Raw genomic sequence first — 144179 nt, 5'->3', positions numbered from 1 at the left:
TGTACTAGTCCTCACAAGCCTATGCTGAAAACTGTAATACTAAAGCTCACATAACTAGGCAAAATCACGCTGTAAATTATATATCTATAACTTACTTAATGGTAGTCATTAACTATAAATTATATTGGTATAACAAACAAAAAATAAAGCTGTAAAAGTTAGACGGTCAATTTCAGTGAATTATATAAAATTTACGTCTGAAATTGTTGTGTTAAATGACATACACACTATGACTGGCTGACGTTGCTCAATCAATAAAACAAAATGTAGTGTGTGGTTTAAAAATGAAACGAAAATTGATAGTACCAAAACCGTTTAAAGCTTGTATTATCTGTAATTTTATTAACTACGGTCTCGATTATTAGGATGAAAACCATAGACAAACTCCGTTAATCGTGGTTTCTTTTAACGGGTAATGGTACATTATAATGCTATTCACGAAACTTCAAAAGATTAACTATTATCTACTTTTTAAATTAAGCTAAATATACATATACAATAAAATCTAATGGTGTTTCGTATATACCGTAGTAAGATTGTAACGAGATTATTTAACGATCCCGCTCACTCAACGACACAAACAAACATTCCTCCATTTTTTTTATATACACATAAGGAGAAACAATTGGGCACATCGGGTTGCATAAAATAGCGAATAAATTATATTAAAATGAATAAAAAGTTTAAAATTCAAAGAATTTTTTTTTTCGATATTAGAAGATTAAAGTTGTGGTAAAATGTTAATATTGGATTTCAAAAAGCTGTTGATTATGCCGTGTTTAGAGTTTAAGAAATTAATTTTGATAAATATAGAGAGAATGTGAATACATTACCGATAAAACTTGAATGTATAACCTACGTTTTTATTCAGCGAGATTATTTTGTTCGTCGTCAAAGTAAAGAAAAAAAAACTAACATTTCTAGATACAATTTTAACAAAATTAATTAGTCACAAAGACTTTGTTTTGATTAGACAGAAGCCGTATTTAGAAGCTTGACGTCAGAACGCGTCCGACGGCATCATGACATGTACAACACGTGTCTTATATTTGGTGGTGTTGATTACGTCACAAGTTCCCAGTCTAGACTCAAGTGAGGCCAATAGCTACAAAAATAACTTTAGCGACTGGAGAGCCGACGATGAATTACAGACAGACACTTCTGTTACTTCACAAATTTCTCACACCGTTTCCGATGTCCGAATTGAGAATCGAACGGAGATTGTTCCGGGTTTTGGATACATAGACAGATTACACCAGACAACAGAGAAACGGTTAGACAGACATTTGGAAAAAGAAACGGAACAAGCAACAGAGACCATTATCAAAGAGCTCGATTTTCTCGGCCAGGATGACGTCATTGCTCAACCCAGAAATCTCTCGCGGTCTTCACATGGTATCAACAACACGGGACTGATACCGGAAGTGGAGACCAACTCCATCGACAACACCTCCCAACTCCACCCAACATCCACCACAGCTCCACCACCCTACAGAAATATTCGAATCATCTTAAAATGGTACACGGCCGTTGTCGTAAATCCTGTAATCGCCCTGTTCGGCATTGTGGGCAATTTACTCAACTGCGCCGTTCTGAAACGGAGCGGATTCCAGAAACCTTCCAACATCTTTCTCTTTAGTCTGGCTATCGCTGATATTTGCGCTTTGCTGGGCGCCATGGACGTTTTCAAGTTCCTTGTCCAGTTTCCTAAACACCTACCATTGGGGAACAATTTTTTGGAATACGCATGCGCGGAGCAATGGCAGGTAGAGGTCCTACTGCGCATGTCTTCACTTAATGTCGTCATCAGCAACATAGGTTTGAGTACAAGCACTTGCTTATGTGTGGTCATAACCCTCGAACGCCTGCTCGCTGTGTTCTTCCCACTAAAATTCGCCATCATCCTTACACCCAAAAGAGCGTGGATAATATCCATATGTGTATCCATTTTCTGGATAGGCTACACGTCCATGCTTTTTAAAATATTCGTCTTTTCTTACCTGCAACTCTCTGACGTCACATCCTGTGCTGCCACCTACTACATACATCTAAACACGGACGAAACGGCCCTAGATACCGTAATGGGCTGGTTCTCTAGTTATCTGTCGCTGCTTATAATCGTGACTGGTTCGGCTGCCATTTTCTTCAAGATCGCTTCAATACAAAGAAAACGGTTAAAAATGACGTCATCGGTTTCTGCGTCCTCCTTACGCACCACGCAAACTTTACTGACCGTGTGTTCCGTTTTCGGGTTTACCCAATTGATACGTTTCCGGTACGTCATGTTTGAGACGGTGTTTGATGACGTAGATGTTGAGATGATGTACAGTATGGTTGTCGTGACGACATCCTACGCCAATAGCGCCGTAAACTTCGTCATCTACGTCACGCTGAACAGGAAGTTCAGGACTATTTTACTGCGCATGTCGGGGTGTAAGACGACCGGAAATTCGTCGTCCCTCGTCAGTTTGACAAAAGCTAATTAATTAATCATCAACTACTGTTTGTCGGGTTTACCAATGCACTATATAAATTACGTAAAATATTGTAATGTGTAATACATGTATTTAATGTTGTCAAAGATACTCCACCCCATCGACCCCCCCCCCCCCCCAATCCCCCTAAACAATTTTTACCGACTGAGCCATGCCGTCGCAGACATCAGATCCAGTTGTTTTTATTGCAAGCTTTCATTAAGTTCACAAACTCTGTTTATTTATTGATTTGTTTGTTTGTGGATTTGTGGCAAATCTTTCAACTCATTTTAACCCGCTTCTTATGTAACGATTCCGTCCACGCTTTCAAGATAAATTTGTCTCCAATGACAATGCAAGAATATCTACATTTCAATCTAGTTAGACACTAGATTAATCATTGAAATTTAATTCTCTAGATTACAACACTTCAATAATAAAACGTGAAAACATGATAGAGTAATAGCTGTCGCTGGATCAGCTGGCGGCGGTGAAGTGTTGGTCACGGATGGTTGATTTCACACTTATAAGTCGACGACGGACAAGAAGAGGGAGAGAACCGACTTTTAGAGATCGCAACTCGATCACGTTTTAACTCAAACGTTTTTAGTTCTACGTATTGTTAACTTCATTAAGAAAGAGTTACTAAAATGTAGAAAATAAAGAAAATATTTTTCAAAACATTTATAATAATATGCTCCATTAGTTCTTCTTATTCTAACCTTACATTATAATAAACTCCTAACCCATGTAGGAATAAGTCCCAACATCAGTTCTGTATTTTTCAATCTATTTTTTATTTTGAGGAAACGTTAAACCGAACTCTTAGCATACGTTTTTTATATCATTGTTGTAAACACATTGTATTTCAACAACGCTTTGAAGTCACTTTTTTTAAAATACAGAGCTCAACTTGCTAATTAACTTTGGAATAATTTTATTTTAATATTACAAGATTTAAGGAACTAAACCTTGAGAACAACAGTGACAAAAATCCAGGCTTTCATCAATAGACGCATTCAAATTTATCTTAAATTTAGCGGCGTGAGAAAGTAAGAAACGATTCCTTTTTAGACCTAGCGGTCGATTGGGCTATGATGTAGATTCAATATGTTTTTTAACCTCGGCATGAAGGTATAATATTATGGTCAGCACTATGCCCAGCCGCCTTTACTTTCCCTAGCGTGAGTCAGGTAAACATCAGAGCAGGGTGGACTCAGTGACGGTCCACTAACTTGAACCCGGACCCGTTTTCAGGACTGGCAGTCTAGCGCTCTACCGCATGGCCACGACGTCCCAAGGTGTGAAAAAGTAGAAATCACAAAAATTGCTAGACAGGCACTACACCTCTGGCCTTGAGTGAGGCTGTATGTACGTCAAGAAAAAAAAACGAAGTTCAATATGATGCAGTTTTTAGTTTTAAATTGACGATTAACTTTTTTTTTATGATTACATTTATTCAATACGAAATGGCTAACAGATATTACTACACAGCTTTAAACTAAAACACGAATATCACATTAAAAAACCAGGGAGATTACTCCGGTAAAAAAAAATGTGTTTTTTTTAAAGGGTCATTCATTTAAGACCCCAAACGGAGGGAAGTGGGCAGTGTTTCTTTCAGACTTTTTTTCTCCGGGGGGGGGGCTTGAAATTTTCGGACTGAACCCCCCCCCCCTGAGGTGATGTCCGGAAGAAACACTGGTAGTGAGGGGGGGGGGGCGTGGAAAAAAATAAAAGTCTACTTCTGTGAACAGGTTTGGACTGGGTGGGAGGGGTCATACATGTGGACGTCCACAAAAGTCGATTTTTTTCGTACTCCCCCCCTCCGTATGGACGTCATACATTAATGACCCCTAGTTGGTGTAAAAATGGTTGTGCTGATAATAAATATATAACAAATCAAGTCTTGAGTTAGTACAGGGGAACTGAATGAACACGGAACTTGAAGTCAAGAAAGGGCTTAGGAAAACAATTTGTTTTATATTTTGTGTACATGTGCGTGCTTCTTTTTCCTTTTTAATCTATACTAGAATACCCGTCATCCGTTGGATAACTGTGGGTTTCGGGGGTCATCCATCAAAAAACATCACGTCTGTCACTCAGAGGCATAGCGACCCTTCCCGGCGCCCGGGGACAAACTTTTCGATTTTAACCCCCCCCCCCCAAGATTTCGATTTTCAACCCCCCCCCCCCCCCCTCAAACTTTGGATGTGCACCCCCCCCCCCCCCCCCACTCAAACTTTCGATTTGAACCCCCCTCAACCTTTCAATTTATTTTTCCAAACCATTTTGGCGCCCCAACATATGTCCCCCCCCCCTTCCCCCCTCCACCTCCCCCCGCCTCCCCTTCCCCCCCCCCCCCCGCCTCCCCTCCCCTCCCGCACCCCCCTCCTCGCTACGCTACTGCAGTGTCACTTATCGTCACAAAAAACAGACCCCACATTCAAAAATATGTTTCTTATCTTTTAAAAACACCGAAAACACCAATTTCGGACTATCCCTTCATATACTGACGTCACATGTGACCTACTCAACTCTACTTCACCTGCCCAGTGTCCCGCCAAGTCTCAGACAACATGTTTTTATCGTTTAAAAAACGATTCCAGCCGAGCATGTCTCTGACCACACTATCCTTTCATATGCTTAGGACAAAGAAACAGATGAACTCTACTTCACCTGCCCTGTATCCTGCCAAGTTCAGATAGGCAACTTTATCATATACATCTAAAAAAAAAAATTGAAAAAAAATATCATTGACATATTGGTCTAGAACCTGTGCCACCCGCATGAGAGCGGACTACGCTACCAGCTTAGCTATTTACTCGTGACGTCACAAATGAATTTTTATACTATACTTTTGAGTCTCCGCGCATAGATCTAGATTCTAGATCGAAGTCTAGTAGTAGAATCTAGTAACTTTCAAATTAAATTTTATCTTAAATTAGCCAAACAAAGATTTATATAAAATAATTAAGGCCTGAAATAGATTCTAGATGTATTAAGGCCTGAAATAGATTCTAGCTGTAGAATTTACATTAAGTCTAGATCTAGAATTTACATTGAGTCTAGTGACCTAGATCTAGGCTAGATCTAGATCTAGATCTAGGCTAGATTCATAACTTTCCTTCGACAGCTGATCTTTAGATCTAGAGAAATTTATTGTAAAACTAAATGAAAAAAGACAGTTTAAAATTGATATAAGTGTTGGAACGTAATAAATACAGCAAACGGACGTATTGTTAAAGTTATGACCGCCAGAAAATTAGATTTAGAACGCGTTAAACTTTTGAATGGGAACACAATTTTCTTCGATAGACGCCGCCATTTTATTGTACTAAAGAGTAAACAAAAAACTGTGACGTCACGGTCCCGCCGAGTGTAGTGGTCGTTCTAAACTTTAAAAAAAAATGGGTTACTCTGCGTATGAATAAATCAATAAATTAATTAACGTCTTTAAATAAATGTGTGATTAACAGTCTGTCTTAAAACAAAAATTTTTCTCTACCTACATACTATTTTACAGCTTTCCACGATGAGTGCAACCATGCGAGATAGTCAATCAGGCAAACAAACAAACAAACAAAAAAACAAACAAAAAAATAAATATTCAAACATGTAAACAAACTTGACTTTTAGTAGTATATAGATTATCTCATACATATCAGTACACATCGAACATGCCACTAACACATCAGGCATACTTGTACACAAAACACACATTCCACTACGATTCACACATAATAAAGGGGAAAATGAAAAGCTAAAAATAGAATCTGAAAATTACAAATTGGAAACCGAAAAAGGTACACGGTGCCATCTTTCTTTTAACAACAATTTTGGACAATTCAGTACTAACTTAATTTGATTACTTTTTTTTTTCTTTTATAACAATTTAATACAAAAAATTAAGTTTTGTCCGTTCGATTAATGAATAGCACAAATTTCAATTTCGCTAGATGATTCTGCTTTGCATGATGAAACGTAGTGCAACTTTGTGAAGTCTGTGCATGGTGTTCAGCCGGTTCGACTCAGTTCACGAATGTTTATCAAAGAATAAGAAATATAATTAATTATAATTAATTTTAACACATTTTTAAACTTAAATCAAATACAGTGTGTAATAAGATAGGAAGTTTATGTTTTATTTTCAAGACTAAGACTCTGCGAGAAATATAGAAGTTAGTTCAAACTTTGCGGCCATTTTGGAAGGTTGAAATCCTACTTGTGGTATTTTTCGTGTAGCTAGTAAGGTAGGATATTTGGAAACATTTAATTTATATTGAAATATTTTAAAAATAGAATATTTATTGATAAGCATAGATTAGTACTGCAACGAAAGTGAAACTTATAATCTGACTATATCTGATATACAAAATATTTAAGAGGAAATTCTGTGATGTGCAGTTGTTTAAACGACAGCCATTTTGAACCTGTTGGATTTTATGTAATGTAATTCTTTTTTTTTTTTTATAAAGAAGAAAATGCCATTTAATTTTTAAAAATATATAGTTCTAAAGAATACAAAGCCCCTCTAACAACAATAAAACAAATCAGAAAATAAAAAGGCACTCTCAAAATCTAAAAATAGCATTTGTCTTTTGTCTACATCAATATCTACACCCTTGTTTTCATAACATGTCTACATACAATCTAGATCTACTAGACTAAGGTAAAATGACTGTAAACAACGTGTATTTTATTTTGTCAACTCGTTTAATATTAAAAGAAGTTTATTTTCAAAAAAAATTTGAAGTTTTAAACATTTCAATGTTAGATATAGCATTTTATTTTTCTCTACTCATGCGTAGCTTTAACCTACATTTTTCATAAACATTCAAGCCTTGTAATATTTAAGTAATTTAGACAGTAGGGCCTATATTACACCAAACGGGATTAAATTTATACCATGCAATATGCAATACACTACACTATTTTATTCAGTTTTATTCCTACTGGTAGTTAGATACGGTTAGGATTAGATACAAGAATTGAGAGAAGATTAGAGTCAGTGGTAGAGCTAAAGCTAGATAGTTATGCTCTTCAAAATAACTTTAAGACGAACGTGCATGGCAAGATAAAGGTATTCAGTTGCTTTTAAAGCGTTTATCTTACGCTCCTATGGAATTATTTCAAAGTCGTGGCAATTGTTACAAAAACGATTTCATCCGTAGCATCATTTTCTTTTAGAATAGGGATATTTCAAAGTTTAATTAACACTACAGTTAACTTCGGAAATATCCGATGCTATCTTTTTATTCCCAAAAAGATTGCTTTTAATTATCGTTGACCTGATTTTATAACATACAAGATTTGTACACTTTTAACATCAGCAGCAATGCTTTTAACATCGATATTTAAATTTTTAAGTCCTAAATTATTGCATTTAAAACTAAAGATGAGGCTTCACATTATATAGGCCTACCTACCATTACACTTCAAGATGTATGGAAAAAAAATTACATTGTTTTTCAGACATCTGCATAAACCAATTCCCACTACATTTGTCTGTTTACCAATAAAGCTCTGACCACATTTTATCTTGGGTAAGGAACTTTGTCTATTATTACATATTATGTAAGGAGCCTTTTTTTATAATACGGATTTAATTAGCCTCATTAGTTTTTACATAGTTTAGGTGTTTTATTTGTTATTTACAAGTGTAGGCTGCATTACTTATTACAAGTGTAAGGAGCCGTAAGCAAATAGCTGCTTTCCCGAAAGTCCCGAGTTCGAATCTCCGGGCAGATGAGGCTCGATAGCTTGGTAAAGCAACCCATCTAGGAAAGGCAACTCCGAAATCGAACAGGAGTGGAGCCCTTACGTGATAGGATTACCAACTATGGTTTCCTTTCGGAGGTTTCTGCAACACTGCTGATTCCAACGTTACGCCCTATTCTTTGGGTTCATCAGCTGTGTGTAGAGGATACTGCCTGATGCAGGGTGTTTAGTTTTGGATAGTTTAGTTTGGTTGCTTATTTTTAGGTGTAATTTGAGTGCTAATGTTTTGTTTTAGTTTAAAATGCTCTTGTTTAAATTTTTTTTTGTCACAGTTTAATAAAATTATATAATTAGTTGATTATCGTTTGATTTTTCAAGTATAAGGTAAGAAGATGACTATAACCACACTAGGTATAGCCAATGTTGCATTGATATCTAGAATATAGTAACCCGTCGTGTAAAATAGGACCCCCCCCCCCCCCATCCAATTTAAAAAAAATAATAATTTGATCTTACATGTAAGAGTCAAGATATGACTTTCATCACAGTTTTTGTCATTAGATTTTTGAAGAAATCACTTTTTATTTTTATAATGAAAGAAAGGCTGCCGCATACTAATTTATGGTAAAACAAATGATTTTGAATTTCGAGCAAACTGAAATGAAACAAACTCTTGCTCGTTAGAAGTAAGGAAGTTTAGCTCTGTTGTATTTCTTGCTTGAAAGAATTTCAAGTAGCTGACTTCACAGATAAGCAGTCTTGTGAAAAAGGAAATGTATATTTACAAATTAGCTCTGTTATATTTTATGCTTTAAACAGTTCCAAGTAGCCTGCTTCACATATATGTAATCGTGTGAAAAAGGAAATGTATATTTACAAATTTAAAAAAAAAAACGAATAACGATTCATACAATGGATATTATCAACAATATGTAATATTTAATCATTCTTAATCTGGTAATGATTGAGATATATTAAAACTGGATCCTGATGATAGACCGAGGACAGCCATCTCGGTAACCTGGTTTTGTTTTTCAACTTTGTTTTGGAAACGTATTTTTTTTTTTAATGTTACGTAAACCAAAAAAGAAAAAGCCCAATTATTGAAAAAAATGAGAATTCTTATCTAAACTACGTAATTGAAGAAAACAAAATAGTCGCTGCTCCATTTTGGCTACTCTGCTACTAGTCTAGATCTAGATTTAGTGTACAAAACCCGACAATTAACTAGAGTAATAATATGCAATAAGATCTATTTATTTTCAAAAAGCATTGTTTTTTTTTCATTTTTCAATAAATCTAGCATATCTATACATATAAATATGTTAAGCTGAGCGCGTTGATTAGGCCTTCGTTTTACATAAACATGTACACCAAGAAACAGTACGTAAACCCTTCTTTAAACGATAGAATACAAGAGTAGCTTTCATATTTCGGACGTATCAATGCAGTAATCATAGCTTATTGATTATGGTGTTAAATAAAATTACTGATTTAGTCAGTTTGAGTGAAAGTTTTTTTTTTTTTTTTTTTTTTTTTAATACTATACTTTGGCAATTACTTGAATAAATAATATATTTACAACACTTTATCGCACTGGCAGTGTGCACATTTTGTCCGTGGCGTTGCTAGGTCGGGTGTCACCTGGTGCGGCACCTCATAGCGTCACCGCCCCCATATATATATATATATATATATATATATATATATATATATATATATATATATATATATATATATATATATATATATATATATATATATATATATATATATATATATATATATATATATATATATATATATATATATATATATATATATATATATATATATATATATATATATATATATATATATATATATATATATATATATAATATCCCGACCCCACCTCTGCATTTTGTTGATGTCAGTTTTTCACTTGTTTTTTTTTTCATGGACAGGAAGATGCATTCAACAAAAATGTTTATCTGGCAACTTCTGCAACTTACTCTCCACACATCAGTAGTGTTCAGCACTTGTAGTAAAGGACAACACGTAACCAATATACCTCCAGACGGATTAACAGAGTGTAAAAAGTGTGCCAGTGGAACGTACATGGATGTAGAGTCTCACTATTATAGATCTTGTTATACATGTGAGGAATTTTCTTCAGACTATTGTGTGGAGGTGAGAGAGGAATGCACTGTTGAATCTAACACCAAGTTCAAGTGCAAGGAAAATGTTTGTTATGAGGACAAACAGTACAATAAATCTCCTTGTAGGCTGTGTGATTTGTGCCTGGTGAACCCGATTGATAAATATGTGGGAAGAAATTGTAGTGGCTCCAACAATACAGTGTGCTGTCCTTACAAAAATATGGATGTGGAATATGTGAAAAATGGCACTGCTGTGGTTCCTCAATGTAAAAACAAAACAACCACACCTGGAGCCAAATCCCGAACAACATCACCATCGACGAAAAATACACCTACAAATGGAATTGGAGAAAAGGGAAGTAGCTATGCCATTCTCATAGCTCTAATTGTTAATTTGGCTGCTGCTTTAATGTAATTTATTTGGTCTCATTTTGAGTTTTTTGTTTGAAAACCAAATGTACCAAAAATTGTTGTATTGGTCAGGAGTTTGATAACATCATTAAGAGAAATATCTTAAAATTATCTTCCGACTGTCAAAACTTTTTTCTACTGTACTTAGTTTTTAGTTAAGTTTTATTTCGTGCTAATGTAATATAATGCCAAAAATACTATTCTTATATACATAAATAAATAAATAAATAAATAAATATATATATATATATATATATATATATATATATATATATATATATATATATATATATATATATATATATATATATATATATATATATATATATATATATATATATATATATATATATATATGTGTGTGTGTGTGTGTATACATACATATATATATATATATATATATATATATATAGGTTACTTGTAGTGTTATACAATATTGTTAAAAAGCTTTCTTACCGTATAACGTGATTTATACAGGTCTTCCTAATATATATATATATATATATATATATATATATATATATATATATATATATATATATATATATATATATATTTATATATATATATATATATATATATACACAAATATACAACATTGTTATAAAGCTGCTGCCGGAATGTTGCTCGGTATCTTTCATTCCCCCCCAACTGTTAGTGTATCATTATATGTTTTGATAAAATTAATTCTTTCAAAATACATCAATAGCATTACCATACTCATTAAACTTTGAAACTGCATAGTTCCATTGGCAACACGATCAACAATGTAATTTATATGAACTTCTTGGGGTGTCCGGCTTTTCATCCATCTATCTAGTCATGTGATTTATAAAAAGTACTTGGTGTGTATGTGTGTGTTTTAATTTTGTATATTTGTATAAGGGTTAGGTATAAATCCATCATGAGATTTTTATTTGTATCAATGAAATTGTGTGTGTATGACAATTACATAGCCTACATCATGAGATTTAAAAAGAAATAGTAATCATAAATTGTTGTGCTGGGCATTGAATCCATCGTGATATTTATTTGTGTCAATGAAATTTTGTGTGTGTTAGCATTAAATCAATCTTAAGAGTTTTATTTATTTGTACCAATGTTATTGTTTATGAGCATGGTATTTGATTATGAGATTTATATTTTTTTAATCAATAATATATTTTCTTAGTCATCAGAGTTGTATTTTTTCTGAGTGATATATTTTTTGTAGAAGAAAATTGCATCTATTCAGTGTGACGAGAAAGGTATCTGCATGTTTTTTTTTTTAATTGGCTAGTTATTCGCATTTCTCTTTATACAAAAGTGCCGTGCACATATTATTGAACTTGAAATGAGTACGATATTTGGGACCAACTGCCTGCTCCTTGTAATTTTGCATAATTTTTCTCCTTAGTTTCTCCACTCGCACACTTAATAACTTTAAAAAAATACGTATGTTTATTGCCCCCTGTTACACCTAACCTATTGTATTTTATGGTTTGTTAAGGCAGGTGGAATAAAGATTAACAAGAGCACAAACAACGAACATTTTTAATGTGTAGTCTGTGCAAAAGAATATTCAAGGGTATAGAAGACAAACGCAGTATGTCCAAAAAACATAATCTCGAGAAAAAGGAGTTTATAAATCTCATTCAAACATGAAAATAGTGCAAAATATTATGTTTAAACATTCATAAAATATTTGCATTCTACTTTTCTGACATTGTACATAACTGTTCTTGTAGCTTGTATTATTTAAAAATATCAGTATAAATGTACATCGATTTGACCAAAATAGTGGACATAGTGCATTTCTTATTACATACACATTGTAACAAAAAGTAAGTAAAGTAAAGTTTCCCTTTCAAACCTGACGGTCTATGGGGCAAGTGAAGCCGCTTTTACTTTCCCTAACGTGAGTTAAGTACCCATCAGAGTTGGGTGGACTCAGGGACGGTCTACTTACTTGAACCCGGATTCGAACTCGAGATTTACGGGTTAGCAGTCCAGCTCTCTACCGCTAGACCACTCCGTCCCATCAAGGGAACTTGAAAACCCAACTGAGCAAGATCTCAAACTGATAAAAATTCCAAATCGGCAAGCTACTTTAAACTAATGGTATTAAGTAGAAAAATATTTTTTTTAACTAATTTTAATACTCATTCGATACTTGCCTTGAGATTAAAACTTTATTGATTTTTATTATCTGACTTATTTGTTGTATATAATGTTGTATTTGTTACTTTGTTATTGTTGAAGATTCTCCCTTTATTGGAAACATGTACAGGGGGTGGAAGCAGGAGTTGTAACTGAAATAGCAATATAAATAAAAAGTGATATTTCAACGCCAAGGGTAGACAAATATTCAGAATATAGTCCAAGTAAAGACAGAACAGTCAGAACCTAATGGGATCCGAACCTACCATTCCACACGGCACCAAATCGCCTCGCCCTCACTTTATGTTTATATTGCTATTTCAGTTACAACGCCTGGGGTATGGGTTGAGGGAAAGGAGGATGGGGGGGGGGGGTATCATCCTTATTGAGCTACTGATAGTGTTTTAAAGGAAATATTTTCAGTGGCAGCAATGGCACTGTCGAATTCACAAATTAGGAATTACTGAAACGTAGAAATAAAACAACTAAATAGCGGCGTATGGTACGCCGCGGGTCTGCTCGATTTAAATAAATTATATTTCGTGTGGGTTGGGGGGGGGGGGGGGGGGGCTGGTAGACGTGCTTCGGAGGTGGAAGAGATGCCTGAAAGAAACAGTGAATTGCAGAATTAAACTTCCAGTGTTATATATCGCCTTCTAAAATACTAACTACTTCTTGACTATAAAGTGGATTCTTGGTACGGCACTGCCTCCATTCCACTTTGTTTACCGATACGCTTAGTGCCTCTACCAGTGTAAAACCCGTCCAATCCCCGATGTTGTCTTTTCAACTTTCGCTATCTATCGCCTGCCTCTTTTTTGTTTACACGGCACTGCTCCTCATACAAAAGTTTTCGCCAGTTCTGACGACCTTGTGACATGCCCGTACCATTTCCGTTTCAGTTTTTTAACGACTCTCGGCTGGTTGTTATGACAACACTTTGGATCCTGTCACAACGTTATCTGAAGCACGGTTTTTGTATGATATTCCTAGAAATTGTCTACAACATCTAATTTATATGACTTGGATTTTATTTTCTAATTCAGCTATAACTCCGAGACAATTTGCAAACTGCCTATCGGGACTTAAATGAAAACGATAGTTCATTTAATTAAGAGTAATTAATTTTAATAAATAATGCCAAAGATAAGGATAGTATAATTTAATTGTAACACCAGAATGTTTTTTAACCCTTTGAATCTGGCTGTTCACGGGGATGGTGAATAAGAGTTCTCCTATTTCTGTGACCTCAGCACATGAAGAGGTAGGATGGTCAGCACTATAGGGCTAGTAAGTAGGTCACCAACCAATTCTACGGCTCAATAAAACCTGCATGAGTCATATAACTGTTTATTGACCTACTTACCAGCCCTATAGCCAGCTGCCTTTACTTTCCTTATAGTAAGTCGTGTACCAATCAGGGTTGGCTCGAGCCCTAGATCCGAACTCAATAATTTCTGGTTAACAGTCGTACGCTCTACCACCCGACTAGGCCATCTCATTATCTATATATATAATTCTCTTCTGGGAGACGTTAGAAAACAAGCTGCAAGCGCCTCCTTGCAGTCCCCTCTCTTTCTCTCTATCTCTATCACTACCACCCCCACCCCACCCCCAAATGGTCTGGTGAGTTGTGGTCACGCTAAATGTTTACAAATCGTAGAGCCGGGTTTAGTGACGGCTATTAGGGGCAGATAATTTAGTTTGAAACGATTTTAAACTTACAGGAGGAAACTAAGAGGAGACTGCTTTCATGGGGGGGGGGGGGTAGGGGTTGGGGAAAGCAGGATAGGGGGGGGGTATCGTCCTTATTTAGCTACTGATAGTGTTTTAAAGCAAATATTTTCAGTGGCAGCATTAGTACTGTCGAATTCACAAATTATGAATAAAACAACTAAATAGCGTCTGCTCGTTTTAAATAAATTATATTTCGTGGGGGTTGGGGGGGGGGGGGGGCTGGTAGACGTGCTTCGGAGGTGGAAGAGATGTCTGAAAGAAACAGTGAATTGCAGAATTAAACTTCCAGCGTTATATATCGCCTTCTAAAATACTAACTACTTCTTGTCTAGAAATTATAGCCTAAGTGGATTCTTGGTACGGCACTGCCTCCATTCTACTTTGTTTACCGATACGCTTAGTGCCTATACCAGCGTAAAACCCGTCCAATCCCTGATGTTGTCTTTTCCTCTTTCATTATCTATCGCCTGCCTCTGTCTCGTTTGCACGGCACTGCTCCTCATACAAAAGTTTTTGCCAGTTCTGACGACCATGTGACATGCCCGTACCATTTCCGTTTCAGTTTTTTAACTACTCTCAGCGGGTTGTCATGACAACACTTTGGATCCTGCACAATGTTATCTGAAGCACGGTCTTTGTATGATATTCCTAGTAATTGTCTACAACATCTCATTTATATGACTTGGATTTTATTTTCGAATTCAGCTATAACTCCGAGACAATTTGCAAACTGCCTATCGGGACTTAAATGAAAACGATTAGCCGGGAGGATAGATCATTTAATTAAGAGTAATGAATTTTAATAAATAACGCCAAAGATAAGGATAGTATAATTTAATTGTAACACCAACAAATTTTTTAACACTTTGAATCTGGCTGTTCACGGGGATGTTGAATAAGAGTTCTCCTATTTCTGTGACCTCAGCACATGAAGAGGTAGGATGGTCAGCACTATAGGGCTGGTAAGTAGGTCACCAACCAATTCTACGGCTCAATAAAACCTGCATGAGCCATATAACTGTTTATTGACCTACTTACCAGCCCTATAGCCAGCTGCCTTTACTTTCCTTATAGTAAGTCTTGTACCCATCAGGGCTGGCTCGAGCCCTAGATCCGAACTCAATATTGTAATAGTCCAATTTGTGTTTTGATTTTATTTTTTTATTTTTAGTATTTTACCATACCACTATACTAAAACGTGAAATTCGGAATTTAATATAGAAATAAACCGGGAGTGATCTCCCCTAAACTTTCTCGAATATTCTTATATAGAACAACAGCGGATGGGAACTCGGGCTATAGACAGGATTTTTAATCCATTTTAAATACTTAAAGTTTTAAAAATAGAATAAAATCTCGTAGACAAATTAATTGCACACCAAGTGAACGCCAAATAAAAAAGCGCATAATAGTGCGCAATATTATTAGTACTTTTAAAATTTACATTAGTTTTTTTGAGAAATCGGAAGTAGCGTAAATTACTACTTCCGGTCAACGGAAATGACTCAAAATTTAACAGAAGGTAGAAAATTAGATCTTTTACTCACATGTGAAATGTCATTTATCTATCTGAAATAGTTCTCAAGTTATGGGCTTTTGAACATTTCAAAGTAGAAAACGTACCTCTTCCGGTTATTGGAAATCGCTCAAAAGTTGATACGGATCTACGATTTTGATAAAATACTTATATATGAAATTTCATCAACCTAGCTGTAACGGTAATCAAGTAATCGTGTTTACACACACACACACAGACACACAGACAGACACACAGACATACGGACAGGATTGTAAAGCCCAGTTGTTCAGAATGGATTACGCATAAAACCTCTTAATTTTGATAAATCTGGATTGATAATTTTTGCCCGATTAAAATAAGTCCTCTATACTTCGGATGTGATGAAGGACTGAGGTGTAATACGGTGAAAATTGTTAAAATTTCAAGAGATTTTTTTGCAAGATTACAATACTTTCTCTATACTTCGTATATACGAGAAAGTAAAAAATGCCTAATGAAAAAATCAGGGGTTGGGGGTCTGTTTTAAAATCTCCGGGGGCATTTAGACAAAGCCAGTCCATCCCTGCCGCTATCGAATCGAAAACTTGTTTCACCAGTTAGCAGAGGCGTAGCGAGGGGGGCGGGTGTACATATGTCCCCGGGCGCCGATCTTAGGGGCGCCAAAATGGGTTTGAGGGGGGTGGGGGTGCAAATTGAAAGTTTCAGGGAGGGGGTGCAAATTGAAAATTTGAAGGGGGGGGGGGGAAGGTGCTAATTGAAAAGGTTGTTCCCGAGGGGTGCGCCAATTTAAAAGTGTGTCCCTGGGCGCCGGGAAGAGTCGCTACGCCTTTGCCAGGTAGGCTTACATTACAAAGCCGTCTTCTCACTAAAGAGAGACGATGTATTTCCAGACGTCTTACACCCCGACATGCTCAGTAAAATAGTCCTGAACTTCCTGTTCAGCGTGACGTAGATGACAAAGTACACGGCGCTGTTGGCGTAGGATGTTGTCACGACAACCATACTGTACATCATCTCAACATCTACGTCATCAAACCCCATTTCAAACATGAGGTACCGGAAACGCACTAAGTGGGTAAACCCGAAAACGGAACACACAGTTAGTAAAGTTCGCGTGGTGCGCAAGGTGGACGCAGAAACCGATGACGTCATTGTCAACCTTTTTCTCTGTACGGACGTTATCTTAAGGAAAATGATGAACGATCCAGTGAGGATTATAAGGAGTGACAGATAACCAGAGAACCAGCCCATTACGGTGTCTAGGATCGTTGTGCTTTGGTTTACATTTATGTAGTATGTGCCAGCACAGGATGTGACGTCAGAGAGTTGCATGTAGGAGAAGACGTAGACTTTAAAAAGCATGGACGTGTAGCCTATCCAGAAAATGGATACACATATGGATATTATCCACGCTCTTTGGGGCGTAAGGATGATGGCGAATTTTAGTGGAATAAACACAGCGAGAAGTCGTTCAAGGGTTATGACCACACACAAACACATGCTAGTGCTCATTCCAATATTGGTGATGACGACAACGATTGTGGACATGCGCAGTATGACCTCAGCCTGCAATTGCTCCGCGCATGCGTATTCCAAAAAATTGTTCCCCAAGGGTAGGTGTTTAGGGAACTGGACAAGGAACTTGAAAACGTCCATGGCACCCAGCAAAGCACAGATATCAGCGATAGCGAGGCTGAAGAGAAAGATGTTTGAAGGTTTTTGGAATCCGCTCCGTTTAAGAACGGCACAGTTGAGTAAATTGCCCACAATGCCGAACAGAGCGATTACAGGATTTACGACAACGGCCGTGTACCATTTCAAGATGATTCGAATATTTCTACTGGGTGGTGGAGCTGTGGTGGAAGTTGGGTGGAGTTGGGAGCTGTTGTCGGTGGAGTTGGTCTCCACTTCCACTATCAGCTCCGTGTTGTTAATCTCGCGTGAAGGCTCTGATTGGTTAGTATTTTTAGCTCTGACGTCATCGTGGACTGGAAAATCGTATTTGGTGATATCTATTGCTTGTTCCGTTTGTTTGTCCAGATGTTTGTCCATTTGTTTGTTTGTTGTTGTCTGATATAGATTTTCTGAGTATCGAAATACTGGATTGATTTCCGTTTGTTCCGCAATCCGGACATTCGAAATGACGTTAGAATTTTGTGACGTAACAGCAGTTTCTATCAGTAGCTCGTCGTCTGGTTTCACGGTGTTGGTGGTATTTTTAAATCTAGTGGCGTCACCAGAGTCTAGACTAGGACACTGTGACGTAAACAACAACACCAAATATATGACACGTGTTGTGCACGCCATTTTGACGTTGGGTGTTTTTCTGACGTCAGACTTTACATGAACGTTTCTGTTTAATTTAAACAAAGTCTTTGTCCCTGACTTACTATAATTTATCTGGCAAGTCTAATTTTAATCGTATTTGATATCAGATGTTTAACTTCACCATGAATTGTTTTGATATCAGATGTTTAACTTTACCATGAATTGTTTTGATATCAGATGTTAAACTTCACCATGAATTGTTTTGATATCAGATGTTAAACTTCACCATAAATTGTTTTGATATCAGATGTTTAACTTCACCATGAATTGTTTTGATATCAGATGTTTAACTTCACCATGAATTGTTTTGATATCAGATGTTTAACTTCACCATGAATAGTTTTGATATCAGATGTTTAACTTCACCATGAATTGTTTTGATATCAGATGTTTAACTTCACAACGAATTCAATCTTTAGATACTGAAGCAACGTGGTTTAATTATGTTTACGTATAAATTCATTAAATTTCTCTCTTATTTTACATGATGAGCTCAAATGATATTAGTAGCAGTAGGGCATATAGCAATAGATGACTATAACGTAGTGTTTTTTCCTGATATTTTATAGTAAATAAAATAATCCTGGAAAAACCATACTAAAGTATATAAAAAATATCAATAGATTAAAGTTATATGTGTTCACTTTGCTGAATTTAAATCGTAGACAACTGAGTGAGTATATATTTGAAAGTTTCATGAATAAAGAGAAGAAAAAAAAATAACCACGGTTATGGGACTTGGTCGATAGTTTTTACTCTTAAACTCCAGCCGACGGGAGCAAAATTACAGAGATTATAAAATCTAAGACAACAATTGGAATAGTTAACCCACGTATTACTTTTTGTTTCTTGTTCATCGATCCTACTATGTCTAAGTAGTGACAGTGTGTATTTAATTACAACAAATTCAAATGTAAATGTATGAGTTCAACTAAAACAACGTTTAATTTTTCAGTTATAACAATATAATAACTAGCTGATGTCATTGTTTTAACTACCACTTAGATATCGTATAAGATAAATATACGACAGTTAATGACCTGTTCAAAAGTTAAAACTCGATTGTTAATGTAGCCTATGGTGACACATCTAACGATATAATTGTAACAAATATGTTTTAAATAAGTTGACTGTGATTTAAGCTATACTTAAAGGCAATGTATACAAATCTACCTTTCAAAGTTTATTTACGATCATTTGACTTTATATGATTTTTAGCTAAAAGAACTAATATCAGCCATACATAAAATTACAAATATTTTAATATATACATTTCTAGAGTTATCAATTTATATTGTTGAACTGAGCAGTGGCAACACAATGTGGGGGAGGTGGGCGTTTGGGCTTGGGGGGGGGGGGGGCGTGCGGTCTGAACCTGGTGATACCATTTAAGAGTACACAACAAAGAAAAAACGAAAATTAGTTGTTAAAAAAAATGTTTTATCCAGTTAAGATAACAAAATAATAAGGGTGAGAGGAGTGACTCTAAACCGAAAATGTTAAATTGTTGGAGAGGGTGGGGTGCCTCCACCCGTGACAGCACCGGGTGACACCCGACCTAGTAACGCCACTGGAACTAAGAATTAACTTATTGTTTATTTATCTCGAGTCCTCTAAGAAGCCTCTCTGTGTGTTATTAAATAGAGTGAATTCTTGTTTCAGTTAAAGTTTCAAACAAAAACATTTTTTGTTTGTTATAGAAGCAACAGATTAATAGTACTTTATAATTAGCTGCAGTTTTCTTAATTAAAGAAATATGGAAGGCGTGGTCGGGCAGGTAAAACTCATGGTGGCTCGACCATAAAGTCCTGAGTTCGAACCTACGGGGCTGATAGCTGGGGACAGCAATACATCTAGGACAGGGGTCGGCAACCTTTTGAAGCGGAAGAGCCAAAAGTTACTATTTTCAAAATTTCACTGGTTTTAAAGAGCCACTAACATATTTTTTTTTCAAATATTTTTTTTATTAAGATTATTAGTATTTGTTCAAGGAACTGGAGAGCCGCATCTTGATATCAAAAGAGCCGCATGCGGCTCGCGAGCCGCAGGTTGCCGACCCCTGATCTAGGAGAGACAACTCAAAATCAGACAACTGCTGCCTTGTAGTTTGTTCTTGGTTGGACAAAGGCTATGGAAGCAAATCCAAACAGAAAAGCAGTCTGAAATCTGACTCAACGGCCTACATGGCGTATAGCAGTTTGACTCGTAGTACTTAATTGTATTGGGGGATATTGTTTCCAAAATTACAGTTAAGAAAGAAGAAGAAAATAATGTATTAGAGTTCATTAAATAATAATCATTAAAAAAGTTTTAAAAACACACGTTTTCTGATTGAACTAAAAAGTAGAAAATAAATGCTATACATCACAATAATGCAAGCGATCACTCTACTATAAGCGATGAAAAACGTGGGGCGCCGAAGTAAAAGTTATATTACTATTGATTAGATAATACTATTGACTTTTATTAGGGAGCTTGTAGAGAGTCAACAGTATTAGAAACTGTAAGAAAATCACGGCGCCCCACGTTTTTGATCGCTTATAGTAGAGTGATCGCTTGCATTATTGTGAAGTATAGCATTTATTTTCTACTTTTTAGTTCAATCAGAAATCGTGGGTTTTTAAAACTTTTTTAATGATTATTATTTTCTACTTTTTAGTCTTTGTCTGTTTGTTTGCATTAAAATCTTGCTATCGATTTTATCTTTTCACTTTTTTTTTGGGTAAACGAAGACAACTCGTAAAAAGACAACTCGTAAAAAACACGTTGTGTGAATACGTTACTGACTAGAACACATAGATTTGAACCCGTGTCGAGTGGGATAGCAATCGTGTGCCCAACCACACGACCATATCGTCTCCCCCATACTGGCCACCAGTTGTTACGGTTGTCTGTACACAAACACCGCGTGAACACTAATCAGTAAGCAAAAAGAGGGAGATTACCGAACCTTGTTTTCATCAAATTACAGTTACTGGGTTATGTCCCTTTTTCCCCACGTTTTTACTACAATTATATAGCGGTCTAAAATGCTCAATAAAATGTTTCCATGGATCAATTTAGTAATAATAACAATTGAATATTCTATGGTCATCGAAAACAAAGCTTCCCTGAAAATTTCAGCGCGCTAGCTAACTGGGAAGTGCCCGAAATTTTGATCGCAAGATTTGATTGGAGAACCAAACAGACGCGAAAGCAAGTTAAAGAAAACGTGGGAAAAAAAGACAATTTCTCACAACAGCTAAAACATTTTTTTCAAAAGGTAGGTTAGATAAGTTGACATGATATTAAAGACATACTTGAGGCCAGTAAGTAGTAGTAGTAAATAAAGTTCACTTTCAAACCTGACGGTCTATGGGGCAAGTGAAGTAAATTTTCACTTGTTTCTGTGACCTAGGCATATGAAGTGTGGCCAGCACTATGCAAGGTCGTCTTCACTTTCCCTAACGTGAGTTAGGTACCCAACAGAGATGGGTGGACTCAGGGACGGTCTACAGACTTGCACCCGGATTTGAACTCGAGACTTAATAGTTAGCTGTCAGGCGCTCTACCTCTAGTACTTGAGGTCATTGGCATATATATTGCACCTGAAATGTCAGTGTTGTAACCAACATTCTTTTGAAGTGAGTGAGTGCAGATCATTAAACAGAAATTCCTTGTCCTTGGGAGTTACTTCCCTTCAAACTATTCCTTCCGTTTCTGCATCCAACCATAGCGACAAAAATCTTTCTAAATTTAGAATTGAGCGTGACGTAGATAACGAAATTAACGGCGCTGTTGATGTAGGAGGTTGTCATGACAACCATGATGTACATCAGCGTCACATTCTTGTCCTGGAAGGGCTCGCTGGAGATGGCGTACGGGAAACGGATCAGTTGCGTCACCACGAACACGCCGCACACGGACATCAACGTCCGCGTCGTTCGTGACGTCGAGGACGACGCCGATGACGTCATGTGACGTCGATTTCGTTGGATGAGCTTGATTTTGACTAGAATGACGAGAGACCCGGATGTAACGATAGCCAGTGATACACCGCAAGCTATCCAGGTTACGGCCGTATCCAGAAATATTTCAATCTCGCCGTATCGAACAAAACAACCGCACAGACAAACTTGGTATCTAGGGGAAAACCCGAAAACAAAATAAAATTTTCTCATCAAAATCACCGCGTGAGCAAAGTAAACAGCAGAGATGGACGCTACGACTAGCCATGCACGGGTTCGTGTTACTAGTCTTTTAAATTTCAGCGGGAAAAAAATGGCGATCATTCTCTCTAACGTGATGACGACACACAGCGTTGAGCTGATGTTGACGCCAAAGGTAAACAACCCGATTGTCACACGGTTTATATTTAGAATGATCTCCCCTTGCCACTTCCGATTACAGTCGTACTCTATGTACGTAGTTCCCAGCGGGATTGACCTCGGTAATTGGGTCAAGATGGCCGCCACGTCGAGGCTTTCGGCCAATGCGCATGCGTCCGCTATAGCTAACACGAAGAGGAATATATTGGAGGGTTTCTTCAGCCCGTCGCGGTTGAGGATGAGACAGTTGACGATGTTGCCCAGAATTCCTAGCGCGCCAATAACGGGGTTGATGATCAGCGTCGTATACCAGGTCATGGCTATAAGCGCTGCTCTGCTGAACGACGCTGGGCTGGGTGGAGCTGATGTAGAATTGGAAGTCCAACTTGTGTTTTGTGTTGTAAGGTTTGCGTTGATGGATTTAGTTTCGAGTAAAGTTGTGTTGTATTTTGCAGATTTCGAGTGTGACGACAAAGTTGTCGATTGTAGATTTACATCAACTTCTGAACTAAAGGTGGTATTTGGTTCGCACAGTGAAATATTACTGAAAGTGGTATTTGGTTTTTCCAATGAAATATTACTAAATATTATATTTACTTCGTCAACTGAAGTATTACTAAAAGTGGTATTCAGTTCATCCGATGAAGCACTACTAAAAGTGGTATTTGGTTCGTCCAATGAAGTATCACTAAAAGTGGTATTTTCCTTATCTACGATTAATACCTGAACATTCGATGTATTGTTTCTATCACTTGCCACAGGTAAATGTTTGAGAGAAGTTTCAGGTACGTCTAACTCAACAGCCGAGGTCTCGATTTGACGACCGGATATAGTTTGCTTCTCCGTGACCTGTCGTCTGCTTCTTATCGACGGCCTTGACCCCTCTATCGACACGTCGCAAGACACGCCTAAAGTTAAAACCGGATATCCTACCGAACATATCTCAGCGGAGCTGACCGCTATTAAGTTAGTTATTGGGGGTAGTAGGTCAGCGCGCATGCGCGGAGAGTTCGACACTAAAAATAGGACTAAGATTTCTATGCTATGCCAGAACCAGGCCATTGTCATGTTGTCTAGGCACTGACTACTAAAATTATTGAAATATTTATTCTTCGATAAACAAATATATTATTAGATTTTAAAGCTATGTTATTTTAGTTGCATTAATATACATATTGACTAGCGGAATGGTGTGGTTCAGAGGTTGAGACCGTAACTGTATCCATGGAGAAACGGATCAAATATTCTGTATTCGTCCTCATCTTAAAGCTTACTATATAGATCCGGATCTATTTTATTTCTGATAATAAATTAAATAAAACTAAATTAAGATCTGTCTCTCGTGATAAATTAATTTAAACTTACATAAAATGTTCAAATTAGTTATCTGATGAATGTGGTAACACACTAAAGTTTTGAGTTGTGTACCCTTACACACACAAAAACGAGTTACCTGCTGATGAAAGGAATTGACTCACATTTTTTTTGTAATCAGATGTTATGAGAAGCCAGTTTGTACAACTAGGTGTGTGTGAGTATCACAGAATGCGATCAATGGTGGCACCAGAGACACCATACAAGTGGTGTTACTGGATGGTGTGTGTAGCTGATTACACCATAAATAAGGTGTTTGTAGCTAGTAACAACATCAGCGTGGTAGATGGTTATTGTAGCTGGTGTTTAGCTTACTATAACCATCAGCGTGGTAGTTGTAGCCGAATGTGGTTGCTGGTGTTTGTAGCTGGTTATTGTAAATGGTGTTTAGCTTTCTATACCATCAGACTTGTAGTTGTAGCTGTGTTGTTGTTGCTGTTTTTAGCTGGTTATTGTAGCTGGTGTTTAGCTTACTATAACCATCAGAGTTGTAGTTGTAGCTGTGTTGTTGTTGCTGTTTTTAGCTGGTTATTGTAGCTGATGTTTACCTTGCTGTACCATCAGCGTTGCAGTTATAGCCAGTGCTGGTGTTTTTAGCTAGTAACATAATCAGCGCGGTAGTCTGTAGTTGGTTGCAGGTGCTTGTAGCTGGTTATTGTAGCGGGTGTGTAGATTTTCTTACCATCAGTGTGGTAGTTGTAGCCGGTGTTGGTAGTCGGCGATGGTAACTGCTTTATTGTAGCTGGTATTTTAGACTGGTCTCATAATCAGCATGTTGGTTGTAATTTAAAAAAAAAACACAACAATTAAAACCATTACATAATTATCATCCACTAACGACGTCACAATTCATCATCATCACGAATTAAACCACTTGTGAATTAAATTGTATTAACCAAATTCCTTCTTTATCTGGCAACATGTAAACATTAAAAAAAACAACTTGAAAATTTAATGAAAATCCAAACAAAAGCAATATTTGTTTTAACGCTTTGCAAATCCTGATTTTTATTTTACCAACAAATAAAACCGAGGTTAAGCCAATTAAATTTTGGTTTCATGTTTCACGCCTGAGCAATGAGGCGTGACAGATTTAATTGGTTTAATTACGTAATCAACTGTTCCCAGACGCGATGCTGAGCAGGAAGTTCAATTAATTATGACGTAATTTTAAATGTAAATTTGTTTTGTAATCAGGGACCATCCGTGTTTTATGTTTTTATTTTTTTAAGTACGCCGTGTGATTTTAGAACAATTATTACATTTTGTTTTGGATTTATTTTAGCTTTGAGATGATTTCATTTGTGATTGGATGAGGTAATCACGTGCTATTTACATTCAAAAGTGTGTTAATTGATGGTTATAAATAGGAGCTACCTCAAAAACCGGCGGGGCGTTGCATAATTCTATTGCAATAGCTTCACCAACTCAAAGCAAACCTTAAACTTATCCATGATCCTACCCTTTCCCCATCCCATTAATAACCTTAACTAAGACAAAAACTGAAAAAAATACCATTTACCAAGTTGAAATTTAATTATTGAACATTTTAAATTAACTTGCACTTTGAAAAGGGAAATGACCGAGTAAACCTTTCTATGAAAAGAAAATTAGAATAGCTTCCCTTGAAAAACAAATTTTGTTTGCTGTTGAGGGGTGTAAATTTAGTTCGAAAGGGAGGTAACTGCGTCAATATAAGTTGCAAAAATATTTATTTAGACGTTTCTCATATTCAAATCAGATTATTATTTTTTTTTTAGAAATCTTTATCTAAATGTTCTAACCTAGTTTTCAATTTAAAGTACATTTAATTAATTGATCAATCATCTCTTAACTAAATCCTAATTGGGGTCGTTGGTGCACCATTGAAGATTTTCTGAAAATTCTTCGGCTGCTGAGAGAGATTAAATGTGTAGAGAGGTGGAAACAAGCTATAATTTGAAGCAGAAAGTGATTCTTAGAGGTACAGAATATAGTCCGAGTAAAGAAAGAGCAGTTTTAACCTAACTCGTTAAGTTTATATTACTATAGCTGCTGTGATTAGTTCTTTGATGTCCTCTACCCAATGACACAATGGCGTCTTTGTCTTCCCCTTCTTCACCTTTATTGAACAGTATTAGGCCGTTAGTTCGTGTGACATGTTCATATACCATCTCAGCTTTTTTGTTATGACTATACTCAATAGGGCTGGTAAGTAGGTCACAATCCCATTCTACGGCTCAGTAAAACCTGCATGAGCCATAGAACTGGTTGCTGACCTACTTACCAGCCCTATTGTCTCTCATAGATACCAATCGCATTAGTGTTCATTTCACGGACTTCTTCATTAGTCATATGATCGTTAGTTGTGTAACTCATTAATAAGAGATCCCTAGGAGTCTGCCTAGACATCTCACATTAGTTATGTGATCGTTAGTTGTGTAACTCTTTAGTATGAGACCCCTAGAAGTCTGCCTAGACATCTCACATTAGTTATGTGATCGTTAGTTGTGTAACTCTTTAGTATGAGACCCCTAGAAGTCTGCCTAGACATCTCACATTAGTCATGTGATCGTTAGTTGTGTAACTCTTTAGTATGAGACCCCTAGAAGTCTGCCTAGACATCTCACATTAGTCATGTGATCGTTAGTTGTGTAACTCTTTAGTATGAGACCCCTAGAAGTCTGCCTAGACATCTCACATTAGTCATGTGATCGTTAGTTGTGTAACTCTTTAGTATGAGACCCCTAGAAGTCTGCCTAGACATCTCACATTAGTTATGTGATCGTTAGTTGTGTAACTCTTTAGTATGAGACCCCTAGGAGTCTGCCTAGACATCTCACATTAGTTATGTGATCGTTAGTTGTGTAACTCTTTAGTATGAGACCCCTAGGAGTCTGCCTAGACATCTCACATTAGTTATGTGATCGTTAGTTGTGTAACTCTTTAGTATGAGACCCCTAGGAGTCTGCCTAGACATCTCACATTAGTTATGTGATCGCTAGTTGTGTAACTCTTTAGTATGAGATCCCTAGGAGTCTGCCTAGACATCTCACATTAGTCATGTGATCGTTAGTTGTGTAACTCTTTAGTATGAGACCCCTAGAAGTCTGCCTAGACATCTCACATTAGTCATGTGATCGCTAGTTGTGTAACTCTTTAGTATGAGACCCCTAGAAGTCTGCCTAGACATCTCACATTAGTCATGTGATCGTTAGTTGTGTAACTCTTTAGTATGAGACCCCTAGGAGTCTGCCTAGACATCTCACATTAGTCATGTGATCGTTAGTTGTGTAACTCTTTAGTATGAGACCCCTAGGAGTCTGCCTAGACATCTCACATTAGTCATGTGATCGTTAGTTGTGTAACTCTTTAGTATGAGACCCCTAGAAGTCTGCCTAGACATCTCACATTAGTCATGTGATCGTTAGTTGTGTAACTCTTTAGTATGAGACCCCTAGAAGTCTGCCTAGACATCTCACATTAGTCATGTGATCGTTAGTTGTGTAACTCTTTAGTATGAGACCCCTAGAAGTCTGCCTAGACATCTCACATTAGTCATGTGATCGTTAGTTGTGTAACTCTTTAGTATGAGACCCCTAGAAGTCTGCCTAGACATCTCACATTAGTCATGTGATCGTTAGTTGTGTAACTCTTTAGTATGAGACCCCTAGAAGTCTGCCTAGACATCTCACATTAGTCATGTGATCGTTAGTTGTGTAACTCTTTAGTATGAGACCCCTAGAAGTCTGCCTAGACATCTCACATTAGTCATGTGATCGTTAGTTGTGTAACTCTTTAGTATGAGACCCCTAGAAGTCTGCCTAGACATCTCACATTAGTCATGTGATCGTTAGTTGTGTAACTCTTTAGTATGAGACCCCTAGAAGTCTGCCTAGACATCTCACATTAGTCATGTGATCGTTAGTTGTGTAACTCTTTAGTATGAGACCCCTAGAAGTCTGCCTAGACATCTCACATTAGTTATGTGATCGTTAGTTGTGTAACTCTTTAGTATGAGACCCCTAGAAGTCTGCCTAGACATCTCACATTAGTTATGTGATCGTTAGTTGTGTAACTCTTTAGTATGAGACCCCTAGGAGTCTGCCTAGACATCTCACATTAGTCATGTGATCGTTAGTTGTGTAACTCTTTAGTATGAGACCCCTAGAAGTCTGCCTAGACATCTCACATTAGTTATGTGATCGTTAGTTGTGTACCTCATTAATAAGAGATCCCTAGAAGTCTGCCTAGACATCTCACATTAGTCATGTGATCGTTAGTTGTGTACCTCATTAATAAGAGATCCCTAGAAGTCTGCCTAGACATCTCACATTAGTCATGTGATCGTTAGTTGTGTACCTCATTAATAAGAGATCCCTAGAAGTCTGCCTAGACATCACACATTAGTCATGTGATCGTTAGTTGTGTAACTCTTTAGCATGAGACCCCTAGAAGTCTGCCTAGACATCTCACATTAGTCATGTGATCGTTAGTTGTGTAACTCTTTAGTATGAGACCCCTAGAAGTCTGCCTAGACATCTCACATTAGTCATGTGATCGTTAGTTGTGTAACTCTTTAGTATGAGACCCCTAGGAGTCTGCCTAGACATCTCACATTAGTCATGTGATCGTTAGTTGTGTAACTCTTTAGTATGAGACCCCTAGAAGTCTGCCTAGACATCTCACATTAGTCATGTGATCGTTAGTTGTGTAACTCTTTAGTATGAGACCCCTAGAAGTCTGCCTAGACATCTCACATTAGTTATGTGATCGTTAGTTGTGTAACTCTTTAGTATGAGACCCCTAGAAGTCTGCCTAGACATCTCACATTAGTCATGTGATCGTTAGTTGTGTAACTCTTTAGTATGAGACCCCTAGAAGTCTGCCTAGACATCTCACATTAGTCATGTGATCGTTAGTTGTGTAACTCTTTAGTATGAGACCCCTAGAAGTCTGCCTAGACATCTCACATTAGTCATGTGATCGTTAGTTGTGTAACTCTTTAGTATGAGACCCCTAGAAGTCTGCCTAGACATCTCACATTAGTCATGTGATCGTTAGTTGTGTAACTCTTTAGTATGAGACCCCTAGAAGTCTGCCTAGACATCTCACATTAGTCATGTGATCGTTAGTTGTGTAACTCTTTAGTATGAGACCCCTAGAAGTCTGCCTAGACATCTCACATTAGTCATGTGATCGTTAGTTGTGTAACTCTTTAGTATGAGACCCCTAGAAGTCTGCCTAGACATCTCACATTAGTCATGTGATCGTTAGTTGTGTAACTCTTTAGTATGAGACCCCTAGAAGTCTGCCTAGACATCTCACATTAGTCATGTGATCGTTAGTTGTGTAACTCTTTAGTATGAGACCCCTAGAAGTCTGCCTAGACATCTCACATTAGTCATGTGATCGTTAGTTGTGTAACTCTTTAGTATGAGACCCCTAGAAGTCTGCCTAGACATCTCACATTAGTTATGTGATCGTTAGTTGTGTAACTCTTTAGTATGAGACCCCTAGAAGTCTGCCTAGACATCTCACATTAGTTATGTGATCGTTAGTTGTGTAACTCTTTAGTATGAGACCCCTAGGAGTCTGCCTAGACATCTCACATTAGTCATGTGATCGTTAGTTGTGTAACTCTTTAGTATGAGACCCCTAGAAGTCTGCCTAGACATCTCACATTAGTTATGTGATCGTTAGTTGTGTACCTCATTAATAAGAGATCCCTAGAAGTCTGCCAAGACATCTCACATTAGTCATGTGATCGTTAGTTGTGTACCTCATTAATAAGAGATCCCTAGAAGTCTGCCTAGACATCTCACATTAGTCATGTGATCGTTAGTTGTGTACCTCATTAATAAGAGATCCCTAGAAGTCTGCCTAGACATCACACATTAGTCATGTGATCGTTAGTTGTGTACCTCATTAATAAGAGATCCCTAGAAGTCTGCCTAGACATCACACATTAGTCATGTGATCGTTAGTTGTGTAACTCTTTAGTATGAGACCCCTAGAAGTCTGCCTAGACATCTCACATTAGTTATGTGATCGTTAGTTGTGTAACTCTTTAGTATGAGACCCCTAGGAGTCTGCCTAGACATCTCACATTAGTCATGTGATCGTTAGTTGTGTAACTCTTTAGTATGAGACCCCTAGAAGTCTGCCTAGACATCTCACATTAGTTATGTGATCGTTAGTTGTGTACCTCATTAATAAGAGATCCCTAGAAGTCTGCCTAGACATCTCACATTAGTCATGTGATCGTTAGTTGTGTACCTCATTAATAAGAGATCCCTAGAAGTCTGCCTAGACATCTCACATTAGTCATGTGATCGTTAGTTGTGTACCTCATTAATAAGAGATCCCTAGAAGTCTGCCTAGACATCACACATTAGTCATGTGATCGTTAGTTGTGTAACTCTTTAGTATGAGACCCCTAGAAGTCTGCCTAGACATCTCACATTAGTCATGTGATCGTTAGTTGTGTAACTCTTTAGTATGAGACCCCTAGAAGTCTGCCTAGACATCTCACATTAGTCATGTGATCATTAGTTGTGTAACTCTTTAGTATGAGACCCCTAGAAGTCTGCCTAGACATCTCACATTAGTTATGTGATCGTTAGTTGTGTAACTCTTTAGTATGAGACCCCTAGAAGTCTGCCTAGACATCTCACATTAGTTATGTGATCGTTAGTTGTGTAACTCTTTAGTATGAGACCCCTAGGAGTCTGCCTAGACATCTCACATTAGTCATGTGATCGTTAGTTGTGTAACTCTTTAGTATGAGACCCCTAGAAGTCTGCCTAGACATCTCACATTAGTTATGTGATCGTTAGTTGTGTACCTCATTAATAAGAGATCCCTAGAAGTCTGCCTAGACATCTCACATTAGTCATGTGATCGTTAGTTGTGTACCTCATTAATAAGAGATCCCTAGAAGTCTGCCTAGACATCTCACATTAGTCATGTGATCGTTAGTTGTGTACCTCATTAATAAGAGATCCCTAGAAGTCTGCCTAGACATCACACATTAGTCATGTGATCGTTAGTTGTGTAACTCTTTAGTATGAGACCCCTAGAAGTCTGCCTAGACATCTCACATTAGTCATGTGATCGTTAGTTGTGTAACTCTTTAGTATGAGACCCCTAGAAGTCTGCCTAGACATCTCACATTAGTCATGTGATCGTTAGTTGTGTAACTCTTTAGTATGAGACCCCTAGGAGTCTGCCTAGACATCTCACATTAGTCATGTGATCGTTAGTTGTGTAACTCTTTAGTATGAGACCCCTAGAAGTCTGCCTAGACATCTCACATTAGTCATGTGATCGTTAGTTGTGTAACTCTTTAGTATGAGACCCCTAGAAGTCTGCCTAGACATCTCACATTAGTTATGTGATCGTTAGTTGTGTAACTCTTTAGTATGAGACCCCTAGAAGTCTGCCTAGACATCTCACATTAGTCATGTGATCGTTAGTTGTGTAACTCTTTAGTATGAGACCCCTAGAAGTCTGCCTAGACATCTCACATTAGTCATGTGATCGTTAGTTGTGTAACTCTTTAGTATGAGACCCCTAGAAGTCTGCCTAGACATCTCACATTAGTCATGTGATCGTTAGTTGTGTAACTCTTTAGTATGAGACCCCTAGAAGTCTGCCTAGACATCTCACATTAGTCATGTGATCGTTAGTTGTGTAACGCTTTAGTATGAGACCCCTAGAAGTCTGCCTAGACATCTCACATTAGTCATGTGATCGTTAGTTGTGTAACTCTTTAGTATGAGACCCCTAGAAGTCTGCCTAGACATCTCACATTAGTCATGTGATCGTTAGTTGTGTAACTCTTTAGTATGAGACCCCTAGAAGTCTGCCTAGACATCTCACATTAGTCATGTGATCGTTAGTTGTGTAACTCTTTAGTATGAGACCCCTAGAAGTCTGCCTAGACATCTCACATTAGTCATGTGATCGTTAGTTGTGTAACTCTTTAGTATGAGACCCCTAGAAGTCTGCCTAGACATCTCACATTAGTCATGTGATCGTTAGTTGTGTAACTCTTTAGTATGAGACCCCTAGAAGTCTGCCTAGACATCTCACATTAGTTATGTGATCGTTAGTTGTGTAACTCTTTAGTATGAGACCCCTAGAAGTCTGCCTAGACATCTCACATTAGTTATGTGATCGTTAGTTGTGTAACTCTTTAGTATGAGACCCCTAGGAGTCTGCCTAGACATCTCACATTAGTCATGTGATCGTTAGTTGTGTAACTCTTTAGTATGAGACCCCTAGAAGTCTGCCTAGACATCTCACATTAGTTATGTGATCGTTAGTTGTGTACCTCATTAATAAGAGATCCCTAGAAGTCTGCCTAGACATCTCACATTAGTCATGTGATCGTTAGTTGTGTACCTCATTAATAAGAGATCCCTAGAAGTCTGCCTAGACATCTCACATTAGTCATGTGATCGTTAGTTGTGTACCTCATTAATAAGAGATCCCTAGAAGTCTGCCTAGACATCACACATTAGTCATGTGATCGTTAGTTGTGTACCTCATTAATAAGAGATCCCTAGAAGTCTGCCTAGACATCACACATTAGTCATGTGATCGTTAGTTGTGTAACTCTTTAGTATGAGACCCCTAGAAGTCTGCCTAGACATCTCACATTAGTTATGTGATCGTTAGTTGTGTAACTCTTTAGTATGAGACCCCTAGGAGTCTGCCTAGACATCTCACATTAGTCATGTGATCGTTAGTTGTGTAACTCTTTAGTATGAGACCCCTAGAAGTCTGCCTAGACATCTCACATTAGTTATGTGATCGTTAGTTGTGTACCTCATTAATAAGAGATCCCTAGAAGTCTGCCTAGACATCTCACATTAGTCATGTGATCGTTAGTTGTGTACCTCATTAATAAGAGATCCCTAGAAGTCTGCCTAGACATCTCACATTAGTCATGTGATCGTTAGTTGTGTACCTCATTAATAAGAGATCCCTAGAAGTCTGCCTAGACATCACACATTAGTCATGTGATCGTTAGTTGTGTAACTCTTTAGTATGAGACCCCTAGAAGTCTGCCTAGACATCTCACATTAGTTATGTGATCGTTAGTTGTGTAACTCTTTAGTATGAGACCCCTAGAAGTCTGCCTAGACATCACACTTCCAGGGCCTGGAATCTTCTCTTGAGGTCTGCGTTGAGCGCCCATCACTCGCATCTGTTAAATATGTATTGTTAGGTTATCTCGATTCTTATGTGTAATGCGTTTTTTTACATTTTTATGTTTGGAACTCTTTTTCATGAAGGCGTATCTCAGTTCTACTCTCTCACAGGAATGGCCAAATGGTCTTGCTGTTCATGCGAGCGAAAACGAATGTGAAAACCAATGATTACTGGAGACTTCGTAGATACTTTTGTGAATAGCAAAGTTGGAATAACAAAATAATCAAAGTAAATAATTTCTCGTAACGCTAGTTTGCATAAGTCCAGAATATAAATCGAACAGTAAATAAACTGGAGTGATCTCCCTTAAACTTTCTCGAATATTCTTATATAACACTACCGGTGATGGCAACTCGGGATATAGACATGATTTTTTAAAATCCATTTTTAATTATTTGAACTTTTAAAAATCCTATTATATAAAAGCCCATGTGCGCAATTCTCTCTCTCTCTCTCTCTTTCTCTCTCTCTCTCTCTCTCTCTCTCTTTCTCTCCAATCGATCAAACACTATTTTCTATGTAAGACGCAATGAAATTATCCATGACAGAGTCAATGATAACTACCGCTCTCTTGGATATTTTTCTTGAGATAATGATCCAGCGTTATTAGTTGTAAAGAGAGAGAGATTTTATCAAAACAGAAAAAAATTCAATTTGTTTAATCGTAATAATTATATCTTAATTTCTCAGCGAAACGTGGGGCGCCGTGATTTTCTTACAGTTTCTAATACTGTTGACTCTCTACAAGCTCCCTAATAAAACTCAATAGTATTATCTAATCAATAGTAATATAACTTTTACATCTTATATTAACAATGACCGATAAAAATCTTCTACTTCGGCGCAACACATTTTTCATTTTTTGTCATAATGCGCACGCAGTTTGCGATCGCTTATAGTAGAGTGATCGCTTGCATTATTGTGATGTATAGCATTTATGTTCTACTTTTTAGTTCAATCAGAAAACGTGGTTTTTTTTTTAATTTTTTAATGATAATTTTAATAATGTTATCGCTTTAGTATTACAGTTTTCATCATCGGTTTGTGAGGACTAATACAGATTTTCAAAATAAATACTTCTTTCTTACATGTAGCCTACTTTAATTAACTTAAGATGGTTTACTTATGCATAGATCTAATATAAAAACGTCTAATTACAATATTAAAAAAAAAAATGAAAATGCAAATGTGTAATTAAATGATGATTCAATGGATTTTTTTTGTTTGATTGGTGGTTTTTAATATTTTCGCAAGTGTTTATTTCCTATCTGTACTAATATACAATCTAAATAAGTGTGTTTCTCGGTTTCTTGTATATTTTGTTTACAAGTTTACATGTTATTTTAATCCTTTGATTTGACTTTGTATTTTGTGAAACTGATGTATTAAAAATCAGTCTGTATGCTTTTTCCCTTTCTTTTGGTGTAATGCGCTTATTATGTAGGTTTCTAAATGTATCTTTAATGTCTACTATATTGTGTTCCCTGGCCCAACTAATTCTCGTGTATAAGGGTGTCGCTTGTTGTTTGATTAAGATGTCGCATTTATTTTTGTGTCTTCCCCAATAATGCTTTTGTTTCCTTGGAATAATGCTAGCGTTTCTTTATAAAAGCTGCCTGCTTAGTGTGGTCAGACCCATGCTTAGCCAAAATCGGTTAAAAAGATAAAATCATGTCTTTGGTGTGATGTCTTTTTGAATGTGGGGTCTGTTTTTTGTGTAACGATGTGTGACAGTAGGGAGGGAAGGGGAAAGATAAAAATCGTCAAACAAAGGTGATGGCATTTAAGGATGACCCTCCTCGAAACCCAGTTATCCAAGGATTACGGGATTACGCGTAGTCTAGTTACAGTTAAGAAAGAAGAAGTCCATAATATTCAACTTCGCTGGTTCGAAAATTAAAAAAAAAGAATTTTTTCGCTTACAGAGTATAGAGGACCCAAAGGAAGTATTACCCTATACTCCAGATGTGATAAAGGACTGAGGTGTAAAACGGTGAAAACTGTTAAAATTGTATGTGATTTTTGTGCACGATTACAATACTTTATATTTACTCTATATGCGAGAAAGTAAAAAACGCAAACATAACACAAACAAAAATACAAACACAAACGAAAACACAATCACAAACGCAAAAAGAAACCCAATTACAAACGCAAACACAAACATAAACATAAAGAAAACACAAACAAAAACGCAATAAAAAAAGCAAGCAAAAACAAACTAAACCCAAAATGCAAACAAAAACCTAACCACAAACGCAAATCTAACCCAAACACAAAGAAAACACCAACGCAAGGCGCCAAATCGCACCATGCTGGGGCGCTGGTAGAACCGCCTGATTCAACTTGGTAAAAGACTTTAGTACCCCAACTTATTCATAGTCTTTTGCACTTACTTAAACAAACGAAGGTGCCATAGCGAACAAGGGAAGGGCCAGGGCGCCAAATAGCATCCTTTCGGGTGGCCGGATTTGATTCACTTAAAGACTATAGTAATATTTATTATCCATAATCTATTGCACTGTTTAAAACGAAACAATGCACCATAGCACTTACCGGATAGCCCAGGGCGCCAAATCGAACCCTGTTGGGGCGCCTGCGGACGCACCAGATTCAATTTAGTGAACAATTACAAAACCCAAGCTTATTCTCAAACGGAAAGAAGTAAACATAGTGGACATTTAGGAACTGGCTTCTTAACTGTTATTGATTTTTTTTAAAGTATTTGCGGTGCTAAGCATCGCCATCTGATGGAAACTTTGAACTATCCTAATATATAAAAGCCCATGTGCGCACTTCTCTCTCTTTCTCCGTCCGCAAAATATTTTCGCCGGATATCACATCAGAATCTGCAGCGATATATGGAGAACTTGATACGGACTTTGGTTGAAAATAATATGATAGATGTTTTAAATGTATAAACACAATTTTATTTAAAGAAGAAAAATAAAAAATAAAGGCATATTCAAATCTAGAAAAACAATTTTAATTATGCAACCGGAAAATGTTTATAGTTGGGACAAGAACGCATTTGACAATGATGTCACTTAATGTTTATATTAAAGAAAGAGCACGAAACTAAAGACGTCATCTTCCGAGTTTAATATATAAAGAAAGGAACCATTTCATTCAACTTTGATTTAGATCTAGATCTACGTACGCTATGAAATCTAGATCTATACAATACAATTTTCTCGGCCTAAACTTATAAAATTTACTTTATCTATTTGGATTCCAGATGTAGATCTAGATCTAGAGATTCTAGATTTTAGATCTAGATCTAGATCTAGGCTAGATCTAGATTCTAGATCTACGCAAAAACTAGACGCAAACGCTAGATCTAGATTCTAGATTTAGACTCTATCTACTCTAGATTCTATTCCAATAATAAATTTCTAGATCTATATTAAACAATTCAGGCCTTAATTATTTTATAGACGTATTTGTTTGCTTAGCTATAGAATTGGCTAGTGTAGTAAAACACATTGTGTTTTGACCAATAACTATTTTATAAAATATTAGGATTTTGGTAGCCTTTGTTTATTTAAAAGTGCCGGGTTTTAAGCTATTTAGTTATTTCTTTGTTTTGTAACTAATATCTCAACGTGTAGTGTTGCATTTTGATCAATAACTATTTTAAAACTTATTATTTCCAAATATGTATAACATTAAAAATATATAGGCCTATAATTCACGTGTAACGGGTACCGACGGCTAGTAAAACATAAACATGGCTGCTAAAAGAAATTGTTTTTTCGATCTTGCTTTTACAATCGAGAACGTAGATAAACTTTACATTGCAAAATTAATTGTTAAAAGGTCTGCTTAAAAAAGGGTACGCACTACAGTGAGGTAAATAAACCGGGAGTGATCTCCCCTAAACTTTCTCGAATATTCTTATATAAAATAACAGGGGATGGGAACTCGGGCTATAGACATGATTTTTAATCCATTTTAAATACTTAAAGTTTTTAAAATAGAATAAAATCTAGTAGAAAAAAGATTGCACACCAAGTGAACGCCAAATAAAAAAGTGCATAATAGTGCGCAATATTATTAGTACTTTAAAAATTTACATTAGTTTTTTGAGAAATCGGAAGTAGCGTAAATTAGTACTTCCGGGCAACGGAAATTACTCAAAATTTGACAGAAGGTAGAGAATTAGATCTTATACTTACATGTGAAATTTCATTTATCTATCTGAAATAGTACTCAAGTTATAGGCTTTTGAAAAATTCAAAGTAGAAAAAGTACCACTTCCGGTTATCGGAAATCGCTCAAAAGTTGAGACGGATCTACGATTTTGATAAAATACTTATATATGAAATTTCATCAACCTAGCTGTAACGGTACTCAAGTTATCGTGTTTACACACGGACAGACACACACACACACACAGACATACGGACAGAATTGCAAAGCCCAGTTTTTCAGACTGGATTACGCATAAAACCTCTTAATTTTGATTAATCTGGATTGATAATTTTTGCCCGATTAAAATAAGTCCTCTATACTTCGGATGTGATGAAGGACTGAGGTGTAATACGGTGAAAATTGTTAAAATTTCTATTGATTTTTGTGCACGATTACAATACTTTCTCTATACTTCGTATATACGAGAAAGTAAAAAAAAAGACGACGTTTATCCTGTTTAGTGCAATAGACAAAAACGAATTCCCCTTCACGCGCAAAAAAAAAAAAGACTGACAACGAATTCAGTGTATAAAATAAATAAAAGGCAGTATTTAAAATACCTAACACATTTCACTTGTTCAATCCCCGCTAGCTATGTAAATATTTTTTCCCAACACCAAAACAAAGTAATAATAAAATACTTAAAAAAAACTTTTTAAAAAACCACGTTTTTCTTGTGGACTAAAAAGTAGAAAATAACTATTTACATACATTTGATGACAAAAAACGTGGGTACGTTCACCATCAAATTTCCCGACCCATCTGCCCGACCCACGTTTTTTGTCATCAAATGTATGTAAATAGTTATTTTCTACTTTTTAGTCCACAAGAAAAACGTGGTTTTTTAAAAAGTTTTTTTTAAGTATTTTATTTTCTCCTTTTTAGTCCGTTGCTACACATGAAAAACGTGGTTTTTAAAAAAGTTTTTTTATATAGTTTATTTTCTACTTTATCTAATTACTTGATTAAGTATGAATTGACTAAGTGTTTATAAATACACGGACTAAAAAAATCTTGAGCGACCAGGATTCGAACCTGGGTTGTCGCGGCCACAACGAGAAGTACTAACCACTATACGATCACGGCCAGCGCGCTCACATCGATTGGGGCCGAAGTAACTGTGTCGATAAGCCTCCAGTCTTGTCGGTATCTTTAGAAATCATGTCCTCAATTTTATGGTCCTTGGGGCGTAATTAAATTAAGCTAATTACGGTCTCTAATTGCTAGTTTTTATGATTGCATCTGAAATTGTTAGGCGAAAGTAGCATGCATGCCAAATTTCAGGTCTATAGAGCAATCAGAAGTGGGCTAATTTTCGATGTCAATTTTAACAACAAACACACGCGAAGCTGAGTTAATAAAAACGTGTTAAAAATTAAATTCATTTTTTCCCGCCGATGCAATGTTGTTTATAAAGGGAAGTAATTGTGTTTCCTAATTTATCAAGGGACGTAAGAAGTGCTAAAGAACTAAATGTAAATAATTTTTAGACACAATTAGAATTTTTGTGAAAGGTGATACATATTTTTTTAAAATTTTGTCTGATGGACATGCCGACAATTATCACACATATTTTGAAAAATGAAAGTTGTTTTATACCTTCAATGTTTATTTTTTTAAATAATTAATTTAGACGACGAGCACTTTAGACGATTAACACTATGACGATAAAGTCTATTAAATTCTTTTATACTTTCGGTATGCGCGGTCCGACACATAAAGAATTTAACTTTATACTAGAACAGGGGTCGGCAACCTGCGGCTCGCGAGCCGCATGCGGCTCTTTTGGTGTCCAGTTGCGGCTCTTCAGCTCCATGCACAAATATTAATAATTATTTTATTTTCAAAACTCATAAAAATATTAGTCTGCAACACTCGGTAATAAACGATATAACATAAGATATAAACAATAAACATCGACTATTATATTAGAATATTTAGTTACTCCCTATCTCAATGTACTTCCTATTACATTGTCCATTCCGAATTGAAACATTCATCTTTACAGTGGATATCACAAAGAAACTAAACCAGCTAAGTGTAAAACTGAAAGGAAAACTGAGCCTATGTCTTGCTTGAAGAAGTGATTTTTTTCGAAAAAAAAATACTTTTTTGTTGAATACATGGTGAGCGGTAAATTACTTAATTACGAAAAAATCTGAAAAAATATCGTTATGAAACCAATGCTACTATTCAATCACTTCAGCATTAATATAAGCAAAATGAAGGATGTTTTCACTGAGAGATTTGAGCAATTCAAAACAAATGCAAGTACTCTGACTTACATAGAAGATCCTCTCAACACAAATTCAAATGAGATTATCTCATGTATTCAAAGCTATTTATTTTAAATTATATATAAAGTATGATATTTGTTTAGGATTATATATATATATATATATATATATATATATATATATATATATATATATATATATATATATATAATCCTAAACAAATATACTATTGACATAAAAATGTTGGTGGCTCTTTAAAATCCGGGTAATGTTGTAAATTGTAACTTTTGGCTCTTTAGACTCAAAAGGTTGCCGACCCCTGTACTAGAATACCCGTCATCCGTTGGATAACTGTGGGTTTCGGGGGTCATCCATCAAAAAACATCACGTCTGTCACTCAGAGGCATAGCGACCCTTCCCGGCGCCCGGGGACAAACTTTTCGATTTTAACCCCCCCCCCCCCCCCAAGATTTCGATTTTCAACCCCCCCCCCCCTCAAACTTTTGATGAGCACCCCCCCCCCCCCCACTCAAACTTTCGATTTGAACCCCCCTCAACCTTTCAATTTATTTTTCCAAACCTATTTGGCGCCCCAACATATGTCCCCCGCCCGCCCCCCCCCTTCCCCCCTCCTCCACTTCCCCCGCCTCCCCTCCCCCCTCCCCCTCCCGCCCCCCCCCCCCCTCCTCGCTACGCTACTGCAGTGTCACTTATCGTCACAAAAAACAGACCCCACATTCAAAAATATGTTTTTTTATCTTTTAAAAACACCGAAAACACCGATTTCGGACTATCCCTTCATATACTGACGTCACATGTGACCTACTCAACTCTACTTCACCTGCCCAGTGTCCCGCCAAGTCTCAGTCAACATGTTTTTATCGTTTAAAAAACGATTCCAGCCGAGCATGTCTCTGACCACACTATCCTTTCATATGCTTAGGACAAAGAAACAGATGAACTCTACTTCACCTGCCCTGTATCCTGCCAAGTTCAGATAGGCAACTTTATCATTCACATCTAAAAAAAAAAAAAAAATGAAAAAAAAATATCATTGACATATTGGTCTAGAACCTGTGCCACCCGCATGAGAGCGGACCACGCTACCAACTTAGCTATTTACTCGTGACGCCACAAATGAATTTTTATACTATACTTTGAGTCTACTTATGCAACTTGATTTACGCGCATAGATCTAGATCTAAGTCTAGTAGTAGTAACTTTCAAATTAAATTGTATCTTAAATTAGCCAAACAAAGATTTATATAAAATAATTAAGGCCTGAAATAGATTCTAGATGTATTAAGGCCTGAAATAGATTCTAGATGTAGAATTTACATTAAGTCTAGATCTAGAATTTACATTGAGTCTAGTGACCTAGATCTAGGCTAGATCTAGAATCTACGCTAGATTCATAACTTTCCTTCGACAGCTGATCTTTAGAGCTAGAAAAATTTATTGTAAAACTAAATGAAAAAAGACAGTTGAAAATTGATATAAGTGTTGGAACGTAATAAATACAGCAAACGGACGTATTGTTAAAGTTATGGCCGACAGAAAATTAGATTTAGAACGCGTTAAACTTTTGAATGGGAACACAATTTTCTTCGATAGACGACGCAATTTTATTGTACTAAAGAGTAAACAAAAAACTGTGACGTCACGGTCCCGCCGAGTGTAGTGGTCGTTCTAAACTTTTAAAAAAAATAGGGTTACTCTACGTATGAATAAATCAATAAATTAATTAACGTCTTTAAATAAATGTGTGATTAACAGTCTGTCTTAAAACAAAAAAATGTCTCTACCTACATACTATTTTACAGCTCTCCACGATGAGTGCAACCATGCGCAATAGTCAATCAGCCAAAGAAAAAAACAAACAAAAAAACAAACAAACAAAAAAATAAATATTCAAACATGTAAACAAACTTGACTTTTAGTAGTATATAGATTAATAAAAATAAAAAAAATAAAAAATTAAAAAATTAGATTCGAGAAAGTATAGAGGAAATCACTCCCGGTGTATTTTTAAAGTGATTGAGCGCAGGTCATTCACCATAAAGTCCTTATCCTTGGGAGTTACTTCCCTTCAAACTTTTCTTATCCTTTCTGCATCCAACCATAGCGACAAAAATCTTTCTAAATTTAGAATTGAGCGTGACGTAGATGACGAAATTAACGGCGCTGTTGATATAGGACGTTGTCATGACAACCATGGTGTACATCAAGTTCACATAAATGTCCTCGAACGGCTGGCTGGAGATGGCGTACGGGAAACGGATAACTTGCGTCACCACGAACACACCGCACACGGACATCAACGTCCTCGTCGTTCGTGACGTCGAGGAAGACGCCGATGACGTCATGTGACGTCGATTTCGTTGGATGAGCTTGATTTTCACGAGGATAACGCAAGACCCGACGGTGATGATAGCCAGTGACACGCCGCAACCGATCCAGGTCACAGCCATATCCAGAAACATTTCAAAGTCGTCGTATCGAACGACGCTACCACAAAGACAAACTTGGTATTTAGAAGAAAACCCGAAAACAAAATACAGTTTTCGCATTAAAATTACCGTTTGGGCAAAGTAAACAGCAGAGACGGTCGCCACGACCAACCAAGCACGTGTGCATGTTATAAGTGTTTTAAATTTCAGCGGGGAAAAAATGGCGACCAGTCTCTCTATGGTGATGACGACACACAGTGTTGAGGTAATGTTGACGCCAAAGGTAAACAACCCGATGATCACACGGTTTATATTTAGAATGATCTCCCCTTGCCACTTCCGATGACAGTCGTACTCTATGAACGAACTACCCAGCGGGATTGACTTCGGTAATTGAGACAAGATGGTGGCCACGTCGAGGCTATCGACTAGGGTGCAGACATCCGCTATAGCCAAGGCGAAGAGGAATATGTTGGAAGGTTTGTCCAGCCCGTCGCGGTTGAGAATGAGACAGTTGACGATGTTGCCCAGAATTCCTAGCGCGCCTATAACGGGGTTGATGATCAGCGTCATATACCAGTTCATGGCTATGAGCGCTGCTCTGCTGGGCGACACTGGGCTGGGTGGAGCAGATGGAGAGTAGGACGTCCAGTTTGTGTTTTCTGTTGTAAAGTTTGAGTTGTTGGGTTCAGTTTTCGGCAAAGTTGAGTTGTATTTTGTAGATTCCCACTGGGACGAAAAAGTTGTCGTTTGTGGATTTACATCAGCTCGTGAGATAAAAGTGGTATTTTCTTTTTCCAGTGAAAAATTGCTAAACATGATATTTAGTTCATCAAATGAAATATTAGTTAAAGTGGTATCTGGTTCGCCCGATGAAGTATTACTAAAAGTGGAATTTAGTTCGTCCAATGAAGTACTACTCAAAGTAGCTATTCCCTCACCAATGTTCGATACTTGAACATTCAATGTGTTTTTTTCATCACCTGCTTCAGATACATTCTTTAGAGAAGTTTCAGGTAGGTCCAACTCAACAGCCGAAGTCTCGATTTGATGACCGGAGATCGTTTGCTTCTCTGTGACCTGTCGTCTGCTTCTTATCAACGGCCCTGACCTCGCAAGCGGCATGTCGCAAGGCACGGCTAAATTTAAAACCGGATATCCTACCGAACATATATTAGTGGAGCTGACCGCTCTAAAGTTTGGTTTTGGGGGTAGTAGGCCAGCGCGCATGCGTGGAGAGGTTGAAAGCAAAAATAGGACTAAGATTTGTATGCTATCCAAACACCTAGCCATTGTTTATGTTATGGTTTCAGGTACTGGTTACTGAATGCATTGAAATATTTATTCTCCGATAACAAATATATTATTAGATTTTAAAGCGATGTTATTTTAGTAGTATTAATATACATATTAATTTGTGGTTCGGAGGTAGAGACGGTAACTGTGTCAAAAGAGAAACGGATCAAATCGTCTAGATTATTCCTCGTCCTCAAGCTTGCCTTATAGATGCGGTTCTAATTTTTTTCCGATTAATAAATTTACTAAAACTAATTTAAGACATTAATTAATAACTAGAGATCCTCAGTGATAAATTGATTCAAACTAATATAAGATCTTTAGATTAGTTATTTGATGAATTTGGTAACACACTAGTTTTTAGAGTTATGTCCCCTTCACACACACAAACACGCGTTACCTGCCGATGAAAGGAATTGACTATCAATTTTTTAATCAGATAATATGAGAAGCCAGTGTATACAAACTAGGTGTATACGAACATCGTAGAAAGCGATCAATGGTGTTACCAGAGACACCATACAAGTGGTGTTACTGGCTGATGAGTGAAGCTGGTTACACCAATAACGTGGTGGTTTTAGCCGTTTATTGAAACTGCTGTGTAGCTTTCTATCCCGTCAACGTTGTAATGGTAGACGGCGTTGGTGGCTGATGTTTGTAGTTGTTTATTGAAACTGTTCTGTGGCTTTCTATGCCGTCAACGTTAAAGTTGTAGATGGTGTTGATATCTAGTAACACCATCAGCGTAGTAGTTGTAGCCGGTTTTGGTCACTGGAAATGAAAAACCAAACGAACGTAGTATTTGTTCTCACGCCTTGGTATCCTGATTTTTATTTTATAAGCAAATAAAACCAAGGTTAACTTATTTGATTTTCGTTTTTGTTTCACCCCGGAGCGACGTGGCGTGATAGGTTTAATTAGTTAAATTACTTAATCAATGTCTTTGTGACTTAGGAAGATTTCAATTCATCATGATGAATTTTAGATGTAAATTTGTTTTGTAATCAGGGACCTCCCATCTTTTAGTTATTTTTTTCACCAGGCCCTGTGATTTTAAAACAATTATTACATTTTGTTTGGGATTCAGCTCAGAGCTTTGAGTTTATTTCGTTTGTGATTGGATGAGGTAGTCACGTGGTGTTTACAAATGTTATCAATAGGAACTTTCTCAAACATTAGCTCGGCTTTGCAAATCTTTTTTTTTTCTAACTCTAGCTGAACCTTAACCCAACCCGATGTTCGTCCAACTATCAACCATAACAAAGACAAAAAAAATGCGGAAAAACCAAAATCTAAATTTAATTATTGATAATTTAAACTTTCAAATTGAAAAAGAGAAACAACAGTGTAAACTTTTTATAAGAGAAACTATTCTAGTAGCTTCTATTTGACAAACAAACATGATTCTCGCTTGAAGTTGAAGGGTGTTAATTTTAGTTTAAATTTTTATGGGAGGTGACTGCGTAAAGGTAAATAGTAAAATACTAATTCAGTTGCTTCCCTTTATCGGATCAAATTTTTTTTTAAAGAAATTTTTATTTCAATGTAGGCTACTTATCTAGTTTTTTTTTTTAAAGACATACGTTTAATTAATTAATCAAATGTCCCTTAACACCTATTGGGGTGTTAGCGCACCATTTAAGATTTTCTCATAATTTTCTGTCATCTGTCTTGGTCTTCTGCTGTTATGTTCTGAAACGGACAGCCTCGTCCAAACTATGATGTCCCGTATGCTTTGATGTCTTTGCCTTCCCCTTCTTTACACTCATTGACAAGGGTCTTGTTTCGATTGGCATGCCCATACCATCTCAGCTACCTTATTTCGACAATGCTTAGTCGATTCTCAAACGTACTCATCGCGGGCTTCTTCATTAGTTATGTAACGCGTGAGTTTGAGATCCCGAGGGAGTCTGCGTAGCCCATCTCACTTCAAAGGCCTGAATTCTCCTCTGGAGGTCTGGGTTGAGGGTCTATGCCTCGTACTATTCGGGAAGACAGGAATTACGTACCCTCGACTGGTGCACTGTTAAATGCGTATTGTCTGTACTGCAGTTAATTCCATTCTTACGTGTAATGTGTTTGTTAATTTTTCTTTATTTTTGGAACTCTCAGACGCATTTCAGATCCACTATCTCATAGGATCGGCTTGATGGTTTTGCTCTACATGCGGTCGAAATCGAATGTGAAAACCAAATGTATATTGGATACATGATACATATACTTTTGAATTGTTACGTTGGAACAACAAAACGATCAACTTAAATAATATCTCGTAACGCCAATTTTCCTAAGTCCGGAATATAAATCTAACGATATATATATATATATATATATATATATATATATATATATATATATATATATATATATATATATATATATATATATATATATATATATATATATATATTAATAAGGTACCGATTACATTTATATTAGGTATCATTAACATGTTACTAATTTCTTTAATTAACCTCAGCATTTTTTATTTCTTATGTCTCTGTTAATTAATAGAGGTCAAAAATTTAATACCAGAGGCAGCCAAGCCAGCCGGTGTAAACTGTAATTATTTAAGTTCCACTATTTCACTGGTTAGAAAAATACTTGCATTTCATTATGACCCATGAATGGGTGTATGGTATCGCGTTTTTTATTTTATTATAATTACTATTTCATTAAGGATTAGGGCCAAGGTCAGGGAAGTGGCTAAGGTACTGTTTCATAAATTTGCAAAGTTTTCAAACAAATAATAGTTGTAGAAATAACCTTTTACGGCTCATAAATTATAACCTCCCAATATCATGCATAAATGACCCCCCCCCCTCCACACGAAACAGACCCCCCCCCCCCCAGTTCATCTCCACTCCCCACCCATCCACCACCACCTGCCTTTCTCTTACACCGGTCACACGTCGACTTGTTGATCATTACAGATATTAATAACCCCGGGCTTTATTAGCGGGCATACAGAGCTGATACGACACCGCAACAGGACCATTTGTTGTGGTAACCGAGCGGGCTCGGAGTGTTGAGCAACATTAGCAAGGCCAGTCACACATTCTCTGGCAGGTGAGGCCTTGTGACACTAATTGATGAATTCACGGTGTGATGACGCGCCTGCACGTGAGATGGTGCTCACTTGGTGAACTTTAGCATGCTGGGTTTAGACTCCAGCTGAGAGGAATTTTTTTTTGTTGGAAACTTTTAAAGTGCTTGAACGAAGGGTAGTCTATTTCTTTGATAATATTCTGCCAGCATTTAAAAAAAAAAAAAACTCTTACATTTCAGACAGAATTCAACTTTTAAAAAGGTACAGCTGAATATTGAACTTTTACATTTTCAGCCAAAAAATAAAATAAAAAAATAAACTTAAATTTCAGCCAACAAAGCTTTTATATTTCAGCCATAGTTAATTATCATTGTATATGTTAGCCGAAAAGCCAAAGTTAAGCATTTACATTTCAGATTTTTCTTTTGGGGACGGGGGGGGGGGGGGGGGGGAGGGGGGAGGAGGGGCGGTTGAGCTCTTATAAATTTCGGTGTGAAGTTGACCGACTTAAAATTTCCGGGGGGGGGGGGGGGCGGTGCCACCTCCTAAAGAAACGCATAAAAGAACCTCTTGAAACATGGTTCTATTTGTGGTAGAGCTGTGACCCCCCCCCCCCCCCCCCAACCCCTTTTCTCTCGATTACAGTGACCCCCCCCCCCCCCACATATCACAATATATAACAAATGATGATCTTATGATTGGAACCTCTTCACGCCTCCACCCAAAACATTAGATTGGCGTTGTCACAAGATACACTTACATTTGATCATGCAGATTGTAGACCGTACAGTATGTAGAGATGTACATAGGGGCTACACATTTTGGCGCGCGGGTAGTGAAGGGGTGGGGGATTCTTAGAAGCACCATCAATAATTAGTCCCTCAACTTTAACCCACATCTGTATTACTTAGTGGTCGAGTAGTAGAGCGCACAAGAGTTTTGAGTTCAGTTCTTGGGCTTGAGCATACTCAGCTTAAATGGGTACCTGACTATAGTCGGGAAAAGTAACGGCGCTTAGTGCTAATACTTCCTTTCGATATGTCAAATTCAGAAAACCATGTGCACTCTACTTCATCTGCTTAATGGAACTCTGGTCTCCACGGTTACCGATTGTTATCTGCGTTTTTTTTTATTATGGGGTCGTCCATAAATGGCGTCACACTCGTTGGGGGGGGGGGGAGGGAGAGGGGTGGGGTTCCTAATTTTGTGACGGTGTGTGTGAGGGGAGAGTTGGTGTAACGTCCACACTTTTGCATTATAAAAAAAACGAATTGGAGCCGTTATTTCGCGTTATAGAAAACTGTTTTAATAAATTGGAATTGGAATTGATTTAAATACTCCATATAGACAGAGTTCGGACAAGATTTTGGAAAAATATCGTATTTTAAGAAAAATTTAACTACAATTTTGAGGGGGGGGGGGGCTGTAGGCTGAGGTGGGACGTCATTTGGGGGGGGGGTCTGGCTTTTTGTGACGATGTGTGACGGAGAGGAGGAGGGGGGGGAATCGTCAAAAAAGCGTGACGTCATTTATGGATGACCCCTATAGCTGGTGTATAACATTTTGAGATACCATTATGTATAGGTATATAACCATTTTTATGACATTTACATCACCATTCAATATCATCAACGTACACTATATTTTTGTTTTTAAAAGAGAGAGTAATGCCCCTTGGTTGACCCGGATCTTGATGAACGAGAGCCAGACCCGGCAGATTGCGTCGCTCACGTTTTCTCACGTCTGCCACACGGTGACGCAATGCACGTGCAGCTGTCGGGATGATGACGTTTTGTCAGGGGCAGGTAACTCCGGAGGATGGGGTTACTTCTCCTGGCAGGAATTATGGGATAAGTGCCACGTCTCACGACGAAAATGTTTCATAACGGATAAACGTCAGATAGTCGACGGGCAAAAAGACAGGGAACGAGGTGGCGGAATTAGAAGTCAAGAGCGGACAAGACCAAAATCTAGGGCAGTTTTCATAAACTTGAGTCAGTGGCGTACGCAAGGGGGGGTGTTAGCGGGGGGGGGGGGGGTTATAACATATTACAATGAAATTTACATAATTTATATAGAAAATATATACTTTTAACAGTGTCCGCCCCCCCCCCCCCCCCCGAAGAAAGTCTACAAATTTATCTACTCAACATTACATTCTATCTACAGACAACTGTGACATTAACTGGGTACTACTGGAATAGTCGGGGTCCTGTTTGGATAATGAGGTCCTACTGCGATACTATAGTCCTACCAGTGTTTCTTCCAGACTTTTTTCTCCGGGGGTGGGCACTTGCAATTTTCGGGGGGGGGGGGGGGGCGGACACGGTTAAAAGTATATATTTTCTCTATAAATTCCATTCGTTTGGGGGGGGGGGGGTTAGACTTTCTTCGGGGGGGGGGAGGCGGCCCCCGAAGAGATGCCTTGAAGAAACTCTGCGTCCTACTGGCATAATAGATCTCTTCTGGGCAGAGGCGTAGCGAGGGGGGAGCGGGGGGTGCGGACTGCACCGGGTGACACCATTTAGGGGGGGGGGGTGACACCAAGGCAAAAAAAAATAGTAAAATATATAGAGAAAAACTTGACGGGAGTGTGGAAATCGAAAGTTCGAGGGGGTGCAAATCGAAAATGTGAGAGGGGGGGGGGGGGTGCAAATCGAAAATTTGAAAGTTTGTTCCCGGGAAGAGTCGCTATGCCTCTGAGGGGGGTGGGGGGGACACCATTATGTGCCGCACTGGGTGACACCCGACCTCGCTACGCCACTGCTTCTGGGATAATGGGGTCCTACTGTGATTCTACCCGGATACTGTAGTCTTAGAGGGTTACCTGAGTTTTACTGGCCTACTGACGTCCTACATGGTTGGTTAGAAAAGCGCTTGCTTGCTAACCCGAAAGTTTCGAGTTCGAATCTCGGAATCAAGTCCGTAGGACGTCATGAGTCCATCCAGCTCTGTTGGGTACTTGGCAATACCCCGAGACCCCCGAATTTCTAGGGGTCTCCCATTTTCTTTGTTACATACCATGTGGAGCGAGGAAGGCTGGAGCCTATTAGACGGGAGCGAATATGCCGGGACCTTTTTGCGTGGTTATTTTAAATTGGTCATTTTGTTTGGAGGATTTGTCGGGGTCGTTTTGTTTCGGGCCCTTTTGACAGTGCGCTTTTACAAACTATAGTAAATTTAAATTTACTACATACTCTTGTTTCTGTTAGGCCCAGTTATGTGATCGTTTATATGTTTCATTTACCAGCTGTTTTATTTTATAAACAAGGGTCACCAAAATGTGAGTTGCTCCCCATGAAACGACCCCCCCGCCCGCCCAACTGGACTCTGTCATCACTTTCTAGTTGGACTTTGTTTATTTAAAGCGATGCTCTCTTAAAACAATGGCACTTTTTTTTTTATTTTCAGGTACACAGATGGGTGATGAACCGGTTGTAGAATTTAAAAAATACTCACCGAATCTTATCAAAACAGACTAGAAAAATATGACGTCGACACGTGTGTTTATTATTGATGGGCCTAATCACTAACAAAACAATGATGGGCTAGTGATAGACTAAGACCTATAGGGCTTAGTGATATTTTTAGGCCTATTTATTATTTCGCTAGATCTACACATATTTAATGACTGTTCACAAAATATAATGGAGGCTAATACAAAGGACTAGAACTATTTGAAGTGAACGTTCTGATAATAACTAGGTTTTTAATACCAAATGTATAAGAATTAAAACCGAACCTAGACGCCGAACGGGAGCAACAAGGTGTGATTTTTCTGAAAATTATAGAAAATGAAATTGTAAATCCTAAGCTGGTTGACATTGTTATATTTAGGGGAAGCTGAACGTGAAGCCACTAAGTCTATTATCAATTTAATTTTCCAAACGATTTTTTATTTCTTGTTTACTAGTTGAATGTTTTTTTTAATGTTCAAACCATATGCTTATTTTTGTTTTAAATTTTAAGAAAAAAAAGAGAAAGAAAAAAAGAAAACAAAAGAGAAAGAAAAAAAGGGGGTTTGTATAAGAAAATATAACGTACAGTGCTAACTGCAGCTGTCATCGCTTCATGTCTAACACTGTTTATATAAAGAGAGCCCTCCCTAAAATAATAAAACATGACGTATCGCTGTATTGAAATAAATGTTTCTTCGATTTACATTCCGTAGGCTATAAAACCGGACCAATCAGTAAATTACATCAGGTTAGGCCTACTATTAGCATGAGTTAAGTGAACTAATCTCACACAAAAATAGCTAGGCCCTATGACAATCATGTGTCTTTAATTGGATATAGAATCTAGATCTAGAGAAACAGAGCTATTACTCTATCCTCACTTGTTTACACAAGTAAATCTACCAAAAAAGGTAAGGTGTGGAGCAAATTTTCCAAAATTTGTTGTCTGAACCAAGATTTATTTTTTGGAAAAATTAAATTATAATCTAGACCTCTTAATACAATTTAAGAGTCACTGTAGATGTAATTTCATGGGGGTGTCGCCGGATTAAGGTGGATTTTTAAAAAATTAATCATGTATAAATGTATAGTTGTGTTTGAATATTATTTTCCTGCAAGTTTTGCCATTCAAGCAGTTTAAAAAATTACTAGATCTAGATCTAGACTAGATCTAGATCTAGATCTATTAGTATCTTATACTTACACTGCATTTGTTTTAAAAAATACATCATACCTAAACTACTTTTGTGTGATAGTACACAATTAGAGATGTGAGACTAATTTTGAGTTTCTGAAAATTTAAATCTTTTGCTTACCTTTTCATGAATGTCTTACATACAACCGTCATTGATGATCCATGAAGTTTTGATATGTTTAAATACGCATTGTTTTTAAAGCTGCTCACTTTCGAAAATAATTAGGTACTTTATTTTTCCTCATGATACTTTCAACTTTCTCTAACAGATATATATAAAGATGTCAACATTAGAGTTCACGAACTGGTGAACATTATGAGAGTTCCTCTCCCACCCCCCACCCCCCTCTTTCGACTTGAACCCTACTCATGGCACTATACTTTTACGTCACGGCACAACAGTAGTGATAGGACAGGAGTAAAGAAGTGTCGTATCCGATGGGGTTTAGCAAAATAAGTGTTCACAAAAATAAGGTTGAGGGCAACATATTTTATATTATATAGACTTCTACATTGTAATACATTAGGGGATAAGTGCCTTGTTGGGAAATAATCATCATCATAATCCTCATCAAGATCAACACGATCATCATCATGTTTATCATCATCTTCATCTTCATCTTCATCTTCATCTTCATCTTCATCTTCACCTTCACCTTCACCTTCACCTTCACCTTCACCTTCATCTTCATCTTCATCTTCATCTTCATCTTCATCTTCATCTTCATCTTCATCTTCATCTTCATCTGCATCTGCATCTGCATCTGCATCTTCATCTTCATCTTCATCTTCATCTTCATCCTCATCCTCATCAACCTCCTCCTCATCATCATCGTCATCATCATCATCATCATCTTTTCCCGTTCGTGGCCAAGACACATGTGGCAGAACAAGTAGAGTTCTTCTGTTTCAGAGACCTCGTCATTATGAAGGATTAGTGTGGTCAGCACAAATCCCTAGCCACCTTTGTTTTCCCTAACGTGAGTTAGGTAGGCCTACTCATCAGAGCTGGGTGGACTTCAAGACTTTCGTGTCAGCAGTCTAGCTCTCTACCGATAGGCCACGCCGTCCCACTGAGAACTAATATTGCCAACAAAATGAGACAAACGCCGATATATATATATATATTATATATATATATATATATATATATATATATATATATGTGACGAGCGAACATTTATCCTGCCGACAACGCCAATTGTAACGAGCCAACAGTTACCATGCTCGCAACGCCACATGTAATGAGACCTAATTGCCTGTAGTGCCACGTGTTAACGAGTTTAACCACTCATTCTAGACAACATTGACCACAGTATAGATACTCAAGATGCAGGTTCGCTATTGATCCTTTATTACATGAATCAAGAAATGCTTCATAATAACACAATAAATCAACAGGAATGCTTCTCAATAATAGTCTGAATCAACTGACCCCTAACAGTCCTTCACTAGGCTTTATATAACTGAATCCACATGTCTATAATCCTCCTTAACACAATACGGCTAACCCGTTCTATAACCGACTTGACATAGTCACACAGACTGACTGATCTAAGCGAGCGATGAAGATGGAAGAGAGCTCGCTGAAACGGGAAGAGAGAGAAGGAGTCCTGCCGTGCCCTCCTATTTATGCCTTGTATCCGTACTCGTCTCTGTACTTGTATTCCTCCGTAATCGATACTTGTACTCGATCTCCGACCACCAGTTGCGTAGTTCAAACGTACAGACCGTAAAATAACATCTGCGTCCTATCCATCAAAGCCGACAGGCCGTCTGAATACCGTTTCCCAAAATAGCACGCGCCGGCTTTGAGGTTGTTATCAGCCCGACCCAATAAGCCACCTGTTATCGGTTGCATCAGACCAACACTGTGTCTCGGCTTCTCGTTCGTTATCATTTGTAACTGGTAGTTAGGCCTACCCCAGTTACATCCACCCCTGCTTTTTTTGTGTGTTTTCAACCACAAACAACGCCTGGCAGGTGCACTCCTCTAAAGTCAATCGCACAGTCGTAAAAAAAAATCTATTGTTCTACTCACTGTCCACGACGTTCCATTCGTATACGATTGACAGTTCTACCTATTTCACATATCAACTGTGTCTACATCATCTTCCTGAGACACAAAACAGTTCTAGAATTCACATCCACCCTTTCCATTTGGTGCCTTCACCAGTTCACTTCTATAGCTCTTTGAACAGTCTGTTTTCATACCAGCGCGACCAAGAAAGAATTGATGGTTGCTGACAAAAAATTTCGTATTCCTTCTGTTCCTTAAACTTCTCCGCGGACCACTTATCTGATGGTCTACTGTCTCTCTGCTTCTGGAGGGACCGGGATCCTCATTGTTGCCGGTATCCTCCCCTTGCGTATCGCTGTTGTTCTGTTGATGGTGATATGGTTCCGGAATGGGTATGTGAATTTCCGTTATAACTTCCGGTTCCCTAATTGTCTTGGGTTTCTGTGTGTGTAACTGCTCTTCTTGCCTATTCCAATATTTCTTTAATTGAGCAATATTCGCCCACCGATCCGGTTTGGCGTGATCGATGGGTCTTATCTTAAAGGGGCCACCTGCTGCTTTAGGCATCTCCACGACTTGCCATATCTCCTGTCCCCAGAGATCGTGGATTTTGTTTCTGCCTAACGGGTGGCTACGCAGTAATACCCTGTCATTCAGTTTGAGTGGCGGGTCCTTCGTCTGTATCGGCGGTTCCCTTCGCCGAGATTCATGTTCTAGTCTTTCCTGTACTACCCTGTACATTTCTCTAATTCTTCTCATATGTTCATTCACATATTCCAGTGCGGTGTATGAGCCAGTCATACTCTCCCTTTTTCCTAGGAACAAATCAAGAGGGAGTCGAGCCTCTCGTCCGAACAGCAACATGTATGGCGAAAAGCCGGTTGTGGCATGTGGTGTGCAGTTGTATAGATATACCAACTCTGGGAGAAAATCAGGCCAACGTTTTTTCTGTTCAGGTTCTAGCGTACGCAGCAAATCATGCATGCTGCGGTTGAACCGTTCACACTGTCCGTTTCCTTTCGGATTAAATGTGGTTGTTCTAGATTTGTTGATCCCGTAGTGGCTGCACAGTTGGCTAATTACTTCTGACTCGAAAGCCCTTCCTTGGTCAGAGTGTAATTGTCTTGGTATGCCATATTTGATGAACCAATGTTGTAATAAGACCTTTGCCACTGTTTTGGCGGTCTGATCTCGCGTGGGCACCGCCACCGTCCATTTGGTGAATACATCAGTCATTACCAACACATGTTCCGTCCCATCCGATGATTGCTCCAACGACGTAAAGTCCATAGCCACAATCTCTAGTGGTTTTGTCGCTAGTAGGTGTCCTGATGGCTGTCTCATTTTGACAACTGGCATTTTCGCATGCTGACACCTCACACAAGCCTCACAATGGCGTTTGACCTCCATTTCCATATTGGGCCAGTAACACCTCCGTCGTAATATTTTGTGGGTTCTGTCCTGACCCTGGTGTCCTGCCCTGTCATGTGCCAACCTTAGCACTTCTCCTCGTAATTGTCCCGGCACCACCACCTGGTGTATTGTGCCATCAATTTGGTCATGAATTCTCCGCATGAGAACACCATCCTTTATACTGAGACGGTTCCACTGACTCAGTATTTTCTTTGTTTCTCGACCAAATTGTTCTCTTTCCCTTCTTCCTGGGAATTTTTGTTCCTGGACGTGTTTCAATAGCGGTTGTAAGCCACTATCCGTTCTCTGGGCATCTCTTATCTTTTGGTGATTAAGGCAATTAAAATCACTACTGTCCATATGTTCGGGTTCCGTGGATATGTGCTCCACCCCGGTCTGCCCGTTTTGCATCACTTGTACCCCATGAGGGATATCTGTTGACGCTCTGACCTCACATATTCCTGTCAGTGTTTCTTCCTCATCACCCGGTCTCTCGTAAGGATTCCTTGATAAAGCGTCCGCATTGCCATTGGACCGCCCCGGGCGATGTTTTCTCTCTAGGTCAACGAGTGCCAATTCTGCTGCCCATCGCTGTTCGATGGATCCCAGCCTTGCTGTAATTTGAAGTTCTTTTTCAATATCTGATAATTTTTCTTCAAGTCTTGTTTGAGACTCTTTCATTCCTTCTAGTTTGCCAACACTGTTCTGTTGTCTAATATTTTTATTTACTTCTTCCGATAACAGACACTTTAAAGATGAACATTTCTCCTGTGCTTTTGATTTGCATGAACTTTTCCTATCCAGTTTCCTGGTTAGACTTTGAATTCCTTTATTAAGTCTACCAATTTTCTTCTTATCATCATTTTTCTCTACCAACAAATTGTTCACTTGACACTTTTCAACATTCAAGTTCATTTCACAGTTCATTTTTTTCATTAGTTGTGTTTTACCTTTCTTTTTCTCCTTACTGTGTTTCTTTGTCATTTTGTTTACCAAGTCATTACCTCGCCGCTCTGTAGCCTTGACCTGCCTTACAGAGGGCGATCGTTTCACCGGACAGTACCGTGCCATATGTCCGGGTTGTGAACAAGACAAACAAATTGGTCTACCGTCTGCCGTCCATTGGCGTGATGGCTTGGCAGGACGCGGCCGTCCAACCCGTCCCTGTTTTGTCCCGTTCTTTTCCTGATTCTCAGCTGTTGACCTGCTTTCCAACCACTTCAAGCGTTGGTCAACCTTCTCTAGGTGGGCCAACAGTTGAGCCATCATGGTCTCCATCGTGTCGGCCCCTGTGGGTGGGGATTGTCTCTGTTCAGGCACAGAGACTTTGTCCACCGAACAGTTCGATTGGTCCTCATCCTCGGACCTGCGGATCGCTGAGTTCCTGACCTGAAGGAAGGTCAACTGCTGGTCTCTGTGGACCTCCTCTTTCAACTCTCTCCTTAAGATCGGGGTTGCTAGCCCCTCGATGAAATGGTCCCTCAGTAGGCGTACATCAATGTCCGGTGATTTGCCCTTTACCAAATCAAAGGCCCTGTTCATCCTGTGTGAGTACTCCATCACACTCTCCGCCATTCTCTGCTTTAAGCCCACGAATCCCGATAGCAGTTGCACTCCCGACCGTCTCTCCCCAAAGGTCTCCATAATCAGATCCAGCACCTTATCTGGATCTGATTGGACGGTCCTATCGTGGCACTTAACCTCTGCCCTGACCGTTTCACCTATACTGCCCATCAGCAGTCTTAATCTTTCCTCTGGTGACATATGTCTCGAGGCCCAGGCCGCTTTGACCTCTTCACTGAACCTGTTGGTTAAAGTTGGGTCTCCGTCCCCGTAAAATTTGTTAATATGGGACTCTCTGGGTAGGACCACTATATGGGTCTGCTTCTCGTCCAGAGTAGACATTTTCTTCCTTAAGTACTAAAAAAAGAGTTCTTTCTTACCGTGTGGGTATGAAAAATTTTTCCTCGTTCCTCAATTTTCACAGTTCCTGAATGTCCGAATTCACACACACACTAAACACAGTTATGCACAAGGTTGACTATAGGTGCCTTAAACGGCAAGTCTAGTTGAATTCATCCTGATCGCAGCGCCAATTGTGACGAGCGAACATTTATCCTGCCGACAACGCCAATTGTAACGAGCCAACAGTTACCATGCTCGCAACGCCACATGTAATGAGACCTAATTGCCTGTAGTGCCACGTGTTAACGAGTTTAACCACTCATTCTAGACAACATTGACCACAGTATAGATACTCAAGATGCAGGTTCGCTATTGATCCTTTATTACATGAATCAAGAAATGCTTCATAATAACACAATAAATCAACAGGAATGCTTCTCAATAATAGTCTGAATCAACTGACCCCTAACAGTCCTTCACTAGGCTTTATATAACTGAATCCACATGTCTATAATCCTCCTTAACACAATACGGCTAACCCGTTCTATAACCGACTTGACATAGTCACACAGACTGACTGATCTAAGCGAGCGATGAAGATGGAAGAGAGCTCGCTGAAACGGGAAGAGAGAGAAGGAGTCCTGCCGTGCCCTCCTATTTATGCCTTGTATCCGTACTCGTCTCTGTACTTGTATTCCTCCGTAATCGATACTTGTACTCGATCTCCGACCACCAGTTGCGTAGTTCAAACGTACAGACCGTAAAATAACATCTGCGTCCTATCCATCAAAGCCGACAGGCCGTCTGAATACCGTTTCCCAAAATAGCACGCGCCGGCTTTGAGGTTGTTATCAGCCCGACCCAATAAGCCACCTGTTATCGGTTGCATCAGACCAACACTGTGTCTCGGCTTCTCGTTCGTTATCATTTGTAACTGGTAGTTAGGCCTACCCCAGTTACATATATATATATATATATATATATATATATATATATATATATATATATATATATAGATCTATATATATATATATATATATATATATATATATATATATATATATATATATATATATATATATATATATATATATATATATATAATATATATATATATATATATATATATATATATATATATATATATATATATATATATATATATAAACTTTTCTCGTTCGTGTCCATGTGCTTCAGAGACCTCGGCCTATGAGGGTAAAGTGTTGTCAGTACTATGCTCAGACGCCTTTGTTTCCTTAACGTGATTTAGGTACCTAAGGTACCCATCATCATCAGAGCATATATAAATATGGGCCCCCCAAAAACGTTTTCACCGGGGGCCTCACATAGACTTAATCAGCCCTCCTTCCCCCCCCCCCCCCCCCCCCCCCTCCTCCCGCGACTACACTATCCCTTTATTTGATGATAATAACTTTACTTATTCACAATAACAGTAGGGGAGGGTGGCATTGTGGATATTTATGCGATGTCAATATTGTGTGGGGGAGTGTATAGGTGTGTTCGTGTGTGTGTGTGGGGGGGGGGGGAGATAAGGAAGACAAGGAATTCAGAAGTTTATCAACACTGTTCAAATGGTTTTTTTTCTACTGTAGGCCTGGCATATAATTGAATTGTTTTAGCTATGTTTTGATGAGTGTGTAATTGTGTGTGTTGAATTATGAGTTGTAATCAATGTGTGTTTGTTTAAATCTAGCAATAAAGTTGTACTCGAAGCATTTACAACACAAAAAAAATTATTGAATTATTGAATTCATGTAATCTTTTCCTGCTTTTCCCCTAGACACATGGGGCAGAAGAAGTAGATTTAATCTGTAATCTGTTTCAATGACTGGCGAATTATTGAATAAATTGCAAAAAATTTATAAACAACTTTATTTTCAAATAAGATTGAATCCGTGTCAGCATTTTGTTTTTTTTAACAACACACTTTCCTATTAACCTAACATACAAAACACAACTAAGCTAATTTAACCTTAAAAAAAAAAAAAAAAAAAACTAATTTGACCCATGCCAAAATTCTCATGCGCTTTTGACCATGAAGGCCATCATCTTAATGGCCATTAGTTTCCATCCGTGGCATATTTCAAAAAGCAGAGACCGAGGCCATCAAACTGTCACGAGTCAAACCAAGCTTCTCACGGTGTCTGACCCGTCAACCGGAACAGCTTCACCCAAACCCACAGTACTGATCTAACCACCCGAACAAAACCACCGCACATTAGATCAGTGTGGATCGGTGTGTAGCGAGGCCCAGCCTCCACCTGTCGCTGTGTCCTCGCGTGGCAGTCTATGACCTCGTTTTGGACGGTTTTGAAATTTTATAAAAAAAAAAAAACGGGGTGGGAATTGTGAAACACAATGGCTGCCACTTGTTGTAAACACAGTCGTCGGGTGGCGGTGAGCTGTACTCAAGCGGGTTGACATTGGTCGTGTTTATGTGATCTCGCTGGTGGCAAAACATGGAGGTTTTATCTGAGGCCTTTGTAGTATAAAGAGGATACCGTTGGCTCGGTTGTTCTCGTATCTTCTGGTTTGGTTTAGGCATAACGTTTAGGATAGTAGCAGTGTTTCTTCCAGACTTTTTTTTCTCCGGGGGGGGGGGGGGGGGGGGGGGGGCGGACACTGGTAAAAGAATTTATTTTCTATTTAAATTCCATTTCGTTGCGGGGGGGGGGGTAGAATTTCTTGGGGGAGGGGGGATGCCTGGAAGAAACTCTGGTTTAGTAGTTAGGGTTGTGTTTAGGTTTGTGTCTGATTATGCACACCAAACGATACCAGGGGTTGTTCATAAATGACGTTACAATCCTAGAGGGAGGGGGTCGGAATTTTGGGGCAAGGTGTGACGAGTTGGGGTGGGGGTGGGTTTTTTGTGACGATGTGTTACGATGAAGAGTTGGGAAGGAAAAAATGTTCGAAAGATAGATGACGTCATTTATGGAGGACCGCTTATGGGAAGGGTACTTTTATATCAGTTATCCGGCATCGTTTTCATTTAGCTAACGCAAACAGAATGAAAAAAAACTATCATTGTTTTAGTACCGGCAAAAACTGTATTTTTTGTTGTTGTTGTTTAAAATGAGTTTTCAAACGCTTATACTTAAATTACTAAACATAGCTAAAAACTTTCAGTCTGTAGTTATCTCGCGGTGGAGCAGAGCCGGCGTTAGGGGTACGCGGGGCCTATGGCCAACCATCCGCGCGGGGCCTTATATTTTTTTCATTGGTGTATAATTAAATAAAACATGTACAGTGAGGCGTTTTTTTTTCCTTCTCAACGCGAATTAATATTTATAACGATATATATGGTATTTTAAGCTGTTTATCAATGTCGAATTAACATTAAGACACTGATTAACAAATAATTTGTTTACTTAGAAGTGCTTTTCAAACGTTGCTTGTTTCTGTTAAGGCTTTTTGTTTGAAAAGTAAAAAATAAAACAGATATAAGTTTGAGACACGCATTAAAGAGACGATGAACGTCAGCTTCAAACCTGATTTTTTTACATTAATGTTTATTTATGAAAATCTTACCAGTACGTTCACAAACGAAGATCTACTTTTCTTGCCTTTTGTGAGGAAAATTCCATGATTATATCATCATAGTCCAAACTGGAGCTTGCAACAAAAACAAAATGCTGCATCTTTTATTTGAGAACAAACCAACCATCGCCTATCTACACATTCTTTGTTTGGCATCTTCCGAATATAAAAATTCCTTGAAAAGTGTCTCTTTTCCATATCTATTGGATAATCATGGTCGTCAGGTAATCTGATTGGACCTTTCTCCAACAGCAAACCCCGAAGGGCATTAGGACATATGTTCCCAATTACCCGGATCGTATATATCCTTACGATCATTGTGAATGAATTATCTTCGCCAGAATCATTTTCAGAATGGCCGCTTGATTTGCCCCTATTGTCAAAATTCGGGGCTTTGCAGCTGACAATAAATGACGCGAGGATTCATTCAGTAAGGTGGAACACAGCGGGGGGGGGGGGGGGTTGACAGTTGGTGGGGTGAGGTGAAAGATAACTGTACATTTAAATCTATGGGATGCCAAACCCTAAAAAAATCAGTTCGGGTACTACGTTACGGGATCTCTGACCGCAGCCATTCAAGAGAAGGTGCGTGTTTATAGAGCGTCCGCGTATTACATTACAGATTAAGACCGCGTTCTCACAAGAGAAGGTCCGTGTCTATAATTAGAAAGTGAACCATGTGACAGCCAGCTTCGTGTTATTTATGAGTTTCGCGATGGCATGCTCGGACTGCCGGTAATTTAGACGTTTTAGAAATCAGGAGAACTTTACTATAAAACAGTCTCGGCCCGATGTATCAAACAGTATAGACTTTATAATTTGTTTAGTGTGCCTACACTATTTTAAAACAAGAATCACTATGGCCTTAACTATTATACTGAATATACCAACACAGAGGCGTAGCGAGGGGGGGGGGCGGGGGGGTGCGGACCATTTAGGGGGGTGACACCAAGGCAAAAAATAGCAAAATATATAGAGAAAAACTTGAGGGGGGCGCAAATCAAAAGTTTGAGGAAGGGGGTTGCAAATCGACAGTTTGAGGGGCGGGGGTGCAAATCGAAAATTTGAAAGTTTTTTTCCCGGGAAGGGTCGCTACGCCTCTGGGGAGGGTGACACCATTAAGTGCCGCACCGGGTGACACCCAACCGCGCTACGCCACTGTCCCTACAATTACTTAAAATAAACATGTGCTTAATCACTTTACGAATACCGTTAAAGTTTACCAAATGAAAATGGACATAATTACTGTATAAATGCCCTTCAAAAATATAAAATAAATACAAGTATAATGTATTTAAAGATGACCTGACAATATATAAAATAAATATGAACATAATTACTGTATGGATGCCTATCAAACGTATCGTGGTGAATATGCATAATTACACAAAAGATGCCGATAAAGTGTATAAATTATGATTTCAGGGATAAATACTCTGGATTTCCGGGGCATGTCCCCATCCGCTCTCCCCCCCCCCCCCCCCCCCCTCCTCCTCTGTAAGCCATCATCAGGTCACTGGACTGTTTACTACAGGCACCCCCGCCTGCTCACTAAAAAAACGTCTTCAACGGTCCCGCAAACAATAGGGTATCTGTTAACGTTTTTCTCGATTTTACCTCCCATGTCAGGTCGGGGGCTAATTCGCGACCGCCATCTCCAGTCACCTCAGGACAATAGCGAGTCGACCGTGCCAGCGATGTGTGACACTAATGTCTTTCTTTAGAATAACGGTCTGTCCCAGTCCATGTAGAGGATAACTCACTAACATCAGCCGTGGCCTCAGTTTTAACATTCAACAATTTCGGCCATTTAGTTGGTTTTTTTTTTAAATTTAATTCAGCAAAGATTATTTAAGTTTACAAACTAATTCAGGCAACAATGGCGTTGCTGAAGCGCGGGGCCCCTTCAAGCGCGGGGCCTGGGGCGACCGCCCCGTTTGCCACCCCCTAACGCCGGCTCTGCTGTGGAGACTATGAATTAGCAACTATTTTAGGATTAGTTCATAAGATTTTAATTCTTCGCTTACTTTTGCTTAATACCCGGTTTTTACCCACAGACATTTCGTTCAGGGTGGTGGGGGGAGGGGGCGAAAATGTTTAAGTATATATTATCTATTTAAATTTAATAGTTTCTATTTCTTTCGGGTTTGGGGGGGGGGGGGGGGGGTTTGAACGTGTATGTTTTTGGGGGCGGGGGGGAGGGGGTGATGGAAACCCTGAAAGAAACACTAATCGCAGCTTTCGTTCGTAGACTAATTTTTAAAAACGTGTTTGGTAAATTATCAATACAATTTTTTTTTTAATTTGCATGTTTCTATACTGTATAAACAGAAATTGTGGTCAAGCTTTTTGTAAATACTACACAGTACTTTACTTTTAGAACTGACCACAATATCCTATTTATAGGCCGGGAATACTGAAACAGATGCACTCTACTTCATTCGCCATTCACGCTCTTCTATCTACCTACGAAGAAATACCCATTCTAAACCCTCTATTCACCCCCCTCCCCTCCCCTACGCACTACGACCCCCCTCCCCCCTCCCCCTTACCCTAAGGCTTAAGGAAAGCAAATAAAACCAATTATCCGGTATTTGTTTATTCAAAGATATTTTTTTGTAATCTACAAAAGCTGGCTGCAGTCGACATCGCGTCTGTTACATGTCTGGTCATGACACCGCCTCGCAAAACACGTCTGCCCGCATCTCAGTGCAGTCGCCACGCGCCCCTATAGAAAAGCCCGCCACATCAAGTCCCGGCATGTTTGCAGCGCTGCGCATTCATGCACTTTAGGTCGCACCGTGAAACTTTCTTTCTATTGAACGAACTAGAACGGCGCAAACATTTTTTTTTCATTCGGTCACAAAGAATTTTTTTTAAATGTAGGGCTTTAGATGTAACCGTGTTCTTTGTCAATGTAGAAAGTGGATTATGGGTTTTTAAAAAATACTGTTGTTGGTTTGTTTTGGGTTTCGTTAAGTATTAAAAATTATTTTACGAAAATTTAATTGGGATAGAGGAATAAATGTTTAATAAAATCATTAAGAGATTTTTTAAAATTTAGTTTGTAGGTAGGCCTATAGATTCATACCTATAGCCTAAATTAAAATGCTAAAAATAAAGATACGTTCTGTTTTCACATAACAGCTAGAGATATCCCCTGTTTCTGTGACCTCGGCAAATGAAGGGATAGTGTGGTCAGCACTATGCCCAGCCGCCTTAGTTTCCCTAACGTGAGTCAGGTGCCCACTAGGGATTCAGGGATACGGACCGGAGACTTTCGGACTAGCAGTCAAAAGCTCTACCATTCGACCACGCCGTCCCTTGTCTATTAACATAACCAAAACCATTTTATTTTACCTGGATTCGAACCCAAATCCTAAACCAAACTTTCTGGCTAGCACTCATAAGCTTTACAATTCTACCACGGCGTCTTTTCTGTTTATTAGCATAATTTAAACCATTTTATTTTACCTTAACTCGACCCAAATCCAAAACCTTACTTTAATTTATAAAACACATCAATTAACCAAGACACCTGACAGTTCGCCAACAATGTAACATAAAACCAAGATAGCTTTTCTCTTTAGCTTCCGTTAGCTGCCGTTAGCATAGCCGAACTCTCATAATCGACTCGCTAGTATCGCAGTCATTCATACCTGTTCCACTTCAATTATGAATTTTATCAGCGATACCGACAATGCCATTAACTATGTATTGTAACGCTAAAAAAAAAAAATGGTCTAAAATCTTTCCACCCTACTCATTTTTTTACCTCCCACCCCAACCCCCCCCCCCTCCCACACAGACACACACTACGCCCTTCTACAAAAGTTTTTTTCAGACATTTTCAAATATCCCCCCTACCCCCCCCCCCCCCTTTCCCCCCCTCTTTCCCATCGAAGCACGTCCAAAGCAAAGCAGAACGAAAAAAAAAAAAAAAAAAACTTTTATAAATATGTATAATATTTATTTTAACCAGTGTCCTTAGAACTCTCCACACCCTCTCCCTGTAAATTTAAGTCCGCCCTCCTAAAAGATAAGTTTCAAGTGCTCCCCTCCCGAAAAAAAAATCCCCGAAAGAAACACCGCCCGCTACCTACCTAACCTACACCTAAGCCATTTTTCGACTTCTGTTTTTCAAAAAACCTACCTGTTCCCTCCCCGCCGTGTACGATCGCGGTGACATTACGCTATCGTCTGATCTAGCCCGTGTGAATACGCCCGCAGCAGCCGAGCAGAACTGGCGACCACCTGTTGGGTGACAGGCGTGCACACGCCGGCGTTGACACTGGCGTAACGCACGACAGATGTGCGGCTGGGTGTGGGAGAATGTTCAGGTAGACTTGGAACGTTGTTGTTGATGTGTGGGTGAGAGGTTGTTGTTGTTGTGGGTGAGAAGGTGTTGGTGTGTTCTGTTGTGTGTTGTTGTAAAACGTGTTTTGTCGTGTAGGTGAGATATTGTTGTTTTGTCTGTGTGTGTGAGATTGAATATTTTTTTAAACATGACGGCTTGTTGCTTTGTGTTACTGTAAAACGTGTGTTGTTGTTATTGTGTGGGTGAGAGGTTGTTGTTGTTGTGGGTGAGAGGTTGTTGTTGTTGTGGGTGAGAGGTTGTTGTTATTATGTCTGTGTGAGATAGTATGTGTTGATGTAAGATATGACTTACTGTTGTTGTTGTTGTGTAAGACGTGTTAGTGTTGTATAATGAAGTGTGTGTGTGTTGTCACGGATTTCGATATATTGTCTTGTGTTATGAAGTTATTGTAGACTTGGAATGCTGTTGTGTAGGTGAGAGATTGTTGTTATGTCTGTGTGTGAAATAGTATAATTTTATGTTAAACATGACGGGTTGTTGTGTGTTACTGTAAAACGTGTGTTGTTTGTTTTGTAGGTGAGAGGTTGCTGTTGTTATGTCTGTGTGAGATAGTATGTGTTGATGTTAGATATGACTTACTGTTGTGTGTATGTATGATACTCTTAGATTGTGTGTGTCTGTGTTAGTCATAGATTTTCAATGTATTATGTTGTGATATAAAGTTTATGTGGTGTGATATAGAGTTTATATCGACTTGGAATGTTGTTGTGGTTGTGTGGGTGAGAGGTTGTTGTTGTTATTTCTGTGTGAGATAGTATGTGTTGATGTAAGATATGACTTACTGTTGTTGTTGTTGTGTAAGACGTGTTAGTGTTGTATAGTGAAGTGTGTGTGTGTTGTCACGGATTTCGATATATTGTCTTGTGTTATGAAGTTATTGTAGACTTGGAATGTTGTGTAGGTGAGATTGTTGTTATGTCTGTGTGTGAAATAGTATAATTTTATGTTAAACATGACGGCTTGTGGTGTGTTACTGTCAAACGTGTGTTGTTGTTGTGTGGGTGAGAGGTTGTTGTTATGTATGTGTGTGATAGCATGTGTTGATGTTAGATATGACTTACTGTTCTTGTTGTTGTGTGTGTTACTGTAAAGACGTGTAAGTGTTGTATTGTGTGTGTGTGTGTGTGTGTGTGTGTGTGTGTGTGTGTGTGTGTGTTAGTCATGGATGTTTGATGTATTGTCTTGTGATATAAATGTAGGTACACATGGAATGTTGTGTGTGGTATATTAGCAAATGTTACTGTTGTAGTTTTGTGTGTTATTGTAATACATGTGTTATTGTTGTATTTTGTGTGTGTGTTTTATTGTACGGATTTTCGATGAATTATGTGTGAGTGATGAAATGTATGTAGATTTGTGATGTTGTCGTTGAATGGTGTGTGAGACTTTATTATGATGTAATGCATCTACTACTGTTGTTGCGTGTGTTGCTGGTATACATAGGTTGTTCCATTGTGTTTGTTTTATTGTGTGAACTTTTAGTGAACTATGTTCAGGTAGATATGGATAATAATTGTTGGTCAAAAGGTAACGCTGGGGTGATGTTTTGGCATAGCTGGGTGTTTCCTGTGTGGTGTCGGGTGTGTGTATCGGTGTGTAAAATGTGCGGGTTTGTTGTGTGTGAATGTGTGAGCGAGTAATACACAACTAGATAGTGGTTATTATTGTTGACTTGTTCACACAAAAAAACCAACAACACAAAACAACCTAATTTTGAAAGGGAGTTTAGAAAAATAACGTTTAAATATCCGCCAAGCAATTCAACATTGTAGTGTAGGCTACATATAATTCTCCTGTAAGAAATACATTGGATAAACATATTTACATTTTGTTATTATAAAAAGAGTCCATGACAACTATCACATGCTATCGTACAATACTCGCACATTTTTGTTAAGGTCTTTGAGGAGCACAGTGTTTACCTTTAAAAATCCACTGAGTATGGATGCCTTTTTCTTCTGTGTAAAGGTGTCAGTCAAGGATTTTGGCTTGATTAAGACCAGTATTTAAAAAAAAAATTATATCTGGTGTAAATGAGTTTGGACAGCGATGAATCCAAAATATAACCCCGAAACATAACATTGAAGTATTTAGTAATTTTCCATCCTCTTAAATATCAAAGAAAACTTGCACACTTACTATTTTTCCGGGTGGTGGTGGTGGTGGGGTGGGGGGGGGGGTAGGATTTTAGCTACATATTTTCGTGTTTTTTGAAATATATAGAGCTACGTAAAGGTTACATTTATATATATATAACATTAATGATGGTCAATTTATGCTGTTCATTTAGGAATAATTCTGCCCGTCTATGATTAATACCGCTCATCTAGCCTTAAGGTTGTCCATCCAGCCCTGAGGCTGAGTACCTAGCCTTTAGTCTGTCCACCTAGCATTAAGGCTGTCGCCTTTGCCTTAATGCAACCCTTCTATTCTTACGACTGCCCACTTTGCCTTAATGCAACCCTTCTATTCTTACGACTGCCCACTTTGCCTTAATGCAACCCTTCTATTCTTACGACTGCCCACTTTGCCTTAATGCAACCCTTCTATTCTTACGACTGCCCACTTTGCCTTAATGCAACCCTTCTATCCTTACGACTGCCCACTTTGTCTTAATGCTACCCACCTAGCCTTACGACTGCCCACTTTGTCTTAATGCAACCCACCTAGCCTTAAGACTGTCTACCTTGTATTAACACTGTCCATCTAGCCTTACTACTGCTCACCTAGACTTTTATTCGCCCCATAACATAATAACAACCGCTGGCATTTATACTCACCTAGACATTAAACTACTCAACAGACCTAACTGAATGAAACATGTTGCTCAATGACGCATGCCTGCGAGCAGGGGCGTAGCGAGGGCGGGGGGGGGGGGGCGGGGGTGCGGGGGTGCGGACCGCACCGGGTGACACCATTTAGGGGGGCGACACCACGGCAAAAAATAGCAAAATATATATATATATATATATATATACTTGAGGGGGGGGGGTGCAAATCGAAAGTTTGAGGGGAGGGTGCAAATCGAAAACTTGAGGGTGTGCAAATCGAAAGGGTCGCTACGTCTCTGGGGGGTGGGGGGGGGGTGGACACCATTAAGTGCCGCACCGGGTGACACCCGACCTCGCTACGCCACTGCCTGCGAGTACCTTTTATTCACCCCTAACAACAATTGGTATTTTAACTCACCCAGTCTTACTACTGCTCACCTACACACGAAGCTACTCAAAAGACATTAACTAACTGTATGAGCCATAATGCTCCCTGATGCATGCCTGTGAGTATCTTTTATTCACCCCTAACAACAGAAAGCATTTAAACTCCACACAAACATGTCCTTTGCTCTAACTTTATTATTCATTTCCATTTTTATGTACCCCTTAGGTCAGAGTTCACAACATGCCTGCCATTAACCCCCCCCCCCCCCTACCTGCCTCTCTCTTCCCACCTCCTTAAAAAACTGCTCAGAGCAATTGTTAACCCAAACAAAGAGTTATGCCCCCTTTTTCTTACATATCGTATTCTCTCCCCTTGTCAGCAGTACGCGGGCCCACCGCTGTGGGATATTAATATTTATAAAGTGATCTCGGGGCGGGTCTCGCGTGGTTGCCTGACCTGACACTGGCGTAATGCTGAGCAGGCGAGTGACGTGGTAAGTCGGGATACCGGGCGATACACAGGTACGCCACGGCAGCTGTCTACGTTTGGGTGGGGGGGGGAGGGGGGAGGGTGGGGGGGGAGTTTCCTACCTGTTGACCCAGGAGTCTGCCACTCTTTTAGATCATATTGTTGATGGACGCCTGTCTAGGGCGCCTGTCAGAATTTTTTTAATAACTTATGACACTTGTGGGAGAGAGAGAGAGAGAAAGAGAGAGAGAAAAAAAAAGATATAGGGCGATATTGTTTTTATAAATTTTATTTCTAAATTGGTTTGAATTACACCGTAACAGATAATTAACCGAGGTTAAATTAATAGGTAATTAACCGATGTTTAATTAACAGATGACTGTACCTAACCGAGGCAGTTGTTTTGATTTTGGAGTGTTCGCTCATACATGGGTAGGTGTCCCTACCTAACGAAGTCTCGTCTGCCCATGAGCTTAACCGGATGAGACGAGTACCACAACGGGTGTCACTGATCCCCCCTCCCTCCTCCCACTCCAGTGTGCATAATATAATTAGTTTTTCGATTATTACAAAACTTTTTTTTACAAAGAATGTTATATAAATACCATGTATCTTAATATTAAAACAAAATTTGCAGTAAAATATATATATATATAAATTAGTCCAATTTAAAACGTTAATATTAGTTTAAAAAATGTCACTATTATACTTAAATTGAAAAAGCGTACAAATAACTGTCTTGGATTAAAAGAAATAGTTTTTAATATAATATAACAAAACTTTTTTTTACAGAAAAACATATATAAATACAATGTATTTTATATTACAACAACAATTTGCAGTAAACAACGATAAATTAGTCCAACTTCCAATTTTAATCTATCTACATTAAAAAATATGTTATTGTCATACTTATATTCAAATAGCAAACACATAAAGATCAGAGTTGAAAGTGCTATGTTCAAAGTCCAATTTAGTTCCAACCTACATACGGGCATATGGCCGATTCAGCTCAGCACCATCTCCATGACAACAGCATATCGTCCTTGACAACACGCCTCTTCCGGTTACTGTCTACACACATGCATTATGCAATGGGATTTAGTTCCAAGAAATAAGGGAAAAAAACAAATGAAGATCAGTTTCTTCCAGACATCTCTTCGGGGGGCTCCCCCCCCCTCCCCCGAAGAATGTCAACCGCCTCTCCGAACGAAATAAAATTTATATAGAAAACCTATACTTTTACCAGTGTCCGCCCCCCCCCCCGAAAATAAAATATCAAGTCCCCTCACCCCCCCCCCCCCCCCTTGGGAAAAAAGTGGAAGAAAACACTGCTTAACACTGCTTAAGGAGTTCACCTAGCTCTGATGGGTACCTAACTCACATTATGGAAAGTAAAGGTGGCTGGGCATAGTGATGACTACGATATCCCTTCTTATGCCGAGGTCACAGTGACTCACAGAAACATGTGAACTCTGCTTCACTTGCCCCATGGACCATCAGTTCGATAATGGAACTTTACATTAACGTTGTAATGTAAACAAAGTATTACATTTAATTGTATACAAATTAACAACAAATGCAGTCAAAACTAAAAAATAAACATCAACAAAACCAACTAGTAAATAACTCTCCACCCCACCCCCCTCAACATCCGTCCCCGCCCCACCTCTCCTGTTACCCAGCCCCCTCCAATTACAGCCTCTCCTACCACTCCCATGCGCGTCTTGTTCCCCGTTATCATCCCATTCACTCCCCCTCCCCCCATCTCAACGGGAAAATATTACAAACAGATAGTAGCCCAGTTATCTCCCCGTGGCACACAGCGTTATTCCCCTTGACGACAGAGATAGGATGATATTAAGACGTCATAGATTATGACACTTGAAGGAAGAGGCGGACTTTTGATCTCAATGGTGACTCGCCCCGGCTGAATGCCCGGGTACTTGGACCGGTTGTGCTCATTGTTCGCGATGATACCTTGGCGTGCCATGGCTGACTGACAAGTTAGGACAAGTCAGGACATGTCCTTAGCAAGCGTCTTTACCCCCGGGGACATGGGAGTGGTCGCCTCGGTCCAATTTAAAAAAAAAAATACTGAATAAAACTATACTATTATTATTATTTTATTATTATTTTTTAATAATTTTTTTTGCAATTTGGCTAAATAAAATAAAATATGCATCTAAAAATTAATGCGAATGAAAATAATACAAGTTTCGAAAGACGCCTAAACATCCTCAAAATATTTTTTTTTGACAATAGAAACTTTTTTTTTAGATAAACATTCAAATAAATGACTTTTGCTTTTCGAGTTCTGTCTAAATAAGACGACTTCTAAAAAAAGCGCGGAATATTTGGTTATAGTATAAAATAAGATGAAAAAAAAAACCGTCACGTAGTTTAAATTGATGTATGTTTATAAATATTATTTTGTGAATACACATTTCCCCTGTGGCTAGTTGCTATGGACGCAGAACACATATAGGACTACTCACAAACTCACAGAAAAAAACACAAACACACACCAACTTCAAAACGCAGGGTGCACATTTACTGCAGGTTATACATGGCGCCAGAGTTTCTTTCGGTATTCTCCTGGGGGTGGCACTGCTAACACCTTACCGAATTTGTAACTTCGCAACCTCACCACCTCCTGAAAAAAAATGTCTGAAAGAAACATTACATGTCGCCAACAATGAAGAAAATTTAAAAGACGACAAAGCCATTAAAAATCATTTGCATCGTCACTTTAATTAATTAAGCAATTTGGTTTTTATTTATTCAGACATAAGTTTATTTGTGTTTTTATTGTTCTGAAATGCGCGCGAAATGTGTTAAGTTTTATTTACCTTCTTGATCTATAGGGGGTTAGTTTAATAAATGACGTCATGCGAGCGTAAAGTTAAAGGATAGGTGTGGCCTTTAGAAAATGTTACGTAGCATGCACTTTTTACTTTCTCGTATACTCGCTTACAGAGAATAGAGAACAATGATGTAATCGTGCGGAAAAATACAATATAATTTTAATAGTTCTTGCTGTTTTACTCCTTCCCACTGAATTTGTATACCGAATATAACAAATGCGCTGTAATCGTGCAAAAATATAAATCGAGATTTTGACAAATGTTGACGTTTTAATACTTTTACTTATAACCTTTCGGAGTCGGAAAAACTTAAAAACACTTGGGGGATGATAGATGGATTTTGCTATTTATTTTAGGCGGGAAAGGTTTACTTTCCATAACGATGGTGGGGGGGGGGGGGGGGGGGGGGGGGTAATGTGATGGGATAAAAATCTGTCAAAATTGAGTGACATCACGAAATACCCATGGTCTCCCACCCATTAAAATAAACCACGACGGCGAAGTTTTACCATGAGCGCCACCACCTGCTTTCTGTCAGCGGTTCGGATCACGTCATAGCACCCGCGGATCACGTCAGAATCACGTCACAACACCCACAGCTCATTGACAAGGGGTGTCAAGAATTTTCTCACCCCCACGTAACACTCACACACAGCGTTTTCCCCCGCACACGTTTTCACACATGTTTCCGCACGCACTCATTATGGGTCCAAATCCCAGATTTTCATCTGTCCAGATATCCCGTAACGTCGCACCTATCTTTCACCAGCACCGCGGGGATAATTTCTGTTTTCACCATTCCCCCTCACCCCCCCTCACCCCCCAGCGGTCAAGGTCTGTACACCGCCCGGGGGGTGGCGCGAGCTCACGCCCCCCGACTTCCTGCAGACGGGCCAGTTATCGCCCCTTGAAGCAGACGATACCGCGTCTGGCTGCACACCAGATGACCGGGCCTGCCGTCTGCTGTCATTAGTGTCATGACCACACCCCCGGGCGCTGGTGCACTAATCTGGTGCACTAATCTGACCATTCTCTTGGTTTGAATACCTCGAATAATCCCGCCGATAATATCAGTTTTGTTTTTAAACAACTTATAGCAATAAAGATGATTGGTGGTCTATGCCTGTATCTTTTAACTTAAACCTTATCTTTTAAAACTAGTCACAAAAGCTTTTATCCTTATTATAAAAAACAAAGTACCCAATTCCCCCCCCCCCCCCACCTAATAGCAAAAAGTAACACCAAAAGAATCGTAGGCCTATATAACAACTACTTATAACAACCACAGTAAATTTATAATCGTATCATCTTTTTTTCTCGTTCGTGCCCAAGTCACACGGGGCAGATGAAATAGAGTTAACCTATTTCAATTACTTTGGCATAATAGATGATAGTGTGCTGGGCACTATGAGCACCAGAACTAGATGAACTACAATCAAAGTACAGTATATCAAACAGGAGGGGGGAAAACATAACACCCAAAAAATGTGGTTTTACATAGATGTTTTTCATCCAATTTTGAATAAAAATGTGTTTTTAAGTCACACTAATCAAACAAATATAAAGACAAATGGGTCGCTTACAAAATTTTAATAACAGTAGTCAAAACATAATATATAGACTATCACTTTTCTTTATAGTTATAGATTGTGAAATATTTGAAGTAAATGTTTTTTTACTGCATGTACAAAACCTTTTTGTTATAATCTATTTTTATTACATTTTATTAAATAGAACTCAAAGCCCCCCCCCCCTATCAATACATTCCATCTCTCCTCACCCCCCCCCCCCCCCCCTTTCCCTTCACGTGTTGTAGATTATCTTCATCATCTCGTTATCTTCATCATTACGCTTTCTTCCATTGTCCCCAGCCGTGACGTCACCCGCACGACATGGACCACAGCAGACGTTCACAAGATCTCTTCCGCACGGCATTGGTGCGGTCAGCAGCCGGTCCGCTCAGTACCGCGTCAATGTTTGCCTACCCGTGGTTTCTGGACCCTGCCATCTACAGAGCACACGGAGCCAGAGGTGTTATGGGTGGTGACGTCATGCGGGGTCACGTGGCTTACGTCACAGGGTTTCACAACCGGTTAGACGTTTTGTTGAAAATTATTATTCCAGTGTACTATCTTTCCCATCGTCGCATGTAACAAAATGTCAGACCCCCCCCCCCCCCCCCGAGGCGTAGCGACCCCTCCCGGCGCCCGGGGACAAACTTTAAATTTGGCGCCCATCCCCATATCTATTTTTTTTATATTTATAATTCAAAATAGCTAAAATTAGCTTATTTTGGCGCTCCTAGGGTCGGCGCCCGGAGACATATCTACCACCCCCCCCCCCCCCCCCGCCACCCCCGTCGCTACGCCTCTGCCCCCCCCCCCCCCCTCCCCCCAAAAATGATGTTACTATTTAGCCTATAGAGTAATATTTAGATATTTAAGTAGTGTTTTTCCTAAATTACAAAAGAATGTATCAAAATAAGCGGAATAACTATTAGTACTCAGATTTTAAAAAAATGTTTTTTTCGAACATGCAAAAGAAAATTATTTTTTTTAATGGAGTAATCTATGAGCAATTAACAAAGAAAAAAACAACAACAACATAATTTGCATTTTGGTTTCTAATATGCAGTACCATAGGACAGAAAAACGTATAGTAGCTGATCAAAGTGATGCTAATTAAAGCTACATTTCAGCATCATTTAGGCGTACAATTTTGCTTCAGCGATGATTACTACATGTCTTCCGTCTTTAAAATATTTGTATTAAAAGGTATTCTACCGCCCACCCTAGCTTCTCAACTGATTTATAAATCTACCAGCCCTGAAACATTCAAATCCTCATGCAAATCACAAATAACCCAACCCCTAGCTATAATAAGCACTGGACTAACGAAGCCACTGTACATGCTATTGAACGCTACTTCCTCCCACTCACTCCCACTACCCAACTCACTCTCCCAGCCACTACCCTACCCATTATCCAGACATTATCCCTCTCCCTCAACCACGTCCCTACCCACTTCCCCTATACTCCCCCACCCACTACCTCATTCCCCACCCACTACACCCCCACATTCCCCAACCACTACCTTACTCACCACCAACCACACACAACTACCCTCCTCCCAAATACCTCTCCCACACACCCACTACCTCACTCCCCACCCCGCTAAACCAGCTTCCCTCCCCCGCACACTCCCTCACCAACTACACACAACTAACCCCACACTCCCCATCCACTACATCCTACTACCCCGACAACCCCTTGCCCACTACCTCACTCCCCACCCACTGCACAACCCGCTAAACCAGCTTCCTCCCCCACACTCCCTCACCAACTACACACAACTAACCCCAACACTCCCCAACTACTACCTCACTAACCCACCCACTACATCCAACTACCCCGACATACTCCCAACTCCCTCTCCCCTTACCCTGACTACCCCTCACCCACTACACCCCCACTCCATTACATCGGCTCCCCCCTCACCCCCCCCCCCCCCCCGACACTGTTATAAACATAGCGGTTGACTGGATCTGCTCACATGCCCTCACCCTCACCTCCCAGCCAATTAGAACGGCGTCTCTCTTGTCCGTTTAGACATCTTCTTGACCGTTGGTCATTTTTCATGTCATCGCGCGAGCGACGTCCGGTGTAGCACTCACACCTTGCACAACTGTGAGGCGATGCGCCCGACACACTCAACCTCCCAAAAATAGCATCAGCCGTCCAGACGGCTGATTAACATCATTGGATGCAATAGTTCGGAGACTTGAAACATCGCCATCAATTTAATTTATGCAGACAAAAGGACTAACAAATTATGGCTAAATGAACTCGTGGTAACCTTCTATAAACTTGTAACTTAACTTGGCTATAATTACTATAAAAACTATTTTACGTATTTTTAGAATCAGGGTTTCTTTCATGCATATCTCCGAGGGTGGGGGGAGTACGTCTATCCCCACAAAATAGAATTTATATAGAAATTATACTTTTACCAGTGTCCGCCCCCCCCCCCCCCGAAGAAAAATATCTGACAGAAACACTGTTTAGAATTAGAATGTATAGACCTACTGAGCTCGCAACAAACTACAACAACAACAACACACTACTTATAAAGTTAGTATATTTAGCTGAGCAACAAACACAAATATGTTAAGATGATAAATTTATCAAAAGAAAAAAATTACTCGTTTAAAAAAAGCTTTTTTTTTAAAATAATAATTAGTTATCTTTATAACCCAACTTCTATTATTGAGAATTTTCTGCTAAATATGTCTTATAATAAAAATCTGGTTTTGTTAAAAAAATAGCAAGAGGTTTAGAAGCAGACTATATATGTTAAGTTAGATGTAAATTGTGAGACTGAACACGTGATTAAACTTAAACTTTCTTACGAAAAATTTAGCAGACGGTCCGAAGAAAGCGCCAGGAGTCAGTCGATTACATTAGGTGCCCCACCCCCTCAAGACCTCTTATGTCACACCCGAACCGGGGTCAACATCTGTCCATCTGGTTTTCGTCAGAATGACCAACGCACTGGAATCGCCACTCGCGTTAATGTGCCCGGCCACCGCCAGCGCCCCCTATTATTGCTCGTGTCACGCGCAGGCGGGGTCGCGCGCGAGATTCTCGTGCAATTAACAGACAATGATCTGTGGTCAAGCTGCTCATTCTCTGACCGTTTGTTTACGTTCGAGGGGGTGGGGTGAGGGGCGGGGTGAGAGGGATGGCTGGTTACGTTATCACTGTCTGGCGTCTGCCTGCCATTGTGTTTGGCCTGCCACGGAGCAGACGATCTCTTGAAATCGAACATTTTTAAAAATCAACGTCTATAAATGTTAGTTTAAGACCCCAAAAATTGGTTTAATAAATTATATTATTTAATGCAAATAATTATTAAGTAATAATAAAACATAAAAGTTCATTAAATAGATTAAACAATTAGACTTAGCCTTGAATTTTAACATTAATTGAATATCATTAATTTAATTTTAGGCTGTCATTGATTGAACAGTAAAACTAATTGACCACTTGATTAAAATTACATTTTAAGCTGTTTTTAACAAGCTAACTATTTCAAGATAAATAAAAACATCACTAATGGCTTATGTACATAAAACTTCAAACTTCAAACTATATTAAAAAAATATATTTTCGTTTATTTTTAGCAGATGAAAGTATCTCAATTACTTCAGTTTGATACTATTTCTTTACGAGGGTCAATATGTTAAAGGTTAGGATATGTTTAAGTTTAAGGCGCACAAATTAACACACATAACAGACACACTTCCCTATCTTTTTGTAAAGTTCTTTTAATTTCAACAGACAATACCAATATCTGATTTCTGATTTAAACCCATATTTTACAACACAAACTATAATAATATTACAAGTTTGTATTACTAGTATTTTAGTTTAAGTATTGAGAACCTAAGCTAATTACATATTATTGTGCTTTTTATGTTGCCGAAAGAAATAACATATATCATCCTTAAAAAATAATCTTAAATCAAAAACAGTGTAATTCAAAGCTGGTCTCAGCATTACCACACTATCTATAACTATAATAAGCCTATAAATATGTTAAAACACCTCTTCCTCGTTGCTCGTGATTATTTCATGTGTGTTTAATTAATAATACAAAATGTTAGTGTCAGTCAAGTTTAGAATACTTAAGGATATAGATCTAGACCTATTTAGGCTAACTAATTTTCTATTTCAAAGGTCAGTAAATAATATTTATTATAGATCTGATTTTTAAAGATCAAATTAAAAGTAACCAAATCCAATTTCACAATCTTTAAAAAAAAAAAAAAAAAAAAAAAAAAAAAAAAAAAAGCGAAAGCACTAAGCGCGTCTTTTAGTGATCCGATTTAGATCTAGATCTATGCCACTTTGAGCAGTGATTTAAAAAATCGAGCTCAGCCCAAGCATAGTCATTGTTTAAGTGTCACGCACGCAACAGTCCTACTTCACCTGGATCTCTAATTTCATTTTTAGGATAAAACATAATAACGGGATTTATTTCCTCTTCGCGCGTGAGAGGACTTGCGTTCCGTCACTCACCGATACCAGACAATTAAAAAAAAAAAGCAATAAATATTCGCCCCAGTGCAGACGCTCTTTTAAGGCTCCCATCTGCTCTGACGGTATGCACGGGCGCGTGCCGATAGGAAATCGAGCGATCCGATTGGTGGGCACTGGAGGAACGTAATCATTGTTCCGGTGTCAGCATAGCTTCGTCCCCAGTGACACTTGGCGTGGGGTAGTTGAAGAAATGGCTATAAAACGAGCGATGTGTCGGAATGGCTCAAATCAACAAATTCCGTTAGTACAACTTCAGAACTCTACAGTTTTTGTGGAGACCAGTTTAGCTCTACAGCCGTGCTGTATATTTCATCTGTTTATTAACCATAGTAGCGCTGGTTAAAAGCAGAATAAAAAAATTAAATAGTTAATACCTACAACTCGATAACTCCTACTTTCGTTTCTGTAGAAACATGGATAACTTGCCTAATGTTTGTGAAGCAACCAGTCAATCTCACGATTTGGATAACTACACTCCAACACACAGAAAAGTAAGTAGATCTAGATTCTAGATCTATAATAAAGTTTTAGATTTATAATAAACAATTTTAAGGTTAAAATTAGATCTAGGCAATGTAATCCTATTTATTAATTTAAAAATATACCTAGACGTCTAGATCTAGAATCAGGATTCTAGATCTACTGATCTAGAATCTAGATCTAGATAAGAGGTCTAGGCCTAAATTAAAATATTTTAAAATAAATGACTTAATGAATAGGCTAACTAGATCTACTAACTTGACAACTTAACTTCAAACTTGGACTGAGAAGTTCTATTAATAATTTATTTTTAAAATTAAATTAGGCTAATAAAACTAAATTTCTAGATTAAAAAACTTTTAATAAAATTCCTCATTTAATAATTTATTAGAATAGATAGATCTAGATCTAGTATACTTTTATCTAGATCTAGAGAATCTAGATCTAGATCTTTATTCAGTTGTATGAGTCAATTTTAATTTTGTTGGTGACTAAAAGCTAGTCTAGATTAGATCTAGATTTCTACTCAGTATTTGTCTTGTATTTGTATTGATAGTCAAAAGTTAAAAGTATGTTTTGGCCCTTAAGATTTTTAATTTTTAGTAAAATAAACAAATCGTCATAAATGTACCTACCCTTATGTAAGCCTACAAAAACTTATTTAATTAGACCTATCATTTAGGATTGTCTAAGTCAATTGGCAGTCAAGTTAACCTTATTATATCAACTGGAATAATGGATTGTAGTACCCGGTAACAACATAGTAGTAATATTCAAGCTAATTAAATTTTGATTTTAAGTTTTTAAGTAATTTAATCTTTTAATTTGCAGGGTAAAAAATTACTTGCTGAAAAGAAAAGGAGAGCTCGAATCAACAATTGCTTAATGCAGATACGAGATATAGTGTGTGAGGGAGATGAAGAAAAGGTAACTAAAATGTTTTCTTTTTAAGATCTATATTTTTCAGTTAATTAGACTAAGAGTTGTTATGAAATTAAATGTTAAACCATATAATAAAACATAAAATAGAAGATAATTTTAATGTGAAGAAAGAGATTTTTAAGTCAATTGTACTTAATTTTACCTTTGTTTAATTAATTGTTATTTCCTTTTATAGGATACTGATCTTGACAAAATGGAGAAAGCAGAAATATTGGAAAAAACATTAGAGGTCCTGACCAGACTGCGTCATGATTACAGCAAAACACAAACCACGAACACATTTTCAACACGCAGAGCTATGGCAGTACGTTATGCTTCAGGCTTTAGCTCATGCGCGGAGGAGTCCATCAGGTACATCCAAAGCTCACGTCTTGTTCCTGCAGAGGTTAAAGTTCAACTTCAGAACCATCTGAGAACCATCGCTAGAAGGATGGAAACAGTGGTTCAGGTGGATGACCCCAACACAAATTTCACTTCGCCGTTTCATGCATCAGCATCAACAGTGTCATCCACTTCCCCATCTTTGTCAGACATTTACGTAAGAGACAGAGCTATCGCAGGCGAAGAACAGGCGATCCACCAGACCAGCACAACTGACGCCAGACATGTCTACATACCCTCACCCATTCAGTCGTCGACTCCAGCTCTCCAGTACAACATCACACACAGTACAACCGCTCCACTTCCGCATCTACAAGAGGAGAGAATCATCCCTTCACCAGACTCATTACCCAAGCAGGACCCAACAAAACGCAGCCCAGGCTTGCGATGTGTGGAGAAATTCTACACAGAATGCCCACACACAACCACAGAGATCAGCAAATCACCATTCCACTACAAACCCCAGTCTGACATTCACAGTTTACGTAAATACGAAGCAGTTACCCCAGATTTCACAAGCGAGCATTCACTAAATTCATACCCCTCGTTACCAGCTGACCAACCCTACCAGTCAACTGTTTTGTCAATGACGGCTTACACTCCATCAGTCAGCTCCCCTGTTTTAATCCACCCAGCATCCTACCCCTACACAAGCAGTCTGGACTCTCAAGTCTACGGTTACCGCGGATACGAGCCGTATCCTTCTACAGCAATCAGCCTGGTCCAGCCCGCTCGTTATGTTACACCCACTCTGACCAACAGCCCCTCGCCCTTAAGCTCCAAACAGTCCAACACATCAAACAGTGCATTAAATCTTTGTGTCAAGGGCGGTGTTGACCACCAAATCTCACCTGAAACCATGTGGCGACCTTGGTAGAGTGTCCAGCATTTAAAAAAACAATTATATGAAAGACCTTTATTTTGCATAATATTTGTAAATATGAAAACAAATGGCCTTTTTGTACATATACTTGTAAGTATGTATTAATATAAATTAGCTTCATCTGCATTCCTTAATGAAAATCTGAAAATTTTAAGTGTAAAAATATTTTGTAATATTTCTTTGCCAGTAACACACACTTAATAATGTTTCTTTTTCTGCAATTCTTTTCTTGAAATGTTAGTTAAAACTAAATTCATGTTGAAGCTAGTTATGGATTAAGATTGTGCATTTTTTTTTTGCGATACCAGTTTCACCATGAAGTGTTATTTATGGTTTGCGCACAACTCTGTTTAGTTGTGGCTTCTTGTCTGTAAACACCACAGGCACAAGAAAATAAATTTGTATCTTGTTAATATTTCCTAGTGTATAAATAGTAGAGTACAATGTAATCTTGTTTTGGTACATTCAAAGCATTCTGTGATAGCATGTTACATACCAAAGTGCTTTTTTTATATGCCCTTAATTTTTCTAATAATTTAATAAATCTCTTTTGATAATTTAAAAGTTGTCAGTTGCCCTTTTCCATGATTCTTGCTTTGTCTCAAATGAAAAAAAACTAAAAATACGACACAGTAGCCTTCACTCCAAGATTCTCCTGAGAGTAAGGCATGCCATGGAGGTTCTGTCCTAATTTAATTAAATACACACTATTATCTAACTACCACAAATTTCTGACTACGCAGCAGTTTTAACTGAATATCAATCCTGGCTTTTAAGATTTTCAGAGACCATTTTAAATACTACTAGATCTATGTATTATGAATAATACAGAGAATTTGTCATGTATAGGGTTCCACTGTTGTGCTGATACACATCTTCTACACATCAGTAAAATAGTGTCATTAAAACAATTCTTTAACCCAGATATAAAACTAATGATAAATATCAAAACAGTAGACAGGAAATTAAAATTTGTGCAATCAATGACAGAAAATTGACCAACCTCTGACAGTCACTTAGCATTCTTGCTGCTTTTAAAATTGACAGAGTTAATGAAAGGGTGTAATCAAATTTTTCTGGATTAACATTTTGTGTTAAAACTAATATACACCATTTGTCAAACCCCATAAAGAAGTTAATGATCAAAGCGGAACAAATGTAAAAAAAAAGTTTATTCAATTTACATCTATTTTGATGAATAAGATCATTCAATGAACAAAAGTAGACAATCCCATTTTTTCACCATTTGACACTGTTAAGCCTGCAACTACAAACAATATTTGCTCAACATTAGTCTAAATTTTCTTACAAATTTGATATTTTCAAAATTTTAGATAGCAAAGTACACAAACATTTTCAATCATTCACACACACAGTAAATAATATCATGTTTTACAAAAACTATTGTCTCAAATACTAGTTTAACTAAAGGAAAATTTTCATAAATAGATATTTCACCTTGCTAAGTTTAAAATACAATTAAAATACTAAGAAAAAAAAAAGTAATTGAAAGATTGCATTATTGTCCCAATCTTTCTTTTGATAAAGTAAACAGATTAAGTTAATGATAGTAGGAAAGACATGACTTCCAGGTGATTGAGTTCATCTGTCCAGAATAGGAACAGATGATAGAAGTTACTATATATTGGCCAAGATTTCATTAAGACTTTTTTTTTAAGAAATACAGAATTTGTTTTAATTAGATCACGTCTTGTGTGAGTGAGCGATTACATTGAACAAGAAATCGCACACATTGAAAGACATCCTTTAAATTTAGAAGAAGAAAAAAATTCTGCGTCTAAGCATCTTATTTTAATTTAAAAATAAAATAATTCAAGGACGTTTTAAAATCAGAGTCCAAAAACTAATTCAGCATGTGACGAATTGTTTTGCTCGATGTATCTAGATGAAACATCTAATTGCACATAATTGACATTTACAAATATACAAGATTCAATAAACAATCAAAGCATGTAATGTTTTTTTTTTAAAAAGAGATTCAATTGAGGGTTTAAATTTATCAACTAATAAATACTAATTTATCCAAGTTTTTAAGGTCTATTTTATATCTTCTAAATAAACTTGGGAATGGAAAGGCGGATAAAAAAAGAAAGATAAAATTCTTCAAAGGAAAGAAGAATATTTTTCGGTATGAAGTTAATTCACACAGAATTTAGATGTTTTAGCCATCAATTACATTATAATTAAATACAAAAGTGTGTGAAAAACATAATTTTTACAGTGGTTAATGGCAGGAAAGACTAAAAGTAAATATATACCACCATCTAATCAAGACATAAACTAGTAATAAAAAGAAGGGAGATAACTGGTAATAACAATGGATACATCTTTTACATCTAATAATTATTGAAACTTGGTACACTAACAAAGAGTCATAATATTGAAATCGTTTTAAAAAAACCATTTAAAGATTAAAATTTATTCTTTTGGGTACGGTTTTAAGGATAAGACACTAAATGAAGTGAGAATTATTTGCTTTTAAATAAAATGAAGAAAATGAATATATTTAAAAACAATGAAAAATAAAATGGAATTTACAATAAATCAAAACTTTGATTGAACTTAAAATTAAAGTTGCTTTGAGTTTATCTGGTTGTAAAATAAATAAATCATATGGTGATCCATGTCGTCTTACTGTATACTTTGAGCATAAAACTGTAAATACATGGTCACACTCAAAACCCAGTCAGATAAAAAACATTACATCTAGATAAAAATATTTGACTAATTGATTAAATGAGGTTAATAAAACAATGTGCGCACATGATAAATACACAGGTAAGTTAAAACTTTGGCAGATGAAAAACAGCCTAGTCAAATTGTTAGAAATAATTTTTACTATGAATAACATTTGTGAAGTCAAATTGTTAGAAATAATTTACTATCAATAACATTTGAAGTCAAAATGTAAGCAACAAAAATAAAAACAATCTTATGAAATAGTAAGACAACTAGAAGCAGAGCTAAATGTCCTACTAAATAAATTACTTTACTTTCTCAGTTATGATCAATAATTTAGAGGACATTTTTTGAAGATCTGCCTTGCAAAATTATTTAATACATAGAGTACTAAATGATTGTAATAGATAATGAACTAAATTTGATACAGGAAATAACACTGTACATAAAAATACATTAAAATACAATACACAAAAATAATAAACTTCTAAGATCTAATCTCGCAAGGAATGACTAACTAAATGACTGAAGTCTCACAAATGAAAGCACTAGCGATATGAACAAATCAACCACTTCAGATTTCAGTGTCTTCGCTACCGCTAAAACTATCTAAAGAAACATCAAGATCTGTGGTGCCCCGGTCTACCGTACCCTCTGTGTAAGTTTGAATAGGATTGTCACTAGTGCCCAACACACTGACACCATCACCTTTGCCTAACCTAACACCACCACCACCACCTTTGCCCAACTTGACACCAGCATCACCCTTGCCTAAAATCACATCATGACCTTGGTTGAAATCAAAAGTGATGATAGTGCCAGCTCTGTTGATCTCATGGTCAGAGTTCCGTTGGACGACTGCACCAGGGCTAGCATGAATACTGTTGGCATCAGCTCTTCTACCTGACTGGTTCCCATCACTAGCTGTAGTTGACTGCCCATGGAATGTCACCTCGTCTTGGCCCCGTGGGGACTTCAAGAGAAAAAATACAAAGAATTAACACACAATTTAATCAAAGAGGTTTACATAAATACTTACGTTTTACTTACCCATACAATTTAAATCTAAAAGTAAGTTCAATTCAGATATTGCCTGCTACTATCTTTTAGAAAAAAAGAATTTAGAACATATTTAGAATACTTTTTTAAATTACAAATAAAAGTTACTTTTTACTGCTATCACTAAGATAGCCTAACACCAACACAGTAATAAAGTTTATTTCTTTGCAACTCTGATAGAAGTATTGTCAAAACTTGATTTAATTTTGTATTCGTAAGGAAACAATGTTGATGATGCATGTCCTTTTTGTAAAATAAGTAACGGCTAACAGTTAAAAGTAAGTGCAGATTGAAGCAAGGAAATAGGCCGTGGTGAGTTATTGCTGTAAGGTCATGCCAACATGCCAAAAATTAATAGAACTTCTGGCAGTTGAAACTTACAGCTTGTATTTCCTGCTCCTTCTCTGTAAAACAGGTGAGAAATTGATTTGTCTAGTACTGATAGTGTGCATGTTGTGGGGAAATATATTTGTATATTATATTCAATGAGCATGTTGTGGTGAAATTGATTTGTATAGTGTATTGAATAGTGTGTATGTTGTGGAGAAATAGATTTGTTTAGTATATACACTGTGTGCGTATGGAGAAAAATATTTGTCGAGTATGGATAGTATATGTAGTTATGGTTGCACATATTCAACTTCACATGCTCAATTTAGTCAAAGTTAAAAATGGTTTTTAGATAAATCAATCAATGCAATTGTTCACTGTATAATGTATCTCAGTATAAAAAAGTACAGCCAGTCAAGAAAGTTTAAGCTGATCAAAACTTTGTGCAAATTAATATGCAAGAGCTGCAGACCCAGGGATATAACAGGTAGTTAGTTGCTTCTAGAACTACATCACATCTCAGTATAAGCTCTCCTAATGCTGCCAAAATGATATACACGGTCATCAGTAAAATACATTATAAAATAATTTTAACTCATTTAGCAAACCTGCTAGTGTTAAAATGGATCTAATGGTGACAAACATTATCATCTACTTGATCAAACATCACAGGCTGCTGTTGTTTAGTTAAAAACAGGGGCTGTTGAGGAACACCCAACAAACAGTTGGATATAGTAGTTAAAAAAAATAATTTCTCCAATATTTACAAAATATTAAGGGAATAATAAAAACTATTAAGTCAGTGGGAATGTGCCAGAACTAAAACTGATGCACAGAAACAGGATGAGACTAGACGTAGGAAGTTAAAATGGGATGTTCACACATTTTTGGATGTAATACACATTTTTGGATGTAAGACGTTTTAAAATATTAAAGATAAAAGCAACACAAATCCTGCCTATCTATAATTTACATTTCTATAGTGGTGCTCATCAGGCAATGACTGCAGCTGTAAATACATCTTAGAAAACAAACAACAACATTAGAGTGAATTCTATTTGGTACTCAGAAAGCCATAAAAGCAAGTCTTGGCTTCAGTAATTAAAAGTACAGGCAGCTGGGTTCAGTATGGATCACCACACCCATTCATATTTTTGTGTGTGCCCAAGAAACTTGGGGCAGATGAAGTAGAATTAACCTGTTTCAATGAACTTGGAATATGAGGGAATAGTTGGGAGGACTCTGGTGTGTTCTAGAGCATCGGCCCAGGATTTGAACCCAAGACTATTAGCTAGCAGTCATAAACTCTACCAATTGATGATAATGTCCACTAATATGGCGAGGTAAAAAAAAAGAAAGTGAAAGCTACTCTATTTGCTCAAATGACCATCAGGTCAGAAATTCATTTCTTTTCATACACTATGGCTGAAGTGATATTGCACTGCAAACCTTTAAACAATGTTCCTTCTAAGGGGGAAAAGCTAGTGTGCAACATGTATTTTCTGTGCGCGGTGTTCTAAAAGTCTTATATAAGGATATACTTATTTTACAAAATCACTGCGCGGCAGCTCAAAACTACTGCGCGGTCGCGCAGCTTAGAGGGAACATTGCCTTTAAATACTGTGAAATTATTAGTTACTTAAAATTTTTCAACTCACCTGTCAAAATTATTTTAGTAACTAGGCCCTACAACTTAGAAAAAAAATAATTCTACAGATTTGGATAGTCATGTACTGTTGAAATATTTAAGTTAAGGCTTACCAAAAAATGGTAATATATTATTATATCTGCAGTTTAAAATTTCACTATTTAACACAGTAGAAAAGTGTTGTCGACCGAGGGCAAGTATATATGTCTATGATAAAACATATGAGGTGAAAGACAACTTTACTGTACTGTGCATTGTTTTCTAATACACTCCAGCACGTGATTTATTCACATAACTTTGAGGCCCCAGGGTGTGATCCCACCCCCTCTTCCCCATCCACCTATGATAGAACTTACTCTGCATAGTCTGGCACCGTGCTCCAACCCAGCCCTCATAGCATGTACAGCTACCAGACACAGCATCACAGGTCCCCTTGTTGGAGCAATCACAGAAATAGGAGCAGCTGGGTCCATAGCGTCCTGATGGACAGGCTGGTAGATACAGAAAGTTTTATTAGATATTATAACAGGTGGGTCCATAGCGACCTGATGGACAGGCTAGTAGATACAGAAAGTTTTGTTAGATATTATAACAGGTGGGTCCATAGCGACCTGATGGACAGGCTGGTAGATACAGAAAGTTTTATTAGATATTTTAACAGGCTGGTGATACAGAAAGTTTTATTAGATATTTTAACAGGCTGGTGATACAGAAAGTTTTATTAGATATTTTAACAGGTACAGAAAGTTTTATTAGATATTTTAACAGGCTGGTGATACAGAAAGTTTTATTAGATATTTTAACAGGTGGGTCCATAGCATCCTGATGGACAGGCTGGTAGATACAGAAAGTTTTATTAGATATTTTAACAGGCTGGTGATACAGAAAGTTTTATTAGATATTTTAACAGGCTGGTGATACAGAAAGTTTTATTAGATATTTTAACAGGTACAGAAAGTTTTATTAGATATTTTAACAGGCTGGTGATACAGAAAGTTTAATTAGATATTTTAACAGATACAGGAAGTTTAATTAGATATTTTAACAGGCTGGTGATACAGAAAGTTTTATTAGATATTTTAACAGGCTGGTGATACAGAAAGTTTTATTAGATATTTTAACAGGTGGGTCCATAGCATCCTGATGGACAGGCTAGTAGATACAGAAAGTTTTATTAGATATTTTAACAGGCTGGTGATACAGAAAGTTTTATTAGATATTTTAACAGGCTGGTGATACAGAAAGTTTTATTAGATATTTTAACAGGCTGGTGATACAGAAAGTTTTATTAGATATTTTAACAGGCTTGTTTTACAGAAAGTTTTATTAGATATTTTAACTGGTACAGAAAGTTTTATTAGATATTTTAACTGGTGGGTCCATAGCGTCATGATGGACAGGCTGGTGATACAGAAAGTTTTATTAGATATTTTAACTGGTACAGAAAGTTTTATTAGATATTTTAACAGGTGGGTCCATAGCGTCATGATGGACAGGCTAGGAGATAAAGTTTTATTAGATATTTTAACAGCTACAGGAAGTTTATTAGACATTTTAACAGGTAGGTCCATTGTGTATATATGGAATGTTAAAAGAAACTTAAAGTTTGTTAGCTCAGAAATCTTACATTCATTATAGCTTTTAAAAATTTCATCCAACATTTACTACTAAAATTCACTGTAACTAAAAGTGGCTATAGCTTTAAGAATAAAACCACATTCAAAATATATGCACTGTATCTATTTCAGTCTGAGTTTAGTGTATTGATACAAGTACTTATGAAAAGAAAAATACACACGATTAAAGTACTTTTAGAAGGACTTGAGCACAAAAAGGTTGAGGTGTTTATAAAAGGAGTTAAACACAAAAAAGTGAGGTGTTTATAAAATGAGTTAAACACAAAAAAAAAGTGAGGTGTTTATGAAGACTGGAGCACACAAAGAAGTACAGTGTTGAAAAAGACTTACATAGTTCACATGTTTCTCCCATGACACCAGGCTGACACTGACAAGCACCAGTCACAGAATCACAGCCAGCATCATCACCACAAGAACATTCCTCCCTGCAGTTCAGACCCCACCGGTTCTTCGGACATGCTGAAAGTAACAACAAAAAACAACCCTTGCTACAAACTACAAACAATATTCCACATAATCATTTTATAAAGCCTTTATATAACCTTGCGTAAGATGTTCAGACCCCAGCACACACACAAATAATCTGTAAGCCTACATGCGATTGCTACTTAGTGCAAATTGCAGCAATAAAATTGCTAAAATTACACATTTATTTTTGCTTTAAATCTGGCTCACTGTATGGTGTTTTAAATGCAGCTTTCAGGGAATTTAGTAATGAGTCTTATCTTAATGAGCTGATTTTGCGGTTAGTTGTTCTAATTTTTTTATGCCGTCTAGACATAATGGTAGGAGTTGTGATTGTTCTGTATATTAAATAAGTCAAACTTAAAATTAATTTACACAGAAAAGCAAAAAAAAAAAAAAAAAAAAAAAAAACTTACAAAATAGCCTTTCATTAACACTATATTTAGAATTCAAACATTAGTACATTTGACTGAGTGATAAAAAGAGGAGTAGGCTCTAACTTACATTTCTCACACCTGTCTCCTGTATAGCCGGCTGGACACTTGCACTGACCAGTCGTGGGCAGACAGGATGCACCGTTCACACAATCACAGCGCTCAGTGCAGTAGTTGCCGTGAGTTCCAGGTGGGCATTCTGTTGGCCAAAATTTTAAATGTTGTATTTACATTTCTTTAAAATACGAAGGAAGCTATTTTCAGTATAGAGAATACTGAAGACTTAAGTATTTCTATATTCACAAAAAATAGTTGAAAAACATAAGTTTTCTAAATAAAAGAAAAAGTTTAAATTGAAATTTATGTTACTGAATAGCCAAAAAAACTTTTTTTAATAGCTAATATCATTTACTTATATATTTTTAGACTTAATGGTAATTTTAAAGCAGCCATATAAGTGATACCTGCTGTGAGGATATCACAGTATGGCTAATTAAACATATCAGACAAGTGTTAACATAGCAAGTACCTAACTCCCACATCTGGCCATACTACCACTCTCAGCTGTTACAAAACATATTTGACTGATATTAAAGTGGCAATTATCTAACTCACATATCTGGCCATAATACCCCTCTCAGCTGTTACACAACATATTAGATGTGTTAAAGTAACATTTACCTAACTCGCACATCTGGCCGTAATACCCCTCCTGATTGTTATACAACACAATAGACAAGTGTTAAAATAACTTATACCTAACTCGCACATCTGGCCGTAATACCTCTCTCAGCTGTTACACAACATATTAGATGTGTTAAAGTAACATTTACCTAACTCGCACATCTGGCCGTAATACCCCTCCTGGCAGGTACAGCAGCCTGAGGTGGGGTCGCAGGACGCCCCATTCTGACAGACACAAGAGTGGACACAGTCTGGGCCAAACTTGCCAGCCGGGCACTGCTGGTCACACTTCTTGCCTGTCCAGCCCAACTGGCAGCTGCAGGCGCCGTTCACGTGACTGCAGTCTCCGTGCTCACACGAACAGTTGTGCTTACAGTCCTCACCATATGTCCCGTCAGGACACGCTGAAAGTGGAAAAGATATCACAGAAAAATTTTACCTTAGTCATCTAACCATGCTGAAAGTGGGAAAGACATGACAGCAAAATTTCATTAAAAAGTATCTTAGTTTATTTTGATCTTAGTCTTCCCACTATGACCTTTAGTACACACTGAAAATGGCAAAAAAAATTTCAGGAACATTTAATACTCCTCATAAACCATATAAATTACACTCTAATTTGCAATATAATTCTTTTACTTTAAAACAGACATCATTTATTAAAACTATTTTGAAAATTCTCAGAACAGTTGAAATAGTTTATCAAGGGACAAAACTCTATTACTTACTGTCTTGACATTTTTCTCCCCTGTATCCAGGCAAACATTTACAGCGTCCAGATCTTTTATTGCAGCGGGCTCCATTCTGACAGTCACAGACCTAAAGTAAAATACACAACAACGGAAATCAACAACATAAACTAACATGGGTTTTTAAACTGCAATCAACATCATAAACTAACATGGGTTTTTAAACTGCAATCAACATCATAAACTAACATGGGTTTTTAAACTGCAATCAACATCATAAACTAGCATGGGTTTTTAAACTGCAATCAACATCATAAGTTAACATGGGATTTTAAACTACAATCAACAGCATAAACTAACATGGGTTTTTAAACTGCAATCAACAGCATAAACTAACATGGGTTTTTAAACTGCAATCAACATCATAAACTAACATGGGTTTTTAAACTGCAATCAACATCTGAAACTAACATGGGTTTTTAAACTGCAATCAACATCATAAACTAACATGGGTTTTTAAACTGCAATCAACATCATAAACTAACATGGGTTTTTAAACTGCAATCAACATCGTAAACTAACAATGGGTTTTTAAACTAAAAACAACATCATAAACTAACATGGGTTTATAAAATGCAATCAACATCGTAAACTAACATGGGTTTTTAAACTGCAATCAACATCATCAACTAACATGGGTTTTTAAACTACAATCAACAGCATAAACTAAAATGGGTTTTTAAACTGCAATCAATATTATAAACTAAAGAGGGTATGTAGTCTGAAATCAACATTTAAATGCACAACTGAAATCAACATCGTAAACTAACATGGTTTTTTTAAAACTGAAATCAATATTATTTACTAACGAGGTTATGAAATCTGAAACCAACATTAAAAACTAATATGGGCTTGTGAAAGTTTGATAAAATCAATCTCATCATCCATCTATTCAACCTTAGTGACCTTTAGACCTTTAAACCTGTAACATCGGAACACAAAGGCTCACCCCAGTACAGTTAAAACCATATCTGTTTTCTGGGCACCTCTCCCCACAGGTGGTGCCGATGTAGCCCTCTGGACAGATGCAAGCCCCAGTGGACATGTCACAGTCTGCATCGTTCTCACACTGGCAGAGCTTGTCACAGTTGGGACCATACTCTCCTTCCTTGCAGCCTGTCAGGGGAGATAAGGGTTAGTCAATCATTGTGGTTGTTTCCCCTGAACTACAACTAATAAAAAAATAACTGAAAGAAATAAGTAATAAAAAAAAACAATACAAGACTAGATTAAGTATAATAAAAATGATTTTGCTGTATAGGAAAAAAAACCTTTAAAAACATTTAGCTTTCAAATAAAATTAATAAAATTGATTTTGTGCTCAAAGAAAAAACCAGATCAAGTGCAAAAAAGAAATAAAATCATAATAAAAAAAACAAGTCAAGTTTAAAAAAAAATGTGAGACTATACTCTAGCTACTGAGTGCAAATATTGTGATTCTTACCAAAAACCCAAGATGCTAGCATTGGATGAGAGAAGCAACAAACTTAGCTATGAATTAAAGTCTAAATGGCAAAGTCATTTACTTTCAAGTTTTAAAATATTTTTATTTAGTAATTTTAAAGATTGTAGATTATTTGAAACAGTAGCGTAAAAATATATTCTGGATCTGTGATAAATCAAGGGGCAGTGCTCAATTATCAAGGGCAGTACAAAGCTAAACAAAGTGGAAGTGCTACATGTGTTATAAATGCAAGCCAATTTCAAAGCTTCATAAAAGTTAAAAAGCTTAACAGAATTCTATCATAAAAACTACTGCAACGTTTGTTATAATTTAAACTTTGTTATAATTTAAACTGATGTTTGCGCTAGCTGTTCTTATATTGTTGTGGGTTGTGATCTCATTTATTTTTGATATTTTGATACACCATTTTATGTATGACAAAATTGGTGTATACACTATACCATCATATTTAGGAAATGCTTAGAGTAGAAAATTTTTCTTTGTATTTTATCTAGTAACAACAGCAAATGCTGACATTCCCTTGGGTAAAGAACTGAACTGATTTGAAGAGCACTAATGGAGAAGTTTGAGACAACTGAGTGTAATGTGAGTACCTGCTTTAAGACTACTCAATGCATTCTTGTCTTTCAGCATTTTCCTGTACTTGTAGCTGGTCTTCCTGCCTTTAACACCCTTTACCCCATTTTTGCCTTTCTTCCTCTCTGGTGACAGGGAACATTAGAAATATCAAAGTTACAGTAGGGCCACATTCACAGTTTGGCCACATTCACAGTATGGCCACATTCATAATATGGCTACATTCACAGTATGGCCACATTCACAGTATGGTTACATTCACAGTATGGCCACATTCATAATATGGCTACATTCACAGTATGGCCACATTCACAGTATTGCCACATTCACAGTAGGTTTACATTCACAGTATGGCCACATTCACAGTATGGTTACATTCTCAGTATGGTTACATTCACAGAATGGCCACATTCACAGTAGGGCCACATTCACAGTATGGCCACATTCATAGTATGGCTATATTCACAGTAAGGTTACATATTCACAATATGGCCATAATCACAGTATAGCTATATTCCCAAGGCATTTTCAAATTACTGCCACATTAATTACTATCAAATTTGACAATTTGTTAATCAGAAACAAAATTAATGAGAAAAAAGACACAAAGGTTATTTTAGTAATCTAGAAATCTAATATAGTGCTTGTGAAAAACGGTTTTGTAAAATAGCACTATATTGCCAATGCAAAATTTATTCTGGATTTTAAAAAATCATATCAGGTCAATTAAGCTTTTATATTCATGGAGTGGAATTATTCTGGTTTGATGCAAATACAAGAGATCTTTTATAAACCATTAACGGTGTAATACTTGATTTACAGATGTATAATTTCTATTTAAATGAAATTTACAAGAACTAATGTAGCATCAGTGAAACTTGGAGTCTATGCATGTTAATAAAAGCCTAGAAATACTACATATTAAAATGTTACTGCCTTACAACAAAAACTAGAGACTTAACCCAGTGAATTGGATGCAAGTTAATTGCAACTGCATGGCTGGCATAAATATAATCATTGATCTATGTAAGTAACTGATTTTAACAGGTCTGTTGGAAGCAAGCCGGTGACCTTAAAAAGTCTAGAGGATGCAAGTAACTGACCGTAACAGGTTAGATGATGCAAATAATTGACCTTAACAGGTCAGATGGATGCAAGTAACTGACCGTAACAGGTTAGACGATGCAAATAATTGACCTTTAATGGATGCAAGAACTGACCGTAACATGTAAGATAGAGGCTAAAACCTTTACCCTTTTCACAGCTTTGTCCGTAAAATCCAGTCCTACACATACACTGGCCACTGACACTGTCACATGCCATATGGGACTCACACTGACAGATGCCTTGACAGTTAGCCCCGTATGTTCCCTGAGGACACGCTGAAAGTTTGCAAATTTAAATTTTTGGTCAATAATAAAATACAGAAAAAAAAAATTTATACTAGACAAATCACTGAACAATAAAAGTATGTGCTAGATAAATCTCCAAACCATAAAAAAAAAGAAATGTTGAAAAAAAATGATCAGGTGAGTATCTTAAGAAGGTCTGATAGTATTGCTGTAAAGATCAGGAAAAAAATTATATCAGTGTTGTAACAAGGTCTGATGGTATTGCTGAAATTATATCAGTATTGTAACAAGGTCTGATGGTATAGCTGAAATTATATCAGTATTGTAACAAGGTCTGATGGTATAGCTGAAATTATATCAGTATTGTAAAGAGGTCTGATGGTATTGCTGTAAAGATCAGAGTCAAGGCAATATTAGGGTTTGTGTTATGGGTATGTAAGACCAGGATCACTTTGAGAGTTGTGACATCAGCAAAAACAGATTACACACACCCAGCAGGTGTTTTGGGAAATCTTAAAACGACTATTTTCATATGCCTGATAGTGTGGTTGAATGGTAGTGTTCGTCTGTTAACCTTTTGAGTTCAGATCCCTGGCTAGAGTTGTAGCAACGTACTTGAGTCCACCCAACTCTAATGGGTACCTAACTCACGCTAGGTGACTGGGCATAGTGCAGACCACACTATCCCTTCAAATGCTGAGGCAACAGGTAAACTCTACTTCATCTGTCCACCCAACTCTAATGGATACCTAACACACATTAGAAAAATAAGGTGACCGGGCATAGTGCAGACCACAATATCCCATCATATGCAGAGGACCAGGTAAACTCTACTTCACCTGCACCGCCAGGGTCAAAAGGGTACTTTACTTTTTTTTAAGGCTCCACCAAACAATTCTTTGCGTACTTACGCTGGTCACATCTCTTGCCTGTGAGACCAGGTGGACACTCACACTTCCCGTCCACGTGGTAGCAGGTCTTGTCAGCCCCACACTGGCACTCTTGTTTACAGTTCAGACCAAACCGGCCATAAGGACAGGCTGGAAAACATTGCCAGTTAGAATAGTGTAACAAGTCAGTATAAATAATGTAAATATAACTTGCATAAATTATAAGGTACCCCTCATCCCCCTCCCCCCACATCTCAGCAGTTTTTAAAGAAAGGTAACCCAGAAAGCATATCACAATTCAAGAAAGATAATCGAGGTACCAAAAAATATTTGATACAAAGTCAAAAAAAAACATAATTCAGAACAATTAACCCCTAATTTCATGTGTGCCCCAATTATTTCTTATGTTGTACTATCTGATTTGTTCCAACTATATATATTTAATTCATATCTGCATAGTAATTGAAGTCTTGCTCGCAACGAGATTTTGAATAATATATATATATATATATATATATATATTCGTGATTTTCACAATAATGGTTAATTTTTATATTTTTAAAAATTAAGAATAGAAATAATGAAATAGGGCTTCATTTAGAATGTAACTAATATAGTAATATCAATAAAAAGTACATCCAGTTATTTTGAACAATTTTTTTTGGCATTTTAAAGTAATTTTTCTAATTCTACAGTAGTTATTTTTTTTAGAATTGACAGTGTTTTGTATTATTTGTTAATTATAAAACCATTCAGACTCAAACATAATCAACTGGTGCTATTTTCCTGTAGGCCTATTTTTTTTTTATACATATGTATACTTTAAAAAAAAAATATGTCAGCACCAGTAGAATAATGCTTCTTAAATTTGCTTGGCTGCTGAAAATTAAAAATGCTGTTAAACCTGGACAGCAAAGGGTTAATACAGTGGAACAAATACTAAGACCTCATCATCTTCACAAAGTTTGGAAAGGTTTAAAGTATGTCAAAAGTGGAACAACTACTAAGACCTCACAGTTTGGGTTAAAGTATGTCAACAACAGTACATCTACTAAGTCTTCACAGTTTGGAAAGGGTTAAAGTATGTCAACAATAGTACAGCTACTAAGACCTCACCGTCTTCACAAAGTTTGGAAAGGATTAAAGTATGTCAACAATAGTACAGCTACTAAGACCTCACCGTCTTCACAGAGTTTGGAAAGGGTTAAAGTATGTCAACAATAGAACAGCTACTAGGTCTTTACAGTTTGGAAAGGGTTAAAGTATGTCAACAATAGTACAGCTACTAAGACCTCACCATCTTCACAGAGTTTGGAAAGGGTTAATGTATGTCAACAGCTACTAAGACCTCACAGTTTGGAAAGGGTTAAAGTATGTCAACAATAGTACAGCTACTAAGACCTCACCGTCTTCACAGTTTGGAAAGGGTTAAAGTATGTCAACAATAGTACAGCTACTAAGACCTCACCGTCTTCACAGTTTGGAAAGGGTTAAAATATGTCAACAATAGTACAGCTACTAAGACCTCACCGTCTTCACAGTTTGGAAAGGGTTAAAGTATGTCAACAATAGTACAGCTACTAAGACCTCACCGTCTTCACAGTTTGGAAAGGGTTAAAATATGTCAACAATAGTACAGCTACTAAGACCTCACCATCTTCACAGAGTTTGCCGGTCCAGCCCATCTTACAGGAACATCTGCCATCCTTATGATCACACAGAGCATCATTTTTACACTGGCAAACTTCTTTACATTCCTTCCCATAGAAACCTCTCAGGCAGGCTGAAATAATTTATTCTCTCATAAGGAAGCTTGGCAAAAAGGTTTCATCATTTACAATTATCTAGTCATAACTTATTTAGAATCTACATTTCCTTCATCACTACAAATATAAGCTAGTAAGGCTGAGCATAGAGCTGACCACACTAAACCCTACATATGCTGAGGTCACAGAAACAGGGAACTTCACTTGCCCCCATGGACCTTTGGGTTCAAAAGGGAACTTTACTTTTTATAAGCCTATAACCAGTTTAGACATGCACAGATAAAGAAACTTAAAATTTGAAAACAAAAATGAAAACAGAAGAAAATTAGAAAGCAAAATGAAATTGAACCAGTTTTGGAAATTAACACACTGCATTATTATAAAATAAAAATTGTAAATATGAAAACAGACTAGTGTAGAAAGTATAAAACCAGTTTTGGATGATGACAGAAGTAGAAAGCAAAAGAAAATATAAAACCAGTTTTGGATGATGACAGATTGTGACATCCCTGATGGTGACTTACGCTTGTCACACTGGCGCCCTCTGTACCCTGGCTGGCAAACACATTCCCCTGTGTGACGGTCACATGACTTGCTATTGACACAACTACAGCGTGTCTGGCAGTTGGGCCCATAGAAACCTGGCTCACAGGCTGAAAACAGAACCATCATTCACAGTAACAGGTGAACTCAACTTTATCTGCTATATAGATCACCAGGTCAAAAAATGTAACAAACCAGTGTATGGCTGTTTCTATGTAATGTAACCCCCAGAAGGAGGTTAAACCATTCTCAAAGTCAACTCATACAATAATATACTATTGTAAACACTGCATTTCCATGTTAAATCTATCAGAAAATCACACATTTTCTGTATGAGGTGTGCTTGTAAATTATACATGAGAGATTCAGACAACAGTTCCACAGAACTCACTAGCAATTCCCTCCCAGCCCTTGTAAAGTTACAGATACCAATGATTAGATAAAATGTCAGACTTCCACACAACAGGTGCCATTGATGACAACAGTTCCACAGAACTTACCTTTCTCACAAGCAATACCCTCCCAGCCTGCTTTACAGTTACCATTGATTGTATGAAATGTCAGACAACAGTTCCACAGAACTTACCTTTCTCACAAGCAATACCCTCCCAGCCTGCTGTACAGTTACAGGTACCATTGATTGTATGAAATGTCAGACAACAGTTCCACAGAACTTACCTTTCTCACAAGCTATACCCTCCCAGCCTGCTGTACAGTTACAGGTGCCATTGATGACAACAGTTCCACCAAACTTACCTTTCTCACAAGCTATACCCTCCCAGCCTGCTGTACAGTTACAGGTGCCATTGATGACAACAGTTCCACAGAACTTACCTTTCTCACAAGCTATACCCTCCCAGCCTGCTGTACAGTTACAGGTACCATTGATTGTATGAAATGTCAGACAACAGTTCCACCAAACTTACCTTTCTCACAAGCTATACCCTCCCAGCCTGCTGTACAGTTACAGGTGCCATTGATGACAACAGTTCCACCAAACTTACCTTTCTCACAAGCAATACCCTCCCAGCCTGCTGTACAGTTACAGGTACCATTGATTGTATGAAATGTCAGACAACAGTTCCACCAAACTTACCTTTCTCACAAGCTATACCCTCCCAGCCTGCTGTACAGTTACAGGTGCCATTGATGACAACAGTTCCACCAAACTTACCTTTCTCACAAGCTATTCCCTCCCAGCCTGTTGTACAGTTACAGGTACCATTGATTGTATGAAATGTCAGACAACAGTTCCACCAAACTTACCTTTCTCACAAGCTATACCCTCCCAGCCTGCTGTACAGTTACAGGTGCCATTGATGACAACAGTTCCACCAAACTTACCTTTCTCACAAGCTATACCCTCCCAGCCTGCTGTACAGTTACAGGTGCCATTGATGACAACAGTTCCACCAAACTTACCTTTCTCACAAGCTATTCCCTCCCAGCCTGCTGTACAGTTACAGGTGCCATTGATGACAACAGTTCCACCAAACTTACCTTTCTCACAAGCTATTCCCTCCCAGCCTGCTGTACAGTTACAGGTGCCATTGATGACAACAGTTCCACCAAACTTACCTTTCTCACAAGCAATACCCTCCCAGCCTGCTGTACAGTTACAGGTGCCATTGATAGGATGGCAGGATCCTCCGTGCATACAGAAACATCTGTACACACAGTTTTGGCCATACATGCCCATGGGACAAGCTGGACAATAGGAAAATATTAATATATATATCTTTAATGTTGCTTGTACTTAAAAGTCAGTGTTGTGATTATCAGTATAGGAAGCTATGATTGCCAGTACAGGAAGCTATGATTGCCAGTACAGGAAGCTATGATTGCCAGTATAGGAAGCTGTGATTGTCAGTATAGGAAGCTGTGATTGTCAGTATAGGTAGCTGTAATTGTCAGTGTATGGAGATTTGATATTCAGTTTAGGAAGATGTGATTGTCAGTATAGGTAGCTGTAATTGTCAGTGTAGGGAGATGTGATTGTCAGTATAGAAAGTTGTGATTGTCAGTATGGAAAGCTGTGATTTTCAGTATGGGTAGCTGTAATTGTCAGTGTAGGGAGATGTAATATTCAGTGTAGGAAGATGTGATTGTCAGTATTTGTAGAGCTGTGATTGTAAGTGGGGTTGTCAGAAAATGAAAGATGAATTAAAACTCTCAGCACATGACAAGAAACATTTTAACGCCTTACGCTCTTCACACTTGGCCGACTTCCATCCAGGTTTACAGTGACACGTGCCAGTGACAGGGTCACAGGTGCCGCCATTCAAACAATCACAGGTCTGCTCGCAGTCCGGCCCCCAGGAGCCAGGTGAGCAGGTGTGGTTACAGGTACTGCCCATGCTGCCTGCAGCACAGTGGCAGGCTCCATCCACAGGGTCGCAGCTACAGGAGAGTGGGGAAATTAAAATCATGAAATGGAACAGCAACAACACAAACTATTCCCAGGTACAGGATAGTGGGGAAATTAAAATCATGAAATGGAAGAGCAACAACACAAAATAAACCCAGGTACAGAACATTGGTGTCAATTACAATTATGAAATTGAACAGTAAAAACACAAACTAATCCCAGGTACAGAGCATTGGGGTAAATTAAATTTAATAAATGGAACAACAGCAGAAACAAATCCAAATTAATAAATTAAAATCATGAAATGGAACTGCAATAACATAAACACCATTTAAAGGCAGGGATAAGAATAACCACTGTTATTTTAGACTGCTTCAGCTGTAATCTCCAGCTATAGTCATTTGCCATTTGAGGTCATAAAACCCATTTTATATTTTTAAAAAAAAGTACTGTTTTTTTCCTAGCCAGATTAAAAAATTGTTAAAACCATCAACCCAAAGTATATACTAAATGTAAGAAACATTTGAAGACTACACAGGATAAACCACAGATGTCTACTTTTTGAAATTTTTGAGTTAGTTCCATATTCATGTGGTACTAGTGTATCTGTATCCCGTTAATATTTAGGATTTTAAAAACCATGCCATAATGGAACAGCAAAGGATCTCAAACACAAAATCTCATTTTTCTCAAAAGTAGAAAGCTATGAGAACTGTGGTTTATCCCCTGTGGTCCTTTTTTGCTTGTCACATTGAAGTAAAATATGGCAAAAAAATTATAATTTTAGTATTTTTTAAAGCAAAAATGCAGAGGCATAGCGAGGGGGGGCGGACACACATAAGTTCCTGGGCGCCGACCTTAGGGGGTGCTAAAATGGGTTGGAAAAATAAATTGAAAGCTTGAGGGGAGGGGGGTTGCAAATCGAAAGTTTGAGGGGAGGGGGGGGTGTGTGCAAATCGAAAGTTTGTCCCCTGGCGCCGGGAAGGGTCGCTACGCCTCTGCAAAAATGTACTGGTTTGTGACTTGAGTAGGCATATTATAAAAAAAAAAAAAACAATCAATCTTAAATAAGTCACATAGATGATAAAACATGGCATCGTATGAAATCTACAGACCTGGCCCAGTCCCCACAGCTGCACATACTCTGGCACTCCAGGCCATAGAAACCATCAGGACAAGCTTTCTCACAGTGCCGGCCCCTCCATCCTGCAGTACACATACAGGCGCCACCTATGTGGTCACAGGTGGCGCCATGCTGACATCTGCACGGCTTGCTACAGCCTGCGCCATAGTAGCCTTCAGGGCACTCTGGGAACATAGAAAGATAGCCATATTAACATATAAGGTAGTCATATAACATACAAGACCCATAGAATGTATGTGGTAGTCACATCAGAATTTAGGGTAGTAGTTTAAACCAAAAATAATAGATAACTTTGAACCTATTAAAAAAATTTTTTTAACACAATATGTTAATGTAAACATGAGATAGTCATAGTGTAACTGATAAAACTATTTAAATAAAAGATAAACCCATTTGTATTGAAAGATACACTCCCTCACAGATACTAAATAAACCGGTAGTGATCTCCCCTAAACTTTCTCGAATATTCTTATATAAAACAACAAGGGGATGGTAACTGGGGATATAGTTATGATTTTTAATCCATTTTAAATACTAAAACTTTTAAAAATAGAATAGAATCTCAGTAAAAAACAATTGCGCACCAAGCGAACGCCTAATAAAGGTGTGTATAATAGTGCGCAATATTATTAGTACTTTTAAAATTTACATTAGTTTTTTGAGAAATCGGAAGTAGCGTAAATTACTACTTCCTGTCAACGGAAATTACTCAAAATTTAACAGAAGGTAGAGAATTAGATCTTTTACTTACATGTGAAATTTCATTTATCTATCTGAAATAGTACTCAAGTTATAGGCTTTTAAAAAATTCAAAGTAGGAAAAGTACCACTTCCGGTTATCGGAAATCGCTCAAAAGTTGATACGGATCTACGATTTTGATAAAATACTTATATATGAAATTTCATCAACCTAGCTGTAACGGTACTCAAGTTATCGTGTTTACACACGGACAGACAGACAGACAGACAGACACACACACACACAGACATACGGACAAGATTGCAAAATTATGTTTTTCCGTATCAGTGAGGTGTAAAACGTCGAGATTTGTAAAAATCTCGATTTTTTTTTTTTGCACGATTACAATACTTTCTCTATACTACGTATATACGAGAAAGTAAAAAACAGATACATATAATACATAGATACATATAATTATAGATATTATAAGATACATGAAATAAAACACAAATTAATTTACCATATAACCATCATAGATTATAAGTAAACAAGTACCCATGGTAACTGATTGGACAGCATGGCCTAGTGGTAGAGCACTAGACTGCTAACCCAAATATCTAAGGTTCGAATCCTGTTTCAAGTCAGTAGAATCTCCCTGATTCCACTCAGTTCTGATGTGTACCTATCTCATATAGGGAAAGTAAAAGCAGCTGGGCATAAAGCTGACCACTCCATCCCTTGAGGTAGAATTAAAAAAAAGATGAACTCTACTTCACTTGCCCCATAGACCGTCAGGTTTGAAAGGGAACTTGACTTACTACTTACATGGTAAATGAACAACTTACTCTGATCACAGTTTGGTCCCCTCCATCCTGGCACACACAAACATTCGCCAGTCACTGGGTCGCAGTCAGCACTGTTCTGGCACTCACACTTCTGGGAGCAGCCGTCTCCATAGGTTCCTGGTGGGCAACCTGGTCAAACCATACACAAGTATAAGCTACATGTATAGAACATTCACAAATATAAACAACATGTTTAATACATTCACAAATATAAACAAACTGATCAAACCATACACAAGTATAAGCAACATGTTTAAAACATTTACAAATATAAACAAACTGACCAAATCATACACATTTAAACAAATTGACACAAATATAAACAAACTGACCAAATCATACACATTTAAACAAATTGACACAAATATAAACAAACTGACCAAATCATACACATTTAAACAAATTGACACAAATATAAACAAACTGACCAAAGGGTACATAAATAACCTGACCAAACTATACACAAATATAAACAATCTGACCAAATTGTTCACATATAAGCTAACTGACCAAACTATCCAGATATATAAACAAACAGACCAAACAATAGACAAATATAAACAAACTGACCAAACCTTTCACATATATAAACAAACAGACCAAACCACACACACATATAAACAAACAGACCAAACCATACACAAACATAAACAAAATAATTAAACCATTCACAATCATTGGACTAAAACACATACAAATATAAACAATGACTAAAAACATGCACAAAAATGAAGGTTAAATCCTCTGTGGACAAACTGAGCACAACATAAAATTAAAGACAACTGTCCTAAAGTTTTCATTATAGACAAAATCAGTTTTGAAACTGCTGGATGTGGAGTTCAGGTAATGAAATAAGGTGGCAGTGTATACTTGGTACTGACCACACAACCCCTTTTTATAGTGGTAAACAAATGCCTTCTTTAGTTGTAAAGCAAAAGCCTTTCAACCTAGCCCTTGGTTGTAAAGAAATCAAAAGCCCTTCAACTTCAACCTAGCCATTGGTTGTAAAGTAATTAAAAGCCCTTCAACCTAGCCATTGGTTGAAAAATGTAATCAAAAGCCCTTCAACCTAGCCATTGGTTGTAAAGTAATCAAAAGCCCTTCAACTTCAACCTAGCCATTGGTTGTAAAGTAATTAAAAGCCCTTTAACCTAGCCATTGGTTGCAAAGTAATCAAAAGCCCTTCAACCTAACCATTGGTTGCAAAGTAATCAAAAGCCCTTCAACCTAGCCATTGGTTGCAAAGTAATCAAAAGCCCTTCAACCTAGCCATTGGTTGCAAAGTAATCAAAAGCCCTTCAACCTAGCCATTGGTTGAAAAATGTAATCAAAAGCCCTTCAACCTAGCCATTGGTTGCAAAGTAATCAAAAGCCCTTCAACCTAGCCATTGGTTGCAAAGTAATCAAAAGCCCTTCAACCTAGCCATTGGTTGCAAAGTAATCAAAAGCCCTTCAACCTAACCATTGGTTGCAAAGTAATCAAAAGCCCTTCAACCTAGACATTGGTTGCAAAGTAATCAAAAGCCCTTCAACCTAGACATTGGTTGCAAAGTAATCAAAAGCCCTTCAACCTAACCATTGGTTGCAAAGTAATCGAAAGCCCTTCAACCTAGCCATTGGTTGTAAAGAAATCAAAAGCCCTTTAACCTAGCCATTGGTTGCAAAGTAATCGAAAGCCCTTCAACCTAGCCATTGGTTGTAAAGAAATCAAAAGCCCTTGGTTGTAAAGAAATCAAAAGCCCCTCAACCTAGCCATTGGTTGTAAAGAAATCAAAAGCCCTTTGACCAAGCCCATAACTGCCCCCACAAATCACCTCTGTCACAGATCTGTCCTGTCCACCCAGGTTTACATGTGCAGGTGCCATCTTGTGGGTTGCAGCTGCCCTCATTCTCACACATGCACCTGGAGGTGCACTGGGGTCCAAACCTGTCCTTGGGGCAAGCTAGGGAGAACAACAACATTGGTTTCATCAGGTTTCACATAGACATATTTTATTTGGGATAACTAAATTGGTTCTATCATACATCACAGAAAATTTTTGCATTGATTCTGAATGTAAACTGCTTGGGACAAATTATTATGCTGAACATTTATTTTTTACAGGTATTACACAGAAAATTGTATTGATACTGAACTTGTATTTTATATTAAAATGTACATTAACCCCTGGCTTCTTATGTTGTAACGGGAAGATCGTAAGTGAATTGTTAAATGTAAAATAAAAATAAATGGAGTAACATTTTGACAAATAGATGTCAGTTATGTTAACTTGTACCATAACTTGTACCATTGTACTTAAAGAGCCATTGTCTTATTGGCAGTGATGGTCCTACCATCCATCTAGACACCAGTGATGGTCCTACCATCCATCTAGACACCAGTGATGGTCCTACCATCCATTTAGACACCAGTGATGGTCCTACCATCCATTTAGACACCAGTGATGGTCCTACCATCCATTTAGACACCAGTGATGGTCGTACTATCTATCTAGACACCAGTGATGGTCCTACCATCCATTTAGACACCAGTGATGGTCCTACCATCCATTTAGACACCAGTGATGGTCCTACCATCCATCTAGACACCAGTGATGGTCCTACCATCCATCTAGACACCAGTGATGGTCCTACCATCTATCTAGACACCAGTGATGGTCCTACCATCAACCTAGACACTCCCCAGTGATGGTCCTACCATCTATCTAGACACCAGTGATGGTCCTACCATCCATCTAGACACCAGTGATGGTCCTACCATCCATCTAGACACCAGTGATGGTCCTACCATCCATCTAGACACCAGTGATGGTCCTACCATCCATTTAGACACCAGTGATGGTCCTACCATCCACGCACTCACTAGTAATACCCATACCATCCATCTAGACACCAGTGATGGTCCTACCATCCATCTCAACACTCCCCAGTGATGGTCCTACCATCCATCTAGACACCAGTGATGGTCCTACCATCCATTTAGACACTCCCCAGTGATGGTCCTACCATCCATCTACACCAGTGATGGTCCTACCATCCATTTAGACACTCCAACTCGACCTAGACACTCACCTTCATGGCAGTGACGACCATACCATCCATCCAGACAGAGACACTCCCCTGTAATCCTGTCGCAGGTGGCGCCGTTCTCACAAGCACATTTGTTCTTACAGCTGATACCCCAGCTGCCATCTGGGCAGGCTGTAACAAGACAACACATCAATTCTGTTAGCCATACCCACTGGGTATCATTTAACTTTTATCTATCTGTCATTTTACGTGATGGCACAAGTATACCACCAATCCTACATCTGCTACTGAAGCAAGTCTATGGATTGAGTGGCTTAGCACATAGGTACCTATGTTGAATTTATATGACTTTTATTTGAATTATATAATTTAAATTATACTTTTTAGACCTGTGTTAACTTCTATGTATCTGTAGTCTCATGTGATGGTACAATTACACCACCAATCCTAAATCTACTGCTGAAAAAAGTCTGGCTTGAGCCGCCTAGCACATAGGTAGCAAACATAATTTAGGTGAAGGCAATGAAGCTTTGTGCTCGCCACAGAATATTTTTCAAAATCTAAAGAAATAAACTGACCTCTACCTTTTTAAAGTAAAAGTTTTTTTAATGCGAATGTATATGACTTTTATTTAAATTATATAGTTTAATTAAACTTTGTAGATCTGTGGCCAAGAGGATTATATTCATTTATATCTATAGGCACAGTATTTTAAATCTAAATTTAGTTTTTAGTTTTTAGGATGGAAATATATGTTAGTCTTTTGAAAAAAGAACAAAAAACACCTTTTTACTACAACATACAATCTATTTGTACATATATTGCGACACTTAACAAAAGGTTAAAAACTATTACAACAAAAGCACTTTCAAAGTAACTAGAAAATAGTTTTTTTCGAACAACTAGCTAACAAAATAAGTACAGCACGAACCAGTCATTTAATTATTTTAACGATTGTATTGGGAAAATAAATAATACAATGTATCAATTTATGAATTTCTGATAAACATACCAAAAAATGGATTTATTTATTTATACATTGAATCATATAATAGTTTAAATTCTAATAATGGAACTCCCAAAAAAAATACATCGAATTATTTGAATATTACATAATCTTATTGTATAATTTTAATTCTAATAAAATTCTAATAAAGGATCTCACAAAATACACTGATTAACTAAAATCATTTTATTGTATAATTTAAATAACATTATAAGAGAAATCCCAAAATAAATTACTTTATATGAATGTTGTATCTTATTGTATAATTTAAATTCAAATACAGATACTCCCAAAAATAGATTAATATATTAGCCAGATAGTTGGCATGAGTGTGGAAGATCTGGACGAGAATAAAAACAAACAAACCAACTCACGTTTCCGGCAGGTTCTGCCATGAAAACCAGCATGACAAATACATTTTCCAGTCACAGGGTCGCATGAGTTGCTCTCACATTTACAATCTTCCAGGCAATACTTGCCATGTTTCCCCAGGGGACAGGCTGAGTTAGGGGAGGGTGGGGAGTCCATTTTTGGTGGTAAGTGGACAGTGGACAGAATTTGTATTTTTTGGAATGGGGGTGGGGGTGATCATGGGTTTAAGTGGTAATGTAATCAAATTTATGGTGTGGGAAATGATGAAAATTTAAGGTGTGGGGTATTTATTCAATAAAGGGTGGAGAATGTTATATCAATTTATGGTGTGGGGGATTGAGTAAATATAGGGTGTGGGATTTTTAAAAATAAGGACACAAGGTAGCAGTTGATATATAAAAAGAAAGAAAATAAAAACAAATTAGGGTTAGCAAAAAGCAGAATTAAAAAAATAAGTAATCAAAGACGTAATCAAAGACAGATATCTAAATAACTAGTTAATACAAGCTCTATCTTACACATTAAAAACATTTAGTTAAACTAACAAGCAATTTAAATCAGAAATGATATGAAAATGACAGCATGCATGAGTTGTTTTTAAAAATTCAATTTCCACTTATATATATTTTAGCCTTTTTCTAAGTACAAATACATTTAATTCACGAGTTTGATGAATACTTAACCCTTTACTATCCAAGTGTAAAAAAAAATTCTTGACATATGACTGAACTAAGGGAAATAAACTCTTATTTTTTTCTACGCAAGAGTAATTTATTTTTGAAAAATCCAGATAAGTTTCAAGTTTTAAACAATGCAATTCACAGAGGATAATGGATGCAGTTTATCGTGCATATTTTAAATTACGATGTTACTTACATTTAAAATAAAAAGCAGCTAAAAGAACTTAATAGTAAAAAAAATTGTAGACTAAACAGCATTTTCTGCAGCATACTGACGTTTAAAAAAATCTCAGCCCTTTGGGCTGCACAAGACAGCGAAAGGTTAATAGAACTAAATTTTTGTGATTTTGAAAATATATTTTCCAGCATCTTATTTTTCTGCTGCACAAGACAGCGAAGGGTTAATAGAACTAAATTTTTGTGATTTTGAAATTATATTTTCCTGCATCTAATTTTTCTTTAAGTTGAACTTAAAACTTGCTCGTGGAACTTTAAATTTTTTTTTTCAATGGAATTTATCAGTTTAACGATGAACTCATGCAAAAGTAAATGGTTATTTACAATTAAAAAATACAACACTGAACACAAACTAAATAACATAAAACTTACATTCAGTACATCTGGGCCCTGTCCATCCTGCTGGACACTCCACCAAACAATGACCAGTCACGTGATTGCACTTAGTACCAGCGGAGCAGTCACATTTTTTCTCACAGTTTTTGCCAAAGTAGTTCTCATCACATTGCTGATTGCAGAGGTCTCCAACATAGCCAGGCTTACAGATACAGGCCCCTGTCTGATAGAATCAAGTAACACATTTACCCAACATAGCCAGGCATACAGATACAGGCCCCTGTCTGATAGAATCAAGTGATAAACACATTTACCCAACATAGCCAGGCTTACAGATACAGGCTCCTGTCTGATAGAATCAAGCAACACATTTACCCAACATAGCCAGGCTTACAGATACAGGCTCCTGTCTGATAGAATCAAGTAACACATTTACCCAACATAGCCAGGCTTACAGATACAGGCTCCTGTCTGATAGAATCAAGTAACACATTTACCCAACATAACCAGGCTTACAGATACAGGCTCCTGTCTGATAGAATCAAGTGACAAACACATTTACCCAACATAGCCAGGCTTACAGATACAGGCTCCTGTCTGATAGAATCAAGTAACACATTTACCCAACATAGCCAGGCTTTCAGATACAGGCCCCTGTCTGATAGAATCAAGTCACACATTTACCCAACATAGCCAGGCTTACAGATACAGGCTCCTGTCTGATAGAATCAAGTGACAAACACATTTACCCAACGTAGCCAGGCTTACAGATACAGGCTCCTGTCTGATAGAATCAAGTGACAAACACATTTACCCAACATAGCCAGGCTTACAGATACAGGCTCCTGTCTGATAGAATCAAGTGACAAACACATTTACCCAACGTAGCCAGGCTTACAGATACAGGCTCCTGTCTGATAGAATCAAGTGACAAACACATTTACCCAACATAGCCAGGCTTACAGATACAGGCCCCTGTCTGATATCAAGTAACACATTTACCCAACATAGCCAGGCTTACAGATACAGGCTCCTGTCTGATAGAATCAAGTGACAAACACATTTACCCAACGTAGCCAGGCTTACAGATACAGGCCCCTGTCTGATAGAATCAAGTAACACATTTACCCAACATAGCCAGGCTTACAGATACAGGCTCCTGTCTGATAGAATCAAGTGACAAACACATTTACCCAACATAGCCAGGCTTACAGATACAGGCCCCTGTCTGATAGAATCAAGTAACACATTTACCCAATATAACCAGGCTTACAAATACAGGCCCCTGTCTGATAGAATCAAGTAACACATTTACCCAACATAGCCAGGCTTACAGATACAGGCTCCTGTCTGATAGAATCAAGTAACAAACACATTTAACCAACATAGCCAGGCTTACAGATACAGGCTCCTGTCTGATAGAATCAAGTAACACATTTTCCCAACATAGCCAGGTTTACAGATACAGGCTCCTGTCTGATAGAATCAAGTAACACATTTACTCAACATAGCCAGGCTTGCAGATACAGGCTCCTGTCTGATAGAATCAAGTAACACATTTACCCAACATAGCCAGGCTTACAGATACAGGCTCCTGTCTGATAGAATCAAGTAACACATTTACCCAACATAGCCAGGCTTACAGATACAGGCTCCTGTCTGATAGAATCAAGTAACACATTTACCCAACATAGCCAGGCTTACAGATACAGGCTCCTGTCTGATAGAATCAAGTAACACATTTACCCAACATAACCAGGCTTACAGATACAGGCTCCTGTCTGATAGAATCAAGTAACACATTTACCCAACATAGCCAGGCTTACAGATACAGGCTCCTGTCTGATAGAATCAAGTAACACATTTACCCAACATAGCCAGGCTTACAGATACAGGCTCCTGTCTGATAGAATCAAGTGACAAACACATTTACCCAACATAGCCAGGCTTACAGATACAGGATCCTGTCTGATAGAATCAAGTAACACATTTACCCAACATAGCCAGGCTTACAGATACAGGCTCCTGTCTGATAGAATCAAGTAACACATTTACCCAACATAACCAGGCTTACAGATACAGGCTCCTGTCTGATAGAATCAAGTAACAAACACATTTAACCAACATAACCAGGCTTACAGATACAGGCTCCTGTCTGATAGAATCAAGTAACACATTTACCCAACATAGCCAGGCTTACAGATACAGGCTCCTGTCTGATAGAATCAAGTAACAAACACATTTACCCAACATAACCAGGCTTACAGATACAGGCCCCTGTCTGATAGAATCAAGTAACACATTTACCCAACATAGCCAGGCTTACAGATACAGGCCCCTGTCTGATAGAATCAAGTAACACATTTACCCAACATAGCCAGGTTTACAGATACAGGCCCCTGTCTGATAGAATCAAGTGACAAACACATTTACCCAACATAGCCAGGCTTACAGATAAAGGCCCCTGTCTGATAGAATCAAGTAACACATTTACCCAACATAGCCAGGCTTACAGATACAGGCCCCTGTCTGATAGAATCAAGTAACACATTTACCCAACATAGCCAGGCTTACAGATACAGGCTCCTGTCTGATAGAATCAAGTAACACATTTACCCAACATAGCCAGGCTTACAGATACAGGCCCCTGTCTGATAGAATCAAGTCACACATTTACCCAACATAGCCAGGCTTACAGATACAGGCTCCTGTCTGATAGAATCAAGTCACACATTTACCCAACATAGCCAGGCTTACAGATACAGGCTCCTGTCTGATAGAATCAAGTGATACATTTACCCAACATAGCCAGGCTTACAGATACAGGCTCCTGTCTGATAGAATCAAGTGATACATTTACCCAACATAGCCAGGCTTACAGATACAGGCCCCTGTCTGATAGAATCAAGTGACAAACACATTTACCCAACATAGCCAGGCTTACAGATACAGGCTCCTGTCTGATAGAATCAAGTAACACATTTACCCAACATAGCCAGGCTTACAGATACAGGCTCCTGTCTGATAGAATCAAGTAACACATTTACCCAACATAGCCAGGCTTACAGATACAGGCTCCTGTCTGATAGAATCAAGTGACTAACACATTTACCCAACATAGCCAGGCTTACAGATACAGGCTCCTGTCTGATAGAATCAAGTGACTAACACATTTACCCAACATACCCAGGCTTACAGATGCATGCTCTTGTTTGATAGGGTAAAGCTAAAAATTAATAGCATTTCTGCCAATTAATCAGGCTTATAAGATTGAGAAAAAATGATTATTATTTAATTGAATGGGGTCATAAAAATGGTATTTTAAACACATGAAAGTTTTTTCTTTCATAAACGTTATTATTTTCTTAATACAAAATGGACAAAGTATCCAAAAGTGCAAGAAACCCTTTATGTTGAAAAATCAGGATTTTAAAGAAAATAATATTTTAAATATTATAAGCAGCCTGGCTGGATGATCTGTTGTGTACAATGAGACACATCAAATCAAACATTGTTTTCTTTCAAACAGCTATATCTATTGCTGTCCTCCCCCTTTTTTACTTTCTCGTATATACGAAGTATAGAGAAAGTCTTGTAATCGTGCAAAAAAAAAAAAAAAATCGAGATTTTTACAAATCTCGACGTTTTACACCTCACTGATACGGAAAAACATAATTTTGCAATCTTGTCCGTATGTCTGTCTGTCTGTCCGTGTGTAAACACGATAACTTGAGTACCGTTACAGCTAGGTTGATGAAATTTCATATATAAGTATTTTATCAAAATCGTAGATCCGTAACAACTTTTGAGCGATTTCCGATAACCGGAAGTGGTACTTTTCCTACTTTGAATTTTTCAAAATCCTATAACTTCAGTACTATTTCAGATAAATAAATGAAATTTCACATGTAAGTAAAAGATCAAATTCTCTACATTCTGTTAAATTTTGAGTAATTTCCGTTGACTGGAAGTAGTAATTTACGCTACTTCCGATTTAAAAAAAACTAATGTAAATTTTAAAAGTACTAATAATATTGCGCACTATTATACGCTTTTTAGCGCAATTTCCATTCTGGAGAATTGCGTTTATTAACTCGTCATTTCTGGGAATGGATGGATGAATGAATGGATGAATGAATGTATGGATGAATGTTTGTCCGGGCTTTAAGTCGTATCTCCTCCTCAACGAAGCAATATCGATGACTAGTTCCAAAAGCAATTATGTTAAGCAAGTTACGAGAATGAGCATAGGCCATAAAAAATCCGGGTTTCTTTCATGTATTTCCTGGAAAAGCCAAAAAACCTCGAAAAAATGCAGTTTTTGGCCCATATCTCGACAACCTGACCACTTAGCGACTTCAAACATGTACCAATCGATTCCTGCCATAATTTAGAACAATATTGCTGAAGAAAGATTTCAAAAATATCCTTTCGTTCGGTCACACATTTTTTTTTAATTAATTAAAATTTGGACCGAATTAGTAGGCATTTTTTCCAACCACACCACACGCGTCATCACGTTCAATAGCTGCGCCATCACGTTCAATGGCTGCGTCATCACGTTCAGTAGGCGCGCAATGGTTTTTAGTCATGTAACTCTATTGTAAATAAAACATGTAAAATACTGAAAAAAAAAATTTAAAAAAAAAAACGCTTTAATAACTAACCAATGATTTTACTAACTCTGCTCTTCATTTACGCTTCGACAGAGCTATTTTTAGATAACATAAGGAAATTGCGCTAAAATTGTCACTAGACTTTTTAATTAACTTGTTTATTTGGCGTTCACTTGGTGTGCAATTAATGTGTCTACGAGATTTTATTCTATTTTTAAAACTTTAAGTATTTTAAAATGGATTAAAAATCATGTCTATAGCCCGAGTTCCCATCCCCTGTTATTTTATATAAGAATATTCGAGAAAGTTTAGGGGAGATCACTCCCGGTTTATTTATATTTATTTTAAACATTTTAAATAATGATAATTTACTTTGTAAAAAAATAACAAAAGATGTATCCCATATTGCCGGAACAGAACGAACTATGAATTAAATAATCTTTTGCAAGTCTAGATATTGTATATTTAATATGGCTAATATTTTTCTAATTAAACTAGAGTCAAGCGATAACTCTAAAATTAATTCTAAAAGTATAATAAATAGACAAAATGACAGAAAAGTTTTCTAAATACTTGGTTTAAAAAATAACAAGCAAATGATCTAGAATTTTTACCATTATATGATTTTTCAATATTTAAAATATATTTTGATTTCAGTTATAAGTTGTATCCCTTGGTTTCTTTGATTTTTTTTTTTTATATATGGGAAGTAACTAATATAATTTATTAAAAAATTTAATTGTTTTAATTGTTTTCTCTTGTGTCTAGATTTATTGAATAATAATGTAATTTTACATCAGACTGTCTAAAGTATGGTTTAACATTTTACATTCAAACATTACACTGAAGCACAGTTTAACATTTTACAATTAAACATCAGACTGTCCAAAGCACGGTTTAACATTTTACATTTAAACATCATACTGTCCAAAGCACGGTTTAACATTTTCAATACAAACATCAGACTGTTCAGTACACTGTTTAACATTTTAGATTCAAACATTGGTAATAACTTACATTTTAGCAAAAAAAAAAAAAATTAAAAAAAAAATGAAGTGTATAAAAGGGGAATAAAATTTAGCGACTGACCTCTGCATCACAGCCCTCGGAGTTGTGTGTGTTACAGTTACACTGCTGCAGACAGTTGGAGCCAAATGTAAACAAGGGACAAGGCTGGTTGCAGGATGGACCAAACTTTCCTGGCTTACAATTACACAAACCATATTTCCTGTTACAGTAGCCACTGGCACACTGCTGGGGACATATCTGTAACAAAAGGGTAATCACTGCAATAACTGGGACCTCATGCTTTATTTACTAGTAATGTAAGGGGGTTGTAATTGATAAGGGAACAAACTATGTAAGTCATGCCATCAAGAATTATTACAGTTGTGCCCCTTGATATTCAAGACATGCTTGGTGCCTTTAAACAATGGGGCTGGTAAGTAGGTCACCAACCAGTTCTATGGCTCATGCAGGTTTTATTGAGCCATAGAACTGGTTGGTGACCTACAATACCAGCCCTATTATCTGAATAACAACTGGAATAAAATACTAATCCTACTTTCAAGATCTGTTTTAATCTATCTTTGTTAATGTCATCTAACAACATTACACAAACTAGTATAACATAAAACACATTTTTATTTGTGTTCTTTTTTATTAACTGAATAAGCAAATTAATATTGAATTAAAATTCAACAGAGCTCTTTTAAAATTATATCAATTGAAATGCACCTTAATTATACATGCAAAAATAAAGACTGACATTAAATTCAATTAAATGAAACTTAAATATCACCTTGTCACATTTGTCGCCATAGAAACCAGGTGGGCATCCATCCTCACAGAATTCCCCTTCTATCCCAGGTGGACACTTGCAGTCACCAGTCACATGATTGCACTCTCCTCCGTTCTTACATCGGCAAATGCTATTGCAGTCAATTCCATATGTGCCCTAGTATTGAAAATAAAATGGTGAAATCAATTTTTAAGTTTTTGTTTCTTTATTTTTGTATTTTATATGAGAAAAAAAAAGCAAATTGAACATTTAGATGACTGGTTATAATGAAAGATTTTATGACTTAGACTTCATGAAGGAGGTCTGCGTGGTACGGCTGCTAAATCAAAAAGTCCAGAGTAAAAAACCCCTGGGCAGATGAGGCTCGATAGTTGGGGACAGCTACTCATCTAGGAGAGAAAACTGCATAACCAAACAACTGCTGCCTTATAAATTGCTCTTGATTGGATAAAGGCTATGGCAGCAAATACAAAGAGAAAGGCAGGCTGAAATCGGAGGCAACGGCTTATGGTGCTTGACAGGTGGACACGTCATTTAACAACATTACACATACTAGTATAACATATGAGCCGACCCGCGGCATATCATACGCCGCTATTTAGTTCTTGTTTTTTCTACTTTTCAGTTATTCATAATTTGTGAATTTGTTGGTGAAAATCCCTTCTCACATTACAATTAATAACGAAGAGAGAAGAAGACTATCAATCAGTCATAAAAAGCTCCCCCCCCCCCCCATCCCCCAAAAAAATAGGGACAGGCTGGTCAGATCAGAATGCAGGCTGTTGGCAGTTAAATCCTCAACCTCTGGCTTGATTCTGTAGGACCAGAGACCACACCCACACGACACCAAGCTTTATTGAGTCTTGAACACTTAAGATACTAACACACAGTGTGGGGTTTCTTAATCCAAATATCTCTTTCCCACTCCAGAATGAAACAAAAGATAGTTGAGCATACTCTTGTGCTACTCAAAGTTTCTCCCACCACAACCCCCACCTCACAATAATAAAAAAATTATTTCACCTGTCCCATTGAATTTTGAATTTCTAATGTTACATGTAATATGCATGTTTATTTTATTATAATAATATTTAAACAACACAGTTATAAATAAGTTCACTTGTTTCTGTGACCCTGGCATATGAAGAGATAGTGTGGTCAGCACTATGCCCAGCCACCTTTACTTTCCCTAGCGTGAAACAAGTGAACTTCACTTGCCCCATAGACCGTCAGGTTTGAAAGGGAAACTTTACTTTACAGTTATAAATAATGACTTAAGTGACTGACCTCTAGACATTTTTCATTACACAGCACACCTCTCCACCCAGGCTTGCACACACAGCCATCCTGCTGGGCATTACACTTGGCGCCGTTGACACAATTTTTACACGTGTACAAACAGTCCGGTCCAAACGTGCCCATAATACACCCTGGTAAATCAAGCACAAATCAAATTCAAATCTATGGTAATTATGTTAATGTTGAGATTAGTGATTTAGCATCACATCAATTAACAACTTGAGTTGTCTCAATCTCTAGGTAACACATAGACAAGAAAAAAATTGACCTTTTTTTTAGATGTACTATTTATGCTAATGTAATCATTAAAAAAACTAAAAATGGAAATGAAAATAAAACAGAATGGAATATACTGACATTAAAAAACTTTATAAAATGATAGTTATATAAAAAAGAGATAACCCATATAGAATATAGGAAAGCTGGAGTTAAGGAACATAACACATGCAACAAGCAGACAGATGTAGATCTAGATCTAGCTCAATATAAAAAAAAATGCAAATGGTATTAGTAAAAAGGAAGATTTTAAAATGTTACTTTGTACATAAATTACATTAATCAGTGATGTGACCAGAACAGGAAAAAAAAAGCGTAAATAGTTCAGACCAGCCTCGATGCTTTTTTTAAGCTAATTTGTATCCAAAATTATTTGTAATTAACTTTTTTAAATAATGTGATGGTCAATAAAATTACCCAAATTACTGAAATTAAAAAGGGCCAATTATTAATGTTCAAGGAATAGAGCACTGGAGAAAAAAAATTTAATACTAAAATAGTGAGCCAAAAATAAATCTGATAGTAACCATGTACTTTAATGTTTTTAGAATAGCTTGTGGTTAAGTAATCTAGGATAGTGAAAGGCAAATTTCTTTAACTGGATGGCAACATTAAAAAATAAAAAATATCTGTGGAAAATGTTGGACTAAAAATTAAAATCGGACGAAAAATTCAGAAATCTAGAAATTCAGAACAGTCACATCCCTGATAAAACCAACACTTTATATTTATATAAATATTTATATTTATCAGAACTTGAGACTATATTTATTACTACATGAATCCCTTTTTCTAACATTAAAATAAAAAAAAAGGTAAAATTGTCATATTGTCTAAATCAGCGAGCAATAGCATAAATCTAGCTCTCACCAATTTGTTTAGTCAAAACGAATAAAATAAGTAAAACAGAACATGGCCATTTTGCCGTAATACAAAGGAACAACTAACCCAAAAACAAATGAATCAGGCAACTGTGATATGAAGTTGAGGTTTTGAAAATAAAAGTATACTATATACAACCCCAAGAAAGAAAACATAAGCTATAAACAGAATGATAACAAGATTATAATAAAAAAATTTAATAAAATTAAAAGCACATGTTTAATTTATAAAATTAAACACAATTTATTTCAAATAATTATTTTTCACTTTAACTAGAATGTTGATTTCTCAAATAAATAAAAAATCTAAATTTTTAGATTATAGCTCACAATTATGCCATAGCTACTTTTATGTGACACAAGGGAAGTAATTTTTTTTTTAAATTTAAAGCACAATTTACATGGTAATCTCCCTTGAACAATATAGTGATGATTTTTTAAATTCCTGTGTTATTCTAACCAAAACAAACTGATTATGGTATTCTAATTAAAACAAGCAAAAAATATTCCATTTAAAAATTTATAACAAAATCTACTTTCCACCAGCTATCTGCCACTACACTTTTTAAACTGTGACAATAAATATTCAACTAAACATGAGCTACAATAATTTTGACATTTAACCTTTCAATCTTTCTGGTTCCAGCCCTGTTAGGAGGTGCAGTAACAACATTTTAGGAAGAAAAAAGATTAAATGTGATTGGACTGCATGCGTTAGTCAACTTTGTGCAGTAGTTACAAGACAGATTAATACCAATCAGAGAAAATATAAAAGGAGCACCAATCTTCGTTAAAATAAATTAGCCAAAAGTAACTTTAATTAACAAGCAAAAACAAGTATGTAAATTGTTCTTTGTATAATTCTAATTTTTTCAATTGAAGAGTTCTTAGATGATTATTTTTATGTTGCTATTTATATATATAAAAACTAATTACTATCAAATCATTCATTGTAAGCTACTGACTTGAAAACTTGTATTATAATGTCTTCATGATAAGTTCTTAAAAAATAGAGAAAAAAAACACGTCCCCAATATTCTTAAACTACACTGAGTAGAAATAATAAAAAATGAAGACAGAGACACCAAGGGTATAACTGCAAACTTACCAGTGTGATTTCCTTTAGCAGGGAAGTGGATTATAAAAGAAAAATTACTTACACATGTTAATAGTTATGTTTATGATGCAATTATAAATGCAAAAAAAAAACAAAAAAAAACAAGAGAGATGATTTTAACTTTCTGCTCTAATAATTTTGGAAAAAGAAAAATAGCCAGTCTTGAGATATCTTAAGGAACAGGAGGGTTAAGCTAGAATGTGGACACATTTTATCAAGTTAAAAAATTCAAATAAAATTTAATTTCATGCAAGAATATTTAGTTGTGTTAAAGTAAGCTATCATATAGGTGACATCACAATTAAAAAGCAATTAAAACCTAAAGTACTGTATATAGAAATTTAGTGCAATCAGAATTGTATAAAATTTAATAGGCCTATATAGTGGAAGCAAAAATAAACATTAAGCAAAAATGTAATGCTGAGGTAAGGGGTGCACAACCATGCATAAAGAACTTATTACTTAAGTTTTTAATGGTCAAATAATTATATTTTACAAAAGTTTCTCTGATATTTCTGTTGGGCAAAAGACTTCATATATTAAAGTTTAATTCTTTTTTTTTAATGAATAATTAAATTAAAATCTGGAAAGGAATTTTAACAAAGGCCATAATCAGAATTCTTGTTTTAACTGATTGTAAAGTCTATCTACATCATGCTAAAAAAAGTAATTTATTTCCATTAAGTTTATCTGAAAAGGGCTATCCTCAGATTAGAAACTTGAATGAGAATAAGGTTAGGTCAGAAGGGATGAGGTTAAGTATTAGCTCTTAGTATTCTACTTCAAAGGTCATTCAAAAATGCACAACCATTGTCTGTGTCATGAATTAGTTTTGAAGACAACCAAACAGTAAGAAAAAGACCAAAAAAAAATGTACTGACTAAAAATGTGCTGGTGGTCAGCTAACTCTTGAGAAAAGCTATCAACCAGGTCCGGACTTTCAACGGGGATTGGTTTGGGTGTGTTCTGGAACCTTATCCTGGGGAGGTCTCCTCTTTGTGGGCCAGGGTCATCAATAAGAGCTTCTGTGGCTTATCAAGACACAACAGCAAGCACAACAATTAAATCTACAACAGATATTCAGTTTCTAAATAGACATCAATTAACTCTACAAATATATTCATCTTCAAAATAAGACGTCAAGTCTACAAGTATATTCATCTTCAAAAAAAGACATCAATTAAGAACACAACATTAATTAATTTTCAAAATAAGCTGCTCAATGTAAAAAAAAAATATTATTCATGCAATATTTAGCTAGCTATAAATGCGGCATAATGTAAATGTATCCTTTTCACATTAAACAATTTACATGGGAACAGTTTGAATCAAAGAATATACAGATAAAAGTACAACACCCTGGTTATAAGTGACAATGACACAAAAACAAATATAAAATTCTTTACATTGGAAGGTTTTGTTTTGAATTAATTTAAACTTTTATCTGATCTAAATATAAGTTTACTAACACAAGTATGCTTTTTTTAAAAATGAATATCAGCAAGAAGCTAACTATTTTTTTTTCCATTAAGCTAATTCACAGATTTAAGTTCCAAGATTTTAAAATTAGAATGCTGTTGAAATGAATTAAGACTGAGGTAACATTCAGCCAACATTAACAGCTGAAAGACAAAAAAAGACATACAAAATACGTACGAATGCATGTCTTGCCGTGAGCAATAAATCCTGTGTTACAGACGCAGCTGTAGTTCCCAACAGCGTTGACACACAGCTGCTCGCAGCCTCCATTGTCATTCAGACACTCGTTGATATCTGTCAACAGAAACAGCCACTGTTATATCTGGTATTCATGCATCAAGTGGTAGAAGTAAACAATGTGTTAAGTGCTTGTCTATCAGAGCTTCAACACATTTATCACTTGGAATATCCTCACAATAAAATCATAATAATCGCAGTATAAAATATATTAATAGGGACGATGAACAAAATCAATTAACATTCAATAATGATGTTTTTAAATATAATATCCATGATCATAATATAATTATCATGAAATATGTTTAAACAAATGTTTGCAAGACATCATTGTTTAAAAGCAAAAATACCCTCTAATGATTTTGGCGACTCTTTGATATATTTTATAAAGGCACCAGTGTCTAGCTATGTAACTATATTTAAAATCCTGGAGAATAGGTAAGCTAGAGTTGCAGCTCTTGAAAAAAAATTAACTGAATTAAGAATGACAACAAAAAACTACTCATCTTAATACTTCAAATGTGTAATGACCATGAGAAAAGCTAAATATAATAAGTTTAGTACTAACCATCACAGTTACACCCATCCATGTTAAGTAAAAACCCAGATCTGCATCCACAGGTGTAGCCACCAGGGTTGTTGTTACAGAGGTCAGCGCAGCATTTGTCTGGGCCTGTGCACTCATCTATGTCTGGAATCATAGCGTTTGGTGGGTAGAGAGCTCATTACAGGAATCAAAGCACAGATATTTGGTGTAGAGCATAATCAGATTGAATTGTTACATGTATCAGACCATTTGTTATAACATGTAGTCACAATATTAGATATTTTAGATTTGTTCAAGAAAATACAAATATAACTACCAATGTCAGTTTTATATTCTAATTATTGAAGCAAATGTAGACTTTTACACAATAATTAGCAGGTGTAAATTGTATTTCATTATTGTCTTGTTTACATCTTTATAGCTAATTACATTTTAATTTGAATAGAATTATGTACTGTCTTGTGGAGTAAAGATAAAACATCACATGATAAACATGTAACCTGCAATAGCGACACATGATTTCAAATGTAATTTGTAACAATGACTGACACATAGGCCTACCTTCACAAGCTTTGCTGTCAGCCTGCAGTTTGTATCCCTGCCTGCATGAGCAGATGGGACCATGTTCACTGTGTTTACACTTGTGGGCACATCCGCCATTACTGAGAGCACAATAGTCCACTACCTCTATCTCAATACCTGCAAAGTAAAGCTTCAATCAGAGGGGATAGATCACTTTGTTTTTGAAAGAATACAAGCACTAATAAAATGTGAATAGGCTGATATCTTATAAGAAATATAAGTTCTGATGTTTTAAAATGTTATATAGATTGATTTATATTTGTTAACAAAAAATTGTTTTTTTTTAAAAATATAATTTAACTTGCTTTATAATTTGAAGTACTGTTAATAATAATTGGTGTAAAGTGAGATCAGGTCGTGCCAAAAATATATTTAATTTCTCTTTGAGTGCATGTTAAGTTTAATACAGTTAATAGCTACACGAAGTTATATTAACCAAAAACATTTATTGGGTTTGAAATCATTATAAATAGCTAATACAAAAATAATTGTTTTGGAGTAAGAAAAACTGATATTAATGTAAAAGAAAGTAACACCGAGAACATGTATGTTTTTGTTTAAAAATAGACCATACATTTATTTTGAGCCTCACTTTCAATGTAAGTATAAAACTAGTAAGTTTACATTTAAGACAGAAAACTCAACACAAAAGTCAATATTTAAGCCAAAATGAAGACTGGCCTGGAATATTACGGTTACAAGCTAGTTGAGAAAAATAAATATTTTTTTAAATGTGAGTAGCACTAAAAGGGCTAATATATAATTAAACATAATTTTTTAAACAAAATATTAACCTTAAAAAAACTGATAAGGCTAATACACGATAGAACATATTTTCCAATGAATTATCAACCTTAAGTTGTACAGACTAAGAGAAAAAAAAATAGGCCTAAATTACAGATCTAAAGAATTACATCCACCTAATTATAATATATCGGACATTATGAGACATTAAACATTGAATAAGTGCAGTTGATGAAACCAAAACTGTGCCAGGGGCGCGTCAGACACCCGCTGTACATCAAACAGGAAGCTACAACATAACCCCTAACTTGGTAATGCAACAGAGGAACAGATAAGCCTACTGGGACTGTTAGAAACAACAAACGTCACCAGATTGGTTATGCTGTAGTCTCAGCCTCTCCAGCATAGATTCCACATTATAGGCTTATAAGAGACAGAAAAGAGTTCAATCTATACTTCAGCAAGTTACTTCTACCCATTTTCTTAGGCTTAAACTATATAATCTTTTATCTCTTCACAAATACATAATAATGGAAAAAACAAAATTTAATGGAGTCAATTTGCCAGGATATAGCTAATGTCTAGGCTAGATTTCAAGAAACCTTTCTACTGACCCAAAAAATGTGATTCAGGCATTTATCCACTATGTTATAATTATTATTTGATCACTGGTAACTTTAAACAGTTGATAGTAAAATATTCAGTGTTAGAAGCCTCACGATATATGGAAAATTAAAAACATTTATTTTTTTAAAATAATTTTTACAATTCAGAGCCACTATTTTAATTTTAATAATGGATATTTGGTTGATAAAATTGTGCTCCTGGGTCTTGTAATTGCTTTATAGACTTGGTCAATAATTAATGAGTTCTGTAGCAGTATACTAACGACTATCGATAAAAGTAATAGGACAATTTTAAAAAGTGGATGTTTAGTTGATATAATTGTACTCCTGGATCTTGTAATTATTCCGTTTTATATTTTTTGTCAATACTTTGTTCAATGTGTACTATAGCAGTATACTAAGGACTATAGATAAAAGTAGTAGGACAATTTTAGTGTCAGCGTTTCTGCAATACACACGTTTTCAGATACACATGAACACAAGCCAGACAAAAAGAGTACAAGCATAAAATTACCTTCTCCCTCGTCTCTACTGGTGTTAGTCACTGCTGCAAGGGATGGGAGCAACACAGCAACAAGGGGGATAATGCAATAAATTAGTCAGGCAAAGGTAAATAATGCAGCAGTTAAAAATATGTAATTATGGTACAACTAAACCATCACCTGGTGTGTTTTGTTTGATCATTCATCACCAAGCATTGCCTAGATTACTTTGCAGCATATAAACTTTAGCTCAATGCTTAACTTGCTTTATCCTGTTAAATGTGACGCCCATGAACAACAACTATGTTCATGTAATCCATTTTTACAAACAGTAATCACGAAGTAAACACAACTTAAAGTACAAACTTCACATTCATGCTTTTTCAAACTTATAATAGAAAGTTTATATAGTTTTTGATTAAAAAAGAGAAATGTAACTTTTTTTAGATAGATGTTTACTTTTACACATAATAAGATAAAAAGAAATATGAATAAGTTCATATTCATTGCTGAGCAAAGCCAAAGGCTTAAGTGGTAACTCCACAGCCTTATTTGTGTAAATTATTTAAATTTATGCTAATAAAGACTAGTTCCATAGTTCTGTTCTCTAAGCAACTTTTGTAATGACATGTTCACTAAAGAATAAAAAGATAGTGATGTAAAGTTATTCAAATCTTTTTATCACAGGTTCTAAAAAAGTACTGAAATCATTTTAAAAACCTAATTTCATTTTTAAGCATGAGTTTGGTATTTTTTTAAAAAGGTGAAATTTAATAAAGTTTTGTGGTTACTTCAATTTGAATGAAGTTGAATATAGGGCGCTTCATAAAATTTACAACATACTGAACAACAATACTTATTTAAACATGCACAATTAGAATCAACCAGCATTGATCCTGCATGAAACTTCGAACCTTACATGCTTAAAAGTAATTAAGAACAGAACATCACAGACTTAAAATCAAGATGCGCTATAAAATATGCCAAGCTTAATGATAAGTAGGCCTGCGTTTGTTGCAGGAAACTACAAAAAAGCAAAAAGCTCTAGTAATATTTCTAATAGTAGAAGCTTTTAATTAATTAAAAATGAGCTGATTTTAAGCTAATTAAATTATTTGAGTTTGAACCTTTCAAATACCAGAGAGGGTAAAGTATTAATTTAAAAAAAAAAAAAAACAACTAACTACTATATAAGCCAATAAGTTGCAAAAGTATAATGAAAAAAGTATTTTGTAAAAGAAAAAATTAATTATTTTGTTTTAGTAAAATATCTAAAAAAATGTGCTGGAGCTTCAAGTATGTTCCTGGTGCGATACTTACGGTAGCAAGATTTACCATCAACACCAAGCTGATAGCCTGGCGTACAAGCACAGACATAGGAGCCGACCGTGTTGATGCAAGAGTGCAGACATTCAGCATTGTTCTGTACACATTCATCAATATCTTTAGAACAAACAGAACCTCTTTATTTTCAAAACCCTTTTGTTTTTTAAAATCTTCAGATTAAATTGTTCAATACCTGTATATACATATACTACTACACAAAAAAGAACAAACAAATTTGTAGTTATAATAAACTAGACAAATAAATAATAAACTAAGAATAAACCCTTGTCATGCAGGATAATAAAGACAACTCTATAATCTACACATTGAGTAAAATAAAACTATTTCTAAACAATAAATGCACTATATGATGAGTCCATTGGTAAAGGATACATCTGTTAACATTAATAACACTATACTCCAGAAATCTGGTTCTTTACTAATAAAATAATACAACAGAAGCTGGTGTTTTATTTCCATCTTTTCGTAGCTTATAAATTATCAAATTATCTTGTCTACAATTTGCACTATGAAAACATTATGTGGGATCTTCCTAATACTTTTTTATAGTATAGCTTACTACTAACTTAAAATATAAAACAACTTAACAACTCATTGAACCTAGTAAGATAAATTTAGTTTTATCAGACAACTGACTTGGTGAAAAAGTATAGTCAGCTCAATTTTAGCAAGATAACTTTTTTCTAATGGACTCCTCTTAGAATGCATAGTGAACCCATATATCCAAATACTAATTAAGACATCAATTATATGTATAAAATTTGCATTTTTAAAGTTAATTGCTTTATTTAATAAGAGTGCTTTTACAAACCAAAACTACCATAAACAGCGTAAATAAAATTTCACATTATGTAATATGTAAAGTCCGTACGTCCTATTTGCCGCTACGTATTTGACAAAATGGGTGATTGAAGCCTAGTCTGCTAACATCACCAAAATTATATTTCAGATCAATCTCAACATCATTGCATACATCTCTGATTTAACTAACATCATGTAACGGTACTGAATTTTTAAAAAATGTAATCTTTACATAACTATTTTTTGCTTTAAATTTAAAAAGAATATTTCTACAGCAAAACTGCATTTCAGCAGTACGTTTATCATTATGATTAACCCACCAAATCAGTTAAAAAAAGAGAGCCATACGATGGAAAACAGCGTACTGAAGAGGCGAAATTACCTTCACAGTTCTTGCCATTGGGTGAGAGAGAGTACCCAGGGTAGCAGCGACAGACTGCTCTGCCTTTCTCACTGGTGCACTTGTGTTCACAGCCTCCATTGTTGCTCTGACAAGGGTTCTCCTCTACAAACAAAATAGGCTCATTAAAGGGAAATCATTGGTGTGACAAAACAAAAAACTTATCAGATGTAGAACAATTATGAGTCAAGGTTTTTGATGCTAAATTTATTTTTTATAGTAATAGCTAAAAAATTTATCTAAATAATAATTTAAAATAATTGTTATGTTCCAATAGATTGTTAATGTAGCATAAACTTTTAAAGTCGTATATATTTTAGTCAAGCCATCTATCCATGATTCTGTTTGAATAAAAACATTTTTGTTTTTAATTAATTAACTTAAAAAAACACATTCTTGTTTATATCCGTATAAATTTATGTATATTTAACAAATGAACATTAAAAGTTTGTCTTTTCAAATCTTAACTTCACAAAGCTTGCTTTTTATGTTAAACACTTTTGTGTTTCAATTGCCTCATCCAGCAAGAATTGCTTTAAAATAATTTCTATCTATTTAAACTTGGCATATTGATTTTAACTCTATTTTTATTCATATCCTACCTTTTGCCATCCTATTTCAACAATTTTTTTATTCGCATCCTAACTCCTCAAGATTGCCCATCTTATTTCAACAAGGTTTTTTAATCAACATCCTACCTTTACAAGATTGTCCATCTTATTTCAACAATTTTTTATTCACATCCTACCTTTACAAGATTGTCCATCTTATTTCAACAATTTTTTATTCACATCCTAACTCCTCAAGATTGTTATCTTATTTCAACAAGGTTTTTTAATCAACATCCTACCTTTACAAGATTGTCCATCTTATTTCAACAATTTTTTATTCACATCCTAACTCCTCAAGATTGTTTATCTTATTTCAACAATATTTTATTCACATCCTAACTCCTCAAGAGTGTCCATCTTATTTCAACAATATTTTATTCACATCCTACCTTTACAAGATTGTCCATCTTATTTCAACAATTTTTTATTCACATCCTACCTTTACAAGATTGTCCATCTTATTTCAACAATATTTTATTCACATCCTACCTTCACATGTTTTGCCATCCACCAACCGGTATCCCTCACGACATTTACAGTGGAAGTGACCAGAGTAGCCTTCAACACAAATATGTTGGCACCCTCCATTGTTCAGGTTACAGCCAGTAAATGCTAAGATATAAAGCAAAACAGATATTATTATATATAATTATATACAAAGTAGAACTATTTACGAATCAGCAAAAATAAGTTCTATAAAATATCAGCAACAATGAAATAGACCTTATATTATCAGCTAAATCAGAATATTATCAAACTATATGTATTATAACTTTTCAAGGTTTCAGTAAATTTAGTAATTTGAAATATAGGCTACACGAGATAACACTTAATACATTCATTTTTATGCCTTCGTGTACATATAATTGATAAAAGTAAATAAAACAATTTTTTTTCTGTTTGGTTCCTTAATAAATAAATTAAAACCTCACTTTTTAAAAAAATAATTGTCTCGACTATATATCATATATAAGTAACATGAAAAAATTATAACGTTTTAGAGAAAAATTAGAACAAACTAAAATGTTCTCTACAAGAAACAATACCAATACTTAAAGAACAAATAACTTTCAACTGAAAGGAAAACTTCATTTTTAGCAATCAACTCCACATTTTCTAATTAGCATCAGCTATAAATATTTTGTATAAACATCCTGTGTAATTTATAAGAGAATCAGCTATTATGATCTATCTGATCATGTATCTGGTAAAATATCTTGCTTTATAACATGGGTTCCCAATCTATGGGGTGGGGGCTGCAGGTTGCTTAGATTTTATAGAAAGGGGTGGCCGCTCAAAAAAGCTTGGGAATCTGTGCTTTATATGTGTTGGTGGCCCAACATTTTCTTCTAAATAAAAAAAAGTAAGATGAATTTGCATGAACATCAAAGAAAAAACAAATCAAATTTTGACAGGTAATTATTAAAAAAAATAATTAAACACCATAGAGAAATTTTACACATTTGACTACAAAGCAGTTTATTTCAACTTTTTCCTAAACATTATGAAGCAAGCAAATTACTCATGCGCAGAATGATATACTTAATATTAAGAATTGATGACAACATTATTGGCTAAATTTTTGTCCAAGAAATTCCCCCTCCTTTTCTCCCCCAAACATCTTCATACATATTTTTTTTTTTCTTTTAAATATTGTATTATTTCAGCAATAGGACTTAATCATTCTGTATTTCACAAGACAGTTCAAAACTCCATTCCGACGTAGGGGTGTTACTTTCTTGATTTGCTCGATGACTTTGTAATGATTTAGTGAGAGGGGAGCTGGTAAACTGAACCACAACACTCGGACAAGCATCTAGTGATATATTGCAGCTTAGATCACCAGGCCCCATGCTGGCCTTGCAGAAACGTTGTTGTTCATTCTTGCTGAAATCTAAACCAGTGAACTTCACGGGTGGGAGCGGCTCGCTGCTCACGGGGCTCACTTCCTGGGAGTGGGTGGAGGAATGCAGCTGAGAAACAGAGGTCAAGGCTGGGGAGGTCATGACTTTTTTATCCATGACTTGCAGTCGGCCATTTGACGATTGGGATTTCCTAGAGGGCATGGTCACCAGTGGAGATGTCATTGCATTCCTTAATTTTGTCCTTTTGGTCACATTTCTTCTACTGATGTTTTTAACCTTGCTAGTCTTAGCCGGTTGAGTATGATTCACTTTGTCATCTGCAGAAGATGATTTGACTGTACTTATTTCACTACAACATTTGCAGGTCTGCGAAGTTTGCTTCATGGAAGATGACTGAGGAATGTAATCAGAGGAAGAATTTGGAGAAGGAAAAGGTATAAGGCTTTTCTCTTCCATAAAAACTGACTGAGATGAGTCAGTACCTAATTGAAGGTTTACTTCTTTAGACTTTGTTGATAATTTAGAGACTGATTTGAATGAGCTTATGCCAGATAGTGTTTTATCATCCTGCGGTTTAATTTGCGAGAAACGATAATATTTAGAGACTGCTGCTTGCCTGCACTGAGAAGTGAGAATCTTTTTATTTCTAGATTTGAGATGTTCTTTAATTCCTTTAGTTCTAGTCACCTTCTGATTTAAAGACATAGAACTTACGTTTCTCAGTTTATTTTGAAACATGTTTGATTTATCATTAGTTTTCATCTGCCTTTGCTTAGATAAAGTAGTCACAGGAATTTGTTGCAGAGGTGGTGAGGCAGGATGCACTTTCAATTCTTTGCATGCGACATTTCCCCGATTTAATTTATCAGAGTCCCTCAACTGTTCATTTTTCATTTCCATGTTTTTCATAATTTTTTGCTGCTTAGTTTCCAGATTTGTATTGGATGGGGAAATGTTTTTTTCTACATATGGTTTTTTAATTAGACAAGAAGTTGAATGTGGTGATGTTGAATGGGTTTTAACCACATCAGAAGTTACTTTAGAGTGGGTTTCATTGCAGGTTCTACTATGTAGAGAATTATCTGACAAACATTCAATAACTTCACTCGCTTGATATTGTTGCCAATATTGAAGCTTAGAATCAGTCGAAGCTCCAAATCCATCTAAAAGTTTCTGATCCTTTTTGATACTAACTTCATCAGCACGGCTCTTTGTTCTCTGGTTCTTATTCTGGTGAGATGTATCTGATGGGAAAGGGGAGACGAATCCAGAGCTTTCGCTTGAGGAAGAAGAACTTTCTTGTTCAAAATAAGCAGTTGACTCCATATCAGATATAAAATTAGTTTCAGCCTCAGAATGAAAATAAGACTTGGGTATCTGCTCCCCACCTTTGAGTTGCATTAGTTTAGTTTCTACTGATACAAACCTTGTAACAGCAGTTGAAACTAGATCACAAGACCTGGATTGGGGTCGTGATTCATCAGCATGGCAGAACACTGGACAATGTTCATTTGCTTGCACATGGGATTCTACTACGCAATGCTGACTTAAAGATTCTGAATACAGCACAGTTTCAGTTTCATTAAATCTAAGTTGGTTGACAAAATTATCACCCCTGTTTTCAGCTTGATTAATTCTATGTTGGTTGACAAAATTGGCATCATTATTTTCAGCTTGATTAATTCTACGTTGGTTGACAAAATTGGCATCATTATTTTCAGCTTGATGAATTCTACGTTGGTTGACAAAATTGTCATCCCTATTTTCAGCTTGAATAATTCTATGTTGGTTGACAAAATTGTCATCATTATTTTCAGCTTGATTAATTCTATGTTGACTGACAAAATTGGCATCATTATTTTCAGCTTGTTTGATTCTACTTTGCTTGGCAAAATTACCAAAACAATTTTCAACTTGATTTACTCTATGTCGGTTGACAAAATTACCATCACTATTTTCAGCTTGGTTAATTCTACGTTGATTGAGAAAATTGCCACAATTTTCAGCTTGATTAATTCTATGTTGGTTGACAAAATTATCACCACTATTTTCAGCTTGATTAATTCTTTGTTCGTTGACAAAATTGCCACAACAATTTTCAGCTTGATTAGTCCTTTGTTGGTTGACAAAATTTGAATCACTATTTTCAAACAGATTAACTCCATGTTGAGTGATAAAATTATCACAATTTTCAGCTTGATGATTTCTATGATTGTTGACAAAATTTGCACCATAATTTTCAGCTTGATTAACTCTATATTGGTTGACAAAATTATGACAAATATTTTCAGCCTGATTACTACTTCTACGTTGGTTGACTAAATAAGCATAACTATTTTCAGTTTGATTAATTCTATGTTGGTTGACACAATTTGCATAGCTATTTTCAGCTTCATTACATCTACCTTGGTTGACAAAATTTTCTTGACTATTTTCTGATTGTTTGATTCTATGCTGATGGACAAAATTTTCTTGACTATTTTCAGTTTGATTAATTCTACGTTGGTTGACAAAATTGTAATCACTATTTTCAGCTTGATTAATTCTATGTTGGTTGACAAAATTGTCATCACTATTTTCAGCTTGATTAATTCTGTGTTGGTTGACTAAATTTTCATAATTATATTCAGCTTGATTAATTCTATGTTGGTTGACAAAATTAGCACCGCCATTTTTAGCTTGATTAATTCTACTTTGGTTGACAAAATTTGCATAACCATTTTCTGATTGCTTAATTCTATGCTGATGGACACAATTTTCTTCACTGTATTCAGCTTGATCAATTCTACGTTGGTTGACAAAATTATCATCACGATTTTCAGTGTGATTAACTCTAGGTTGGTTGACATAATTTTCATCTTCAGGTCGAATGGGAGAAGCCAGACTTATATATAATCTTCTACCCAAGTATCTCTTCCTTGTGATACAGGATGATGTAGGCGGCTTTTGACATGTGATTGGATATGCTGGTCTCGTTTCCATAGAGCTACAGCAAGGTGGTTGTAAACAATTTCTTCTGTAGCTCATTTCAGATTGTCTAAACATTTTTTGACCAAGACAAAGCAAGAGAAAGAAACTGATGCAGAACACTGACAACTGGGTGCCTAAGTGAATATTTATATCACAGAGGATAAGAAATACGAATGTTATTACAGCATTGCCCAACATTATTTCCCAGTTCTATTAAATAGTGCAATATTTAAAAATAAAATGCAATGACAAACTGCTCCGATCCAGATGAATGTAGTATTTTTCAGTTAAATTGTGCTTGTCTTCAGTTTTTAAGTGCCTTTTCTTCAAAGATTTACTAGATCTTTCATCAGGTTTTGGTGCTTCAGTTTCAAATATAAAAAGGGGGGTATAATAAATTTTAAACAGGCCTTAACCAAATGTTTATTATAAAGATTTTTTAAGAGTAGAGTAATTAATAATTATTATTTAATTAAAGACTGTACACCAGTATACCTAGCCTAGAGTAGATGTATTCTTCTAGAGCCAGATTATTCAAATATAGATTTAGATCTATATTAATGATATGTCTATTAAATTAAGATTATAGATTTCGATCTAACTTCTAATTATTGTCCGTAATAAACAAATTGTGACCTTTTGTCCAACCAAAATTTAATTTTTGATGACTTCAAACTTCAATATTTTTAAAATTTTTGTTGTGCTGGGATACGTGGCACGGTATAAGAGTTGTCATTTGCCTGCCTAATGTTAGGGGACAGAGGCGAGGCTTCTGGACTGTATCTAAAAATGTACACTTCCACATGACATTCCTTAGCTCATGCCGAAACCAGCAAAAAAATAGACGATTTCTTTTTCAACCCCGAATAGTTTCCCCCCGCGTCCATTAGTTGTCTAGAAACATATAACTTCCGTGAACTGGGCAGATTTTTAAAACAACACTTTTTAACGCTTTAAATAATTCTTTATAAATTGTTGTTTTAATGAAAAGATCTAGATCTATATTTATAAATAACAGACTAATAACAATATAACAATTTTCTAAAAATTCAATAATAAATAATTGCTCATTACAATCGATCGTCGAAGTACTTAATGCTGGTGATTTAAAAAATGTCGGCTAAATTAAAAATTTAAATTGGCAGGTCACACCGTTCACATTTTATTTTCATCAGCTATTTCTTGTATCGCGTTCGAAATTCAGATGTTCATTATAAATTATTAATTGGTTCACTAATTTCAAAAACATACATCTACAAAGAGGTGGGGGTAAAGTCTTTTGTTGTTTATTGATTCGTATTTATTACCAGACCAACGATTTTCTAAATGCGTATTAAACCATTTATATATAAAGTCTATCTTCTTAAAATATTTTTTTGTTTTGTTGGGGGGGGGGGGGGGGGGCATATTCATCTAGAAAGAGTGGTCGAAAAGTAGACTGCTGGCTCGAAATAGTCTGTAGATCGGATCCCGGGCTCAATTCCAATGACGACCCTGAATCCACCCTGCTCTGATAGCTATCTGACGGAATGTAAAGGTGGCAGGGCATAATGCTGACCATACAGTCCTTTTATACGTCAAGGTAATAGAACCCCACCTCACGTGCTCTGGTAACGTTTGAAATAATGCTTTACTTACTAATTAATCTTAAGCAAAGTATCTGCTTGATTTGTTTTGGGAAGTGGGATGGGCAACGATTATTACAACACTATATTTATCAATAATAATCTAATAAACAATCTATCCACGTCTGAGTTATCAAGACAAAATAATTCCACCCATTCATCATTTTCATAGGAAAGTTTACAAGATTCATTTATTATATTTATCGAAATAGTGTGGGCTTATCACACGGATTAAACTAATCTTTAACTAATTAATTTACAAGCCCTGTAGGATTAACGTGACAGATTGAGCAATTAAGGATTAGCTCTCGCATTAGCTGTGCCACTAAGCTTTTATTTACACAACAAAATCAACAGTAAAAAAAAAAAACGTCAATGGAAATTAAAAATGAGTATTTGCATTTCATTTCCATTGAAAGATAATAGTCAGTGCTACAGTGTGACATTTGTTTTTTTTAGATTAAAACGTAATTTTATATTTATTTTGTAAGTGGTTTAGGAAAGGCTATACTTTGAAAGGACATGCTTAATATACTAGAATCTATACAATATAATACAACACCGTAGTGACTAGTTTTTATATCGATTAAAAAAAAACTAGTCTTATCCATGGGAGGCAAGCGAAATACAGGTCGCGTATTTTAAATAAACAAATTACATTGTTACCCCCCTTACAACATAACAATGTTTAATCACGATCTTTTCTCTTTGATAGGATAATCTAACGAATTTTAATGCCATTTATAAAACAAAGCTTTAGCAAGCAATTTATACATTTTAACTGTTAGTAAAAAAAAAATCTTAATACATTTTAGTTTTTACTAATTAAAAAAAAACAATAAGTAACACTTTTTTCTTCGTTTAATATCTACCAAAATAGTCAATAAATCGTAGAAATATAAACCTTCCGCAATGCAGAAATTTAAGAAATCGGAAAACCAGTTATAAAATGTTAAAGTACTTCATATTGAAAGTACTGATGGAAGCACGTCTGAAGTAGAGATGGAGGTGATTACATATTGACAACGGCATATTAAAAAGTTTTTTTACCCCCCCCCCCCCCTCAGCATTAAGTATTTCGAGATTTATTTCTAACACGCCGTCCAAACGCTGATTTCAAAACGTTCGCCCATAACAAATGGGTTTTAATTTCACCAAAGCTCTCTGATAAAATAACGCGAACCGCCTTCTTCACATCGTCCGCCCCGTGCACATGGACGGGACAGATTGCTAGTGTTTACATAACGAGTGGCGTTGCTCGGTGCCTTGATGCAATTAACGCGAACAATTACAAAGACCAATTAACTGTAACGATCAAACAAATAAACGGAATCGGCTGAAAAAGGAGAAACATGGCACTATCAGAGGAAAACATGCGCGAATAGCTAAAAATAGAACAAATATGGCGGTGGGAGGGGCCAAAGTGGCAGGCTAAGTAAACAGTTGTCTGATGCCGGAAGTGGTTTGAAATGTTTATGGGCGTGTTTATATCTGTACACAAATAATGCAGACTCATATTTTTTTGAAGAATTACTGACTTAAAATGATGACATAAATACTGACATGGCTAGACGGGAACTGTTGGTGATGATACTGAATAAATTACTGACTTAGCTAGAAGCCTCAAGATTTTGTAATACTAATAAGCTCTCTCTTAATCCCCCCACTTTCTCCACCTCGTTCCTCTTTTTCTCCCCCCCCCCTTCTCTTTTTCTAAATATATTTATTCTATAAGTGTATGGGGTCATCCATAAATGACGTCACGCTTTTTGGGACGATTTTTACCTCCCCCTCCCCTCCGCCACACATCGTCACAAAAAGCCAGACCCCAAAACTTTCGATTTGCACCCTCCCCCTCAAACTTTCGATTTTCACCTCTTAAAAGACTAACACTCGAATTAATCACTTAATTAGGTGAAATTATCATTTTTCTCTATATATTTTGCTATTTTTTGCCTTGGTGTCACCCCCCTATATGGTGTCACCCGGTGCGGTCCGCACCCCCGCCCCCCTTCGCTACGCCTCTGCCTTGGGCTGACCCTCCCCCAAGCTAGCACACCCCTTAGCGACGCCAATTAATTGGTTTCATCGACCCTGCCATATTTCGGAGCATACTGACTATTATTACCTGGCTAGTTATAATTACTGTCTGCCCAGCAGTCATAAGTTTGAGTTTTGTAACAATCCCACCAAGCACATATAATTTCACCCCCCACCCCCCCCCCCCCCCCCCCCATCCCTCACCCCACTTCTCTGAGAGATTGATGTTAATCACTCATGGCCGTTTCTGAATTACGACCTGCACCGCACCACACGATTTCCCGCCAATTTTCGCGCGCCATTACGCCCCAGCCGTTGCGGCAGACGCACGTGGTTTAATGGTGGAAAATGTATCAGTTTGAGAGGTCTGCTTTCTCACCCACGTGATCAATCCATCCCATAATTGGCACCAGATCGGCGGAACTGTCAAGGGCATCCATCTTTCTTCTCGCTAACTGTAATAGCCGGTGGCTATGTTTTGTTTAAATGGCTAGTCGGTATAATTAATTAGCGGTATTGAATTTTTAAGGATAGAGAACAAAGTGAATTTTTTTTTTCGTTTGTTCGAGATGAGGGAGTTACGTATCGGTTGTATAGGCAACGAACGTCGCGACAAAATGTCTACAACGGAGACATTTACATCACGTGACTGCATGAAGCCACGCCCACCTGAATATCTGAAATCACAGTCGGCTCGCTGTCCGGAAATTGCAGGCTTGTGTCTGTTTTGTTTTCGTTGTGCGGAATTTGAGTAGCGTACGCGGCGAAAAAAGTGCAACATCAGTCAAGTTTGGATGCAGTTAGCGTAGTATTTCGTTTAAAATCAGCCCCATCACGATTAATTCAGTATCACTCCGCGGGATGGGATATAGTGCAAAAAAAGTGACCAAGTGAACTGTACTTTCTACTAGAGTAGTGGGGCTATGAGGTTTTGGTTGAGTTTAGGGCTGGTTTTGGGTTAGATTTGATTTAGGAATTGGTTAAGGGTTGCGTTTTTTTGGGTTAGGTTAAGGCTGGATTTAGGTTTTGGCTAAGGGTTGGTTTAGAGTTGGATTTAAGGTTGGATTTAGGGTTGGATTTAGGGTTCTGAGTTGACACTGTCAAAAGTATATCTTTTCTATATAAATTCAAATTTGTTCGGGGGGGGGGGGGGCGGTAGACTTTCTTTGGGGGGGGGGGGGAGGGGATGGTGCCCCCCCCCCCCCCCCCGAAGAGATGCCTGGAAGAAACTCTGATGGCGACGAGGACGAACTGATGGAGTGGACTATGATGTACAGAGTTTCTTCCAGGCATCTCTTCGGGGGGGCAAAGCCCCCCCGAAAAAATTTTTACCGCCCCCCCGAACGAAATGAAATTTATATAATTTATATAGAAAATATATGCTTTTAACAGTGTCCGCCCCCCCGAAGAAAGTCTACCGCCCCCCCGAAAATTTCAAGTGCCCCCCCGGAGAAAAAAGTCTGGAAGAAACACTGATGATGTATACCAGTAAACGGGTAGAGCTAATCTCCCATGCACACAACAACACAACCACTGTACTCACCAATGCACCTGCGGCCGTCGGCGTGCAGCTTGTGGTTCTTGGGACACTCACACCTGTACCCACCGTGGGTGTTGACACACTTCGAGTCGCAGTAGCCGTTCTTGTCCAGGCACTCGTCGATATCTGAAAACATCACGTGGTGTCACTGGTCACGTGGTGTGTCACTAGTCATGTGGTGTGTCACTTGTCACGTGGTGTCAGTGGTCACGTGGTGTCAGCGGTCATTTGGTGGCACTGGTCACGTGGTCTCAGTTGTCACGTGGTCTCAGTTGTCACGTGGTGTCAATGGTCACGTGTTGTCACTGGTCACGTGGTGTCAGGTGTCACGTGGTGGCACTGGTCACGTGCTCATCGTTTTAAGTACTGGTTAAACTATATTAAATCATAACCCACTGTCTTAGGCGGGAGATTTTTAGAGGAGCATAATCGCCTCCCACCGATTCCAAAGCCATCAAGCCTCCACTAAGCTTAATCATTGTGTTCAAAGACAAAATCGCTAAAATAAAAGGTGTCATTGCTAGTTGACTGTTAAAAATGCGGAGTCGTGATATTAAAATGGTCGGATGAATGTTCTGGTCAAGGTTTTGGTCAATGTTCTGGTCAAGGTTTTGGTCAAGGTTTTGGTCAATGTTCTGGTCAAGGTTCTGGTCAAGGTTTGGTCAAGGTTTTGGTCAATGTTCTAGTCAAGGTTATGGTCAATGTTCTGGTCAAGGTTTTGGTCAAGGTTCTGGTCAAGGTTTTGGTCAAGGTTTTGGTCAAGGTTTTGGTCAAGGTTTTGGTCAATGTTCTGGTCAAGGTTTTTGTCAATGCTCTGGTCAATGTTCTGGTCAATGTTCTGGTCAATGTCCTGGTCAAGGTTCTGGTCAAGGTTCTGGTCAAGGTTCTAGTCAAGGTTCTGGTCAATGTTCTAGTCAAGGTTCTAGTAATTCTAAACAACGTTTAAACTAAATTATAAACTTACCAATACACTTTTTACCGTCCTGATCAAGGTCGTATCCCATTGGACAGCTGCAGTAATAAGAACCAATCGTATTGATACAATCCTTCTCACAGCCGCCATTGTTGATAGCGCATTCGTTGACGTCTGCAACACAAAATAAAATAAAAAATCAAAATAAATTTTAATTTTCTTCTTGAAAACTGGAGTGGGTTGTATTTTTTCTTTTACTTTAATTTAAACAATTAAATTTGCTTCGTGTCCGTCGTTGTTTGTTGATGAGTTTTTAGCAAGTGCAGAGTTGTAAACATATTTTCAAACTTGTGCAAGGAAGGCATAATATTTACATTGTAAACAGTATTTAATAGGCCACTGCACTGTGTAGTCGGACTGACTGCAATCTTCTCTTCTCACTAACCCACGCCCACATGCCCATGCACACATTTATATGTCCAGTTTACTCGCTTTACATTGGCCATGCATCGACTAACAAAACTAGCCCAAATCGATGCCAGAATGCCCATGACCTTGTCTGCAAGCTTAGCCTAGCCACCGCGCACAGTTGATACCCTAAAAAGCAAATCTGTTTTCTGCCCGAAATTGATGCCTTAACTAGCCTATGCCCAAAGTATAAGTCCTATTGTAAAAATCGAAGCTTCCTCCCTCCTTTCCACCCTGTCTAGACCCCCTAAGCTCTAATCTATACGTCTAGCATAAGCCCACTACCCGTGTTTTGTGATCTAATCTACACGTCTCTCCTAAACCCCATGCTCAGATATCTATGTTTTAGACTACACGCTAGGTCCCTCTAATCTACACGCAGTGTTTCTTCCAGACTTTTTTTTCTCCTGGGAAGTACTTGATATTTTCGGGGTGGTGAGGGGGGGGGGGGGTTGCGGACACTGTTAAAGTATATGTTTTCTATATAAATTCCAATTTGTTCGGGGTGGGGGGGGGGGAACTTTCTTCGAAGAGATGCCTGTAAGAAACTCTGTCTACACGCCCAGCCTACGACCACTACCCAGAGTTCCATGCTCTATAGTCCTAGCCGATGCTCACTGGAGTTCCATGTTCTATAGTCCTAGCCAATGCTCACTAGAGTTCCATGTTCTATAGTTCTAGACTAAGCCCACTACCCAAAGTTCCATGTTCTATAGTTCTAGCCGATGCCCACTACTCAAAGTTCCATGTTCTATAGTTCTAGCCAAAGCCCACTACTCAGAGTTGTATGCTCTCTAGTTCTAGACTAAGCCCACTTTCCAAAGTTGTATGCTCTATAGCAGGGGCGTAGCGAGGGGGGGGGGGGGGGCGGGGGGTGCGGACCGCACCGGGTGACACCATTTAGGGGGGTGAAACCAAGGCAAAAAATAGCAAAATATATAGAGAAAAGTGCCGCACCGGGTGACACCCGACCTCGCTACGCCACTGCTCTATAGTTCTAGACTAAGCCCACTTTCCAAAGTTCCATGCTCTATAGTTCTAGACTAAGCCCTCTTTCCAAAGTTGTATGCTCTATAATTCCAGACTTTGCCAACAACCCAAAGGTCCATGCTTTAATCTACATGTCTAGACTAAACCCTCTAGATGTCTATGCTCTAATCTACAACTCTAGCTTAATCCCCATATAGACCCTCTAACCTCCCCATAACGATTACTGAAATCTGATCTCATAAGCTGTAACGTACAGGGCTAAAAAGACAACAAAAAAATGTCTCCTATTTCCGAAGATAACCTCCAATCAAACCAGATTACGTCCCCTGTTCCCTGAAAACCAGACTTGTATAATTATCAACAATTTCGAGCAACAACGATTGTCTATGTCTAAATATTTTGTAATTTTGGATATCACCAAGAGGACAATTTAAAGAAAAGAAAGTCTGATTAGGTCTAAAATCTTGAAATAGAGTCAGAAGAGAGTTTTGTATATTGTTTTTTTTAAATGTCAGAATCGCTGTAAGTTTTATGGTTATATTTAGAGTTAGGGCTCTTGTTAGGGTTATGGCTAGGGTTAGGGTTATGGTTACGGCTAGGGTTATGGCTAGGGTTTTGGTTAGGGCTAGGGTTTTGGTTAGGGCTAGGGTTTTGGCTAGGGTTAAAATTATTGCTAGGAGGGTTATGGTTAGGGCTAGGGTTATGGCTAGTGTTAGGGTTATGGTTAGGGCTAGAGTTATGGTTTAGGGCTAGGGTTATGGTTAGGGCTGGGGCTAAGGCTAGGGCTAGGAATTGGACTAACCCTACCCTAACACTCTCCCTAATTAGCGTTAAGATAAGGATCAAGCTGAGTAAGAATTATAGCTAGAAGTAGATTTAGTATAAGGGCTATGAGTAAAGCTAGGACTAGGGTGGGGATGAGAGTTCAAGGACAGGGATACTAATCAGAGTTTCTTCCAGGCATCTCTTCGGGGGGACTTCGCCCCCACGAAAAAATTTTACCGCCCCCCCCCCCCCCCGAACGAAATGAAAATTATATAATTTATATAGAAAATATATACTTTTAACAGTGTCCGCCGCCCCCCCCCCCCCGAAGAAAGTTTTCCGCCCCCCCCCCCCCCCCCCGAAGATTTCAAGCGCCCCCCCCCTCCCGGAGAAAAAAGTCTGGAAGAAACACTGATACTAATGAAACTAAGGCTTCAATATACTTAAACCTTATAAACTAAAAAAAAAATAAGTAAAATAAAAAAAAAAACGAAGAAAAACAAACAAGTAATAATGTCTACTTGATTTATACCTTGGCAAGTAAAAAGAAAGTGCTTTTAAAAATAAATTCAATGGTGTCCTCATACGCTTATATGCTTTGTCGGCCAGAAAAGAAACTGGCAAATATAATTACACGTATATTGCGATTGTAGAATGATGACAAGGTCACAAGAGCAAGGGAAATAACCACAACACATCTAATAAAGGGAAACAATCTTCTAAACAGGGAAACTCTGTGTGGGCGTCAGGTTATCGTGTGCACGATCACGCGTGAGAAACAATGGGCCACGCCTCGGTTCTGTTTTTACTTGGGATCTGATGTTAAGCAGTTTTGGTTTAATTAACTCCCCCTTTTTTTTACGTAGGTGTGTTAGGGGCTAAGGGTGGGGGTTGAGAGATTATAAATAAAATAAAAACAAGCAAGGGGCGATTATCCAGGAAGAAGCAAAGACAACCCCGGGTTACTCATGGGTTGTAACACGATCGTGGTCACAGTTATTCACGTGACACCGTCTCACGTGACAAATATGTGGACCACGTCCCCCTATTTTAAGTGCGCCATTGTGCGAGCGGGCAAGGGAAGATAACTCGAGCGCGGAAAGAACTTACAAGGGAGATAAGTTCGACAAGAGCGATATCTCTGCTGTATATTCACCAGTTGAGAACTCGACAGCGTTGAAAACTGCCAGACCTCTGAGTGTACACGCCTTGTTTTTTATAAGGACACACGAAATACGTGAATAAAGCCAGTGGCGTAGATAAGAGGGGAGTGAGGGGGTGGCAGACCCAGCTACATGCGTGATGCATTGCCCTAAAAATATATACACGCCTGCAGAGGTAATCTAATTCAGCTAGAAACATCTATATACAAAATCTAACATTGCACAACAACTGTATATATATATATATATATATATATATATATATATATATATATGTGTGTGTGTGTGTGTGTGTGTATATATATGTATATAAATATATGTGTGTGTATATATATGTATATAAATATATGTGTGTGTGTATATATATGTATATAAATATATGTGTGTGTATATATATGTGTATATATATATATATATATATATATATATATATATATATATATATATATATATATATATATATATATATATATATATATATATATATATATATATATATATATATATGTGTGTGTGTGTGTGTGTGTGTGAGCTCTCAGATTTAAAAAAGAACCATCCCCAAATCTTATGAGCTTAAACTAAACACAACGCATAACTCAGTGAAAAAAACAGTTTGTCCACATAACGTATGGTATCGATTCCAATAATTGTTTCTCACCCCCCTCCTTCCCTTCCTCCCTCCCTTTAAATCATACAATCCTAATTTCTATTGCAGGAGAGTCCCAGACGAGGGCCGGCGGTGATTTCCCCTTGTTTCGTGACGCAAGTCGGCTATTTTTACTTTTTCGCGAGACAAGAACACAACGTTTGCCCGTCTCGAGTCAAGCTGTCAGCCGCTAAACGCCGCAATCAGGGGCGGGTAATAGATCTTACCCCGAGCAATATGCCAATAGATGGTCCCCATGGGGGTCGTGTCGGCCGAGACGAGTTGCCGGACTTGAAGTGTGCTCTCAAAGGGCGAGCCAGGGAAAAAGAAGGGTTCAAGGGAGACAACCTATCTAAAGGGGAGACAAATATACTATTAGGGTCGTCAAAGGACAGGATGGTAAAAAAATATGAAGTTTGGGGGGACGATAAATAAAAGTGATATCGTTTTAGGTAAAATTTTTAACAGATGCGGATACTGTATTGGCGTTTTAGTACCGTCGCGTGATGCCGATAGCTTCAACTAAAATGTGTAGGGATTTAGAAAGACTGGGTGGGGGTGGGAGGGTGTGGGGGGGGGGGGGGGGGGAGTGGGGGGAACTAAAATGTGTACGGTTTTAGACAGAAAGGATAGTATGGAGGGGAAAGGACGAAACTAAAACTAAAATGTCTAAGGTTTTAGACATCTAGTGTGTTGTGGAAGGGGGGGGGGGATAAAGAATAGCAGATGAAATTTGCATAGACAGTCTTATCGTCTTGGTAGAATACCGGTATAACACAGGCATGTACATTTAGGGGTGATCTTTGGTGAAAACGTTTTTATTTTTCTTGATGGGTCGTTTTAAAAATCTATAATGGAGCAGAAACCGTAAAGAAAATTAAATTTTATTTTAGATTGCAGATATATGCTGCAGCAACAACAAAAACGCCCCTACCTACCCCCAACCACGTACTGACTACTTAAGAAATGTCTTTGTTTCTAATTCCAAAGAACTTCATTTTTAACAGCCAAAAGTGTTTATATTAAAAGATGCAATAATAAACTTAACGACTAGCATGTATTAATTTCCAAAAATAAAATAAAAAGAAACAAAACGCCACATTTCTTTGCTTAATGAGAAAATCATGTTTCCGAACCAAAACAGTAACAGGTATTAATTGAATAAAGAAAGACGCGGTCATTGATAAAAGAGACTGATATATTAACTTAAAGAGCCATATTTATTAACAATGCGAGGTTATTTACACCAAACAGTTGTATTAGCGATTACCTCAACCCCCCCCCCCCCCCCCCCCACACCCCCTATTTTCCCACCTTACAATCATTTGTGCATTGAATTGGATTAAATTAAATAGACTTTTTACAATCATTTGTGCATTGAATTGAATTAAATTAAATAGACTTTTTACAACGCCGGTCAAACTTACGAAAACGCGAAGCTTAGCTAGCAAACGGGAATACCCACACCACCAGCGTGTGACTTTGGTTAGCGCAAAGAGAAACGAAAACAAACCACGCCGCCCCCGGAAATGAAATCGACACACAACAACAACCTTGACCGAGGCTTACAATGGCAAACGGCTGCCTGTGTCTCTGATGTTGGCTCAAGGATCCTAAAGGGTACTCGAACACACACCGCCAGCGCACGGGGTCAAGCGAGAGTAAACAGGGCCAGGTAGCTAGTTCTTCTGTAGGCAAGTTTTGTAGGTCTGGGGTCAATGGGTGGTTCAATACAAGGGGGGGGGGGGGGCGGTTACTAAACAAATCTTGATACAAATAGTTTAAATACCGGAAAGGCTGAAAAACGATAGGCGGGAAATGTGGGGGTGTAGATCTATTATGATTTAGATATTTAGATCTAGACTTATATCTAGACATGTAGTCTAGATCGATCTAGAAATCTAAATTGGATGGGTGTGTATTGAAATTATTTAGAATTCTGAAACGCTAAATCTAACAGCGCTGTCTGACCCAAAGATTAAACCCAACTACCATATTTTAAAATTCATATTCAGTCTCTCGTACGGCCAATGCCGCCTCGGGCTGATGCTCATTTGCCAGGCAGACTGGAAAATTCCTCCAACGTTACTAGTCGCTAGGGGACGGTAGAGAGCTGGACTGCTAACCCGTAAGTCTCGAGTTCGAATCCAGATTCGTCAGTAGACCGTCCCTGAGTCCACCCAACTCTTATAATTACCTTGGGAAAGTAAAGGCGGCTGGGCATAGTGCTGACCACATTATCCCTTCATATGCCGAGGTCACAGAAACAGGTGAACTCTACTTCACTTGCCCAATGACCGTTAGCTTCGACAGGGGAAGTTACTTTAATTTACTGAGAAATATTGAACAGGTAAGAACGATCGAAATGCAGGCAACTCAAAAAAAAAAAAAAATTATAGTCCTATAACATAAACGACACAAGCAATAATTTACAAAATCGAATTTCATTTATTTAAAAAACGCCACGGCAAGTAGGACTACTAGATAAAAAAAGTTCAAATACTGCAAGATACATTAAAAATATCTGAAATCAAATGATAAAAGGAAAAGGAAGAAAACAAAATGTGTAAATATCTGCCAGGCAGCACACGGCGCCTGATTGATTGGTCTTTGGTCTTGGAACCTGGTTGTGAGTACCAGTGAAAATGGCCATCTGTGGACGTTGTGGGGGTGGGTGTAGGGAGGGTGGGGGGGGGGGGCGGGCTCGTTCTTCGATTTCGTCCCCAATTTTTTATAGGGCAGTGTACGGGCAACGGTGTGTTTGTTCTTAATTTAGGTGTGGTGAGTGGACTAAAATAGACGTAATATTTTAGGAGCTATTTGTAACAAGTAGTCCTACGCGGTCGAAAACTAGTGCCTTATGTTTAATTTGTTTTTTATTTAATTTAAGTGAGCGTTAAATATGAGAGATAACGAAGAAATATATTCTTAGGTATTGTTTTTACAAATACCTTGTTTAAAAACACGAGTTTTTTTAAAAATAAATTTGGTCTTTAGTGAATGTTTTATGTGTAAGCTAAATAAGAAATTAACGTTTTGGCATTGTTTTTGTTTTGGGGCATGAAGTACCGGGTCAAAAAACGTATCTCTTAAGACACTTTACAGACGAATCTAAACAAAATATTTTGGTTTACGTTTAAAAAGATTTGGCTTTTTTAAAAAAAAAAAAAAAATTAAAAAATGGGTGCTATTATGCTTCCTAGTGAAACACCACAACATCCACAAGTTAACGCACTATAAAGCTAAATTTTCTGTCGTCTTTAGCTTAAATGATACATCTGTTTGCTATTTTTATCTACTATAAATTTATCTAGCCTAGATTAAGATATTCTAGATCTATCGATAAGCCAAACCAATTTTATCTTCACGATTAAACTTGGGTCTGGCTTAGGGCAAGAGTTAAGATACCGTTACAAAATAGAAATTCGATACAGCACTTTCTAAGAACGAATACGTAACAAACTTACACTTTCGTGGATGAAAGACATAGTAAATAATTGTAAACCGATGATCATCTAATCGATACAGATTTGAGTATTGATAATCGTTTATAATCAACCACATGAATAATCAATAAATAAAAATAACTTATAATCACTGAGTATAACTTGATTGATTAAGAACTAATTCATGTATCGATAGCTGAAAATGAATGGATTTTATCTAATTGGAGATGTGGGCGCTAATTGATTCCCATATTACGTAACGAAGTGACGTAAATAGTGCCTCGCCCACGCCTGTTGGTTTATTTAGCTTATGTACACGTCACACACGATGCTTCGAGACTCGAACACATATTATTAGTTTAATTGTTCACTGTTCGAACTATCATATGGCGCTCATATCATAATACTAGTGTAATAAGGTGTTCGAACTCCGAATGTCGAAGCAGTGTTTCAAGGTTCGAACATAAGATTATGGCACGGCTGTTCGAATTATGGTTTAGAATAAGAATTAGGATAAGCGTTAAGATAAGGACTAAGTAGAGTAAGGGTTATAGTTAGAAGTTAGAAGAAGATTTTGTAATAGGGATATTAGTAGTGCTAGAAATAGGGTTAGAAATAGGGTTAAGATTAGGGCCGGTATTAGGGTGAGGATTAAGGTCAAGATTAGGGTCAGGATTGAGAGTCAAGATTAGAGTAAAAATTGGAGTCAAGATTAGAGTCGAGATTAGAGTCAATATTAGAGACAGGATAAGAGTCAGGATAAGTGTCAGGATTAGATTCAACATGAGAGTCAAGATGAGATTCAATATTAGAGTCAGGATTAGAGTCAGGATTAGAGTCAGGATTAGAGTCAGGATTAGAGTCAGGATTAGAGTCAGGATTAGAGTTAGGATTAGAGTTAGGATTAGAGTTAGGATTAGAGTTAGGATTAGAGTTAGGTTTAGAGTTAGGTTTAGAGTTAGGTTTAGAGTTAGGATTAGAGTTAGGATTAGAGTCAGGATTAGAGTCAGGATTAGAGTCAGGATTAGAGTCAGGATTAGAGTCAGGATTAGAGTTAGGATTAGAGTTAGGATTAGAGTTAGGATTAGAGTTAGGATTAGAGATACAGTTAGGCT

At 37.1% G+C, this 144179-nt stretch overlaps 6 protein-coding genes across 6 annotated transcripts in view; 3 read left to right on the top strand and 3 right to left on the bottom strand.

The window, feature by feature from the left end:
* Window positions 1–1022: 1022 nt before the first annotated feature.
* LOC131949445 (histamine H2 receptor-like) lies at window positions 1023–2486 on the top strand. Its single transcript, XM_059311351.1, has one exon. The coding sequence runs from the start codon at window positions 1023–1025 to the stop codon at window positions 2484–2486; it is 1464 nt and encodes a 487-aa protein (XP_059167334.1).
* A 19625-nt stretch (window positions 2487–22111) lies between these two features.
* Window positions 22112–23095, bottom strand: LOC131949444 (FMRFamide receptor-like). Its single transcript, XM_059311350.1, has one exon. The coding sequence runs from the start codon at window positions 23093–23095 to the stop codon at window positions 22112–22114; it is 984 nt and encodes a 327-aa protein (XP_059167333.1).
* An 18754-nt stretch (window positions 23096–41849) lies between these two features.
* LOC131949443 (FMRFamide receptor-like) lies at window positions 41850–43358 on the bottom strand. The gene has a single exon (XM_059311349.1). It carries the CDS (start codon window positions 43356–43358, stop codon window positions 41850–41852), a length of 1509 nt encoding a protein of 502 aa, XP_059167332.1.
* A 34106-nt stretch (window positions 43359–77464) lies between these two features.
* LOC131949477 (transcription factor HES-4-A-like) lies at window positions 77465–79978 on the top strand. Its single transcript, XM_059311380.1, has 3 exons — window positions 77465–77594; window positions 78415–78510; window positions 78701–79978. Exons 1-3 carry the CDS (start codon window positions 77517–77519, stop codon window positions 79781–79783), a joined length of 1257 nt encoding a protein of 418 aa, XP_059167363.1. The 5' UTR covers window positions 77465–77516; the 3' UTR covers window positions 79784–79978.
* Window positions 79979–80964: 986 nt separating this feature from the next.
* LOC131949442 (multiple epidermal growth factor-like domains protein 6) lies at window positions 80965–136057 on the bottom strand. The gene is made up of 35 exons (XM_059311347.1): window positions 136009–136057; window positions 135638–135760; window positions 134677–134799; window positions 125123–125245; window positions 124005–124127; window positions 122795–122917; window positions 119602–119739; window positions 119062–119184; window positions 118434–118550; window positions 117659–117808; window positions 114492–114634; window positions 113205–113360; window positions 112493–112669; window positions 106824–107010; window positions 105537–105662; window positions 104199–104327; window positions 102941–103069; window positions 101127–101255; window positions 99571–99763; window positions 98294–98487; window positions 97666–97794; window positions 96069–96197; window positions 95433–95561; window positions 93800–93928; window positions 92790–92918; window positions 91554–91661; window positions 90940–90954; window positions 90445–90611; window positions 89475–89565; window positions 88896–89150; window positions 88133–88261; window positions 87494–87622; window positions 85883–86017; window positions 83930–83952; window positions 80965–83462 (listed from the first exon to the last, which is right to left on the bottom strand). The coding sequence occupies exons 1-35, from the start codon at window positions 136055–136057 to the stop codon at window positions 83064–83066; spliced, it is 4851 nt and encodes a 1616-aa protein (XP_059167330.1). The 3' UTR covers window positions 80965–83063.
* Window positions 136058–141161: 5104 nt separating this feature from the next.
* The window catches only part of LOC131949476 (uncharacterized), a 6652-nt gene continuing 3634 nt past the window's right edge, over window positions 141162–144179 (top strand). The window contains exon 1 of the mRNA XM_059311379.1: window positions 141162–141293. The gene's annotated coding sequence lies outside the window, so the exon portion shown is untranslated. The remainder of the gene's footprint in view (window positions 141294–144179) is intronic.

This window comes from Physella acuta, unplaced genomic scaffold (genome assembly GCF_028476545.2).
Source record: "Physella acuta isolate Inbredline_101_S28 unplaced genomic scaffold, ASM2847654v3 ptg000698l, whole genome shotgun sequence".
NCBI lineage: Eukaryota > Metazoa > Mollusca > Gastropoda > Physidae > Physella > Physella acuta.
Note: the sequence above shows the minus strand (reverse complement) of the source record. Positions and strands in the feature narration are given on the sequence as shown.

Coding starts and splice junctions, on each gene's coding strand:
- LOC131949443 (XM_059311349.1), bottom strand. CDS start 43,358: ATGCCGCTTGCGAGGTCAGGGCCGTTGATAAGAAGCAGACGACAGGTC.
- LOC131949477 (XM_059311380.1), top strand. CDS start 77,517: ATGGATAACTTGCCTAATGTTTGTGAAGCAACCAGTCAATCTCACGAT. Junction 77,595..78,414: donor ACACTCCAACACACAGAAAA/GTAAGTAGATCT, acceptor TTTAATTTGCAG/GGTAAAAAATTACTTGCTGA. Junction 78,511..78,700: donor GTGAGGGAGATGAAGAAAAG/GTAACTAAAATG, acceptor TTCCTTTTATAG/GATACTGATCTTGACAAAAT.
- LOC131949442 (XM_059311347.1), bottom strand. CDS start 136,057: ATGTGTGCATGGGCATGTGGGCGTGGGTTAGTGAGAAGAGAAGATTGC. Junction 98,488..99,570: donor AGCTGTGGGGACTGGGCCAG/GTCTGTAGATTT, acceptor ACTCTCCTGTAG/CTGCGACCCTGTGGATGGAG. Junction 88,262..88,895: donor CGGCCAGATGTGCGAGTTAG/GTAAATGTTACT, acceptor TTTGGCCAACAG/AATGCCCACCTGGAACTCAC.
- LOC131949444 (XM_059311350.1), bottom strand. CDS start 23,095: ATGACCTGGTATACGACGCTGATCATCAACCCCGTTATTGGCGCGCTA.
- LOC131949445 (XM_059311351.1), top strand. CDS start 1,023: ATGACATGTACAACACGTGTCTTATATTTGGTGGTGTTGATTACGTCA.